General features: G+C 39.9%; 2 protein-coding genes across 5 annotated transcripts in view; both read left to right on the top strand.

The window, feature by feature from the left end:
* The window catches only part of LOC100562683 (sucrase-isomaltase, intestinal), an 89581-nt gene extending 88687 nt beyond the window's left edge, over positions 1-894 (top strand). For both annotated transcript variants that reach the window (XM_062981688.1, XM_062981687.1), the window contains exon 18: positions 662-894. In XM_062981688.1, the coding sequence (XP_062837758.1) occupies positions 662-721 (60 nt within the window). In that variant the 3' untranslated portion in view covers positions 722-894. The remainder of the gene's footprint in view (positions 1-661) is intronic.
* Positions 895-58052: 57158 nt separating this feature from the next.
* Positions 58053-138406, top strand: cpne8 (copine 8). Of its 3 annotated transcripts, none has more exons than XM_003221464.4 (20): positions 58053-58502; positions 83684-83724; positions 86906-86952; positions 97161-97264; positions 103035-103074; positions 103923-103999; positions 105796-105859; positions 107408-107511; positions 110760-110864; positions 114349-114390; positions 116798-116873; positions 117954-118007; positions 119097-119158; positions 119635-119681; positions 122935-123116; positions 124223-124350; positions 126980-127082; positions 131024-131081; positions 131660-131733; positions 135574-138406. In XM_003221464.4, exons 1-20 carry the CDS (start codon positions 58369-58371, stop codon positions 135760-135762), a joined length of 1731 nt encoding a protein of 576 aa, XP_003221512.1. In that variant the 5' UTR covers positions 58053-58368; the 3' UTR covers positions 135763-138406. The 3 variants fall into 3 exon arrangements, with proteins under 3 accessions (XP_003221512.1, XP_062837756.1, XP_016849504.2); XM_016994015.2 differs by lacking the exon at positions 58053-58502 and adding an exon at positions 67240-68955; XM_062981686.1 differs by lacking the exons at positions 58053-58502; positions 97161-97264 and adding an exon at positions 67238-68955.
* The last annotated feature ends 5773 nt before the right edge of the window (positions 138407-144179 follow it).

Genomic DNA, 144179 nt, shown 5'->3' with positions numbered 1-144179 from the left:
AAAGTATACAATGTATTGGCGAAGGCTTTCATGGCTGGAATCACTGGGTTGCTGCAAGTCTTTTGGGCTGTATGGCCATGTTCCAGAAGCTTTCTTTCCTGACGTTTCACCCACATCTGTGGCAGGCATCCTCAGAGGTTGTGAGGTAACCTTTAAGGATGCCTGCCACAGATATGGGTGAAACGTCAGGAGAGAAAGCTTCTGGAACATGGCCATACAGCCCGAAAGACACTCAGCAACCCAAAAAGTATACAGTGAATGTGAACTTTCCTTAACCTTCCACTTCCCAGATGTTTTGGACTACAACTCTCATTGTCCCTGGCCACAACGGCATGATTCATTTTCTTAGGGTGCCTTATTTTAATTGTACTGTTTTCAAGCTTCTTTCTGTCCTTTTAACAATGAAGTATTTGTTGTTTTCACATGCCCTCAACAGCGTAGACCATGTTTACCCAGAACTTGGTTCTACACATTTGTTTCCTTCAGGCTGATAAAAAGAGTGTAACTTTGCCATTGAAATCAATGGTTTTCTAAAGCATTTAACTTTGAATGGTCTGTTCCTGGACTGTCTTTGTGATCTTTATCACTAACCTAGAGCTTGTGTTTTGTTTTTGTTTTGTTTATACCATTATTTATACCATTATTTTCTCTCTCTTAACAGAAACTTACCATTCATCTTTCTGCACCACTTGCTGAAGATTTGGACATCACAATTCAGTAGACGATTCAAGAAATCAAATTGTGGGTTGTGTGATTTAAACACTAATTTTGGGCATCTTTATCTAAGTCTGATGGGCATCTTTTTGGGTATCTTTATCTTTAAAATTCTGTTGCATATCTTGTGAATGATCGTCCTTCTGGAAAATGAAATAAAGTAGTAGCTTGTACTTAAAAGTGTCAAATTATTTTCAGTTACGATATATGTCTGAATTTTTAGATAATTAAATAGGCAAAAGACAACTTAACATTGCTATATCTGTACCATTAAGCCCTTTAGATCTAGTAATATTATAATAGCCAGATCAACTTTCATCCATAATGTTAAAATGGCTGCCTGCCCAAGAAGATTGGAAACACCCACTTTAAAAGATTCACTTCTCTGTTACCAAACAGGATTCACTTTAGATTCATTCAAGCCTGGGACTCTTTTCTGAATGCTACAGTTCACAAATGCTGAATATAATCTTAGTTTAAAATATTAAGGTAATCTAAAATCAGTCACCTTTTTGAAAAAAAAACCATTGTTCTACAGACCTATAGGAATGGTTTTTAAAAGGTAGGTTAATCTATGCCACATTGCATTAAAAAAGAGTGCCATCTTCTTAACAAAATTTAAGTGCTATATATTTTAAAATGTTTAATTTAAGTTGCATCTTAAATTATTTACTTGGCTCCCTAATTAGTGGGTGAGTCTTAATGTGCCTACCTTATTTCTTCTCTGTGTGGGTTTATGGTTTTTCCTTTCATGTCAGGCAGCTTGCTAGAAGCACCTAAATGAGAACTCAACAAGGAATTGGGCCACATTATGCTCATTCAGAATATCAGATGTTCATATAGACTGTTTCTTGTAAGTGTGTGCATGTGTGTCTTCAAGTCACCTGTTGATTTAAGGGGTTTTTTCATGACAGGAGCAATTTGAAAAACTGCAAGTCGCTTCTAGTGTGAGAGAATTGGCAGTCTGCAAGGACGTTGCCCAGGAGATGCCCATACGTTTGATGTTTTACCATCCTTGTGGGAGCTTCTCTCATGTCCCCGCATGGGGAGCTGGAGCTGACAGAAGGAGCTCATCCTTAATATTTTAAACTGCCGACCTGTCAGTCAGCAGTTCTGCTGGCACAAGGGTTTAACCCACTGTGTCATCAAAGGCTCTAACTTGACTTGTGGTGATCCCATGAATTTCATATGTGAGGAATACTCGGAGATAGTTTTGCCAGTTCTTTTCTCTGAAATATAACCTGTAGCACCTGGTATTCATTGGCAGTCTCCTATCAAAGTACGGACAAGGGACTTCATCAGACGGTCTTCAGGCCCTGTTTCCATGCGTTTGGAAAGCGAAACCAAACAAGAGTCCCACAGAGGTCAAGATACTTCCAGTTGATCTCTGTGGCACTCTGTTTCCCAAGAACATGGAAACAGAGCCAGAAGATCTCTATCAGGAGTTAGATGTCAATTGATTCCTGATAGAAAAAGATGAGGTAAAGCGGAGGAAAGACGGGGGAAGATGGTGAAAGGATGTGGGATCCCAGAAGATGGGAAAAGACAGGAGAGAAATGGGGTAATACATTTCTCTCCGCCTTCCTCCTGACTGTCTGATGAATAAATAATAAATAATAATAAATACTTTATAGACCACCCTCTCTCCCCGAGGGGACTCAGGGCGGGTTAAATACAAAAAGGCAAACATTCAATGCCATAATCAGAGTCACACACATCAAAATAATACAAAATAATATCAATAACCTTAAAACTAAGGAAAAAATTGAAATTGAAATTAAAAAAAAGAAAAATACAAGCACTTTAATAGAATATAATTACACTAATAAAACACACTAAAAGCTTTCACCTTATTGTGATTTAAAATATGCTGTAGCAGCCATAAAGTGCAAATAATTAGTCAGTGTTCCATTGAAATTGATTTATAGTGTGTTAGTTCTCCTCCTCTCCATATGCTAAGGTACATAAGTGTGTTTTCAGAAGTTTTCTGAAGGAGAGGAGAATAGGAGCCACTTATATTTCTTTGGGAAGGGCGTTCCAGAGGTGGGGAACGATCACTGAGAAGGTCCCCTCTCTTGTTCCCACCAACCATGCTTGTGACTGGTGGGACTGAGAGCAAGGCCTCCTCCACTGACCACAGTGCATGAAATGGTCTATATAGGGAGACATGGTTAGACAAGTAGCCTGGACCCGAGCACTTTGTATTTAGCCTGGAAGCAGACCGTCAGCCACTGGAGCTGCCGTGACATTGGAGTGGTTTTCTCCCGATACGGAGCCCCAGTTAGTAATCTAACTGCCGATCTCTGAACTAACTGTAGCTTCCAAGCTATCTTCAAAGGCAGCCCCACATGCCTGGGATGTGACTAAGACATGGATTACCATGGCCAAGTCAGGCGTTTTAAGGTATGGTCACAGCTGGCGCACAAGTTTTTATTGTGCAAAGGCATTCTTGGCCACCACCGACACTCTGATCTGCCTTCTGACCGACAGGAGTACCTCTGTCTTGTCTGGATTTAGTTTCAGCTTGTTGGCCCTCATCCAATCCATTACTGATGACAGGCACTGGTTCAGGGCCAGAATGCTATCCTTGGCTTTTGGTAGAAAGGAGTAATAGAGTTGCATGTCACCTGTGTAAATTTGACACTGAACTCCAAAACTCTGGATAGTCTCTCCCAGCGGTTTCATGAAAATGTTAAGCAGCATGGGGGTGAAGTGATTAGTTTCCATTTGGTACCTTTAATGTATTTACACAACAGACTCTTCAACAAAATATACATGTGGCTGACATCAACTACAATGCCATTAGGTAAGGTAAAAGTTTCCCCCTAATATTAGTTAGTTGTGTCCGACTCTGGAGATTGGGGCTCATCTCCATGTCTAAGCCAAAGAGCCAGTGTTGTCCATAGACACCACCAAAGTCATGTGGTTGGCATGACTGCATGGAGCACCATTACTTTCCTGCCGGAGTGGTAAATAAATGATATGATTTTAAACAATTGATTTTAAAGTGGAAATAACTGATTTTAGTGTTTATCTATAGGTAAAGGTAAAGGTTTCCCCTGACGTTAAGTCTAGTCGTGACCGACTCTGGGGGTTGGTGCTCATCTCCATTTCTAAGCCGAAGAGCTGGCGTTGTCCGTAGACATCTCCAGGTCATGTGGCTGGCATGACTGCATGGAGCGCCGTTACCTTCCAACCGGAGCAGTACCTATTGATCTATTCACATTGGCATGTTTTCAAACTGCTAGGTTGGCAGGAGCTGGGGTTAACAGCGGGCACTCATTCCGCTCCCAGGATTTGAACTTGGGACCTTTTGGTCTGCAAGTTCAGCAGCTCAGCGCTTTAACACACTGTACCACCAGGGGCCACAGTGTTTATGTATATTTATAGTTTATTTTATGTTCTGGCATTGAATGTTTGCTGTATATATGTTGTGCTTCGTCCTAAGTCCCCTCCGGGGTGAGAAGGGTGGAATAGAAATGCTTTAAATAAATAATAATAAATAAATATAAATAAATAAATCAACTTTATTTATATCCCGCCACCATCTCCCCGAAGGGATTCAGGGTGACCTAGAAGGCACTCCAGGGTGCACATATAACATACAACAGGCAAAAAGGTACAAAAGTATAAAACAAGTCACATAAAATTATAACAACAACCCCCGTCAACACATATAGCATAAAATAAAAATAGTACCATTTTAAAATAACAGTAGATAAAACTAGTTAAAGGTAAAAGAGTAAAGGTAAAGGTTTTCCCCTGACGTTAAGTCCAGTCATGTCTGACTTTGGGGGTTGGTGCTCATCTCCATTTCTAAGCCAAAGAGCCGGCATTGTCCGTAGACACCTCCAAGGTCATGTGGCTGGCATGACTGCATGGAGTGCCGTTACCTTCCTGCCGGAGCGGTACCTATTGATCTACTCACATTTGCATGTTTTCGAACGGCTGGGTTGGCAGAAGCTGGAGCTAACAGCGGCCACTCACGCCACTCCTGGAGTTTGAACCTGGGACCTTTCGGTCTGCAAGTTCAGCAGCTCAGTGCTTTAACACACTTCACCACCGGGGCTCCGTAGATAAAACTAACTGCCGTCAATTCACAAAGTGCCAAGTATCAGCTTCATATGGGCCCATTCAGCCTACTCAAGGGTACCTATTGAGCTACTCATATTTGCATGTTTTTGAACTGCTAGGTTGGCAGAAGCTGGGCCTAACAGCGGAAGCTCATCCCACTCCCTGGATTCGAACCTCCAACCTTTTGGTCAGCAAGTTCAGCAGCTCACCGGTTTAACCCACTGTGCCACTGGGGCTCCTTTGTGCCATTATGTGCCTTTAAACACAAGTTTTCTTGATATAGGAGGTGGAAATTTCATTTTAGAAAAGAACAGAGCCATTCATCTGTATCTTTTGTTGGAACTGCTTCTGTCAGTGGAAATGGAGGTGGGGAGGTGGTTCTTCTGTGTCCTTCACTAAATCAACTCAGGGAGAGGAAAATATTTCCAGGGAGAAAGAAAACTGCACATAGTATAATCAAGCATCTGCTAGCGCAGTGTTGGATGCAAGCCATTGTGTATGTGGAAGCATTTTGTAACTCCCATGCAAACAAATGAAAAACAATAACAAAAGATCTAAGCTGTTGGCAGAGATTTCCCTTCATAATGAACTCAGTATCCTAGATGAGGTGGGTTTTTTTTCCCCTCTTAGTTACAGAATAGCCTGGAAATTATAGCCGCAAAAATCCCTCCCCTTTTTTCTTAGATATGCTTTTCCACGAACTGTAAGCTATTCTGTGAAGCCGCCCTGAGTCCTCCCCTGGGGGTGAGAAGGACGGGATACAAATATATGAAATATTCTCTTTCCTGTTTATTCTGCTAAGACTGCATTGTTCCAAACTGTGTGCCTCCCCTTCTCATTGTCATTTCCAGCCCCACCCGCATGAAAACATGTCCACATTTGTCAGTCATTTCACATTCATTACTGAATGAGTTGCTGAACTTGCGGACCAAAAGGTCCCAGGTTCAAATCCCAGGAGTGGAATGAGCGCCCGCTGTTAGCCCCAGCTCCTGCCAACCTAGCAGTTTGAAAACATGCAAATGTGAGTAGATCAATAGGTACCACTCCAGCGGGAAGGTAACGGCGCTCCATACAGTCATGCCAGCCACATGACCTTGGAGGTGTCTACGGACAACGCTGGCTCTTTGGCTTAGAAATGGAGATGAGCACCAACCCCCAGAGTCGGTCACGACTGGACTTAGCATCAGGGGAAAACCTTTACCTTAGGGACACTTCTCTGATTAAGTATCAGTCACCACTGTTCAGAACATGTCTTTGAAATGAAACGTGCAAAAATGAGGAAATGGGAAAATATTCATGTGAATGAAATTCAATTTTCCAGACTGTGCAATGCTGGGTGAATGAGTTTTCTTGCTCTGTTATTAACACATTTGTCAGCACTACAATGGGAGATGGGGGCCAATGAAAGAAATATTTCCAAATTCTGTTTTAACAGAGAAGGCGCAATTCTTCCCCATTCTACTTTACACAGTATTTTCTAACCTAAATTTTTCAAATTCTAATTATAATGAGCTTCCTTTAACCAGTGGCCCTCAATATTAAGGTGTTTTATTTTATGTTGCGGTTGTGGACCCCCCTCCTCCAAATAACTATAATAATCAAAATGTTGCAGTGAAGGAAAAGAGACCAAAGGGGCAATAGAGACCAAAAGGCTATCCTAGCTAAACTTGTTTACTCAGAAAAAGTCCAACTGAGTTTAAGGGGATTTGCAGTTCTAAAATGCTATGGACATAACACATTCAAGACATGGTTTTATGGGGTTTTTTTTTGCTAAAGCAAAGGAGAAAGAACTGGATGGAGGTCTAGAGGAGGGAGGGAGGAGAAAGATGTTGCAGTATCTAGAAGACGTGGGATTGAGGGAATTAAAAGGAGAAAGTTATTTAATTTTCTGGAGGGAGAAGGGAAAGAGGACAAGAGAGACAATGGAAGGTGGGAGAAGATTTATCTAGGCAGGCATTTCAAGGAGAAGAGAAAAAGAAACAAGGGGAAGGGGAAGAGAAAGAGAAGATACAGTATTTAGAAATGGTGATGGAAGGGAAAGAAGAAGAAAAAGATGATAACAAAGAAAGAAAAGATAAGCCAAGATTTAAAAGCTAAGGAAATCAAGTGACTAAGCAGAACTGAAGATGATAGTGTAGCACTGCCTCCTGCAGCGATTTCAGTTCTGACCGTGGTCTGAGAGTCTATGCCCAGTGACCTTCTGCCAGGGCCGGTCGGAGATAAATTTAAATATTAAGCGGGGGCGCTGAAAAGCGCCCCCCACCGGCCCCGCCTCCTGAGCCCTGGCCCCGCCTCCCACCCAGCGTGCCCTGGCCCCGCCTCCCACGCTGCGTGGGAGGCGGGGCCAGGGCACGCTGGGTGGGAGGCGGGGCCAGGGTTGGCCCCGCCTCCCATGTTATTCGCCCTGGCCCCGCCTCCCACACAGGGTGGGAGGCGCGGCCAGGGTTGGAAAGAGGGAGGCTTCGCCGCCCGGGGAGAGGAGGAAGGGATCCCTCCTCCCCTCCCCGGGTGGCGAAAGAGGGAGGCTTCGCCGCCCAGGGAGGCGAAAGAGGGAGGCTTCGCCGCCCGGGGAGGGGAGGAGGGGATCCTTCCTCCCCTCCCCGGGCGGCGAAAGAGCGAGGCTTCGCTGCCCGGGGAGGGGAGGAGGGGATCCTTCCTCCCCGGGCGGCGAAAGAGAGAGGCTTCGCCGCCCGGGGAGGGGAGGAGGGGATCCTTCCTCCCCTCCCCGGGCGGCGAAAGAGGGAGGCTTCGCCACCCGGGGAGAGGAGGAAGGGATCCCTCCTCCCCTCCCCGGGCGGCAAAAGAGGGAGGCTTCACCGCCCAGGGAGGCGAAAGAGGGAGGCTTCGCCGCCCGGGGAGGGGAGGAGGGGATCCTTCCTCCCCTCCCCGGGCGGCGAAAGAGGGAGGCTTCGCCGCCCGGGGAGAGGAGGAAGGGATCCCTCCTCCCCTCCCCGGGCGGCGAAAGAGGGAGGCTTCGCCGCCCAGGGAGGCGAAAGAGAGAGGCTTCGCCGCCCGGGGAGGGTAGGATGGGATCCCTCCTCCCCTTCCCGGGCGGCGAAAGAGGGAGCCACAAGGCCAGGGCGCACTGGTCGGGCGGCGGGGCACCGTCAGAGCGGTGCCCCGCCTCCCGCCCAGCCTGACGGCGCCCCCCGGGACCTGCGCCCGAGGCCGCGGCGTCACGTGGCCTCAATGGTGGGGCCGGCCCTGCCTTCTGCTAAACCAGGTCAGCCAGAATGTAGAAGGTAGGATGGGGAAGGCTGAAATGTAGTTGAAAGCATCGGTGGCAAGATAAGCAAAATCACAATCTAGCAATCCTACAGTAACATATATAGCAAATCCTTTGGTGAGGAATACTTAAGCTGCTCAATATTTTCCAGTGCTGACTACTTTCTCTCAGGTGCCAGCTCTGGATTTCCCCTAATGTTAAGTCCAGTCGTGTCCGACTCTGGGGGCTGGTACTCATCTCCATTTCTAAGCTGAAGAGTCAGTGTTGTCCGTAGACACCTCCAAGGTCATGTGGCTGGCATGACTGCATGGAGCACCGGTACCTTCCTGCTGGAGTGGTACCTATTGATCTACTCACATTTGCATTTTTTCAAACTGCTAGGTTGGCAGAAACTGGGGCTTCCCGGATTTGAACCGCTAACCTTTTGGTCAGCAAGTTCAGCAGCTCAGCAGTTTGATCTGCTCTGCCACCAGAGGCTCCTACAAGCCTAAAGAGAAAGCTTTTTAGTGGCTACGCAACAGATTGCAAAAATATTAAAATGCAGTGTTTCTTCTCTTGTCTGACACCAGCAATTGAGACAATGTACCATTCACAGGAACAGGAGACATGCCTCCAGCAGAATTAGACAGAATTCTCAAGGTCTAGCAGTCAGATTTATTTTTAAGGCATTTTTTTCTGCATCAACCATATTCACAAGATTTTACCTAAATGCTTTGCTCAAGACAAAAAGGCATTGCTTGTCAGGAGGAAATGAGCACCCCAATGGAGTCTCCACTTTGAGCCAGTCATGGGAAGCTTTTAGAAGCTTTGTTTGACGACGCTTGTCTTTGAAAAAGCCATAATTACAGAAGGCTTGAAATAAAAATAAAATAAAAGGGGAGATTAAATGCATTTCTATTCATTTTCAAAGAGGTGGAAAAAAACTTAGAATATAGGTTCTCACTATCCCAATGGGGTAATTGCTTTTGTAGAGCGATTGTCTCAATGTTTTTTGAACACGATGTGAAGAAAAAGAAACATTTCTGTGCAGTCAAAGCCATGGCTCATGGTTACAGTTATAATGAAGGGCAACCTGACAGAGGAGAAGAACAAGGGTTTTCTGCTTCTTGTATCATTGTTAGTGTGAAAACATGAAGAAATTGTGCCATTTCTCTCTCCACCTTACCAATTAGTTTAATACATCAGTTCTCAAAGTGTGTGCCGCAAGGCTCTTGGGGCTCCATGAAGCATTTCCCTCTGCCTCCCCCTCCAAGCTTTCCATCCTCTTTCCTGTTTCTCCCTTTTCCCCGACTCCCTCACTTCAAAAAGCCTTCTCAACTTGCCTCCCTTGCCACAAAAAGCCTTTTCCCTTGCCCCCAAAAGCCTTTTCTCCTGCCTCCTTTGCCAAGAACCTCTTCCCTACCTCCCTTGACACCGAAAGCCTTTTTCTCTCCCCTCTCCACAAAAATATTTTTCCTCAGTTCCCTCACCCCAAAAGTCCTTTTTCCTTAACTTCCTTCACCACCAAAAGCCTTTTTTCCTTGCCTCCCTTGCTGACCAGATCCTTTCCCCTTCGCCTTCAAAAATCCTATTTCTTTCCTATTACTCAGTGGGTGCTTTAATTGTGCTTTTCCTGCACAGAAAGGGGTTGGACAGTGGTTGCAATTATTATTATTATTATTATTATTATTATTATTATTATTATTATTATTACAAAGGCTGGGGTGGTCATCTGTTGCGGGTTGGACTGGATGGCCCCTGGGGTCCTCCACTGAAATACTGTTAAGTTTATGTTGGGCATGCCTATTTACTTGAATTTAATGTGCATCCTTTTTGGCTTAATTGCTCAGCCAAAATTGAGATGCACATTAGATTTGATGACGCATTACAATCGCATGCCAAAAGCTGCCTTTGCCTGTCCATCAGGCTGAGAATAGCAAACTCACCAGTTCCCCCCAATGGTGGAGCAGGGGCTTCCCTTTCCGAACCATTTCTCCTTCATCCCCCAAGTTGGGAAACAGAAAAGAAATGGAGCTGCTTTCCTCCCTGGCTATTTCTCCTCTGGGTTGCTGTGAGTCTTTCAGGCTGAATGGCCATGTTCCAGAAGCTTTCTCTCCTGACGTTTCGCCCACATCTGTGGCAGGCATCCTCAGAGGTTGTGAGGTATGTTGGAAACTAGGCAAAGGAAATGTATATATCTGTGTAAGGTCCAGGGTGGGAGAAAGAACTCTTGCCTATTGGAGGCAGGTGTGGATGTTGTAATTAATCACCTTGATTAGCTTTTGATGGCCCTGTGGCCTCAAGGCCTGGCTTCTTCCTGTCTGGGAGAATCCTTTGTTTGGAGGTGTTAGCTGTTCCTGGTATTTTCATGTCTGGAATTTTCAGAGTGTTGTTATGTTGTTATTTATTTCCTGTTCTGGTTTTAGAGTTCTTTTAATACTGGTAGCCAGATTTTGTTCATTTTCATGATTTCCTCCTTTCTGTTGAAATTGTCCACATGCTTGTGGATTTCAATAGCTTCTCTGTGTAGTCTGACGATAGTTGTTAAAGTGCTCCAGCATTTCAGTGTTCTCAAATAATATGCCGTGTCCAGGTTGGTTCATCAAGTGCTCTGCTATGGCTGATATCTCTGGTTGAGTTAGTCTACAGTGCTTTTCATGTTCCTTGATTCGTGTTTGGGCAATGCTGTGTTTGGTGGTCCCTATGTAGACTTGTCCATAGCTGCATGGTATACAGTAGACTCCTGCAGAGGTGAGAGGTATCCTCTTGTCCTTTGCTGAATGTAGCATTTGTTGGATTTTCTTAGTGGGTCTGTAGATAGTTTGTTTGTAGGTTATGTTTCTTCATCAGCTTCCCTATGCAATCAGTGGTTCCCTTGTTGTATGGTAAGAACACTTTTTCTATGGGTGGATCTTTGTCTTTTCTCTCATGGCTTGTTCTTGGCCTTGCAGCTCTTGCCCTGAACTGAACTGCCTTACTGAACTCTTCAGGCAGTAGCAGGAATACATTAATGGACACTGTGCAGATTTTTTTTCTCTACCTCGTCTCATTGATTGTGTGCCCGAAATTACAAGCAGTATTCCCGGGAAAAACATTGTTAGTGTTATGATGTGCATTTAGGTCAACTCCAAAGTAGGGCAACCCTGTCACAAAGTTTTCAGGGCAAGATTTATTCATTGCCTTCCTCTAAGACAGTGGTTCTCAACCTGGGGTCCCAGATGTTTTTGGCCTACAACTCCCAGAAAACCCAGCCAGTTTACCAGTTGTTAGGATTTCTGGGAGTCGAGGGCCAAAAACATCTGGGGACCCCAGGTTGAGAACCACTGCTCTAAGACTAAGAGTGAGAGTAATCCAAGGTTGGTTTCAAGGCTCTGGTGAGGATTTGAACCTTAGTTTCCTGTAGTTCTAACCCAACACTCGAACCATTATGCTTTTGCACTATGTTACTATAAACCATTTTAAATGTTAACTGCCATTCCCAGAGTTCAGAAAGGAAGAATACAGGAATAATGACGAACTTGCCCTCCGGAATTACCCTCAGAATTAGGAGAACTGCTATACAAAGAAAGTTTACAACACTTGAGACCTTTGACATAACAACAATGTGAGAAATTGGGATATAACAGAAATATTCGAGAAGGAGAAACTTTGCTCCCTCTCACATGATACTAGACCCATGCAACACGATGAAGCATAATTATAAGAGATTCTGGGAAGTTAGAACAAGATTTACATATTTATATTTATATCATAGTTCAGGCTTTGCATACTGCATGATTAAATCATGGAATCTGATACTGTGTTTGCCAGCTTGGAGAGTTTCAAAGGGTTGTGAATGCTTGTGCATGAAAGAGTAACTTATGGTGTCTATATATTATTTCAAGTATTGCAGGCAGTTTGTCTCTGAAATGAAAGAAGGATAAAGGACCTATAGAAAAGAAAGACATGGAAGGAATAAAAAGGAAGTTTGATATTGGCTGAATGGGATGTATCTGAATACCAGTTGTAAGAAACCTGGAGAAAGACTGGGTTATTGGGGTTAATATTGGGTCTGCAGACTTCTGGTTGGCATGTATGGAAACAGAATACAGAACTAGGTGACCCTTTGGCCTCATCCAGTAAAGCTCTCCTTTATTTACAAAGTGTCTAACATGTCTTGAATGCTACAAGGATTTTTGTTTTTAAGAAAGAGACAGGTCATACCATCAGAGTGACACTCTACAAGAGACAGCACAGAAAGAAAATGTATAAGGAGAAGCGGATAACAAGCAAACATAAATGCCAAAACATTTAGCTGCATAATGACCAGGGACTTGATCACACACAATAAAATCAGTGTTTCTACACATTTACGAAACGGCTACTGACAGAGTCCATCACATGATGCAAGCTCGTACTGTGGGTTCCCGGTATTTCCAGGTGTTTTTTTTCACAACTTGTTTTTCAATTCTCCGCATAGAGTAAAAACACCCAATTTACCATGTGAATTCCGCCTTGCCCGCTTGTAAGCATTGCAATGACGTCATCCTGGAGGGAGGAGCTGAGATGGGCAGTATTGACTCCTTTCTTCTACCATTACTGTTTTGAGATCGAGGAGGAAGGAATGGCAAACGTAAAATAAATAGACTTGCCTTTTAAATTGAGAGCTATCTGTACTTATAAAAAGAAATTTATACAGGGGAGGAGACAGTGGAAGGTGAAATATGTTTCCCGTGTGATGGGAAGGCAAACAGATAATTAGAAAAGGAAGCTGAAAGAGGGAAAGATGGGGTAGGAGAATCATCCATTTAATTTCAAAATGGGGTTTTGCAAAACTTAAAGGAAAAACAATGATCCCAAATGCTTTACTTACCCCATGGGATGAAATCCCAGATTGAATGGTGATGGAGGAGATGTTCCAGGAAAGGATAAGCTAAATTGCAGTAAAGCCCAGCCAAACTAATGAATCAAAACATGCCTTCTCTTCCTTTCCTCGGCTGCAGCCACATAGCTATGGTAGTTAAATGGATATTAGTTTCTAGAGACAAAGCTTCAGATGGCAGCTGGAATGGGATTTCACTTTGTGTGTAAGAAGGTCCTGTTAAAATGGCAACTTAGGACAACTTGATACTTACGTTAGTAACAAATATAAAATGAAAGCATGTAAAAGCAAGAATTGCCATCAGATTGGAAAAAAATCAATTTATATCCCCATACCAAAAATTGCTAAAGAATGCTCAAACTGTCGTACAGTGGAACTTATTTCACATGCCAGTAAGGTAATGCTAAATATCCTGCAAGGCAGACTCCAGCAATACATGGAGTGAGAACTGCCAAATGTACAAGCTGGGTTTAGAAAAGGCAGAGGAATGAGAGACCAAATTGCCAATATCTGCTGAATAATGGAAGAAGGTAGGGAGCAGGCATGTAGCCGGGGGGGGGGGGGCTTGAGGGGCTTCAGCCCCCCCCCCCCCCCCCGAAATTCTCAGGGTGTTCAGCAAGAAGGCTTTACATTTATTATTTAAACTGTTATGTTTATTCATATCATGATCGGATCACCATGATCAATATATCCCATATGCATGGGGGTATTGGGATAACGATACAAAAGGTTTGCTAGGGCAACTCCTCTCTCACTCATACTCAGCCCCATCCCCCCGAACCAAAATCCCAGCCCCTCCCGAACCAAAATCCTGGCTACGGGTCTGGTAGGGAGTTTCAGGAAAACATCTATTTCTGTTTTATTGACTATTCTAAAGCCTTTTACTGTGTTGATCATAATAAATTGTGGCAAGTTCTTGGTGGTATGGGGATACCAAGTCACCTTGTCGGAGAAATCTGTATAATGACCAAGTAGCAACAGTAAGAACAGACCACGGAACAACAGACTGGTTCAAGATTGGGAAAGGAGTACGGCAGGGCGGTATACAACTTGTATATTCAAGTTGCATACAGAACACATCATGTGACGTGCAGGGCTTGAGGAATCCAAGGCTGGAGTTAAAATTGCTGGAAGAAACATTAACAACCTCAGATATGCAGATGATACCACTTTGATGGCTGAAAGTGAGGAGGAGCTGAGGAGCCTTATCCCCAAGTTGAAAGAAGAAAGTGCAAAAGCTGGGTTGCAGTTAAAAATAAAAAACCAAGATTATGGCATCCAGACTGATTGATAACTAGTAAATAGAGAGAGAAAATATGGAGGCAGTGACAGACTTTGTATTTCTAGGCGCAAAGATTACTGCAGACACAGACTGCAGCCAGGAAATCAGAAGACGTTTACTTCTTGGGAGGAGAGCAATGACCAATCTCAATAAAATAGTGAAGAGTAGAGACATCACACTGTCAACGAAGGTCCGCATAGTTAAAGCAATGGTATTCCCTGTAGTAACCTATGGATGCAAGAGCTGGACCATAAGGAAGGCTGAGCAAAGGAAGATAGATACTTTTGAACTGTGGTGTTGGAGGAAAATTCTGAGAGTACCTTGGACCGCAAGAAGATCCAGCCAGTCCATCCTCCAGGAAATAATGCCAGACTGCTCACTGGAGGAAAGGATATTAGAGGGAAAGATGAAGTACTTTAGCCACACAATGAAGAGACAGGAAAGCTTGGAGAAGAGAATGCTACTGAGGAAAATGGAAGAAAAAAGGAATAGGGGCCAACCAAGGGCATGATGGATGGATGGATGGATGGATGGATGGATGGATGGATGGATGGATGGTATCCTTGAAATGACTGGCTTTTCCTTGAAGGAGCTGGGGGTGGTGACAGCCGACAGGGAGCTCCGTTGTGGGCTGGTCCATGAGGTCATAAAGAGTCGGAAGCAACTGAACAAATAAACAACAAAAAATGTAAATGCAAGCTATCACTTCCTATAAGGTGGAAGATGCCCCACAGAGAAAATGTGAAAGCACCTCAGACTCTGTTCCCTAACTTTTGGCTAATTGGTCCATCTAGAATCTTTATATTCTCTTTTAAAACTATTTACTTACCCCTCTTTTTCCACCCTGCTCCTCCACCACTAAATATACATGTCTGGCCCCTCCTCAGTTGGAGAGACATTACTCTTTACAAGCTTTGACAGGTATCTTAATTTATGTAAAACCTCATAGAGAGATCCCTAACTATCATAGCAGCTCATTTCCGAACAATTACATCCACTAATGAAACACCCAGGTGGCCACATAGATTATTAACACGATGGCTAATCTGCCTAATGAAGGAAATTGTTGGCCTGCAGCCTTAACACCCAAGTTCTACATGCTCTCTCGCTAAAAGGAATCTATATCCAATAGTGTTGCTGCTGAAATTTCTCATTCTTGGTGAAGTGGAAAGCACACAGCAGAATCTGATTCCCAGTATTTGCATGAGCTAGCTCAGATAGTGGGATTTGGCACATTGCATCTCTTATCCAAGCATTTAAAAAGCTTCCCAGGTGGCCTTTGATGGCAGCAGAGTAAAGACACCATTGCTTTCTTAAGCAGGGCAATATCCATTATTAAGTAGAGAGACAGCCTGTCTTGGCAGCAAGTATAGAGCAATAATAAATGGTCGACTTTCTTCCTTATGTTTCCATTTTTACTATTTTTACTATTATAGTGGTGGTACAAATCATTTGGATTAATTGTAGTTTAGCATTGCTTTTCATGATTAATAGGTGTGATGTAAGTTGTGAGAAGAACTAGTGTGATGTAATGGTTTGACTGCTGGATTCCTTACTTAGGCAATCCCTTGTAGCTCGAGGATGATGGTCCTCCAAGTGTAGTGACTTGGCGGGGGATGCGTAGGTGGCTGTGGAGACCCACATGTTCTTCCGCAGTGAAGACATCACTTTCCAGACAGAAGGTGGTCCTGGTCAGGGTTGGCTTGACATGCCTTCCTCTGGCATGTTTCTCCCTTAAGCCCTCCATTCGTGCCTCTTTGAATTCTGCAGCACTGCTGGTCACAGCTGACCTCCAGTTAGAGCGCTTAAGGTCCAGGGCTTCCCAGTTTTTTGGTGTCTGTGGAACAATTTATAAGGTTGTCCATCTTTAAATCTCCTTTCCTGTCCACCAACATTATGTTTCCCATTCTTGAGTTGGAAGTATAGTAAATGCTTTGGGAGATAGTGATCGGGCATTTGGACAACGTGGCCAGTCCAGCAGAGTTGATGGTGTAGGAGCATCGCTTCATTACTGGTGGCCTTTGCTTCTTCCAGCACACTGACATTTGTCCGCCTGTCTTCCCAAGAGATTTGCAGGATTTTTCAGAGCCAACACTGATGGAATCTTTCCAGGAGTTGAGTGTGACGTCTATAGAGAGTCCATGTTTTGTAGGCGTATAGCAGGGTTGGGAGAACAATAACTTTATATACAAGTACCTTGGTATCCCTACGCATGTCCCGATCCTCAAACACCCTTTACTTCATTCAAAGAAATGCTGCACATGCAGAGCTCAGACGATATTGACTTTTGTAGAGAGGTGGCTACCAAGGTAGCGGAAATTGTCAACATTTTCTAATTTTACACCATTAAGCTGTATTCCTGGCATTGCAGAGGGATTGGCTAATGACTGTTGGAAGAACACTTTGGTTTTCTCGATGTTCAATGTGAGGCCGAACTTCTCGTATGCTTCTGCAAAGCTGTTTAGAGTGGGTGATAGATCTTCTTCTGAATGCACACAGACTATGTTATCTTCAGCATATTGGAGTTCTGCAACAGATGTTGGCATGACCTCGGTTTTGGCCTTCAATATGCTTTGGAGACCAAGGTTCAAATCCCTGTTTGGTCACTGAAACCCATCGGATGACCATGAGCAAGTCACCCTCTTTCTGCTCCCCAGAGCAAGGTAAAGGCAAACTCAATCAGAACAAATCTTACCAAGAAAACCCAAGGTTCATGTCACAATCATCATAAGTAAAAAATGTCTTGATGGCACACAACAAGGCTATGGAAGGAAGGGAGGAAATTCTTGCATAAAACTAGAATGAGAAAATAATGCAACAATTGCTTCAAATTCTAAAAATAGTTGTTACTCTTCAGGAAAAACAGACATATGCTAGATGTAGAAAGAATACTTCAAAATATTTTAAATGGTTGGAAAACATGGTTCTCAAGTGTCAGGAAGCAATGAAAGGAAGAATTTTGGATTCCGGGGGATCTTGACACTTCGCGACATTCTGCAGAAAATTCACTGTGGGTTTTTTTGCGTAGAGAAGCAGAACTATATAGTATTTTTCTGCATAAAATGCTTTTTCTTGCATAAAAGTGACCACTTGCGAATTTTCTATGTCCTGAACTGTAAACAGTTTTCAAAAACAGTGCCACTTTCAAATATTTTCTCACAGCAGAAAGAAAATTGCTACCATTACTAATTGGCCCTTTAGACCCACTGGGATTTGGTTCTAGAACCCTCCAAGGATGCTGAAGTCCAATTCTGTATTAGGTCTGTGCAAAAAAAATTGTTTGTTGGTCGTAAGTGTGATTGGTTAAATTTGTATTTACGATTCTGTTTTCTCTAATTCTATAAGGATTCCTGACTATTTCTGCTGATCTTCGCCTATCCCTCCCCATTTCATGACACTTTGGAAATACTTTTCTGACAAGGCATGACGGATGAAGGGCATGGGTTCAGTCATACATCATTTTCTTACTGTTTTAAAAATGTCTAGAAACTGGGGGGGGGGGGTTGCTACGTGGGTTAAAGCCTTATACTATATGTTTTAGTGATGTATTTCTGGAGTATGTCATTGCACTAATAGTGTGTAAGACTATTGTCACGTGTTCCAGATGCAGCCTTAAGCTATGCTTCCTTTTTTTTCTTTTGAGTGTTGATTCGAAGAGAAGGTATACAGATGCAGAATGTGTTCTTTCTCCAGGCCAGCAGCTTGTACCATGGCTTTTGAGAAATCTACTAAATGTATTTTAGTTGCTTTTAAGAACTAGGAAAATAAACACTTGGGTTATTGTTTACCATTGTAACTGCAATGCCATTAATGACCTTATTTCCAATAGTATCTTTCCAAGCTCTTTCTCAAAGTGTACAAAAGTACGGTTTGCCAAGATGTGCATAGGAATATTTAATCAAGATGAAAAATAACCTAAGGTGCTCCATGAAAATGCTTACACATTTTCTTCAAATTAAAGGGGATAATATATTCAAGACAGCTGTTCTGTTACGAGTGAACATAGAATTTGCTCTTTTTTATGTTTATTGCCTTGGCCATTCACCACTAGCCTTGGTTGTAATGAACAGAATTTTCAGAAGAAAGTAGATGCTAATGAGGCCTGCACCAATCTGATGTGAAGCTACTACAGACAGCCTCATTGTTGACTGTCCTTGGGGCAGCAACATTTCTGATGGAGAAGATGTGAGAGCTAGATCAGGGCAAGGGAAGGGCAGTGAACTTCCTCTCACCCCTCTTCCATGAAATGAGTGTGTTATCCTACAGAGAGTGCTCTGTACTGATCATATTAACCCAAGATGTATTACGAATCATTCTGTTTCTTGGTACAATCGTCCCTCAACATCTGCATGTTTATAATTTTATATTTATTGTAGATTTGATTATTCATGGATTTGATTAATATGGTATCTCTAGAAATCACTAGGTCCTCCTACACAACTAGATGATCAACTTCCAGTGATTTTACTGGAGGATCTAGAGATTAATAAAAATCTGTTCTCTCAGGTTTCCCCACTTTCATGGGGATCCTTTGCCCCTAACCCCAGTGTGCCTTCATGTCATTTCAGACACAGGGCGACCCCAAATCTAAAGTTAAGGGCAGGGGCCAGGTAAATGGGCCAGGCCGTGGCACAGCTGGTTAGTAGAAAGCAGCAATAAATCACTACTGAACGAGAGGTAATTGGTTCAAAGCCCAGGTCGGGATTAAGCTCCCGACAGTTAATAGCAGGGGTCCCCAAACTAAGGCCCGGGGGCCGGATGCGGCCCATCGAAACTATTTATCTGGCCCCCACGGCACAAGGGCAGAAGTGGGTTGGGCTAAATGACTCAAAGGGTCTCTTCTTCTCTTACAACCCTTATTATTATTATTATTATTATTATTATTATTATTATTATTATTATTAACATTGAGGCTGGGTGGCCATCTGTCAGGGGTGCTTTGCTTGTGCTTTCGGTGCACAAAGGCAGAAGGGGATTGGACTCAATGGCCCAACGGGTCTCTTCCAACCCTCTTGGTTGTTGTTGTTGTTGTTGTTGTTGTTGTTGTTGTTAATTATTATTGCTTGGTGGCCGACTATAGTCCGGCCCTCCAACAGTCTGAAGGATCGTGAACTGGCCCCCTGTTTTAAAAGTTTGGGGACCCCCTGGTTAATAGCCTAGCTTGTTGCCCTTCTCACCCCGAAGGGGACTCAGGACAGATTACAATGCACATATACATGGCAAACATTTAATGCCATTATCAGACATACCACATATGCACAGATATAGAGACTATTTTAACATTTTCCCAGCTTCCGGCTTCATGAGGAAATTTTTATTTGCCATGTCAAAAATTTATTGAGAGCACAATTCCCTCATTTTGCCTTTACATACTACCTTGTCCCAGGTTGTAGCCTGCTCCATGTTCTTTGGCAAGGGAATACAGTTACAGTGCCCAGCTGAATACTAGCTGGCTATATCATTTGATAGCTCTAGTCCCAAAAAGTATTTTTTTCAAGCTCCGGGGAAAGTGTAATGAGGAAAGGCTTTTCTTATTCTTTCACTCGGATGGCACATGCTTCCAGTATTTTGGCAAGATTTGCAGAAGGAAGCATTGCTTGGCTGAATTTTGTTCTGAATAAGACATCAACAACAAACTGTAGCCAGGACTCCACATTCAGCAGGGACATGGTCCCCAGTCTTATAGGTTTCACAGTTGACTAACAGCAGCTTAGTTTTAAATTACTGCTGGAAGATCCAAAGGTGGTCTATTACTGCTTCAACATGAAATGGTTGACAGAGACAGTGAAATTGGAGTAGATGAATTTAATCAGGCCTCCTGGGCAGAAGTAGTTGGATATCATTCAGTTTTCAAAGGAAGTATATTTCATACTCCTTAGGCTGCAGATAAACAGATATGGTTTCTATTTATTTCTCCATGGAAGTTAAAGGTACTATTAGCTATGTTACAGCTGGAAAATGTGTAGCATTTGGAAACTTTGCCATATATTTTGAGCAGAGAGGAGAGAAAGGCAAAATAAATGGATATGCCCAGCCCCATGGAATAAACACACTATCCTGCCAGTTGAGCTCTCTTTAAAAACTTTATCCAACTTGTAAACAGAAAAATGGGGCATAGCTAAGAATTTATCATACGATGCAGGCAAATCACAATTACAACAGGGCAACAGCATCTTTGCCTTGGACTTATCATGTAAAAATACGTCCTTTTCCACAACTCTTCCAAATAATTTGGGTGATGGAAAAGAAAAACATAATGTGTTACATTGAAGGCTAAAACACTGTTTTTGCTGTAATCATGATTTACTGCATTGTGTGATAAACTCCCTAATCTTCTCAGCTCATCCCTCCCTCAGGTAGATGAATAGTAATAATAATGTTTATTCATATAGGTAAAGGTAAAGTTTTCCCCTTGACATTAAGTCGAGTTGAGTCCAACTATGGGGTGTGGTGCTCATCTCCATTTCTCAGCTGAAGAGCCGGCGTTGTCCGTAGACACCTCCAAGGTCATGTGGCTGATATGACTGCATGGAGCGCCGTTACCTTCCCACCGAAGCGGTACCTATTGATCTACTCATATTTACATGTTTTCGAACTGCTAGGTTGGCAGAAGATGGGCTAATAGCAGGAGCTCACCTCGTCCCGTGGATTCGAACTGCCAACCTTCCAGTCAGCAAGTTCTGCAGCTTAGCAGTTTAACCCACTGCACCACCATGGCTCCGTTTACTTATATCCTTCCAAGTTTTTTCCTCAACTTGTTCCTAAAACAAAAAAAAAACTAAATACTTCCCAGATCTGATTGTAAAGAGCAATAAGCAATATGATCTCTGCTCTCTGGCTTGTACTCTAACAGACCTGGCACATAAAGAAAAGAGATTCATAAAGAAGAGGGAATGATGGATTCAAATAATAGTTTAAGTTACAAAATTCTCATGCAGGTTGAGCATCCCTTATCCAAACTGTTTGAGACCAGAAATATTTTGGATTTTGAAATACCTGTATTTGTATATACATACATACATAGAGAAGGAACCCCGGTGGCGAAATGTGTTAAAGCACTGAGCTGCTGAACTTGCAGACTGAAAGGTCCCAGGTTCAAACCCCGTGAGCGGCGTGAGCGGCCACTGTTAACTCCAGCTTCTGCCAACCTAGCAGTTCGAAAACATGTCAATGTGAGTAGATCAATAGGTACCACTCTGGTGGGAAGGTAACGGTGCTCCATGCAGTCATGCCGGTCACATGACCTTGGAGGTGTCTATGGACAACGCCGGCTCTTCGGCTTAGAAATGGAGATGAACACCAACCCTCAGAGTCAGACATGACTGGACTTAACGTCAGGGGAAACCTTTACCTTTACCTTACATACATAGAGAGATATCTTTGAGATCGGACACATGTATAATCAGGAAATCCATTTATGTTCCTTATACAGCTTTGTACACATAGCCTGAAGTAAAATTTATCCAATATGTTTAATATTTATTTTTCTTTATTTACCATATTTGTACCCCGCCCTTTTCAACCTCGAGGGGGATTCGGAGCGGCTTCACATATCGGTAACAATCCGATGCTGTAAAAACAAACAATTGGTGAAAACACATTCAGGGCAATCGTTCGGTGAATCGGGGTATAGGTGGCAACCTGTGCTCGACGGGGTTACACTCCCCCTGAGGACACAGGTCCGCAGTCTGGGGGTCCTTCTGGACTCAGCACTGGTGGTTGATGCTCAGGTGTCAGCGGTGCCTGGAGAGGGCCTTTGCACAATTAAAATTTGTTTGCCAGCTGTGACCGTACCTTGAGAAGTCTAACTTGACTATGGTAGTCCACACCTTGGTTACCTCCAGGTTGGATTACTGTAATGCACTCTAAGATCGGTGCCCAGATTGCCAACAGGAGCAAATTACAGCGAGTGGTCAACCCTCCTATTCAAACAGCTCCACTGGCTGCCAATAAGTTTCCGGTCTCAATTCAAGGTACAGGTTATCACCTATAAAGCCCTAAATGGTTTGGGACCTGTCTATCTTTGTGATCACATCTTCCCCTACATCCCTGTGCAATCTTTAAGATCTAAAGGGGATGCTTTCCTCTCACTCCCACCTCTGTCACAAGTGCAATTGGTGGGGACAAGAGAGAGGGCCTTCTTTGTGGTGGCCCCCGAGCTCTGGAACTCTTTCCCCAGGGAGATCAGGCTGGCACCTATCCTGTCCACCTTCCGCAAAAAGCTAAAAACAGGGATATTCCATTGTCCTTTGGATTAGACGATTCCCCAGAAAACTTTGGCCCCAGCTATTATCCAAATTCTAGTCCTTGCATTCTATTACTGTTTCCTACCCAGAAATATAGTGCTCTCCCCAGAGTTAGGAAACGGCCATTGTTTCCTTTCAGTCCTATGCTGTAGTCTTATGGAAAGGCTTCCAGAAAACAACCAGTGGCTGTAGCATAAGAGAAGCATCTTTTCAGCAGAATTTATGGCATTTTTTCCCCTTTTCTTCTTTTCAGTTGCTGCCAGATGACAGCCCAGTACTCACTGTAGAGCTCTTGAGAACCATACAAATAAAATGCTTTGTGGCTAAATGTTCATTTAGAAGCAAACAATTACTGTAGTATAAATTCATATTCTTCTTACCTAACATGTCAAATATTTCATTGCAATAGTATGATGGACCAGAACCGGCCTTTAAAATTCGGATCTTGTCTAGTAGCTATTTTAGGCGCTCATAGAAACTACGATACGTTGTCAACATAACGTCACTTAAAGTGTTTTGTCTGCATTCATCTCATCTATGCAGCTGCCTGTTCCTGACTGATAATAAATGGAGGGACAGATTTAGTGCCACAACTGAAATTGAGCTCCCTGAAAAACTCCACAGCAGCATCTGCTTGCTTTATCTTGCTTAACAACCACAGAGCATAGGCATCTCTGTGCAGATTGTTCTGATTTTACAAAACAAATAAATAAAGTAAAATTATAGTTTGACTTAGCATCTAGCCATATGCAGTTTTTTTTCAGCAAGCTGCTTTCAAATCCAAAATGTGTCACCAAAATACAACAAAATCCAAAATACACAAGCAGCAGTACTTCTACTGGGCCAGCCCCAAAGCTTGCTGACAGAGAAAGGAATTTACCTGTTTGCAAAAGGCAAGCAGGGATGGAGCTATCCTGGTCTCTCTTGGGAGGGAGTTTCAAAGTCTAGGAGCAGCCACCAAAAAGGCCTCTCCTGTGTCCCTATCAAACGTGCTTGAGTGGATGGTGGGACAGAGAGAAGGCCCTCTCCAGTAGATTGTAGATGCCTATTAGGTTCATAGAAAGATATACAGTCCTTCAGATAACCTGGACTAAAGCTGTATAGGGCTTTGTACACCAAAACAGCACTTTGAATTGTGCCTAAAAATGTGTTGGCAACCAGTGGAGTTGTTACAACAGCAAAGTTGTATGCTCCCTGTAGCTAGCCCCAGTTAGCAGTCTGGCTGCTGCTCTTTGGACCAACTGGAGTTTCTGAGCACTTTTCATAGGCAGACCCACATAAAGCACATTACAGTAGTCCAACCAGAATGTAACCAAGGCATGTATCACCATGATCAGGTCTGACTTCTCCAATAACAAGCACAGTTGGCACACTAGCTTTAATTGTGCAAAAGCATTCCTGGTCACTGCTGATACATGGGTCTCCAGGTTCAGAGATGTATCCAGGAGTACTCCCAATTTGTGAATCTGTGTTTTCAGGGAAAGTGCAATCCCATCTAACAAAGGTTGAATTCCTATTTCTAGATCTGTCCTTCGACTGTACAGGAGCACCTATGTCTTGTCTAGATTAAACTTCAATTTGTTTGCCCTCATCCAGTCCATTACAGTGGTCAGGCACCAGTTTAGCATAGGCACTGCTTCCTTGGAATTAGGTGGAAAGGAGTAATAGAGTTGGGTGTCATCTGTGTATAAATGGCACTGCACTCCAAAACTCTGGATGGCCTCTCTCAGTTTCATATATATGTTGAGCAGTATGGGGACACCACAGGCCAATGGCCAAGGAGTTAAACATCAGTCCCCCCAGCATCAGCTTCTGAAAATGTATCTCCAGGAAGGAACGGAGCCACTGAAGAATAGTACCCCAAGCCTCATCCCAGAAAGGCAACCCAGAAGAATACCATGGTCGATGGTATTGAAAGCCACTGAAAGATCCAGGAGAATCAACAGGGACACACTCCCCCTGTCCAGTAGGTCATCCACCAAGGGACCAAAGCTGTCTCTGTCCCATAATCAGGTCTGAAATCAGACTGAAATGAATCTAGATAAACTGCTTCATCCAGGAACCCAGGAGTTGAAAAGCCATCACATGCTCTACCAATAGCAATAATTGTTTTATTGCTGTGTTATTGATATTTGATTGTTTTATCGGGCAAGGCCCCCATGTAAGCCGCCCCGAGTCCCTTCGGGGAGATGGGGCGGGGTATAAAAATAAAGTTGTTATTATTATTATTATTATTATTATTATTATTATTATTATTATTATTACCACCTTACCCAGAAATGGGAGATAAGAGACTGGCCTGTAGTTGTCAAGTACAGTGGGATCTAGGGAAGTTTTCTTTAAAAGAGGGGGAGTTGGGGGTTCAACCCCCCCCCCCCAGAAATTTTTCAGGCATAAAAAAACCTGGTTTACTCATGAATTTTAATTGGTTAATCAAATCCCCTTGAGTGTCCACTAAAGTGTATTTGTCTTGAATATCCACTGAAGTTTATCGATGTAGCCTGATTTCTAAATTATTTTGCATTATGGACCTGCTCTTCATGATTTGCTAAAAAAAAAAAAAAGTTTCAACCCCCCCCCCCCCCCATTTTTTTCTGGCTATGGCACTGACGCTGCCCTGATGTAAGGAGGCATTAAGCACTTCCCTAACCCACTCAACCAGTCCCCCTATGGCCTGTTTTATAAGCCAGGAAGGGCAGGGATCTAAATCCCATGTGGTGGCTCTCACCTCTCCAAGGATCCTGTCCACATCTTCAGGCTGTACAAATTGAAAAGTGTCCATCAACACTGGACAAGCAGGAGCCAAAGTTGCATCCACTAGAGCTGTATCAACTGTGGTATCTAAGTCAGACCAAATCCAAGCAATCTTATCTGCAAAATGGTGGGCAAGCTCCTCACAATGTGCTGTTGTATGGGCATCTCGGATAGAATGTAGGCCTGTGAGTATAACATTACCACCATCTATCTCATCTACAGGTTTTTAACATCTTTGCCAGAGGAAAAAAATACAGTGAAGCTTCAGAATCTTTTTGCTGTTTGGACAACACTGCCACATGGCATTTGGTATCTATTGGGTATTGGTTCCAGGAACCTGTATAGAGCATCCATAGGTGCTCAAGTCCTGTTATATATAATGATATAGTATAAAATGACAAAATCGAGGTTTTCTTTTGAAATAAAAATTCAAGCCAGGAATGGTTGAATCAGTGGATGCAGAATTGGTGAAAGAAGGAGTGACTATACATTTTTCCTATGTTACCAAATATTTTATTTACCATAAGTGAAGTGTATAAACAGAAAACTGGGGTTATTTTGTGGAAATATTCTTCACACACTGTTGAGTTTCTAGCAATGATTCAGATATACAGCATTTACTACATCAGGGTGGACTAATTTCATTTCCCTCTTTCCTCAACCTTTAAGTAGGCTCCTAATAATCCGCCAGGAATGGATTACAGCAGAGAAGGAAAGTGGGGTCATGATAAGCTCTATTAAGAAATTAACTATAGCTATAGCTGACCCTCCACATTGGTATAATATGATTATTAGTAGATCAAATAAATATGAAGGTGACCATAGAGTCCTGCTGGAGGGTATAGAGATTTCTAGGGAAAACATACCCTTCCAGCACAGTTCTATGGTCAACGTCTGGTGAGAAACTGGCAAATTCCTATCACATCCCAAGCCAAACGTCTCCTTGTTGGGGCTTCCTAACACTCAAGAAATATTTTCTGATTTTTTTTTTCTATTTCTGATCTAACCTGTGAGAAATGACCTTGAGACTGCAGTCTTAAGAACACCATCACTGTTCAACAGATGATAGCATTCTTTAGAAAATTTCCCAGAATTATCAGTTGCTGAGGAGCCTACTGGAAACTCAATGATAGCTCACAGGCAGTCTTTTGCCCATCCCTGGTTTAGATAAACATCTTGTCTGGCAAGCAGTCTTAAAACCTTTAAAATATGATTTTGTCAGTTTTACAGAATATGCTGCACTCAACCTGTTTTAAACTAACAGGCAGATATTGTTTTCTTCTTCATTGTGCTTTAAGACAATTTGTGTCATCTATTTCTGAGATTTTTAGAGGAAACCTTTCTACTTTTTGGAAGTCAGGAAATACAACAGCATGTTTCTTTGAAGAGCCCTGATGTTTAAGAGGTTGCTATTTCACAATAAAAACATACACCTTTTTCATGGCAAAAGGTAGTTGCAGGCCTTCTGAGTACTTTGTTGTTGTTTATTCGTTCAGTCACTTCCAACTCTTCGTGACCTCATGGACCAGCTCAAGCGAGAGCTCCCTGTCAGCCATCGCCGCCCCCAGCTCCTTCAAGGTCAAGCCAGTCACATCAAGAATAACATCCTTCCATCTTACCCTTGGTCGGCCCCTCTTCCTCTTTCCTTCCATTTTCCTTAGCATCATTATCTTCTCCAAGCTTCCCTGTTTTCTCATGATGTGGCCAAAGTACTTCATCTTTGCCTCTAATATCCTTCCCTCCAGTGAGCAGCTGGGCATTATTTCCTGGACTATGGACTGTGTCACGACCCAGGCTGCAGAGCACCAATAACCATACACAGAGGCCAGAATCTATCTAATATCTTTATTAAGGAAATAAGTAAAGGCAATAAAAATAAGTGTAGAATAGAGTTCAGAAGATGTCCTTTCAGGAAAGGTCAAATATAGTCCAGGAAAACAATGTCCAATATGAAATAGTAAGGTCCATAGTTGTAATCCAGTAACCGAAACACTCACTTTGCCAAGCAAAGTGAGGGGAGATGACAAGGTCCTTTAGTCCATGAAACTTAGGCAAGGCAAGGAAATAGCTTGATTCAAGGCAACAAGGAACGAGGAACAGGGACAAGATCCGTGGTAATTACTTGGCAAGGTCCGGGAAGCAAGGCAAGGTCCTGGAAGGCAAGGCTGAGTCCTAGGAAACAAGGCAAGGTCCGTGAAGCAGAAACAAGGCTGGAAACGTGAACGAAGGCTTGGAAACAGGAACGAGGCTTGGAAACGGGAATAGCGCTGTCCACACACAGCCTACTCCAGTAGCTGATGAATTGACTCCGCAAGATTCCTTCGGGGCAAGGAACCTAAATAGGGTCTCGTTTTCCCACCAAAGAACACTTCTCTGGGGAATCAGAACCGAAAGTCAATCTCTGTGTCCAGATGCATGACTCCCTAGAATTTCTCATGGAAGCAGTCTTAATCAGCTGAATGCCTGGCTGCGATTCTCAGGCTTCTGCGATTAGCCTGCTGAACTCCTTTTTGTTGTTGATAATAACTACGGCGAGAAAATGGGGGAGATTCTGACTCAGGGCTTGTTTGGCAGATTTCTGGAAGGCAAACCTCTTGCAGGTGCAAGGGCTCCAATTCAGGCTGGGAAAGTTCCAATTCTGGCTGAAATGGTGGAAAACCCAAGTTTTCCTCTTCATCTGTCACAACAGCGTTAGGAACGGGACTACATGGCCCATGAGTCATCACAGACTGGTTGGAACTTCTCACAGTCCAAGGCACTCTCAGAATTTTCTCCCAACACCACAGTTCAAAAGCATCTATCTTCCTTTGCTCAGTCTTCTTTATGGTCCAGCTCTCACATCCATACGTTACTACGGGGAATACCATTGCTTTATCTATGCAGACCTTCGTTGCCAATGTGATGTCTCTACTCTTCACTATTTTATCGAAGTTGGTTATTGCTCTCCTCCCAAACTCCAGCACCGCAATAAGGTAACGATCCTTTGCAGGAGCTTCTGAGTCCTACACATTAAAAATATTTTTAGGGGAACAGTTTTTCTACAAGGTTTCCCCTAAATAGCTTTTGTGAGTTGACCCTGCTGTTACTCTCCCTTGCTTGTAATGAATATCTCATTTGGGCCACATATGAACCACCAGTTAAGATTAAGATCCTTACTGTGGTGATGGAAAGCTTCTTCCCACTCAAGATATAATGCAATGTTGCCGACAATTTATGCAAGATTTTCACAGAATTTAAAGGGACTATAATATTTGGAAAAGCTATAATTGTGACCATTCAAATTCATTTCAGTGGCAAACTCCCAAATGTGATGATTGATGAAAATCCATTAAAATGAAATGTAAGATTTAATAGTTTAAGTTCCCATAGGGGGGTTACTTTTGATGGGTTTCTTCAACATTCCATAATATTAGCAAAGAATTAAATCCAACATCAAAGTAGCTGCATTCTGCTGTCACGACAAGACCTTTCTTCCTTCCCTTGCAGTTCACCATTCTGCAAATAGGAGTACTGTAGTATCATTCATGCAGAGCCGGCCCTAAGTATTTTTCAAGTGTAGGTGAACAGAATTTTGGCGCCCCCCCCCCAAACCAATCACTGAAAAATAAAAGCATTGGATAAGTGAAAATGTTGGATAATAAGGAGGGATTAAGGAAAAGCCTATTAAACATCAAATTACATTAAGATTTACAAATTAAGCACCAACAAATCAACAGAAAAAGCAGTCTCGACTGCGCCCCCATATGTTTTGCGCCCCAAGCAACCACTTAATTCTCCTCATTGTTGGACCAGCTCTGCATTCATGAAACAACTCAATTGAATTCTGGCTTTCTCTGCCACCCAAAATGAAATCAACTATCTCCAGACAGTTACAAAGTTGTGGAAACTTTCCCCATGAGTACGTTCAAGGATGGACAGAATAATTTGGTGGCATAAAATCAGTCTTGTTTCTTCAACTGTCCTTAGTGGAAGTTGTTAGGTCACTTCATCAGAAGTCCTTGTAGCCTCCTGGGCCTCTCAAGCATCTCCAGAATAAAAGACAGTGTTGAGAGCTGCCTCTGCCCTGTAATTTCAATCACTTAGTTGTGTGTGTTGCCCATTAAAGAAACCGGAAGCTTTCACAAGTCTGGAATGTTGTTATGACTTTCCCTCTCCAGGTGTAGAATCCAGAGGATAAGGTCATGACAAAATACAAATGAGGAAACACAATTGTTTTTCCATTAATCTCTATGCACATCTAATGCTAAGGGCTCAATGCATCTCTTTTATTTATTTAGTTAGTTATTTATATCCCGCTCAAAGGGGGACTCAGGGTGGCTTTACAATAGCAATCATTAGATGCTGTACACCAGTAAAAACATAGCATATAAAAACAATTAAAAACAATAACATTAATTTAACATCCATATAAATATACAATTCAGAGGCACATTCCAAGTCATAATCCAGTCTTTCCGTTAATTGTCATAAGTTCAGTATTACCACTAATGCTGCATCTATTGCTCAAAGGCCTGTTCCCATAACCAAGTCATGAGTGAGGGAGCCTGCCTTATCTCATTAGGAAGGGAGTTCCACAGACGGGGGGCCACCACCGAGAAGACCCCGTCTCTTGTCCCCACCAGTCACGCATGTGAGAGTGAAGTGATCAAGAGCAGGGCCTCCCTGGAAGATCTTAAGCTGTGAGATGGGTCATAGCAAGAGATACGTTCGGACAAGTAAACTTGGCCGGAACCGTTTAGACCTTTATAGGCTAAAGCCAGCACTTTGAATTAATAATAATGATGATGATGATGATGATGATGATGATGATGATGATGATAATAATAATAATAATTTTATTTTTATACCCCGCCCTATCTCCCCAAAGGGACTCGGGGTGGCTTACATGGAGCCAAGCCCAGGTCACAAGCAATATAAAAACATAACAATAAAACAATCAATCAACAATAAAACAGGGGCCGAGCTGTGGCGCAGCTGGCTAGTAACCAGCTGCTATAAATCACTACTGACTGAGAGGTCATGAGTTCGAAGCCCGGGTCGGGTTAAGCCTCCGACCATTAATAGCCCCGGCTTGCTGTTGACCTATGCAGCCCCGAAAGACAGTTGCATCTGTCAATTAGGGACATTTAGGGACGCTTTATGCGGGAGGCTAATTTACAACACCATAAAACTGCCAGCAAAACACGAGGAAAGGAATGAGGAAGTACAGCCACTACTGGATGGTGAAGCAACAGCTCCCCCTGTGGCCGGAATCGTGAAGCTGGAAAAATGTTAAAAATGCCTCTGAGTCTGTCTAATGTATGTTGTTTGTCTGTTGGCATTGAATGTTTGCCATATATGTGTTCATTGTAATCCGCCCTGAGTCCCCTTCAGGGTGAAAAGGGTGGAAGATAAATACTGTAAATAAATCAATAAAAGTCATAGGTCAAGATACAATAAATACACTATGATAAAATCCTGGGTCGGCTCTAAAAAAGAACTGGGCCAAAAAAGTGCAATTAGTGTCAGATTCAATCAGGGTGAGGTAGATCCCAGAACTATTGTGCTCGATAGCAAATTGGCAGCCAGTGGAGCTGACACAACAGAGGGGTGGTATGCTCCCTGTACGCTGTTCCAGTTAGGCACCTAGCTGCTACCCATTGGAATAGTTGGAGCTTCCAAACAGTCTTCAAAGGCAGCCCCATGTAGAGTGCATTGCAGTAATCTATTCGGGATATAACAAGAGTGTGGACCACCATGGCCAGACTGGATTATGACTTTTGAAAATGAAAGGCAACCACACTTTGTGCTGCATTCATTTTTGAATACAGTTACCTTACGAGAAAGACAGTGAAGGGAGTTGAGAGAGTAGAAACAGTGGCATAGTGAACTAAGGTTAATGGTTTCATTTCCATGTCATCTTCAGAACAAGTCTCCGAACATGCTGTTCTAAGATGCACAATTAATGATATTTCCAGTTCTTCCAATACATCACAATACTCCTCTTCAACATAAGATTGGTGTCGTTGTTGATTTCAAGTATTAACAGTTCTCTGAATGGGAGACCAGCAAGTTGTCTGATCCTCATTGGCCATGCAAATTTAGCGTCATGGCTTTCTTGATTGAGTTTGTTCACCTGTAATGCACTCTTCTTTTCCTACTGTCTTTTACCATATGCAGCATTATTGCCTTTTTCTAGTGAATCAAGTCTTCTTTTGTATCCCTTATTTTCACAGGACCTTCCTCTGAATATAATCCTGTTTTTGAATGATATGCATTGCTCAGCAAACAAGTTAAACAGAGTGAGAAATATGCAGTCTTGCCTGACCTGCTTGTCAGTTAGATACTCTTCTATTTCCCTATATTATGCCCTTATTGTAACTTCTTGTCCAGAGTACAGGTTGCATATCAGGACAATCAATGTTGTGGCACACCCATTTCTTTAAGAGTGAGTCATCATTTCTCATGATCTATATATAACACCAAAAAACTGGTATTTTGTTTCCTTTATCATTTTAGTGTACCAAATAGATTTTTTTTATGCTGATCACATAAATAACTTAGAGATATAAAAAAACAAAGTCCTCCTTGAAAAGTAACATATCTTGTTTACTCACAAGCATCATGTATTAATTCACCATACAGGCACATTTCTTATCTAAGGTTCAGTTACAGATAAGATGTAGTTCTCTGTGTGTTGAGTACACAGGGTATCTCTACTGAAGTCCTAACAGCAACATGCATCCACCTCCACTGAGGTGTAAACAGACACTGAATACAGGTGTAAACAGACACTGAATGGAGTCCTGAGTCTGAACATGCTCAGTACAATCACATGTCTATAACCCTTCCCACACCAAAGAGGTACAGTCAAACTGGCAAATCAACATACACATAGAACACAGCTTAGCAAATATATACATTAACAAATAAATAGTGAAAGCCTTGGGAGGTTACTATTTCCAACAAAGTTTCCTGCATTCAGGCTGTGGCGCAGGCTGGTTAGCAGCCAGCTGCATCAAATCACTCTGACCAAGAGGTCATGAGTTCGAGGCCCACCCATGCCTGCGTTTGTCTCTGTTCTATGTTATGGCATTGAATGTTTGCCTTATATGTGTGCAATGTGATCAGCCCTGAGTCCCCTTCAGGGTGAGAAGGGCGGAATATAAATACTGTAAATAAAAATAAAATAAAAAAATAACTTCAAAATTGTCACACCATCTAAGGTTTTTGAAAAACTGACAATTTTGTTTTTACAATTATTACAAAATTATGAAACATTTTCTTTCTCAATAGTAATTTGCATGATTTTTTAGATTGCTCATATCATTGACAGCCATAAGCAACATTATGTAACAAGTAACAGAGACTCCGCCTGTTAAAATGCCACAAAAATACATTTCTGATTATGTAGAAACTTGCTCAGGCATGCCAGAGGTATAGACACTAGAGAAGTGGTTCTCAACATGGGGTCCCCATATATTTTTGGCATTCAACTCTCAGAAATCCTAACAGCTGGTAAACTGGCTGAGATTTCTGGGAGTTGTAGGCCAAAAACATCTGGGAACCCAAGGTTGAGAACCACTGCACTAGAGGATGAGGAGGTAGGAGATGATGGTGATCCTGACTTTGTGCCACCAACATCCAGTGATCGGGCCTGTAGCTTGGGGGGGGGGGGTTAAGGGTAAAAAAAAAACCCTGGTTTATTCATGATTTGGCTAACCAATTAAAATTCATCAGTAAACCAGTTTTTTTTAACCTGAAACATTGGGGGGGGGGTGGAACCCTTAACTCCACCCCCCCGGTTACAAGCCTGCAGAGCTGAATGGTCATGTCAGAGATTTGGGTTTATCAAAGAGTCAGGCAGAGCTGCTTGGATCAAGGCTTCAAGGATGGAATCTTTTATCTATCATCTAGTATGAAAATCTCAAAGTTTCTCCACTGTGATGAAGATTTGACAAAATATTGTAGCCAAGCTGACAGTGTGACCTTTTGCTGTGACATCAATGGATTGTTCTGTGCTCTCACATGTAACCACGTCCCAACAGAATAGTAATTGTTTATTGACTCATCATTCATAGTAAAGGTTTTCCCCTGACATTAAGTCTAGTTGTGTCCGACTCAGGAGGTTGGTGCTCATCTCCATTTCTAAGCCAAAGAGCCAGCGTTGTCCGAAGACATCTCCAAGGTCATGTGACTGGCATGACTGCATGAAGTACTGTTAACTTCCTGCCAGAGCGGAACCTTTTGATCTACTCACATTTGCATGTTTTCGAACTGCTAGGTTGGCAGAAGCTGGGGCTAACAACGGGAGCTCACTCCGCTCCCTGGATTCAGATTAGAGAATCACAGAGCTGGAAGAGCCCCCTGCCATGCAGGAAAAGCACAATCAAAGTACTCCTGACAGATTCTTAAGTTTGAAGGCTGTTTTGCTTCTATACCTGTCAGACACGCTGTTCATATGAAAGAATCAGATGAGAACATGCAACTTCTGATTAACCGCCTTCAGTACTCAAAGCACAACTGAAATTTGTGTGGTGATCTTAAGGTAGTTGCAATTCTAATGGGTCTGCAGTTTGGTTACACAAAGTATTGCTGTTTCTTCTGTGAGTGGGCCAGTTGAGCAAGAGGTTTGCATTATATCGGAAAAGACTGGTCAATCAATTGGTTCCAGGGCAGAAGAATATTGTGCATGGCCCATTGCTTGATCCAAAGAAGATATTTCTTCTGCCTTTACACATCAAACTCGGGCTAATGAAAGGGTTTGTTAAGGCAATGAACAAGAAAAGTGAAGCCTTAATTTATTTCTGGCAGATGTTTTCCCTGCATAGGTGATGCAAAGAAAAAAGAAGGTGTTTTCATTGGCACACAAATCAAAGATGTGATGGACATCCATTTTGTTGGTCTTCTACAGGGTGCAGAACATGTTGCATGGACAGCCTTTAAGAATGTTGTTTGTAACTTTCTAGGCAGCTATAAAGATTATGTCCAACAGATTGAAAGTCTGCTTCAAGCATTGAAGTGCAACATATCACTGCAGATGCATTTTCTTCATTGCCACTTGGACTTCTTTCTAGACAACTTGGGTGCTGTAAATGACGAACATGGTGGCCAAGATGAAGAAACGGTATCAGGATAAGTGGAATCCATCTATGTTGGGCGACTATTGTTGGACTCTCATCTGGGAAGCATCGGACAGTGATTACAAACAAAAATCTGTGCCAAAAACATTTTTAGTTTTATTTCCATTACTGTCATAGTGTATGGTTCTATAGACATACAGCAATGCTTAGACTGTGGTTTTTAACTTTGAATATGTTTTAATGGATTTTAAATGTGATTTCTATACTGTTTATATTAAATTCCATTGTAATGTTTGCATATTTATATATTTTAAATTGTGTTACACCCCAAGACTGCGAGGGCACCCTGAAAACCACACTGGAGCCAGGATCATAAGCAAAGCAATTTATTGAAGGATATATATATATATATATATATATATATATATATATATATATATGCAAGCAAATAGTGTTTAAAGTCAGTAGAGTAAATAGTCCATAATATAATGTCCTTAACTGTTTAAAGGTAAGTCCAAAAAAGTCTCTCAAAGTTGTAATCCACAAACAGAACTTATTAGTTCCATCGAGAATCCAGAGTTAAACTGCACTCGCCATCCAAACAGGAACAGCCAGAAGACGCAAGAAACAGGAACAAGATGCTGGAAATCCACATGGTGTCAGGACCCTGGCTGCAGAGCACCAATAACCTTACACAGAGGCCAGTCTCTATCTAATATCTTTATTAAAGAAATATATAAAATCAATAAAAACAAGTGAAGAATATAGTTCAGAAGCAGACCTTTCAGATGAGGTCAAATATAGTCCAGAAATGTATTGTCCAATATAAGATATTAGAGTTCAAAGTTTTAATCCACTTGACCGAAACACACACTTTGCCAAGCAATAGTGTGGGGAAATAACAGAGTCTTTAAAGTCCAATGAAGCTTGACAACAAGGCTGGAAATAAACTTGATTCTTGACTAGATCCGTGACTGGAGGCAAGACGAACATGAAGCATGAACAGAGTCCGTGGTAAAACCGTGAGACAAGGCAAGGCTTGAAGCTTGATCCGGGAAGCAAGGAACTGGGATTACGAAGTCCACACATGATCTCTCTCCTCAAGCTGATCAATTGACTCCGCAAAGAATCCCTCGCGCCAAACACCTATATTGGGTCTCGTTTTCCCGCCAACAGAACTCTTTCCCTAGAGAACGAGAAGCGAAACCGAACTCTGTCCAGATGCATGACTCCTTAGGATTTCCCAAGGGAAGCAGACCTAATCAGCCATTTGTTTGGCAGCGATTCTCAGGCTTCTCCGATTAGCCTCCCTGACTCCCCTATCTTTAGAATAATTTTCCCTCCTGGAAAACGGGGGGGAGTTCTGCCCAAGGCCTGTTTGGCTGAATTCTTGAGGGCAAACATCAACATCCTGCAGGTGAAGAGACTCTGGCTCTTGCTGAACCGGCGAAAACCCCATGTTTTCCTCTTCGTCTGCCACAATAGTACTAGGAACAGGACTACAAGGCCCATGAGTCATCACACATGGGCAGCAAACACCAGGAATCGCGGAACCGGAGTTAACATGGCAAGGTATACTCAAGAGTCACATGGCACAAACACGGCTTGAAAGACATGAAACAAGGCACTTGAACAAGGCAAACAAGGAGCAAGATACTGTAACATAGATTCTTCTTCTGTGGATGGCAAAGTTGACACCGCACAAAGAACAAGTCACCTTTAAAGAGTTTCCAAGGCTATAGCACAGTGAGAATTAAGACGGGCAGAGTTTCACATGAGAACCTTCCTCATTAGTGCGTCTGAGAGCCAAATGTTGACTTCTTCTCTCACCCTCCCTTCTACTCCTTTCCCTCGTGAAGGATTTTCTCCAGTCAAAATCAACACACTCCTCTGCAACCACAATATCTGGCTGATCCAACCTTGACTGATCATCAGAATGTTCTCCAATTAACGAGTCCTCTGTAACTACAACTTCGGGCACCTGCAAAGTTAACAGGCTTTGGTCCAAGTCTTACATGGGCCTGAAATCTAATTCAAACTCCAGCTCCTGCTGAGAAACAGGCCGTGACGGCTGAGCTACAACAAATTGTATGCAATATTTCAATGTTAAGAGGTATAAATAATAATAATAATAATAATAATAATAATAATAATAATAATAATAACAACAACAATAAAAATCCTTTTTCTGGAAAACTGTACAGACATAAGAAATACATAGTTGTGTTCAACATGTTAAAATCTACCAAAATTGTGGAGGAAAAACATTTCCAAAAATGTACTGACCAGTGTAATCAAAGGTTTTGCTATAATCTATAAAGTGCAGGCAGCTTTTCTACTTCATTGCACTAATTAGCCAACATATGTTTTAATATGATGTCTAATGCCTCATCCTTTCCAAAACCCAACTTGAATCTCTGGAATTTCTCATCATTGTGGTGAAATTTTGAGTCATTGATGTAGAATTTTGAATATCATTATGTTTGCATGGAGGACTAATTCAGTGGTGATTGCAATTCCAGCTTTTGCTTCACTTTCTAAAATTACAGGTTCATCTTCAAATAGTTCTTCCTTGACCTTTCACCAATTTTATATAGTTTTTCTGTGTATTTCTTTTCTGTTGTCTTTTTATTTTTACTTCATCATATAATGTGTTTCCCTGCTGGTTGCATCACCGCTTTTGGTTTAAATTTCCTTTTGATTTTTCAGATCTTTTTGGTTCAAGTTTAGTTGCATCATTAGCCACAAGGCTACTGATAGTTATCCTCTGCTCTACCCCAATAGCTTGTCACATGCTTTCCAATGAGAGAGTGTCATCTTCTGGCACAATCTGTTGTTTCCTTTTGGATTGTCTTATGATAATCGTTTTGTGATTAGAAAAAAGCATTCAAAAGGGTTTTACCCTACCTCCTTCTGTGCAGTACTAACATGTGTTAGCTATGGTGCCACTGGCACTGTCTCTTGAGAGATCCTCTGCCAGTGTCACCCTGCACTATTGTTGCTGCCCACTAACCGTTTAGGCACATTTCACCCAGTTCCTCAGCAAAGCCTTTCTGACATGGGATACTCTATCAGCAGCACTGTTGCTTTCAGCATAACTTCTTACCTCACTGGAGCATACAGTCCCACCACTAAAGAAAGGTGGTGCCATGGTGGGAAGATGGATTTTATTGTCCTTTAATTTTTCTCTGGCTTTGATTGCTTCCAGGAATGCATAGGAATGTTTTTTTTAAGTCACATTGGATTAGAATAGCAATATCCCAGGTACCTGGGAAGAAAGCAGGGATGTAAAACATAGCTCTGGTCTCTGAAAGGAAAACTGTTTTAGTTCTCCTGAAAACTTTGTTTGGGGCTGGGTGTGTGTTGCCTTTGCCTTCTTCTGAAGCTGAGACACTGAATTGGCCTAAGGTTGCCCAGTGAGTTTCCAGGGCAAAGTGAGGATTTGAACTCTGCTCTCCAGAATCATAATTCAATGCTCAAACCATGCTGGCTACACCTGAGGTATTGTGAATATTTATGGTGGAGCGGTATCTGTGTGCCCAATTTGGGGAATGTTATATGATGTAATTATGAAAAATAACTCTGCCGTGAGCATTTATTTTGCCCAATTATTGAAACCTCTTTTAAAATGTGGAAACTATTCCCCATCTGCAACTCAGTTGCCTCATCTCTGAATCCTTCCTTTTGGAATCAGTAAGTGATATACAGCATTACTTCCTTTTCCCTCCAGGAGGGTAAGGGTGGGGGGTAGATTTAGCAAGCCTATTTCCCTTATGCCAAGCAAGGAAAGAGATTAAGCAATCAGAAGACAATTAAAGCCAATTAGAACCATTTTGCAGCTGTGAAAGGGGACCTTTCTCTTGCAAGGATTTTGTCGTTATGGCATGCATAATGAGAAGCTCGTGACTAAGCAAAGAATTAAGACTTTTTTGCAGAGAGAGGGGGGTAGAGAACTAAAAATAGGGCATGTTTTCCAATGTTTAATTTGTTATCATATGTTAGATATTAGCAGTAGTAGTTGTTGTTCAACGTTGCCGATATGCATTTTAGTCATGCTTTCTCATCCTGCCAGCCATGTAAATACAGAAGAACGTTCTGATTACATGAAACCAAAGAAACCAAAATCTATTGGAATACTTCTTTGTAAACCTAATGCCAGAGGATACATCATAGTCACCCCACAGCAGAGTGTTGGACATTCTTAGGAGCAACAAAATCTATGGATTTAAGTGCATCTATCCAACCATGTTGGACTGCAGCCATTTTTACCATTTAAACACTTAGGCTACAATGCTATAATGTACATGCAAATCCTAGAATCCCATTGATTACATGAGTGTTTAAACCAAGTATATGATTCCAGTAGTAACATTTAAATAAAAGATCTACTTAGTGGAGCAGGATAATGTTTCCTGGAGAAAAGAATTGTTTACTTAGCTAATTACTTTCTTTCATGTGGAACTAGATTTATAGACATATTCATGCTTTCATTTCCATTCACACGCATTTCATTTTGGCTGCAATTGCCACTAGCAAATTTCAATTGGAAAACTATGCTGACAATTGGAGCTTCACTGCTCCTTCTTCCAAATGCCACAATGAATTCCATTCTCTCTTGAAACCTTTTCGCTCATGATCATCTGTCATGGATATAGAGGACAGACATGGCCTGTACTACTCTGCTGTCTTTCTGGCTGTAAGGAAAGTGGGTGACAGGACAGATGAAGAAGTGGCCTGCCTGAGTCCTAGTAGTTAATATTCTCTGAGTGAAAGAAACTGTGTGTGTATGTGTAGGTTTCTGTAAAAAAATCCTTCTCTGTACTACATTCATGAGTTTCAGATCTCCTCCAACATTTCATGGAGGAAAACTAGGATATGCCAGCAAGCATAAAAGAGTGTAGTCAGAATGACTGGAAACCAAGATTCAGCTACTTGCCTAAGGATCAGGATGCGAGTCTGGTGTCTAGCATGCTCCACTACCATAAAGACCAGATGAACACACAAGCCAGATTTGAAGTCAGAAAGAACAGAGGTTTATTACTTTCAGGCCAGAAGGGATGTCTGATACAGAATCTCTGCTCAAAAGAATCGGACATAACCATACAATACAGTAAAAGACATTTTATCCTATTTGACGGCCATTCAAAGTCCCCACGCCCTCCCCACATCCTCCCTAGCCAACAGTTTAAAATTGAGCTCCTGTTGGCCAGGAGTGGGTGGAGTTTCTCTCGTGGTAAGAAAAATAAACAGTTGTTGTTGGAAGGGTTGGAGCCACAGTCGTTTAGAAAGGTCTGCCTGGAAAAGAAGCGGACAGGTAAAATGTGTTGAGGCAATATGTACAACAGTTTATGATAGAATCATAAAATAACAGAGTTGGAAGAAACCTCATGGACCATCCAGTCCAACCCCCTGCCAAGAAGCAGGAAATTGCATTTAAAGCACCCCCGACAGTTCCGCATCCTAGTCTCTAGGGCAGCAGAAAACAAGCTTGCTCCCTCCTCCCTATGACTTCCCCTCACATATTAATACATGGCTATCATATCTCCTCTCAGCCTTCTCTTCTGCAGGCTAACCATGCCCAGTTCTTTAAGCCACTCCTCATAGGGCTTATTCTCCAGACCCTTGATCATTTTAGTTGCCCTCCTCTGGACACATTCCAGCTTGTCAACATCTCCCTTCAATTGCAGTGCCCAGAATTGGACCCAGTATTCCAGGTGTGGTCTGACCAAGGCAGAATAGAGGGGTAGCATGACTTCCCTAAATCTGGACACTATACTCCTATTGATGCAGGCCAAAATCCCACTGGTTTTTAAGCTGCCGCATCACATTGTTGGCTCATGTTTAACTTGTTGTCCACGAGGACTCCAAGTTGGATGTCGGTAACTCAGGCCTTAGTTGAATTAAGTGAGTTATATAATTACATAAAATACAATATAATTTAAACGGTGCATTTTCATACATGAGGTGTTTGTTTTTAATGCACTGTGATCTCGTCTAAACCATTCCTTTTCAGCTGAGTTGGATTTGACAAAAAAACTGATGTGCTTATTAATTTTGGTTCTGCACCCCATGCACTGCCAGTAAGTTTCTGTAGAATGTTACTCTATGTTACTACTTTGTTGTTGGTGTTCATACAGTGTTTCCTAAATGTCAGTGTTTGTTCTGAGGTGACACCAAGATATTTAGGATGGAAACAGTGTTTGAGCTCTTGGCCTTCCCAGGTAACTTTCCATTTCCTGTTGGCTTCATGGTTATGTAGGTGGAAAGCACACACTTGTGTCTTGGCAGGGTTAGGCTTCAGGTGGTTCTCTTTGTAGTAGCTGGAGAGATCTTTCAGGGAATTAGTAAGTTGGTTTTCGACTGTTTCAAAGTCTTTTGCTTGTATTGTTAGGCCAAGATCATCAGCATATATAAAACTTTTTTGTTAATGGTGGCCACCATTCACATTTCAGCTATAAAGCCATCTACAAATAATTTAGACAAGTGTAATTTTGTAAGATGCTATGTATTTTCTATTGAGGGTTTTTAAAGAAACAAACCACATGCACAATTTAACAACTAAGAAATCTACAACCTTTGTTTTGGCTCCTACCTTCAGTGTAGAAATAAACCAGGACTATTGAAAATCTTACGATGCTGTTTTTTAAACACTTGAAATATGTTGTATAAATAGTATATAGTATTATTACCAATATTTTTATTTGTCTTCCTTTCACAATGCCAGTTCCTTCCCCATGGGGACAGCACTGTTATTCATCTGATTATCTTTGGTGAACAAATTACTAACAAAGCTTTCAAACTCTCTTGGAACATTGCTGTCTTTTTAAAATGAAGAACAAAATTGACTTACTCATTTTTTTCCTCTCTAACCGCTCCATTCCCTTAATTGAATTTTTCCTCTTCTTTATTGCTATGTCATTACATATTGGAAGGAGTTATATTAATAAAATATGTTTCTTTTGGAAGAAAGAAACAAAAGCATTGGGGGAGGGAAACATAACAAAGGAGGCAAAGTCATTTGCAGTATTACTAAATAATATGCTCTTTAGAGTTCACTGAGAGAATTGAGCAATAAGGCAGACAAATAAGTGACACATAAAAGGGGCAAACCAATGCTATTCCCCTTAATGGAATTAGAGTATGGATGAATTTTCTCTGAGTTGCTTTTGATTTTTCACAATATGGATTTAATTATGGGTGTCATAGAGAATAATAGCAATATACAATTGTAGAGGTACTTGTTATGCATAGCTTTAAATTGCAGAATAATTGCCCTCATGGACTGCTTAGGACCAATAAAATATGTGTGAGTGAAAGAGAGAGTGGAGGGCATGCATCATACTAAAGCTATTTCAAGTGGCTTATTTTCTTTTGGCTGTAGTCAAGTGCCATTGAATGCATGCCACCTTTAATATTCTTGTGGCAGACCATTATGGGGCAATCATTCTCTTAATGCAGGCATAGTGCATGCAATCATGTATCCAACCACTGCACTATTGGACCTTACAAACAGACACAACAGCTGGATGCTTGCAGGTGGATCAAATGTTTCTTTATGTGATAGACTCTTGAGAAGACAGTAGTACGGCCACTCCTAGAAACTCACCATGGTTTCAAGGCAAATCGGCCCTAGTCACAAACACTCCTTTTGGGGAAAGGTTCTCAAGCAAGTTGAAGCACTGCAGTTGCAGGTGATTTTGAAGCATAAAAATAATGCAAAGCCATTATAGTTCAAGTTTGTCATGCAGTTTCAGCATTGGGGAGGAGGGGGTGAGTACATCAATTTTACTTCAGCCTCTTGATGAAAAGAATTGGAAAACTTTGCACTGCAATGGCAATGCTGAGTGAGTACAGTGATACCTTGAGTAAAGAGTTTTTCATTCCATGACCAAGCTCGTAACTCAAATCTCTTATCTCAAAGCATTTTTTGCATTGAAAGCTATTATCCGTTCCAGCTTCCCGAACTCCCCCCACACCATTTTTGTTAGATGATTTTAAATAAGAAAATGTACTTTATAAATAATAATGTATAATAAAAATGCACATTTGCATAAAAAAGATCAACTTTAAAATGGTAGAAGCACAAATTTGTGGCAAGGAAACATATTTGAGGCAATAAAACGTGTGTTCGCTAGTCTAACAGCAGGGCAAAAACGGCACATTCACATGGAACGCTAATAAAGGAAAGATCAACTTTACATTGGTAGAAGCACAAGGTTGTGGCAAGGAATCAGAAAGCACAAAATGAAGAGGCGGAAGCACTGTTTTCTTCATACTGTACTCATTCCAGCTTGCCTCCCTCTCTTGCTCTCTCCCCCTCTTCATGAAGCCAAACATACCAGGAATAAAAACCATACAAAATCAACTAACCCAAAGTTTCTCAAGGAGGACAAGAGCAAAACGAACAGCAATCTCCCAAAGCTTGTCTGCGAGGCATGGAGACACGAGACATGGAAGCATGAGGCACAGAAGCTGCTCCCTTGAAACACTAAAGCCCTGTATTCTGGTGCTAGTGCTCCCTCTGGGACTAACTCTTAATGGGAAATGCTGCTCGCATGTCAAAGTGAAAAACAGGATGAGCGATGGTTTTTAACTCAAAATGCTCTTAAATTGGGATACTCTTAGGTCGAGGTTTGACAGTATTGAAAAATGAATGTGAAAACTCATTTATTTATTTATTTATTTATTTATTTACTATATTTATACCCCGCTCTTCTCAACCCCGAAGGGGACTCAGAGCAGCTTACAGATTATGGCAAAATTCAATGCCGCATTATACAACAAATAATAAATATAACATATCAAATTACAAAACAATTAAAACATATACATGCAATAAAACATTAAAACATAGTTTTAAAGGAGCAGATGTTCCATCAGGCAATGAGACAAAACTGGTGTCGCAGTGCCAGCATTCACTCGAGAGGGCCCAGGTGAGTCAAGAACCATGGCCGGAAGAAAAAAATGCCAGTATCTCTGTGCTGACACCAAGATGCTGAAACGGAGGTGGGTCAAGATGGAGTCTGGCAGCACCAAGCGGCCAGAGTCCCCAGGAGCTGAGCCAAGCCCCTGGTGATGGTACCTTCACTTCTTGCTTTTGCCTGAGGCCCTGCAGGTGACATCCTTTTTATGCTCCAGCCTCTGAGCAGCAGGTGTTGCTTGCTGGCTTTGAAGAGTCAGGGACTCGGTTCTGCCAGGAGTGAGTCCCCAGGAGCTGAGCCAGGGGCAGCAAGGGAAACAAACACTGCCCCTTCCCTCCAAGCCCCTGGTGATGGTACCTTCACTTCTTGCTTTGCCTCATTTAGGAATGATGGATCCTGTGATGACCTTAAAAAGTGTATGATCCACTGTCACTGTCTGGGATCACTTCTTCTCTTGACTTGTACCCCTGGTGTGGAAGTGAATAATAACAACAACAACAACAACAACAACAACAACAACTATATTTTGTACCCTCCCTCCATCTCCCCAAGGGGACTCAGAGCGGCTTACATGGGGACAGGTCCGGTCAACATTGTAAAATATAAACACATTAAAATACATACACATAATTTCTTTAAAATGATCCAGATGGTTACAAATCTGTAATGTGATGGCATTCGTTGCTTCCTTCCGCAGTATGTAATGTTTGGACAGACTGAGCATGCTCAGAACTTCTCAGATCTCGCTTATGTGATCTCGCATTTCAAAGATAGGAGGGTTTTTTTCAACAATGAGCAGGGAGAAGGATGGTGAGTGGGACCAAATCTCTGCAGTGTGAAGACAACTGCAGTGAAAGAATACGGAACAAAAACTGAGACACATTTAACAGTGTGATGAAACTAGGAGAAACATCTGTTTCGCTACAAGACTGGGCTCTTTTCTGTTCTCTGCTGCCACACACTTCCTTGCCTAATGTGGTGAGATGGTCTGAATTTCTCACATAGCTGAGAGAATCCAAAACACATCTTCCCCCTCTAAACAATGATCTAGGGACTGGCATGGTTCTAGGGACCACTACTTTCAATAGCACTGCTGTGGGACACAAGATGTTCATAATGAAAACTCTTTCTCTCTCTCAGTTAATTTTGATGCTCCTTTTCAAATGTGTGAAAGTGCCATCTCCTGACACCCTACCTGTCACGAACTAGTCATATGTGATTTTTCTATGCCAGGACTAATATTGGATACTCCATTTTCCCTCTTAATCCTCTTTCCCTCTGCCCACCAATTTACCATCAATGAGAAGTATAATAACAAAACTATAATAATACTCTGCAGGCTCATAGCCAAAATGGGGATTTGAATCCTGGCCTTTCCCCAAGTTTAAATGGAAATTCAGGACTCCATCCTCTATGCCACAGTGACTGTCATTTGTATCCTCTTTCATTTAATTGGCAGACAACCTACAAGGAAAGCAGGATCAAAACAAATAACACTATGTAACACGATTTTTTCCTGTGTTATAAATGTCTTTTCCTGATTGGTTCTATCATAAAAATATGAAAAAGGTATATTAAACTGCAAAAGCATTGTTTTTGAGGGACATCCTGCAACACATTTTACTATAGCTTTTCAATGAATTGCTCATAAAGTCTCAACCAATTTAACATAGTTTGCAGCAGCCACAAAAACTAAGTTTCTGGAGTATAACAACTACTTTCAAAGTAAGTACTGCACAATTAAACAGGAAATAACAATTTCAAACCAGGAACTCTTCCAGCACATTTCAAATGAGGTAATTCTCTTCCTGTTAGCTTTCTTTACTGTTCAGCTTTCACCAACATACATAGAAATTAGAAACAGGGTAGCATGGATAATTTTGACATATGTTATTTGATTATATATCTTTTTACTTGATATATATAGGAGGCGTCATACTATTGGCAGCCAGAGTGGTAGAGTTTCAGAACTGGAACAGAATTCTAGGAAATCAGCCCTTTAAAACTCAGAAGAAAGCCAGAGTACATGCTCTCTGAATAAATCCTGTCAATGAAACTGTGATTGATTTGCCTTAAAATCACAATAAACAAAATTCAGATTTGCTGTCCTAAATTATACATTCATACTTCTAAGATGATCCTTCCCAAAGACTACATATATGTTATCAAGAAATAGTTGTCAGGAGTCATTCAGTCCTCATAAATCAATAGTGACTTACCAAGTAAGACACTATTGTCTTACTTCCATCCTAATCTGGTTTCAGGCCCGGCCATGGGACAGGGACAGCATTGATCGCCTTGATGGATGATCTAGGAAGAGAGCTAGACAGGGGAATGTGTCCCTGCTAGTCCTTCTGCACCTCTCAGTGGCTTTCAATATCATCGATCATGGTATCATTCTGGGCAGGGCCGGCCCCACTATTGAGGCACCTGACGCCGCCGCCTCGGGCGCAGGCCCGGGGGGGCGCCGTCAGGCTGGACGGGAGGCGGGGCACCGCCCTGACGGTGCCCCGCCTCCCGCCCAGTGCGCCCTGGCCCGTCTGGCCTTTTCTAGCTGGCCAGAATGCAGCGGAGGTCCCTGCAGGCCGCAATCGCGGCCTACAGGGACCTCCGCTGCAGTCTGGCCTCCTAGGAAAGGCCAGACGGGCGAGCGGGAGTAGCGGAGGCGGAGCCAGCTCTGACGCCGCTCCCCCCCCCGCCCAGCGTGCCTTGGCCCCGCCTCCCACGCAGCGTGGGAGGCGGGGCCAGGGCACGCTGGGCGGGGGGGCGGCGCCAGAGCTGGCCCCGCTTTCACGCTACTCCCGCTCGCCCGTCTGGCCTTTCCTAGCAGGCCAGAAAGCAGCGGAGGTCCCTCCAGGCCGCAATCGCGGCCTGGAGGGACCTCCGCTGCTTTCTGGCCTGCTAGGAAAGGCCAGACGGGCGAGCGGGAGTAGCGGAGGCGGAGCCAGCTCTGACGCCGCTCCCCCCGCCCAGCGTGCCCTGGCCCCGCCTCCCACGCTGCGTGGGAGGCGGGGCCAGGGCACGCTGGGTGGGGGGGCGGGGCCAACTGTGGCCCCGCCCCCCTCACTAATCGCCCTGGCCCCGCCTCCCACGCAGCGTGGGAGGCGGGGCCAGGGCACGCTGGGCGGGGCCAGGGCGCGGGAGGCGGGGCCGGTGGCGGGGGCGCTTTTCAGCACCCCCGCTTCCCATTAAAAAATATCTCCGGCCGGCCCTGATTCTGGGTCAGCTCTCCGCCACGGGACTGGGAGGCACTGTGGAGCTGGGAGACTCCTATTTGACTCCCTGGCGGTGGCCTGTGGGGTCCCTCGGGGTTCAGTTCTGTCTCCCATGCTGTTTAACATCTACACAAAACTGCTGGGAGAGATCATCTGGAGTTTTAGAGTTCGGTGTCAAATTTATGAGGATGACACCCAACTCTAGTACTACTTTCCACCAAAAGCCAAGGATGCTGTCCTGCCCCTAAACTGGTGCCTGCCATCAAATAATTGACTGGATGAGGGCTAATAAGTTGAAGGTAAACTGGCCCTGGTCAGTTGTAAGGCAGATCAGGGTGTGGGGTTAGAAACTGTGCTGGAGGGGGTCACTTTTCCCTGAAGACACAGGTTCGCAGTTTGGGGGTGATCCTGGATTCTTTGTTGACCCTGGAACCTCAAGTGTCAGTAGTGGCCAGGAGCGCCTTCACACAATTAAAACTTGTGCACCAGCTGTGCCCATACCTTGAGACGTCAGATTTGGCCACGGTAGTCCATGCCTTGGTTACTTCCCATCTGGATTACTGCAACACTCTCTACATGGGACTGCCTTTGAAAATGGTTCAGAAGCTACAACTGGTACAGAGATTGGCAGCCAGCTTATTAACTGGAGCACCGTACAGCGAGCGGACAACTTCACTGTTACAGCAGATCCACTGACTGTCGGTCTGCTTCAAGGCTAAATACAAAGTGCTGGTTGTTACCTGTAAGGCCCTAAATAGTTCAGGCCCTGACTATTTGAAAAACTGCACCTCCGAGTACAGACCACCCCAGGCACTGTGGTCAGCAGAGGAGGCCCTGCTCTCGGTCCCATCCCCGTTTTAAACGTCGTTGGTGGGAACAAGAGAGGGGACCTTCTCTGTGGCCACTCCCCGCCTCTGGAATTGCCTCCCTAAAGAAGTAAAAATGCCCCTTCTCTCCTGTCCTTTAAAAAGCTCCTGAAAACTTTAGTGTAAGGAGAGGAAGAGGACTAATTAATTCTTGACACATTCCCTTGCCAAAGTGTTTAATACTTACCTTCATCTATTAGTTGACACCATCTTAGTTTTAAAAATTATATTTAGCTGAAATTGCTAAGAATTTTTAAGAACTTATTACGTTGTAAAGTGTGGGTTGTACTATGCTATGTTTTTTAATGCTGTTATACCTTTTATTGATTTTGTTTTGATTTGTTACATGTTGTATTGATTTTTGGCATTGAAAATTTGCCACTGTCTTTTTACTGTAGGCCGCCCTGAGTCCCCTAGGGGAGATAGGGCGGGTTAAAAATAGTTTTATTATTATTATTAAGTACCATTTGAAATTGGATTTTACAATATATACAGTACAAAACTTGCAGCTAAGAATAAATGTTGGCATTGCTTCTGAATAATAGGGATAAGGCTTACGGGGGAAGTTTTCTATAAATAGTATGATAAGACTCTTTGCAATTCCACATTTCTGGCAAAATTACAGTGTTATTTATTTTGAGATGGCAAAGATTGAGTCATGTAAATTGTCTTTTTTTGAGATGTACAAATTAATGAGCCACCAGGAAGCAAACAGAGGAGGTGGCAGGGGATGGAATCAATGCTTGCCAACCTATGTATCAGACAACTTCAGCAATGTTACAAAGTAATTTGTTGAAAGCTATACATTTCATTTATTGTATAATGAACAGGATGTTTGTAAGTCATATTGTCATTTATTTTCAGGAAATCAGGTTGCTTAAGGCTAACATTACAAGTATTGGTTAATTAGTAACAACTGATAACAACGCTTTCCTAAAGCGAGGAAATATTTGTGTTGCCTTACCAGCTTTGCCCTTAGTCAGACAGCATTTTCTTATGTTATACTGGTGGCATTACAATCATTCTGCCACATTTTCTAGGGTTAGACCCCCATAAATGTGGGGGGGAGGAAGGAATTAAAATGCTATTTTTGTACATGGGAGAGCAGCTCTCTACAAATGTCTAGGTCTTCCAGCACAACTCTATGGCCAGCTTCTGCTGGAAACTGACCATAAAATCACATGGGAGGACCTAGAGATTCCTAGGCCCTTTCTGCACTGCCCTATATTCCAGGATCTGATCCCAGATTAACTTCTTATCTCAGATTGTCTGGCAGTGGAGATGTAGGGCTCTTCTACACTACCACATATTCCATATTATCAAAACAGATAACCCATATTCCCTGCTTTGAACGGGATTATATGAGTCTACACTATATAATCTAGTTCAAATCAGATATTCTGGATTTTATATGGCATTGTAGAAGGGGGCTCAACCTGGGATCAGATCCTGGGATATAAGAACAGTGTAGAATGCAATCAAAAAGCTGGATGTGAGCAAAGCCCCAGGCCCGGATGACCTGACAGCAACATACCATGGATACAGAGAGCTAATTGTACTACTTAAATGCTATGGCATTTTACCCACCAAGTTTCCTTTATATTGGATAGGTTCTTCACATCTGATATTCTTCAAGTGCAGAGATATAATCTGATTCTAAGAAGTATATATCATTGAATGGAGATAGAGATTTAGAGATTTCCTTCAAATTCTTGCAATACTTCCCCGAAATAACAAAAGAAATAGAATACAAGATGGATTTGGAAATAAAAATAATTCAGAAAAGTATAAGGTTATATAAATAAGTGGTGTCACAGAGATGACTTTTATGTCATCATATTTCTGAATGAGCAGAATTCAGAAATGGGAATGAAGTCAGAATGTCTCTCACCATTCTCGTCAACTTCTGGAACCTGACAATGCTCTGATGCTAGAATTAAAATACAAACTTAGAAACCACTGGTAAAATAATTTACATCAATACAGCCTTCTATTTTCAAAACAGGAAATATAGAATGGTTTTAGACTTTGACACCTGTACAAGCAGGGGGGAAAGTCTCCTATTGAAGCTTTGTGATCATGAAGAGCTAAATGATGCGGTTGTATTCAGCCCTGGAAGAAATGTACCAAATTATTACTTTAGTTAAATTCAAATGTTTCTCTGCTTCACATACTGGATAGATGATCCTTCTTATTACTGGAATCATGCAGTTATAGATAAAGGTAAAGGTTTTCCCCTGACATTAAGTCCAGTTGTGTCCGACTCTGGGGGTTGGTGCTCATTTCCATTTCTAAGCTGAAGACCCAGCGTTGTCTGTAGATGCCTCCAAGGTCATGTGGCCGGCATGACTACATGGAATACTGTTACCTTCTCACTAGAGCGATACATATTTATCTACTCACATTTGCATGTTTTCAAACTGCTAGGTTGGCAGAACCTGGGGCTAACAGCAGGAGCTCACCCCACTCCTTGGATTCGAACTGCTGACCTTTCGGTCAGTAAGTTCAGCAGCTCAGTGGTTTAACCTGCTGTGCCATCAGGGGCTCTATGCAGTTATAAGCCCAAATAATTAGAAGAAAAGAAATTTGCAGAGAAAAATGGTTTTGAATACCGCCTTCAATGAAATACATTGGGAAGCTTAATTTTTGTTTCATTAATATGTGACCACAGTTAAAAAGGTGATTAATATTAAAAGAAATTCAGAAATCAAGACAAAATATATAATGAAATAAATTACTAAATTCAATAACACTTTGATTCATCTGTCATAACATAAAACAAAGGCTGATTGAAAACATTTGTGATCAGTTATTAATTTCTGAACATTTATTCAAATCTGAAGAGCCACAGTGGCGCAATGGGTTAAACCCTTGTGCCAGGTGAACTGCTGACCTGAAGATTGGCAGTTCGAATCCACGAGACAAAGTGAGCTCCTGTCTGTCAGCCCTAGCTTCCCATGCGGGGACATGATACCCCCGCAGGATGGTAACACATCTGGGCATCCTTGAGCAATGTCTTTGAAGACAGCAGATTCTCTCACAACAGAAGCGACTTGCCAAAATTCACTTTTCACATGATAAAAAAAATCATATCTGAACTATAAAATGAGGAAAAACATCTCCCAGATAGCAATGGTTTGAAGGTTTTGGCTACAGTACAGCTTGAATTAAAAAGGCTGTTGATCTCAGCATCTGTTATGAACAAATAGTTTGGAACACATAGTAAATTGTATGCTTGATTTTTAAACAAGTTCTTTGCAGGCTCATTCACTTCATTAACAATCATGCAGCCACACTTCCTTCCTCAAGCTGAAATCCATCCGTTTATAAGTACATTTTCAAGACAATTTCAAATTAATTCCCAGTTAAGGGGAATAATTTTGTTTTCCAGCCCCATGGGAATGCACAGCCATTGCTGTCAGTATGAATAAGGTCTAGAACAGTAGTTCTCAACCTGTGGATCCCCAGATGTTTTTGCCTTCAACTCCCAGAAATCCTAACTGCTGGTAAAGGAGGAAAGCATGCAGATTTATATTAGTTCTTGGATGTAGTAGCTTGAAACAGTAGCTGTGGGTGCTCTAAGATTGCTGTACATTTGTGCATATACTGATTAAACTGTATATTATTGGCATAATTCTTGATTCTTTATAAAATTGTTGGCAGTAGGTATGCTTTTGAATAATAATTGCATCTGTCATAAAAACAATGTTGTGTGCAATAGAGAAAAAAGACTAGAAGGGTTGAAAGATTGTTTTGACATAGTTCTTCTATCAAAAATGTAAAATACCGAGTTTCTGCTATCCAAATGGGACAGAGACACTCAAAAATGAGGCTGAATGATTGGTGTTGCAAGTTTTCCACTGTGCCCTTTGGTAGGGTAGATTTCTTGGGGGGATATTACAGTTCAGCGTAGCGTGCAGCTGTTTAGTGTGCAGCCCAAGAGAGGTTTTAACAGCTTCTTTTCAATCCATTTGTGAGGTCTAGCTGCAGAAGAGCAACATTGCTGGAGAATATACTGTGCTTAAAAGCTTCAGAAAAGCAGAACTTAGTCTATAATGCAACTTTTATGAATGTTAATGCAGCTTAGAAAGCAGAAGAGAATCATCTCTGTGGCTTTGTGCTTCTGGCATTCAAGGCTCAGGTGCGGATTGGTTAAGCGGGTGTGATGGCTTGGAATGCTGCTCCTCCATTACTAAGGGAGGGAAACCGTTTGCAGGCCGGCTTCTGGGTCAGAAGGAAAAGTAGAGAGTTTGGCTGGAAGTGATGGCTGAGCCTTGAGGAGGCTTGCCTATACCAATGAAAAAAAATCTCTTTGGCACTGCATTTTCCCTTTCCAGGCACACATTGGCTTTGCATTGACCCCTAATAACGTCACACACAACAGGGGAGATCACCATAGTTGACTACACATTTCTCTCTGCTCTGAACAAACCTCACTGTTAGGGGATGGTCCACATTTTGGCTACAAAGTCATGGACACCTCCCCATGTGATTCAACATACAGTAGAGTCTCACTTATCCAAGCTAAATAGGCCAGCAGAAACCTGGATAAGCGAATAATAAGGAGGGATTAAGGAAAAGCCTATTAAAATCAAATTAGGTTATGATTTTACAAATCATCATGTTATACAACAAATTTGACAGAAAAAGTAGTTCAATATGCAGTAATGTTATGTTTTAATTACTGTATTTACGAATTTAGCACCAAAATATATGATATATTGAAAACATTGACTACAAAAATGCATTGGATAATCCAGAACCTTGGATAAGCGAGTCTTGGATAAGTGAGACTGTACTGTATTTTCTGTAAGTGGAGGTTTGCTGATAAGTTGCATACAAATGAACCATCTTTTAAACAAACATTCAGCCCAAGAAAGAGCCACCTGGTGGGAATGCTCACCTCTCACCAACTAGTTTTGCTTGCCACTAACTTTTTTCCTCAGCGACATAACAAAGCAATGTTGCCTAAAAGTCTAGATTTTTTGTAACACCTAGAAGTAAAAGGCTAGGCTTTTGGAACTATTTAAAGCACACTGCTGTCTAGTATCAGGATCAAAGCCCCTATAATGTTGGAAATAGTAACCTTCTTCAAGCCTCCACTAGTAATTTGTTTGTATATGATTTCGTTTGCTTACTGTATTGTATATGTATGTTTTGGTATGCAGCTTTCCCTTTGCTCTGTTTCTTGAGGTTCTGGGAGGAGTTGCAGACCACATAATCAAATCTGGGACTGATCTGAGTAGAGACTCCATTTTGGAACACAGTGATGCTTAAGACGCCTTAGACTGCTTAGAACACAGACTCCATGAGAGGCTATTAAACTTTGGACTGTTAAGAGCACATTCATGTTGCTCTTGATTATAAGAAAGATACTCTGTGTTATATGCTGGTGGTCTTTGCTTCCTCAAGCACGCTGACATTTGTCCACCTGTCTTCCCAAGAGATTTGCAGGATTTTCCTGAGGCAACGCTGATGGAAATGCTCCAGGAGTTTGGTGTGACGTCTGTAGACAGTCCACGTTTCGCAGGCGTAGAGCAGGGTTGGGAGGTCAATGGCTTTATAAACAAGCACCTTGGTATCTCTACGGATGTCCCGGTCATGAAACACTCTCTGCTTCATACGGAAAAATGCTGCACTCGCAGAGCTCAGGCGGTGTTGTATTTCAGTGTCGATGTTGACTTTTGTGGAGAGATGGCTGCCAAGGTAGTGGAAATGGTCAACATTTTCTAATGTTACACCGTTAAGCTGTATTCCTGGCTTTGCAGAGGGATTAGCTGGTGCCTGTTGGAAGAGCACTTTGGTTTTCTCGATGTTCAGTGAGAGGCCAAGCTTTTCGTATGCTTCTGCGAAGGTGTTTAGAGTGGCTTGTAGGTCTTCTTCTGAATGCGCACAGACTACGTTGTCATCAGCATACTGGAGTTCTATAACAGATGTTGTGGTGACCTTGGTTTTGGCTCTCAGTCTGCTGAGGTTAAATAGCTTGCCATCTGTCCGATAGATGATTTCCACTCCGGTGGGAAGCTTCCCATCAACAAGGTGAAGTATCATAGCGATGAAGATGGAGAATAAGGTGGGGGCAATAACACATCCCTGCTTGACACCTGATTCCACCTTAAATGGGTCACTTTGAGAGCCGTTGCTGTCCATGAAGGTTGTGAGTAAACCAGATATGTTACTTTTAACTAAGTCTACTTTATTTTTGTCTCTTGAGAGCAAGATGTTTTATGGGAGAGTATATGTTTTTGGGGCACTGAAAGAAACACTTCTGAAACTGCTGATTTTGTGCATTGGCATAATCTCTGTTACTAACAGATTAGAGACAACCAGGTGATTAGTCTAACAACTGGTAAACAAATTGCCTTGCATAAGTACATGTGCTATATACCACTGAAGAGAAGATTTTACTCAAACAAATTTTTTTGCTCTTCTCTGGAAGATCATACTTTTACAAAAGGTTATGATTTTCATATGATTGTGAATGCCATTATTCTCCAAAAGGTTATGATCTCTAAAAAGTCGTGCCTTTCCAAAATATAAGGTGAGTACAGCTTTTTCTTTGGTCTGTGAAGAAAAGCCGTAACCCTAAAAGACAAGTAGACCTAAAAATACCTAAGTAGGTGTCTCTAACGTGCAGATTTTGTTCTCCTCCTGAATTTAGGTGATTATATACTTTATCAGTAATGTCAGTCCAAGACAGTAAGCATCTGCAGAGCTGTATAGGGTTTGCACAGCCTTACAAATAACTCTATAGAGTAATAATAATAATAATGCTTTATTTATATCCTTCCCCCTCTCCCCAAGGGGACACAGGGCGGCTTTCAACAAGGAAAACAATATAAATAATAACCACACAACCAAATCAGGAAAAATTAAATCAGAACAGCAAATAAAAAAACAAATAATAATATATAAAGGAAAATAAAAGCACAATATGCATGTTAATTATAAGTAGGTCAGTAGGTCTGAGTTCAGAAATACTTATGTCTAAAGGAGTTGTTAGTGGCAAATTAATAAAAAAAAATGAGAGCATGTTCTAAGTCTCTATATACAAGATACTTATGCGCTACTTGAGAAAATGGCCTCACTGTCCTCAGGAGGATATGAAGTTAACAAAAGGGGTGGGGGCTTGGGAAAATGGAGTGGGAAAAAAGACCATCATAATTTTTTAAAAATAAATTTTAAAAAACACTAAAAATTTTGAAAAATGTTCTGTTCCTGGCATGAAAGTGTTGTTCCTGTTTAATTGTGCAGCACTTACCTTGAAACTAGTTGTTAAACTCCAGAAGCTTTATTTTTGTGGCTGCCACAAATTATATTGAATTGGTTGAGACTCGGTGATATATTCATTGAAAAATTAAAGCAAAATGTGCGGCAGGATGTCCTGCAAAAAGTTTTTGCAGTTTAATAATAAAACGTTTTAAGGATAGAATCAATTAGGAAATGACATTTATAATCCAGGAACAAAGTTGTGTTACATAGTGTAATCAGAGCAGGAATAACCTAAAGTAGCTTCATTGTTTCTAAAGGTATTTCTCAACTCTGGAGGAAGCCAGTCTTGTGGAGCAGTTTGAGTGTTTGACTATGACCAAGGTTCAGAATCCCCACTTGACAAATCTCACTCTCTCAGCCTCAGAGAAAAGCAAAGGCAAATCTCTTCTGAACATGTATTACCCTGTAAAAAGGAGGACTTGGGTTGGAAATAACTTGAAGACCCACAACAACGAATAAGTATCCTTTATCTGGAATTCCAGAATAATCCAAAATCACCCACATGAGAGGCTGAGAAAGTGACCCCTTTGTTTTCTGATAGTTCAACATACACAAGCTTTGTTTTATGCACAAAACTATTTAAAATATTGTGTATAAAATTACCTTCAGGCTCTGTGTCTATATGGGAAAAAACCTATGAATTGTGTGTTTAGGCTTTGGTCCCATTTCCAACATATCTCCTTATGTATACACAAGTATTTAGGGAAGGGGTGGAATCCCAAATACGGAACACTTCTGTCTTCAAGCATTTCGGAGAAAACAAGCAACTTCTTTCATATCCTTCTGGCTTCATTCCAAAAGCTTTCGGGAAATCATGCAATCATGCAACAGAAGGGGGAAAAATCATTCTTTCCATCTGTCACCAGCTGAAGTCTTGCTCCTTTGCCTCTGCCTGAGACTTGGGAGTTGTAGCACTAGCTGCCACACTTGTCTATTTGCCCAAAAAAATGCCTGTCACCGGAATTTGAACCCAGTGCTTTCTTGCACCATGTTCACCTCCCTTCTGATTCAAGAGTTCTATGGAATTTTTTAAAAAACAAAACAGCTTCCAGCCAGCTGAGCATTTTCTTATTTATTCCTACCATATTTAACCTGCCATTTATATCATTCTTAATCATCTAGTTTCTTGAAGTCTCAGGCATTTGGGGAAAAGAGAGCAAGAACCTTCCCCTTCCACACAGCTGTGTAAAATCACACATTTTCTGCTTTTTACTGGGATATATGGAAGTGTGAACACAGATAACCCAGTTCAAAGCAGATATGGTGGGATTTTCTGCCTTGATATTCTGGGTGATATGTTTGTGTGAAAGGGCCCTGGTTATCTAAGGTGCCTTCCCCATGGTTGAATAAAATCCCACATTTTCTGCTTTGAACTGAGATATATGGCAGTGTGGACTCAGATAACCCAATTCAGCGCAGATATTCTGCCTCATCACACTAGAAGCATGAATCCACTTTAAATCTGGTTTCTGACTCCTGCAGAATTCTGGGGTTTGTAGTTTGGTGAGGCCTAGGACCTGTCTGGCTGAGCTGTTTGATGTCCCCTCCCTAAAGTGGATTTAAAGTGGATCCAAGCTCTAGTGTGGCGATTGTGGGATTTTCTGCCTTAATATTCTTGGTTATATGGCTGTGTGGAAGGGTCTCGGGTTAACACAGCTGAATAAAATCCCACATTATCTGCTTTGAACTGGAATATATGGCAGGATGGACTCAGATAATGCAGTTCAAAGCAGATATTGTGAGATTTTCTGCCTTGATATTCTGGGGGACCTTCCACACAGCCCTATATCCCAGAATATCAAGGCAGAAAATCCCACAGTATCTGCTTTGAAATGGGTTATCTGAGTCCACACACAGATAATGTGAGATTTTCTGCCTTTATATTCTGGGATATAGGGCTGTATGGAAGGGCCCTGGGCTATATGTCTGTGTGAAAGGGCCCCGAGGGCCCTATATCCCAGAATATCAAGGCAAAACATCCAACAATATCTGGTTTGAAATGAGTTATCTGAGTCCACACTGCCACTTGCCATAACAACATGCTATGCTAATTTCAAATATATATATATATATATATATATATATATACAGTAGAGTCTCACTTATCCAACATAAACGGGCCAGCAGAACGTTGGATAAGCGAACATGTTGGATAATAAGGAGGGATTAAGGAAAAGCCTATTAAACATCAAATTAGGTTATGATTTTACAAATTAAGCACCAAAACATCATGTTATACAACAAATTTGACAGAAAAAGTAGTTCAATACACAGTAATGCTATGTAGTAATTACTGTATTTACGAATTTAGCACCAAAATATCATGATATATTGAAAACATTGACTACAAAAATGCGTTGGATAATCCAGAACGTTGGATAAGCGAGTGTTGGATAAGTGAGACTCTACTGTATATAATACACAATAATTTATAAATATATATTGTATATACTTATAATATTGATAATAATATTTTATTGTAATGCAATATTATACTACTAATAATATAATAATATTAATTATATATTATATATTAAATGTAATATTATTAATAATACCATATAATGATATACAGTAGAGTCTCACTTATCCAACACTCGCATATCCAACGTTCTGGATTATCCAACGCATTTTTGTAGTCAATGTTTTCAATACATCGTGATATTTTGGTGCTAAATTCGTAAATACAGTAATTACTAAATAGCATTACTGCGTATTGAACTACTTTTTCTGTCAAATTTGTTGTATAACATGATGTTTGGGTGCTTAATTTGTAAAATCATAGCCTATTTTGATGTTTAATAGGCTTTTTCTTAATCTCTCCTTATTATCCAACATATTCGCTTATCCAACGTTCTGCCGTCCCGTTTATGTTGGATAAGTGAGACTCTACTGTAGTACAATATAGTAATTTAATGCTTATATTGTGCTATGCTAATAATATATTGTATGTACATTTGATTTGTAAGCCGCTCTGAGTCCCCTTCGGGGTGAGAAGAGCAGGATATAAATTTAGTAAATACATAAATAAATATGTTCAAAGTAGTTCAAAGCAGTTAATATGGGATTTTATACAGCTGTGTGAAAGGTGCCTTTAAGGCAGGCATGGGCAAACTTCGGCCCTCCAGGGGTTTTGGACTCCAACAGCCTGGCTGTTAGGAATTGTGGGAGTTAGAGTCCAAAACATCTGGAAGGCCGAAGTTTGCCTATACCTGCCTTAAAAGAACACCCCGACTGAAGAAAACAAAAACAAAAAAGTGAACGCACTGCTTCCACGGTTTCCTTTTTGACCCTGTTTTCCACACAGTCTCCTTTTTGGCCCTGTTTTCCACACAGTCTCCTTTTTGACTGCACTGTTGTCGCGCTGTGATTCCCTTTTAATTTGCCACAGTGGAATGCAAAGGGTTGGTAACTTTGCTGAGGGGCTGAAAAAGTTCTAAACGCTCTCCCTTAAGGATTCTGACGCACGTTTCCACGGCAATTAAAGCGGAACAGTAACCACCACCACTCCCTTCCAGGAGCGTGCCAATTCTTCCCTGGTGGGCTGTCTCGCGCCAGGCTCTTCCCTGCGCGGGGCCCCCCTCCCACCTCCTCCTCCGCTCTGCGCTGCTAAGGAGGAACCCCTTGCTCTCGCGCCAAGAAGCCCTTACAAGAACCTCCCTCCACTCCCGCTGTTCTACTGGAAGTCTGTGTGTGTTTGTATATGTGAAGAAGAAAAAGGAGGGGGGTGTCACCGTTTCGTGACGGCGGTGACGACACACACACTCTCTCTCACTCCGTTCTTTTCCCCCTCAGTCCGCGCCGCTCTCGAGCTCCTCCAGCCCCTTTGGCTCGGGCTCCTTCCTCCTCTTTTGTTTCCCTCTCCGCCCGGCTCTTGCCCCGCCTTAGCTTGTCCCATGTTCAGCCCGGATAAACTGTTGGGGCAGCTCTCCAAGCTGGACCGATACGGGAACATGGCCTCCATGGGGGATTTTAGCTCCGTCAGCGCCAACATCCCAGCCACCCGGGTGGAAGTGTCCGTCTCCTGCAGGTAAGCGCGGCCGGGGATGCGTTGAGTGTATTGTGCGTGAGGAGAAAGCGAGAGAGCGCGCGAGGAGGGCGGTTTCCTTTCCCCTGAGGGTGGGTTTTGTGTCTCTTGGGCGAGGAGGCGCCCCCTTTTTGAGGCGCGGGCGGGAGGAAACGAGAAGCCTCTCCTTGCCATTGGGGTGGCTTCCTATTCAGGGCGCCCCCTTGGGACGTGGCATCGGGTCCCACGCAAAGGCTAGTGACGCCTCCCTCCCAGCAGGAGTTGTGTGTGTGTATACGTGTCCCACAGTTACAGACATCCGACTTACAAACGACTCATAGTTAACAACAGGGGTCAGAGAACAGGAAGTGAGAGCAATCTATCCCTAGGAATAATAATATGATAATAACTTTATTGTGTTGTCGAAGGCTTTCGTAGCCGGAATCACAGGGTTGTTGTGTGTTTTCCGGGCTGTATGGCCATGTTCCAGAAGCATTCTCTCTTGACATTTCGCCCACATCTATGGCAGGCATCCTCAGAGGTTGTGAGGTATATGTGAAGTATACCTCCCAACCTCTGAGGATGCGTGCCATAGATGTGGGCGAAACGTCAGGAGAGAATGCTCCTGGAACATAGCCATACAGCCCGGAAAATACACAACAACCCAATAACTTTATTCTTGTATTCCGCCCCATCTCTCCAAGGGGACTTGGGGCAGCTTACATGGGGAGCAAGCCCAGCGATATACAATAAAATATAACAACATAAAATACATTCCAATTTCAACAAATTAAGACAACAGAACTATAAAATCACAAAGGTAAAGGTAAAGGTTTCCCCTGACGTTAAGTCCAGTTGTGTCCGACTCTGCTGGTTGGTGCTCATCTCCATTTCTAAAATGAAGAGCCGGTGTTGCCCGTAGACACCTCCAAAGTCATGTGGCCGGCATGACTGCATGGAATGCCGTTACCTTCCTGCTGGAGCAGTACCTATTGATCTACTCACATTTGCATGTTTTCGAACTGCTAGGTTGGCAGAAGCTGGAGCTAACAGTGGGCACTCACTCTGCTCCCCAGATTCGAACCTGGGACCTTTCGATCTGCAAGTTCAGCAGCTCAGCGCTTTAACACACTGTGCCAGCGGGGGCTCATAAAAATCACAACGTCACACAATAAAAGCCTAGCCAGTAGCCAAGGGCGACACAATGGCGATTCAGTCTTGGGACAGAGAAATAAAATTATAGTTGTGCAATATATTAGGAGTACTAATAACACGGGCCAGAGTGCAGAGGCAAGAATATGGGTGGTGGTAGGGACTCTGTCAATTGTTCATCTTACTTGAAGGAAGCTTGAAAAAAAAACAGGTTTTCAAATCTTTTCGGAATGAGGCCAGGGTGGGAGTGAATCTGATCGTAAGGTTCGTGCAGGTTCGTAATAGGAGATGTGATCACAAAGATAGACTGGACCTGAGATGGGAAGTAGACTAGAAGGGAAATCCACTGCAGGAAGAGTGATCATGAAGGAAAGGAGTCTTCACTGAAGGTGTATCGTCAATCCTTGCTTCCACAACAAGCCAATTTCTTCAAAATCCAATTACCACAGGGACAGAAAGTGAGGTGAAGTCTTCTGAACAGGGGCACAGACAGCAAAACAAATAGCACAGGGATGTTAACCCTTCCCTATGCTATCCAAAGCATGTGCACGCACGTGCACACACACACACACACACACATATAGAGAGAGAGAGCTACACTTAAAAATGTACCTGTTCCAACTTAACGTACACATTCAACAAGAACAAGCCTACAGAACCTATCTTGTTTGTACCTTGGGGACTGCCTGTAGCTAGCCAGATATCTATGAGAAACCCACAAGGACATAAACTTAAGTTTTTCACCAGCAACAGTGATCATGGGGGAAAGGTGTCTCCAATGAATCTGCATCAGCAATCCTTGTTTCCACAACAAGCCAAATGTTTCAAAACCCAATTCTCACAGGGGCAGAAAGTGAGCTGAAATCTTCTGATCAGGGGCACAGACAGCAAAACAAAACCCACAGGGGTATTAACCCTTCTCTGTGGTATCCAAAGCTATATATAGTAAAGACTTTCTACATAATATGTTGTTGAAAGCTTTCATGGCCAGAATCACTGGGTTGCTGTGCGTTTTCTGGGCTGTATGTTCCAAAAGCATTCTCTCCTGATGTTTCACCCACATCTATGGCAGGCAACCTCAGAGGTTGTGAGGTCTGTTGGAAACTAGGCAGGTGGCGTTTATATATCTATGAAAGGTCCAGAGTGGGAGAAAGAACTCTTGTCTGTTTGAGGCATGTGTGAATGTTTCAATTGGCCACCTTGTTTAGCATTTAATGGTCTTGCAGATCCAAAGCCTGGCTTCTTCTTGCCTGAGGGAATCCTTTGTTGGGAGGTGTTAGCTGGCCCTCATTTCTGTATACATTTCAGATTTCAATATTAATGTCAAAAATACATAGTATGATTTTACGTAGGATTTGTGCTACATTTGAACAGTAAAGACAAATATCACTTAAGTAAAATAAACATTAAATAACCATATAGGTAGGTAGGTAGGTAGCTTTGGATACCACAAAGAATGTTTAATACCACTGTGGGATTTGTTTTGCTGTCTGTGCCCCTGTTCAGAAGATTTCAACTCACTTTCTGTCCATGTGATCATTGGATTTGCCCTGTCTGTGCCCCTCTGTGTGTGTGTGTGCATGTCTGCGTGCATGTGTGTGTGTATATATATATAAACACACACACAAAACACTTTGGATACCACAGAGAAGGGTTTGAACAGGGGCACAGGCAGAAAAACAAACCCCACAGGGGTATTAACCCCTCTCTGTGATGTCTAAAGATATCCATATACACACACATATACACAAAAAAAACCCCTCTCCCTCTCCCCCCTCTCAATATATCTATCTATCTATCTATCTATCTATCTATCTATCTATCTATCAATATGAATGTTGGTAAAAGTGATGAAGATATATCACCCAGATGAGCCCTCCTGCATTTATGTGAAACAATATTCTATATTAATCTTATTTAATGACATTTGAAAGCCTACTTTATCAAGTTAAATTTGTATGTAAGACAGACCAGGTACACACACACACACACACACACACACATATATATATCTCTGGCTGGACTTACTTTTAAAAAGGCACCTGTTCCGATTTACATACACATTCATCTTAAGAACAAACCTACAGAACCTATCTTGTTCGTAACTTGGGGACTGCCTGTATGTGAAAGGAAGATCTGCCACGAGTTCCATGCTTGTTTTCCTGGATGTGAACGGTAGCAACCACTGTGGCTGGAGTCATTTCTTGATCCATTTAGACTCGGTGTGTGTGTGTGTGTGTGTGTGTGTGTGTGTGTGTGTGTGTGTGTGAGGAGTGAAATCCCTCTTCTACACAACTTGGGGCCTGTGAGGTGCCCACTCGGGGCAGTCAAGAGCATCAACTCTCCATTTGCATGCTTTTTAAACCCATCACTTTCATAGTTGAAGACAATATGCAAAAGAAGCCACAAAGCGCACAGAGTAGGCTCAGTGAACCGATAACCATGGGGATTGCTAGATGCCAGATCAATGTTGTTTCTGTTTGTTTGAATGTAACTATTTAAAATCAGCCTCGCACTATACCTCATATCATACCTAAGCGCTGTATTGATTTGATGTTAATATTGAATTGTTGTAATTCAAAGTAAATTTAGACAAAGTTATCAATGTAACAGTTTTTATTGCATTATACATGTATTTCTACTTACAGTATTATTTTTTCAAATTTTTTTTGGTTGCTTGAGATTTTTGGTTGTCTATGTTCTGGTAACCGAGAGTCTATTGTATATTGATGGTGAAGATATTATTTTTTTAAAATAACAAAACGTCTTAACTTGCCATGATATCCAGAGGGTAGCAAGTTGCCTGTAAGGACTCCCTTCTGTCTCATACACACACACAGCAGTCCACAGAAGGACTAGATTTCCTTTCCTATCCATTCTGAAAGGGGAAATGCCTTGCTTAGACTTGTGTTTTGTGGAAGGAAACATGATTAATAAAAAAACAAGTTTTCCTCCTGAACTCATTCCCTTTCACTGGTGTAACATCATGTTCCACCTGTAGTGGCACTTTTTCATACTCCTGTGGATGTTGGAGTGGGTGTGAAATGGCTGTGCCTTATAAGCCAGAAAACCATTTGCATTGGTGCTTTTCTCTGTTTCTGTGATTTGGACATTCCCTGGGCAGGAGGACACTTGTACTTCCCAACATTTCTTTTACCACAATTTCTGTGAAAGAATGTCGTGAGTGTCTCTTCTCCACCTTCCCCACCCATAAACATTCTGGATGTGAGTGAAATGTAGACTGTCCAGTGGTAACACCCAGCTTTTTTATTTATCTCATGTATTGAAATTCAGATCTGTTTCTCTTTGTGAATGTAATGAATAAGATCTTGGTCTGAAATAGCTATCTGTTTAGCTGTGCTGATACTGGTCCCCTGTAATGCATGGAGGCAGTACTAAACAGTTGGGAGTTAAAATCCTCTTAGAGAGTCTAAGATGACAAAAGAAAGATAAGTCTGCCATCCCTTTTTTAAAAAATTCTTGGTGACTTGACATGAGAAAGTTAATGAAGCTTCTCTAGCCGATTGCTTTTTTTCCACATGATGGGCACCATTCAGCAGTGATTTATTTAGTGTCGTCGTACACTTTCTGAGCTGGTTAAAATATGCTATTCTGCTCTTAGTTTTGGCACTGGATCAGCTTATTATTTGTAAATCCAGGTACACAAAGGCTGCTGTTCAGGTGCTCTTATTGTTAGCCTCTGTCTGTTACAAAGGGAAATAAATGGTGGGGAAATATTGATAGCATCATCTTTCTGCAAACATGGAAGGGGCAGCACACTTTCCTGTTAATTATTAGCAGGGATAGATTTCTTAAATCAGATTTATATTTAAGGAATTAATTTGAAATTCTCTTGTTAGGCAGCAGGTAATGCAGCCCAATTTCTTTGTCCCTACTCATTCCTTTCCCTCCAGCATTCCAAAACTGGGCCTTTCACAATATGTATTTTTGTCGTGATCTATAATGCAAAGGATGTAATTAAAAGAAAACATTCTGGAGAGAGGCAACTAAAATTACTTGTGTGTATTAAGTAGTCAACATTCTTTGTCTGCTTTCATCATTCTTGTTTTTAAAAATCTTCACAGAATCTCAGGTCTCAGAGCTCTAACAAAGAATGATAGCTTATTTTTTATAAAACACTTTAACTGAAGAAAAAGTGGATATTTATTTTATACAGAAAATTGGAGAACAGGGCTACTGTAATTATTTTTTCAAAGTCAGTCTTATTTTTTTATTTAATTTATATCATACATTTCTTTCTTAATGAGATCCAGGGCAGCTAACAGTAAAAGACTGAAACATTTTCTCTTAGGTTGAAAACACAGGGAGGAGCTGTGTATTGCCTCTAGGGACATACAGAACACACTCACTTCGCAACTGCTGTAATTATTATAGCATCCAGATTATTTTTTCTTGGTTGCTTTCTTGAATGCTTGTCACTGGAGGACAGTTTATTTACATTTTCTCTGCATTTTCAGAGATCTTCATCCGTTTGTCCATTCCTTTTCCCAGAGTATTCTGTAAACATAATTCCATTTTGTGTTGTAATGTTTATTTACAAAGCAGGGGACTTACATGTTAATAGCATTGATGGCTAGGCAGCTTTCTCATATACATATATTAATCTATAGGCAATATATGAGTCCCTTCGGGGAGATATAAAGTCTCGGGAATATAAATAAAGTTTTATTAGGTAAAGGTAAAGGCTTTCCCCTGACGTTAAGTCCAGTCATGTCCAACTCTGGGGGTTGGTGTGCATCTCCATTGCTAAGCCGAAGAGCCAGCGTTGTCTGTAGACACCTCCAAGGCCATGCCGCCGCCATGACTGCATGGAGCGCTGTTACCTTCCCACCGAAGTGGTACCTATTGATCTACTCACATTTGCATATTTTTGAACTACTAGGTTGGCAGAAGCTGGGGCTAACAGAGGGCGTTCACTTTGCTCCCTGGATTCGGTCTGCAAATTCAGCAGCTTAGCGCTTTAATCCGCTGTGCTATCAGGGGCCAGCAGGCAACCTGAAGACCAAGTGTGTGCATGCACACACAAATAACTACCAGTCTCCAGTAGTGCTTTACTGTATAGCAGACATATATTCCCCACCTCTTGAAAGTTTATCTTTCACTTTGAGGAATCAAAGTTGGCTACAAATAGAGAAGGGTATTAAGAGTATGTTGATACTAAAAAGGGCTGGAAGAAGTCTGATGCCTGATTTTTTATGTAAAGGTATAAATCAGCAAGAACATTTATTGAATGTGACAGTTCTGGAGGGATGCAACTTGTGTTGACAATTGGAGCCTAATCAGTTGTGTGTCCTTTTTACGGTAGTATTGCCTTCCAGAGCATAATTTAAAACCCCTTTGGTAAACTGTTGAACTTTTGAGATATATACCATTTGCTTGTCTACCACTTTGCCCAAGACACAACTGTGTTAAATATTATGCTGTAGTTCATCTCCTTTTTTGTTCATTGAGCTTGGGGTCCATTGCTAGAGCTACTGAGCATAGTGGATATTGTCTGGGAGCAGGAGACTATCCCTTGACACAGACAGAAAAGTTACTAGAAAAGACTTCATGTGTGTTGTTATTTATAAGTTGACTTTGACCTATGCTAATCCTATGAATGAGAGATCCTCCAAGAGCCCCTGCAATCAACACTTCTCCTCAAATTCTAAAAAATCAGGGCTGCGACTTCCTTGATTGAGTCTGTAATATAGTCTTCCTCTTTTTCTACTGCCTCCCAGTTTTAAGTGTTATCATTGTTTTTTTCTAATGAGTCATGCTATGCCATGAAATGGCCAAAGTACAATACCATAAATCTAGTAATTTGAGTTTCTAGGAAAGGATCATACTTGACTTACTTTAGGTCCAGTTATTGGTCATTTTGGCAGCCCAACACCCCTAAATATAGATTACACATCAAGACAATACAATATTGTGGCATACCCATTTCCTTCAGAGTGATATATCATTTTTCATGGAGCCCCTGGTGGTGCAAAGGGCTAAACTCTTGTGCCAGCAGACTGCTGACTTGAAGGTTGGGTTGCTGACCTGAAGGTTAAAAATTCGAATCTGGGGAGAGTGCAGATGAGCTCCCTCTGTCAGCTCCAGCTCCTCATGTGGGGACATAAGAGAAGACTCCCACAAGGATGGTAAAACATCAAAACATCCAAACATCCCCTGGGCAATGTACTTGAAGACAGCCAATTCTCTCACACCAGAAGCGACTTGCAGTTTCTCATGTCGCTCCTGACACGAAAAGAAATCATTTTTTATTATCTGACCAACCAAAAGCTTTACTATAATCGATGAAAGTCTCATTGATTTTCCTCAGAAATTCTTTGGTGCACTCCAATATCCAATGTATGCTAGAAATGTGATCTGAAATGCCTTTGCCTTTTCTGAACCCATCTTAAATAGATTGCATTTTTCTAAACTAAACACTTACTGATAAATACACATTAATAATTTAAAAGATCTAATTCAATCACATCTACTTTAGAAGTGGGGAAATTAAGGTTTTTTTGTTTTGTTTTATTGCCATTTGGATATAAGTTAAAAGTCCAATAAAAGACTTATCAGAATAATGGTAAAAAAATGCCATGGAGAATTTAGCCAAAATCCTCTCCTCCATCCATGCTTTGAGTTTAGAAGAGAAGGAAACAGGTGCAGTAGTTTTTTTTTTTTTTAAAAAAAAACTATGTTTTTGTTTTCTAAAAGAAAAAGTCTAAACAGTAAAAATATGTCACTGTAACTGTGTCTAATGGTCAAAGTGTTAATGTGGGATTTGTGTATTGATAGTGTTTAAATGCAATTTGTGTCTTGCATGTATTGCATACTGATTGCATCATCCAGAGTGTGCTATAGTCTGGAAAGAGTTAATTGCTGAGAAGCTGTGTTGACCTTGATGTGTGGCTGGAGCTAGGGAGTGTCCAGACACAAGTGTGTGTGCACTGCTGATTGCATCAGATCTGTTCTGTTCTGAGTTGAGTTGAGTGCTGTCTGCCTAGAGTCCTGTGTTCGTCTTTTGTCTGCAAGTCTGTTTGTCTTGATTATTACTGAAGTCAGTAAAACTTTGTATATAGTTTTACCAACGTCTCTGATGTCTCTTCGTTCTGCGTTCCACTGACTCCATCCAACTACTGCTGCACTGCAAATTACTCTGACACAAAGCACAAGACATGAAATTTACTTTATACAGAAATATAGAGAGAACAGAACTCGCCATAATATAAATCAAGAGAAAAAAATGAAAAGAAATATCTGACAGTGGGAGTTCCTTTGGTTTTTCACATACAGTAGAGTCTCACTTATCCAACATACGCTTATCCAATGTTCTGGATTATCCAATGCAGTCTGCCTCCTGCTGTATCCACAGCTGTTTCTCTAGGCAGCAAGGACTGAACTTTTTACACATTTAATTTCAGACAATGTTGTTACTGTAAGTTCATTTTATGCAGTTCTGCCTTTATTTGTAGTCAATTTGTTAGTAGCCAATGTTTATGTAGTCAATGTTTTCAATACATAGTGATGTTTTGGTGCTAAATTCGTAAATACAGTAATGACTACATAATGTTACCATGTATTGAACTGCTTTTTCTGTTGATTTGTTGTAAAACATGATGTTTGGGTGCTTAATTTGTAAAATCATAACGTAATTTGACGTTTAATAGGCTTTTCCTTAATCCTTCCTTATTATCCAAAATTTTCACTTATCCAACGTTCTGCCGACCCGTTTATGTTGGATAAGTGAGATTCCACTGTACTTGAATCAGAGTAAGAAGCAGGAAGGAGGCTGGTGTGTAGGGGTGTGGGGGAGAACAAGCTTTTAGTGTTAGCCAGGAATGTATGATTGCAACATGCACGTTATACATTATCCAGGCACTGTAGTTCTTTACTTAAATTTTGAACTTTGCCCAGTGTGATAACTTTTTTGTTATGCTAATCCTGTCTTTGTAGGAAAAGCCACAGTTTAGCAGTAGAACATATAGTCTAAATTTTAAGAAGTCTTAGATCTAGTCTCTAATCATGGGGCCACTGCCAGTAAGCATAGACAAGTGTAAGCTGAATTCTGCTTCAGTTTAAGGCAACTTCCAACATTGTTTGCTCCTTTACAAAATGTGATTATTTCCGATAAAATTTTAAGCTTATCCAGGCAGCATTTCACAGTATGCTCATACTGTATTTTAGCCCTTATATAGGTTAGTATCTCCTAAAACAGACAAATAGTAAGAGCAGTGTCACAGACTCCTCTTAAAGAGCCACACGCAATAAGTAAATTTAGCAAATGTTTATTAAATGATAAGTTGAACTCAGAAACACTTAACTTCAGTGTTTCCACCAAAAGTAAACGTCTTTGCTTCAAGAAAAGGCACAAAACAGGAACAGAAAGATAACCCGGATTATCTAGTTTGATAATCTGGTTCAAATGTAACCAAAACGTTCACTGAAACAAGTGCCACGCTATGCTGTGGCACAGAGAGTCAGGGAAGCAGCAAACGCTCTTAAATAATAGGAGCAAACAATACCGTTGTCAAAAGCCAAGCCAAGTTCAAAAGCCAAAGGGTGCCAAAAACACCAAGCCAGGAGCAAACACTGTCGTCGTCAGGAAGCAGACCAGATTCAGAAGCCAAAGGGGAGCCAGAAACGCCAAGCCAGGAGCAAACACTGTCATCGTAAGGAAGCAGACCGGATTCAGGAGCCAGTGGAAGCCAGATACTCCAAACCAGAAACACCAAGTTGGAATCGCCAAGCCAGGAGCAAAACGCTGTCGTCAGGAGCCAAACTGGATTCAGGAGCCAGGAACGCCAAAGCAAGAACAAACACTGTCGTCAGGAGCCAAACTGGATTCAGGAGCCAGGAACGCCAAGCCAGAAACACCAAGTCACGAACGCCAAAGCAGGAATCAATCCGGATTCAGAACACGAAGCTGTACAGCCAGGACCCAAGGAGAACAGGCAGCGACAAAACAATTTCCCAAAAACGACACCTTGCCTTCTGCAAGGGACCTTCACTTTCAATTCCACTTTTAACTTACACCTCGGAGTCTGATGATGATGAGGCCTCCGCCCTGTCATCATTATCCACAGCTGATCTTGATCTCATATGTGAACCTCGCCCACCAGCCCTCCAATCACTCCATCTTTGTTCAAGACTTAGATCTCCCCATGTCTCTGGTGTACCAGTAGCATGCCAGTCTCCCGATGCACCCTCAGAAACTGGTGCTGCACACACATTTACTTGAGTCCAACCTGCAGCTTCTTCCATCCCACTCTCAGACCCATCATCCCCAGAAAAATCTTCAAACGTTTCATCTTCCGTGGGAACAGTAAGTATATCACAAATCTTCTTTCTTTCCCTTTCCTCATCTGACTCTTGCTCCCAAGTTGACCTCTTAGTTTCTCTACTTTCTGTTAACCCTTCATCTTCCTCCATTGAGTCCTCCTCACTAGAGAAGCCTTCAAACGTCTCCTCATCAGTAGGAGCCATAAGTATTTCCCGAATCCGCTTTACTTGCTGTTCCTCATCAAACACCTGCTCAACATTATCCCTTTTCCTCCTACTAGCAATTTTACCAGTAGTACCAGAACTGCCCCTTGGCGCAACTACAACAAGCAGACTGCTTGTACATTTAGAATGTGTGGTGTCCTCCAGGTTTTAAAATGAGTATGTTAGCACTTCAAAAAGATACATTTAGATACATTAATCCTGCAAACACAGGTCTTGAACTGAAGCAGCAACAGTGTGTTCTTATTTGATAAAGTCTAGAAAAACATGCCTCGTTTTGGCGGCAGATTCTGGACTTTTAGATAACACTTGTGGACTAACTCTGTATATTAACACTTCCTTCATTGAGAAAGCAACTTCATTATATTTTAGATTAAGTAATAGAAAATGCTGTACCTTGGAAAGAGAAGTTCTTAATCATAACTAACCTTTCTTCCCCCAGAAAGCATCAGTAGTGAAATACCTTTAAGTTAGAGGAGTCTAGTCTTTTGGGCCAGTGGGTTCAGTGGGAATTTAGAGAAAATGTCATGTGTTTTGTCACAAAGTGGCAACTATGGTGAGATGTTAGTTCACTTAATGGCTGTGGTGGTCATCAGAATTCACCTGTTTCACCAGAAAAATAAAATGCAGAATAGAAGCTGTGAACCCCAGTACCTGAATGCACATTGGAAAGAGGTGTCTTACTCCACCTTTGAACTCAGCTCTTGTTCAGGATCATTCACAGCTCTCTCAAGCCATCATTCTATACTGCCAATATGGCCCTTTCCCATCCATTCACAGACAAACAATACCTTCCTCCATCCCTCCTTGGCCCCTTAGCCTCCCAACCAGTGTTCCCAAGATAATGTGAATATTCCTTGCATCCATGATACCTGCATTCATCCCATTGCCTGCTCAGCCCCAATATGGAAAACTGGCATAGTAGAACCAATTCTGCAATGCTTATTTTCATGTATATTCAGAAGTTAGTTGACTATTTTCAGTATTTTCAGTTTTAACTAGTGCATGTAGTTTTTCGTCAGCTCATGTATATTTCTAAAAACAGATATGGTTGTGTTCCAGTGCTACAAGTTTAAAAAATCTATATGGGGTCCACTTTATGTGCTTTCAGTCTAACAACAATCTTTTGTAGACCTTCATGCCTGGTTTTCAGAAGTCTAATGCCTGGACTTGGGAGCCTTTTTAATCCTGAGTTATAACTTGGGGGATGGACTCTTTTGCTTTCACTTCACCCCAGGCAAGCCAGAAGTGTGATGATGTTACTTCTAAATTTTTCTTTGGCTACAAATTAGCTATTCCTTCATTTTTATCTTTTTAAGTTTGAGAGTTTAAGAATGCTAAACAAAACAAATTACCATGGCTTGCTGCCATTTAGTAGGCTATTATTTAGTAGGCCTTTCACGTAATTTTTTAAACTTTTTAATTTAATTGTTCAGTTCTGTCCAGTTATCCTGGAGCATTTAAAGGCCAGGGGATAAAAGGATTGGGACTTCCTGCAGCCCATGAGTTATATTTCCTGTACTCCACTATATTGAAGGAAAATAATCTTTGAACATTTATATTGTTCTTTTTATGGAAGGGAGAGCCACATCCCTTTTCATGCAAACTTACTACCCCATGTAGTTGAAATATTTTTTTAAATGACAATAATGTCTCCCTGTGCGTGGAGAGTTTGTAGATAGTATTGACATATAACCTCAGTTGTTTTAAGCTCAGAAGAGAACTTGTTGAAAAACAAAACTTCTGTTTTAAAGAAGAGCTTTCCTCAACCCTTTAAGGGCCTTCATGTCTCAAGCATAAGGGTATATATTATGTTCCAGACATGCAGCTGTAACATAATATATAAAAAGATGTCCATGTGTTTCAGGTGGACCTCTTGCATTTTTAGAGAATCCTGAGTCAAAGTAGAGATTTTCTGTAGACACAAGAAAATTTCACTCAGAGAACACGCCCCTCCCCCGAGTTTGGATCTATGATTTGGGGTAGTGCAGAGCTTATTGTCATTTGCACATTGTCAGTTATTTATTAATTTCTGCACCTGCTGGGGGTTATAGGCATGGTGATGCTTATGCTTCATAGTTCCTTGTTGGGCTGAATGAAAAACTGTGGTATTCCCTCATTGGAGATGAGGATGTAAAATTATAGGATAACCTAAAGGTTTTTGTGACATGCTCATTACAAGTTCCGTGCTAATTTTTACCTATAGTGATTTTTATTTGCATAGGATTTCCATGCTTTTAAATGTCCTGCATTCCATTAGAACCTTGGGAAAAACACAAGGCTGGATAGAGCGTATTTTATAGTTTATAGTTTCATAGTTGAGATGCACACTCCAGATCTAACAGATGTACAGTACTGGTGTGGAAGAATTATGGCCCATATGCCATAATTTAGACTTAGAAAGGTAGTAGGGGTTTTTTTTTTTTTACCTGAAAAGTGATATTAGGCTTTCTTTTTTACAGGCAGTTCCTGGATGCAAAACAGGGCAGCCCCAATCTCCCCCAAAACAAGGCAAAACTTGACCCATGGGAGGGGGGGCTTTTGAGAATAAACATATTTCAAATTGGATTTGGATGAAGGTTGTCCCTCCGAACAAGTTTAATGTAAGAAATTTATTTTTTTTCCTAATTTTCTTCTTAATGTAATTAATAACTAGTAATGTTCATGTTGCTGCAAGAAAGTCTTCAGCTATTTCACAGTTCTTGAAGACTATGTTCAGTTTGAGACTTGCAGTTCTTGGGTATTCAGTGCAAGAAATAGCATATTTGGCACAGGCAGAATTGCTGTGCAGATAATGCTATTTTGTGTAGCATTAATCTTGAACTGCAAAGATTCTTCACAGTCCAAGATTCCTCCCATCTGGGTTTCTTAAAATATAAGAAATATGTTTTTGGATCATTTTGGGGAGGGGGAGAATATTTTCAAATCTTCATCCCATCCTGTGTGTGCATGTGTGTAATAGGTAGGTATGTGGCCCCACTCCAGGTGTATTTGTCTACACCTGATTTGTACATTTTTATATTTTGTGACATTGTGGCAATATGTTTTACAGTATCTGTCAACCAGACAAAACATAGTTATGGTATTTTAACTAGAGATGTGGGAGACCACACAAAGCATTATAGAATGTTATCTTTTACTACAATAGTTCCCAATCTGTGGGCCGCATCCCAGAGGTGTGCTGCAAGAATGAAAATCCAGTCTGTGAACCTTCCTTTTTATTTATTTTATTTTATTTTTTATTTCTTCTCCTTTCCACAGACCACATTAGCTCTAGATTATTAAATATGGTTTTCTGTGGGCGAGCAGATAGTGACTACTGGATGACATATGTTCTGTAACAGAAACTAAAGCTGATGTGGTCTATCCAATGCAGTTTTCTGAATCAGCACCCCAAATAACCAAACCAAATGTAAAGTTCGCAACCCTTTTGGTACTAATGTTGGAGAGTGGTCCCTGCTCAAAGTGGTCCTGGGTTAAGTGGTCCTTGGTCAAAGTGGGCCCTGGTAAAAGAAAAAAAAAAGTTGGGAACCACTGTTTTCCATGGCCTGCAGACCTAGAGGATGTAAATTAGGCATTTATGTGCAATCACCAGGCCTGTAGCGAGGGGGGGGGGGTTAGGGGATCAAACCCCCCCCCCCCCGAAATTTTTCAAGTTATAAAAAAAATCTCGTTTACTCATGAATTTTAACTGGTTAACCAAATCTCCATGCTAAGTCTATGAGATGCAAAACATTAAGAGTCCCTCCAGGCACTATCTCAAGCAGATATTGACAGGTTTGCAGCAGGGAGGGGTATGTGCTAGGGGTTCAAACCCCCCCCCCCCCGAAATTTTCAAAACCCCTCCCGAAATTTTTTTCTGGCTACGGCCCTGGCAATCACACACAACCTGTAATGCAGCAACAGGTAAGTGGCTGCTTAATGCCACACCCATTACAGGGGGGAACTCAAATTCAGATTATTACATATGATAAGAATTTTTGTCTTGACTTGTGGCCGGAAATGTGCTCTCTTTCTCTCTCGCTCTCTTGCATGCACACGCACACACTTTGGTTTGAATGCTTCCATTTCCTTTTGTAGCAAGGCTTCAAGGAAGCTATTGGAAACAACTGTACAGACAGCCCTGTTATTAATTTTGGCAAACTCTCGTTATACAAACTAGAACAAAACTGATTTCTGAAGCTGACATAATGTAATATCTTAACAATTTCAATCTTAACCATTTTCTCACTTCTTTCTTTATTATCTGGCTATTTACTCTTGTTTAATATAGTCTGGACTTTTAAAATGGCTCAGCTTCCAGTGGTTTGGCAAGCTTCCACATGCTCCTTCCACCTGTGACAACTGCCACTCTTGCTGATTTTCTCATGGGTAGTTGGTTTTGGGGGATTTATGTAAGCAATGCCACATTCTCCCTTGTTTGCAGAGAATTTTCTTCAGCTAGGTCTCTTCACTTTTGGGAACTATCCAGACAGGGCCCAAAATGCACAAGTTCACACACTTTTACCTGAGGTTTCCAAATGACACCTCTGGTAAAAACGAATTAGTTTGAGACAAAGCAGGTAAACACTGCTTTCTCCCGGATTAATTTGATATCTGGTAAGACCCAGATCTTTGATAAGATTCATGTCTTTCCAGGTGTGGGCCTAGTGTCTCGGGTTTTTTTGGGCTCCATGAACCCGGAAAACCAAGAAAACACCACCTCCTCCCCAAAAACCTCAAAATAAGCCCATAAAAATTAAAACAATTTACCCAACTGCCATCCAAGTATTCCTATGTGCCTCCTGGCACATAGGAATAACATGCTAGGAGATTGGGGGGTGGGAGGAGGACAGTTGAGCTTCTGGGTGTCTGGATGCCCTCCCGGAAGATACAGGGAGGGCACCTAGACACCCCTCCAGGAAAACACGGGTTTTTGCGGGCGAGGGAAGGAGTGGGGACTTAAACACACACCTTTGCGGGTTTCTTAAAACTCACTTCGGCGCACGTTTAAGTGAAGTCTAGAGGTGCCCTCAGAGACACCCATTTGCCATTTGACATATACTTTCACCCAGAATCTATTTTCTACTATCATTTCCACAATTGCTTATGTACCTCTTTTTTCCTACAGATAAATCCTGTTAATATTTAATGTTCAATATGGATGCATGGATTATTTTTTTCACTCAGTAATGAATGGCCCTGAAATATGGTGACAACAGTAGCATTAATTCCGTATAGCAGGTGGTGATTTTTATCTGAAACCATTATTTAATACTAGAAACCTCTATTCAAATAATTCACTGGTTAGTTAATTTGCTGTCCATATTCTAATCTACCAAGTGACCTTTTGGTTCCAAGAATATGTTTCAATGCGACACAGGGTATTCGGAAAGCTCTCCATTTCTGTTCATTCAATTTGAGGGTGGGTATTAGTTATAACAGTAGTTCTCTCTGTATATTCCATGCTGTAATATGTCTACTAGATGGCTACTTTTCATAGTCACTATAAGTTTGAAAGCCAAAACAAGTTTCCCAGAAAGCAATTTCTGCTCATACTTATTAAACCTGTCATGTTGTCTGTGAGATGTGGCTTGGACTTCCATTATGATTTATATTATATTTTTTAATGGTTCACACATAAATAACTTAAACATATGGTTTCTTTTCCTGTATAGAAACTGGTACAAAATGTTCTGGAATGAGTCATTTTGGCATGAGTATGTTTCATATTCTTAAAGCCTGTGGCCCCTAATCAGTTCCTCATTAAGTGTTACAACAGTGTTGTGTTGCAATGTTCTTGCATCACTGGAACTTTGCCTATAGTCTCTTAAGTATTGCTGTATTGTTTCTCTAGTTTTGTTTTTTTCTTTTTCTTCTTGCATCTCACTTTTATGTTTATTTTTTGCACCAGTCTTCCCATTTTGGCTTGTTTCCAGACATGTTTCATGGTTCTGATGGACTTATAGTGCCCAAGCTGTTCTTTAAGAAATATTTTCCAGACAGATCAAATGTGTCAAGATATGGTGATATTTGTTGGTGTACATTCCACTTCATAAAAATAAAAAGTATAAATAAAAGAGTCTGTGTCACTTTACTATTCATGTGATGTCCTGTATTTTTTCCTTCTTTTTCCATACAGGAAAAGGAAAGGATACAATTATCACTAGGGATGCATTTACACTGTAGAATTAATACAGTTTGGCACCACTATAACTGCCATGGCTTAATGTAATGGAATCATGGGAGTTGTTATTTTCCAAGTTCTTTTGCCTTCTGTTCCAGAGAGTGCTAGTGCCTCTTCAAATTACAATCATTAGGATGCTATAGCATTGAGCAATGGCAGTTAAACTGGTGTCAAACTGCATTAGTTCTACAGTTCTGATGCACCCTAAGAGAACCAGGAAGGAGGGACAGCTCTGTAGTGATAAAGAGAAGCCTATTCTGTTTCATGTTGATCCACTACATTCTATAGAGGTAGAGACATAACAGGGTGCATAACTTTTAAAATCATTGTATTTATCTTGAAACAGCCTGTTAGCAGGTTCTAAGCAAGGTTAGCTATTTACCTCCACCCTCAAAACCTAAGTGAAACAGATTATCTTCCAGTTGAAAAGGCATCAGCTTGCTTGATGGCAAACTAATATCAGAAGCAATGGGAAACCTGTTCTGAACAAATCTTGCCCAGAAAACCTTGTGAAATTCTCAGTGTTTCCACAGGTCGGAAACAACAGCAGCAAATCATGGGAAGATTGTGGGCCAAAGGTGTACAGTTTTGCTTGTTGACGAGGTACACATAGGGATTGCTTCCTGGGAAAGAAATGAAAATCCTTCAGTTGTTATGTTTATGTTTATTTATACCCTGCCTTCTCTCCACAAAGGAGACTCATGATATTGCTGAGTTTTATGTGTCTAATGGTAGAAACAAATCTCAGAATTTTAAGAGCAGTCATGGATATGGCACAACCAGGGGTCTCACTTCTTCGTCCTTTAAATTAAAGAAACCTTATATAGTCTCTTGAGATGTCACCACAGAGAATTGAAAGATGTGTTTGCTTTTTCCATTCATTTGATGTCCTGTTCGTACGCACACAAAAATAGTTTTCATTGATGTAATTGAAGCAGCACTTGTAGGTTCAAAACACCAGCACTTTTAGATTACCAGGAAGAATGACTGAACTCCAATCTTAATACAATTTTGGGGGGAATTAGACAGATTGATAGAAGATAAAGGTATGAGCAGATGCTATTTGTGATAGCTCTGTATTATTTCTAGTATCAGAGGCAGTATGCCTTTGTGTAGCTGTTGCTGGTGAAAACTTAAGTTTATGTCCTTGTGAGTTTCTCATAGATATCTGGCTAACTACAGGCAGTCCCCAATTTACAAACACGATAGATTCTGTAGGCTTGTTCTTGTTGAATTTATACGTAAGTTGGAACAGTTACATTTTTAAGTATCTCTCTGTCTTTCTCTCTCTCTCTCTCACTCTCTCTCTATATATATACACACACACACACACACACATATACATACACACACACACACACACACACACATATTATACACACACATGCATGCTTTGAGTAGCATAGGAAAGGGTTAACATCCCTGTACTATTTGTTTTGCTGTCTGTGCCCCTTTTCAAAAGATTTCACCTCACTTTCTGTCCCCGTGATGATTGGATTTTGAAGAAATTGGCTTATTGTGGAAGCAAGGATTGGTGATGCAGCTGGAGACCCCTTTTCCCCATGATCACTCTTCCTGCAATGGATTTCCCTTCCTAGAGATAGATTTCTCTCACTTCCTGTTGTCTCACCCCAGTTTGTAACTATGAGTTGTCCGTAAGTTGGATGTTTGTAACTCAGGGACTGCCTGTATTATGGAAATGAAACTATGGACTAGATACACTATTGTCTAATCCAGCATTACTCTTAATAATCTTCAATATGGTTTGTCAAAAAAATCATATGAAATTGCTTAAGTCATCCTTTCCCAACCTAGTGTCCTTGAGATATAGTTATAATGTCCAACATTCTTGACTAGCACTGCTATCTGTCACAGCCCAAGAAAGGTTGGATCTAGCTAACCTGTGCTTGATTAACCAGTAGATATAAATGAATTGTAAGGTATGTGAGAAAGTTACTCTTGACTTTTTAAGGTGAACTTATACATATTATAAGCATTTAAAAGTTTTACTGGTGATATTTGTAGCAACATTTTATCTTTGAATCCATTAACACACTTGAATTTCTTTCTAAAGCTGCCAGGCAGCCAAGAGATTTATTTTGGATGTTCTTCTTGCTTTAGTTCAGACTGATGGTTGTGAGAATTTCTGATAAATTCTGGTCCACTAAAAATAGAACAATTTAAAATGACCATGGAAGGTGAGATCTAGGTCGCAAATACTAGAACCCAAACCACGGAAGCCGGATCCTTTAAGCGGAGAGCATCACCGCTGTTTGGCCAGTTTGAAAGTCCATGTGCTTGGTGAGTGAAAAAACCAATATTCCCAAAATCTCACCAAGTTGAAGAAGAATCACTGAAGTAATTTATTCAATCAGCTTATTGTGATGCCAGCTCGCAATAAGTCACCAAAGAAAGCTGAGATACATTATATTGAAAAATAGGCATTTTAATACAGTGCACATTCAAATTTCCCGCTCCTGCCCAACTGTACTGGCTCCACCATGATTGGTTGAGCCCTGATGACATCAGAAGAGGTTCCTGGCAGAGTTCTGCCCCTGCCGGCCAATGGGAGAGCATTTCCCAATCTTGATGTAGATTTCCTTCTGTCCAATGGCTGGAATGGGGCTGGCGGTCTAGGGAACAAAGGTGCTGAAAATGGTTCTTGATTGTACAGGGTCTTTGAAAAAGAACTCCCTAGTTTAAAGTATAAATACATTAAAACTAGGGGGCTATTTTTCAAACACCCTATATTATGTGGCCCCAGCATGGGGCAGACAATAGAACTTTTGTGCTCCCAGGAAACTTTTATTGTGACAGAGATGGCAATCTATGTGAGTCCAGTTCCTCTGGCACTATTGTCCATTGAGCCCAAAAGCACAAAAATATTGTCCAACCTGAAAGGATTAAATAGTCAATCGCTGGGAAAACGGGAAAGGGGAAATTTCATTGTTGAAGAGTGGGACATGGCTTTCTCATCTTTGGGAACTGCCACACCAGGTGGTGAATGGTTTTTGTATGTCCAAATAGCTGTACAAAAGACAGGATCCCATTGCCTTAGGATCCTGTTGTCCTCTGTGTTGATGGAGTCATGAGTTGCAAGTACTGGGTCTAGTTTGATTCAAATGGAGTCCAGGAAGACTTGTTTCACCAGGACAGAAAAATGTAGGCAAAAAGGTCACCACAGAGTTGGGTCAGTGACGAGGCTTCTCCAATATTTTGTTTGAGGAGATAAATCAGTGGTTTCCAAACTTATTTGGCCTACTGCTCCCTTTCTAGAAAAAATATGACTCAGCGCCCCCTGAAAAGGGGGGCATGGCTTAGAGGGGTGGGCGTGGCTCCTGCTCAAGAGAGCAGGCTGAGCTTCTCCCCAGTCCAAGATGCAGGGCGGGGAGGGGGAGGGGGAGGTGGGCAGGGCCACCAATGGGTGGCCAGGACTAAGATGGGCAGAGTTATGAGCTCTGAGGGAGGGCTGACCTACTATTTCTGTCCTGCGGTGCTTGCCAGGACACGGGGTGGGGCTAGAGGAGGGGGCGAGGCCTCCTCCCAAGTGCCTGACGGGGCTGAACCTCTCTACCCCGCCCCCGTGTTCTAATAGGCACCTCAGGGGAGGTATACAGAGGCTCAGTCCTGTCTCACGCTCTTTGGAAGAGGCCCCGCCCCTACCCCTAGCCTCGCACTTTAGTCCTAAAAGGCCTCTCAGGAGAGGTATAGAGGCTCAGCCCTGTCACAGGCTCTTGAAAGGAGGCCCCGGCCCCTTCCCTAACTCTGCCCTCTGTGTCCCAACAAGCACCTCAGGAGAGGTATAGAAAATTCTCAGCCCTGTCTCGGGCTCTTGGGAAGAAGCCACACCCACTCCTCTAGCTCCGCCCCCTGTGTGTCCTAACAGGCGCCTCAGGGGCTCAGCCCTGTCTCCGGCACTTGGGAAGAGGCCCCGCCCCTCCTCTGGCCCCACCCCATGTCCTAATAGGTGCCATCACTACCCCCCTGGATCACTCCAGCGCCCACCGGAGGGCGGTAGCACCCACTTTGGGAATCACTGAGATAAATAATAAAAGATTAAACATATACACACAAAAGTAGCCTGTGGTTATGGGGACCCATTCATCTAGAGACCTGAACCCCATAGGAAGTGGGGCACATGCATGTGGGGCACATGGGGACTCAAGGGGATTTGATCCCACCCTGGGCATCCCATGGGGAAGAAAAAAGGTGAAATAGAAGGAGAAAAGGCAGGATAAACATACACATGAGGGACCCGTAGGTAGACTGAGACCCACAGGAGGGGGCAACAAATGCAAGGGATTTGTGGATATTGAAGGAAACCTATCCACAGAGGTTGGGACAGACACGGATTATGTGAGTCTTCTGAGACCCATTGTGAAGGAGGAAGAAGAAGGGGAATTTTTTGGCTACCAAGGGAATTTTAGGTTTCGGTATCCATGGAGGATGGACTGGCCACGGCTTATAGAATTGTAGTTAGGTTGCCTTCACTGGGATTATGGTGAATGGAAAGAAAGGCTCAGAAAGGCAGAAGTGCCAGTTAATGTCTGAGGGGTCCTGGGCGAACCAAGGACCATAGAGCAGTTGGCTTTCTTTATCTGTGGTGACAGAAAGTGCAATTCTTGGGTTTCTGGGTTAGTGGGTGAGAGGTCAGTTCATTTGAAGACAAGCTGCAATGGAAGGAAAAGCAGTGGGGAAAAGTATGGCGATCCTGGTACTGCAGGGTCCCAGGGAGAACTGAAAGCGGGGGGGGGGGGGGGGGGGCTTTGAATGAGCCACTTCCTGGAGTTCCAGCAGCCTGTTGTTCCATGTGGCCCGGGCTGTCAGGTAGACTGAGACCCACAGGAGGGGGCAACAAATGCAAGGGATTTGTGGATATTGAAGGAAACCTATCCACAGAGGTTGGGACAGACACGGATTATGTGAGTCTTCTGAGACCCATTGTGAAGGAGGAAGAAGAAGGGGAATTTTTTGGCTACCAAGGGAATTTTAGGTTTCGGTATCCATGGAGGATGGACTGGCCACGGCTTATAGAATTGTAGTTAGGTTGCCTTCACTGGGATTATGGTGAATGGAAAGAAAGGCTCAGAAAGGCAGAAGTGCCAGTTAATGTCTGAGGGGTCCTGGGCGAACCAAGGACCATAGAGCAGTTGGCTTTCTTTATCTGTGGTGACAGAAAGTGCAATTCTTGGGTTTCTGGGTTAGTGGGTGAGAGGTCAGTTCATTTGAAGACAAGCTGCAATGGAAGGAAAAGCAGTGGGGAAAAGTATGGCGATCCTGGTACTGCAGGGTCCCAGGGAGAACTGAAAGCGGGGGGGGGGGGGGGGGCTTTGAATGAGCCACTTCCTGGAGTTCCAGCAGCCTGTTGTTCCATGTGGCCCGGGCTGTCATTGATTGAATCTGGAATGCAGAAGTAAGTTGAAAGAGACACAGGAGGCAAAAGGAAGAGCCAAGAGGCGATCAGAGAAGGGTAACCCTTTTATTAGGGGTTTGAAACAATAGAGTGTGCTGATAGCTGCTGCTGGGTGCCTCCACATCTTCAAGCATTGGAATCCATTCATTTGTGAAAATTCAAAGCCATGTTAACCTGCGGAACATTCCACTGAGGTATCAAGTTAATTAATTTAATATTTTGGACTGGGGGGTGGGGTCGGTAACACACTTTTCCTATATTTTCCCACCTGTAGGCTCAGGCCTGGTTACCTGTAATAACATATAATCTTCTCATGGCATAGTTTAAGAAAAGGTTGCTGAGAGGAGCTGTAATCTTGAGGGGATGATATATTCAAGGAAGAGAAGGATTCTGCTTACTCCTTTCCCTTATCCCCCTGCACAAATGTGTGTAAAACCCAGCCACTTCTTGGTTGATAAAAAACCCAAAGCATGCTTGTCTTGGTTCTATAATGTATTTGGAGCAGAGAGTTCTTTCCAGTAGAGATGAGAAAAACAAGTTCTCCAAAACTGCTCCTTCTCTGGTTTATACATCCATATGTCATCGTTCATCTAATAAAGCTGTTCGTTATTATAGGAAAGATATGCTCTTTTTAACCTATATTTCTAAAAGGAAATTTTGATGGTGTCCTTCAACAAAAACATTCTGAGATGCATATAATGCAACAGTTCAATTTAAAGTTGTATAATGTTATGGACAGTTGAATATAGTGTACATATATTATACTGCAGTGACCAAGAAATTTGGCAATCCTAGAATGAAAACCTTCTGTAGTCATAGTATTACAAAGTTTGAAGGGGCATAGGAAATTATTTAAAGCAATTTCCTTCTCAATTTAGGAAAGAAGAGCAAAATAAAGCCAGAAATGCCAAAGTGTTATTTTATGAGTCCACTATAATAAAAAAACAGAAACGGCTTTAAACTACTCATTGTTCATTTCCCAAAGATCTTTGTCTCTTTCTTAACCATTTAGTGTTATTACTAATACAGAAGAAAGTAATCTGTGTTCATATAGTGTGTTTCCTAATATCTCAGATGATAATTATTTTTAAATGACTAGTCTGTTGCAGACTATTTGTTCATGTTTATTCAGTGTCACAACTGGTTAAATACTGTAAGTATTTATATATGTAAGTAATATATGTAATATATGTAAGCTTTGGTAGGGAGGCTTTAATCATATTTTCAGGTATTAAAAAGGCAGTTTATAATACATTATTATTATCAACTTTTAATTTCAATATATCTGAAACTGGGTCTATACTCACATTTGGAAAAATGCAGTTTAAAAACTGTGAAACAAGTAGCATTTCAGAGAGAAAAGCGTCAAGTTCAACTTTATGCCTTCAGTGCAGTTGTTTTTTTTAAAAAATAATAGCAAGTTTTTAAAACCTAGATGGACATTCAGAAATGTGAGTCACCTACCTGCTAATTGGTGCAATCCATTCTGTAGTAGAGTTCCATCACTTCATTATTCTGTATAAAATCCAGAGGTGTGTTGCATACCAAAATTCCCTTTGAAGAGTCCATCGTCTCTAGCCAAATTTATTTTCAATTATACAAAAGGCAGCATTAGTTTTAAAGTGCTTTTGTGAATTAGATTGTGGATCACCCTAGGATTTCAAATCTATTTAGGCACATGCATGTTAGTGCCAGTAAAATGCATTGCTGATAACTCTCAGTTCTGTTTCATGTGATGCTGTGAACATACTGGGCCTATTTGGGGGTTTTGTAATGAGGTTATGTGGACCAATAAACTGAGACTAACACAGGGAAGATACTTTATGATAGGTGGTTCTCATGAATGCAGAATGGGTAAGCAGCCTGTCCTATACAAGGCTGCACTCCCCCTGGAAAAAAAGATATACAGTTTGAGGCCTTCTTGGCCAGGAGTATATTTTAACACTTTCATCTGGTTCACCGGCTATTCTGGATAAGGATAATGTACTGCAGTAGTTTGTTTACTGGCAACCTTTTCCTTTAATTATTGTAATGCATGGATAGGAAAAGTACAGCCCCTCCCTAGTTTTTAAAAATCAGTGTGATTCTTACTTAGAAATTGCACAAAAAGTTGTGAAATCATACCCACTCATGCCCTAAAACCCATTACCATCTGAACTACTTTCATTTTCACTTTGAACTAAATGGCAACTTGAAATGATGCAAGTGTGGGAAGTATACAAATAGGAATGGAAGTATTTTGGCATATTTTAAGGTGCTTTAGCTTGGAGGAGATTGGGGGAATTGGACCAATCTCTGCATTGTTAAATCCTGCCAAGCACTAGGACTGCCTTTGAAGACAGCTCAAAATCAGTCAGTTCAGAATGCAATGGTCAGAATTGTATTGAGTGTAGTTTAGTTAAGTTACACCTGTTCTAAAAGAACCACAGTAGCTTTCTAGTCATGTCTGATCACAATCTAAGATGGTGTTGCTAACTTTTTAAATGACTTGAGACTCAAGTATTTAGAGCAACCCATCTTCTTGTATCAACCTAGCTGTGTCTTTAAAATCTTCAAAGGAGGCCATGTGCGTCACACACATTAAATGACAACAAGGGAAACCCCTTCTCTGTTATAATGTCTCAATTGTGGGAGAGGGATATTCCATTAAAGAGTAACTGGCACCAACATCATCCCCAAATGTATTTGTTTATCCATGTATTTTAAGCTGGTTTATAACATCAGTTGGTATAGGTATCTGTTTTATGTATTTTTTCTTTTTGAGATTTTTTGTGATTTTATTAATGTTTTAATAGTATAGTATGCTTTATTACATTTTAAAAACTATAACATGTATCGTGTATATATATGGGAAGAAAAGCGGTATATAAATTAAATAAATAAATAGGAATGGGCATATGCATTAAATACTATGTTACTATATAACTCCATGTGGTTTAAATATTAAACACATTTATCTTTTATTAACAGGAACCTTTTGGACAGAGACACTTTTTCAAAATCTGATCCCAGTAAGTACTAAATTAAAATGTTTCTGTATTTAAATTAAATATAAAAATACCAACTTACTATCACATGTAATAATAAATCATGTTGTGTTTTTTTTCTGAAATGTGGCTTGTTCTATTGTGCAAAGCTGCCATTGCTACTCAATCATGATGTGTTACCAATTACAAGCCACACCCCGAGCCCATGATTGGTTGAGAATTACAAACTCTTAACTTGTTTAAATCATGGCCTGTCATGATTTAGGATTCTATATCTGTGGCTTGTTTATGCTAGCATTTCCCACACCGACATATAGATAAACAGAGTGGTAAATAAACAAATCAGAAACTAAATTTGAAAGACAAATTTGTTTGTCTGCTATTCCATTTGTGCTTAACATGGTTAATACAAGCAATTCCTTAATGAGATGTTCAGACATCCTATTTTACTTTTACTATTAATTCCATCGCAATTCACAAAAGCTTTCTTTTAGGTTAATCTGAATTCTGGAAGGGGCAGGGTGGAAGGTTCATAATCTAGTGTAAGGAGGTCTATACTTGTTAATAACTATGTCAATTTATTAAACTCCAGAAAGTTGTTTTCACCTTCTTACTTGTAAGATGAGCTGGAAAGCATACATTTCATTCCTCATTAGCCTCTGAATTACAATTATTTTATTCCAAGCCTGAAACCAGGGTAGGCAAAGTGATGCTCTATAAATTTTGTTGAACTACAACTTTCATTGTTCCTCATTGTTAGAAATGGTTGTTGAGTTTGCTTGGAGCTAGACTCTAGCAATCTCAACAATCACACTTCCCTCAAAACCAAAGTAAGATTAGAACCATGGGTTTTTGAAACTCAAATCCTCTAATCAGTGCCCTCCCTCTTCTCAGTGCATTTCTGTACAGTTGTGTCTGGGAAAGCTTCCAGGTGCTGTAAAGTTAAAACTTGCCAACTGAAATCCCAAATTGTAATCCAATGAAGGTGTTTTATCTTTGTTGGAAGCTAAATCCCATTGAAACTGCATTTTAAGAATCCTTGAGAAATTCAGTATTCTCTGCTTAAGAAAGGACAGGTTATCTTTATATGAGCTTATGAGCCACAAACTTAGTTTAAATATAATCAAATGATAGAACGTAAATATCTAGTGGGAGCATGTGTAGCCATCAAGCATGGTGGTTGTCTAAAAGAGATGCTGGGCTCAACCTCAATGATCTTTGCTCATTAAGAGCAAGAATAATTATTGCTTATACATTTTTAAATAATGTGCAGCTTTGGGGATATTCCAATCCCCAAGGAGCCTAACAAAACTGCAGGAAGAGTACAACTGCTTGTCTCAGGCTAATATAAGGCAGAAAAATTGGCCATGGCAGCTTGTGCATAAAAATAAGGACAAACAGGCTAATCACAGTTCACCCAGACCTATCTAATAGGCAGTCTTGTTCCATGAAGCTGAAAGCAGAAGACAACTGTATTACCCAAATGTATCAACTCCACACTGACAGATTCTCTATATTGCCAACTTTGGAGCTTAACTTGTCACTGATCCCACCCACTGTCCTGACAATAGTTATTTTGATTCAGAGTGCTCCTGCTATCTAACATCATTTTTTGAAAACTTAATTTCCTATGGTTGCAAACAGTTTACTTAAAATTGGACTTTACAATTATGAGTTGCTTTATATTTTCTTGATCTAACTGCCATATCATTGACAGGCATCAAAAAGCCTAAACATTGCATTCCCCGTCATGTATCCAGAAATGATCAGTGTGTTTTATACTCTGCCTACATGGAGGTTTACCGATAGCACCTGTAGGAAAGAAAAACATTCTTCTCGCTAAGCTTCCCAATAAGGATCAACACCCTGCTAGTGCTTTGCAGTCTAAGGCCCATTTTCTTGTCTGACAACAGATCAGCTTGTGGAGCCACATTGTAGATTGGTCATCATCCAAAGTTCTAGTAGATCCAGTGCCTCCTCTGTGGCATGTTTTGATAAAGTCTTCAAGCCTGTTAATGCCAGCTCAAGCAACAAAGACTTCAATGAATGTGGCTTTTCAACTGAGGGCCCTTCCACACAGCCATATAACCCAGACTATCAAGACAGAAAATCCCACAATATCTGCTTTGAACTAGGTTATCTGAGTCCACACTGCCATATATTCCAGTTCAAAGCAGAAAATGTGGGATTTTATTCAGCTGTGTGGAAGGGGTTTGAGAGACTGATGAGAAATTAGAGCCCTTTCAAAAGATGCAGACTATAGCCTGGAATTTTATCCTCCGATCTCAGGCTCAACGACTGAGTAGGCATTGCCTCAGGTGGAACAAACCCTCCTCTAATGCATGGAGTTCTTATAGTCTGATAGCTTTCCCACACTCCCACTCCCAGCTGCATCTTCCAAAGTAAATATCTCAGGTCAGTATCAGCAATATTTTAAGAAAAACTTATCAACCAAAGAAATGTATTTGATTCCCATGTCATCTTTTTCCTACTTTTTCTCCACTTTGGAAACAAACTGGAACCTTTCTATCGTGCCTGGACTGTGATTACTATCAATTTCTGTGTCCTTGATATTGAACGGATTATCTTCCAGAAAGGATATTCTGTGTTACATCCTCTTCTGACATGTTGCTAGATGCAGTTTACATCCTGCTCAAGATGGACTACAATTTCTTCTTAGCATTTCATTGTGATTTTTTAAAAAAAACACATAAATGGTAACATAAATTCAGTGACTCCTAAATAGACTCAGATATATTTCATACAATTTAACTACAGTAGAATCTCACTTATCCAACATAAACAGGCCGGCAGAATGTTGGATAAGCGAATATGTTGGATAATAAGGAGGCATTAAGGAAAAGCCTATTAAACATCAAATTAGGTTATGATTTTACAAATGAAACACCAAAACGTCATGTTAGACAACAAATTTGGCAGAAAAAGTAATTCAATACGCAGTAATGCTATGTAGTAATTACTGTATTTATGAATTTAGCACCAAAATATCACGATATATTGAAAACATTGACTACAAAAATGTGTTGGATAATCCAGAATGTTGGATAAGCGAGTGTTGGATAAGTGAGACTCTACTGTATTTTGTTTAAAACTTTCAGGATTATAGATTGCACATTTGTTTGTAACAGAAATGTTAAATGTAAATATTCTGAAACTAATTGCTTGCCTTTTTTTTCTTTTGCAGTCTGTGTTTTATATACCCAAGGTATGGGGAATAAAGAATGGAGAGAGGTAATTTTTGTTGTTGTTGTTCAGAAAATTATATATACCACTTACAGTTTATCATGTCGGGGGAAATCTTGTGATTTAATAAGAAAAAGAAGAAATATCATGGATGATTAGAATCACATTTCTGAAAGTAATATGAACTAGCTGTATCATATGTCATGATAAAGTATGGTCACAAGTTGTAACAAGATTTGAGCTTCCTTTGAGTTTCATGTTTTGATTTCTGATATAGATAGCAACTGAAAATTGCTGCAGATTTTTTTCCTATTTTTACAAATTTTTGGATTTTTAAAGCTGTTTTAAGTAGATATAATAGTTAATTGGGCCCCCTGATGGCACAGCAGGTGAAACCTATGAGCTGCTGAACTTGCTGACTGAAAGTTCGGTTCAGATCTGGGGAGTGAGGTGAGCTCCTGCTGTTAGCCCAGCTCCTGCCAACCTAGCAGTTTGAAAACATGCAAATGTGAGTAAATCAATAGTTACCACTTCTGTGGGAAGGTAACAGCGCTCCATGCAGTCATGCTGGCCACATGACCTAGGAGGTGGCTATAGACAAGGCCGACTCTTCGGCTTAGAAATGGAGATGGGCACCAACCCCCAGAGTCGGACACGATGAGACTTCATGTCAAGGAGAAACCTTTAACTTTAATAGTCTATGTAATGCATGGTTTTTGTTTACAACCCCTGCTTTCTAGTTGACTTGCTTATGTGTATAATATAAATGCAATTGCTCTAATTCCAGTTTTCAGCTTAAACAATTCCCTGTTTGTTCCTACCTGTGTTTATTTTGAAATAGGTCCAACAGATTGTGTTAAATATATATTTCAAAATTATTGATGTAGTCTCCAAGCATAATAAATATTTCCAAATCATAGGCAGGATTTTAAACTAAATGGCCCTTATGGTCCCTTCTTCACATTCTACAGAAATCAAGCTCTTTCTTCTTCTATATAGTCTCTGGGATTCCTATAGATGGGCTATCTGCTCCTACATCTTTTGGAAAATTACAGATCATTACATAAACATTTTGGTGATAACCTCACCCACCCTCAGTGGCACTATAGCATTCTTCCTACCTAAATCCTTAGTTTCTTTTCTTTTGTCACTACAGCACCATTGCTCGGAACTTTTCAGATTGATTCTTACTGTTAGAATCGGTTCATTTCTAGATTTTCTTCTCTTCTACTCCATTTCCTGCATATTGCTCTTTCAGTTCTAATTTATTATTCTTATTCATTTCGTCTTCCAGTCCTATTTTAGAAGTATATTGCACTAGCTGCCCCCCCCCCCCAGTATTTCAGTGCTCATTATGGGATAGATTGTTGGTTGATGATGCTGTTTCATGTTATGTTATTGTCGTTTGTGATGTTATTGATTTTATCGAGTTATGTTTTAATCTATGGTTGGTTTTAATTGTTGTTTAATTGGGCGTGTTCCCCATGTAAGCCGCCCTGAGTCCTTCCGGTGAGATGGAGGCAGGATATAAAAATAAAGTTGTTGTTGTTGTTGTATTTCTTGGTCTGACTTCATCCCTCTCTAGTCAGGCTCTAGGCTTTGTCTGGCGGCTCTCATGTTGAGTCTATTCTTTTCTCATTTCTTTCCAGAGGGAATCTTTTATGGCCTTCTCAGTGATGTTTCAAAAGTGCCTTCACTGTGGAGAAAAAAATCCCAAAGTCACACATTCCAAGTGTCTGCTATGTTTAAGTGAGATTCACAAAGTTGGTTTGTTTCTCACTGCCAGGCCTTCACACTTCAGGCCAGACAAAATTGGGACTTGCGCCTCAAGGCACTATTTAACAAACATGCCTTTTTGGCAGCCACTAAGGCACAAGCTGAGAAAAATACATCTCTTTATGCAGCTTCTGTTACTGTGTAGGTATAGATAACCAATTTCCTGTCAGTTCACAAATGGCCCCTCGAAGAACTACAGTTATACATATGAAATCTGTAGGGCTGCTGACTCTCTCTGAAGATGAATTAGCAATTAATCTGAGTTACACTGCTACTGGCTGAAAGTTTGGATTGACAGGACCAGTCATAGACAGCACATCTATAGATAGTGAAAAATAATGACAAACACTGTGCCTCTGTTTGCTCTGGAGTTGTTTCTTTCATCAAAGTTTTATGTGCCAGGAAAGATTCTCTGATGACAGATGTTACTATTACTTTCCAGACCTTTCAATCACTTTATGTCTAATTCTATAAGTCTCATGTTTTACAAATGTATGTTTTTTATCCGAGTTTTGTGTGGTCTCCGAAAGCCATTTTTCTCTTTTTTCTTAACATGATTTACAAATAGTTTGATATATAGCAGCTTTAAGAGATTGGAGTTTGTGCTATAGTGGCTTCTTGTCATCATTTTAATGCATAGCTTTTTGACATTATGTTTTAGAGATGTTTTCCACTAAGATTGCCAAGACTTCTTATCAGAAAGCTAAACTATCTGCCTTAAAAGATGAGGCACCTTTAAACTTATTTTTAAAATATGAGCCCTTCAGGTTGATATAGAGGCTTTATTTTGAGTTATTTAAAAAGACATGCAGGTTGAGAGTCCATTACCAAAAATGCTTGGGACCAGAAGCATGAAATTAATCTATACGTCATATACACCTCATGCACACAGCATAAAGATATTTTTGTGCACAGAACACTGAACCAGCAGAAAGAAACTTATTGCTATCTTAGCCACCCATGAAGACAATTTGGATTTTGAAGTATTTCAGATTTTGAAATTCCAAATAAAGAATGCTAAACCTATAATACAAAATATTGAGTAGCTTACATAGCTGGTGAGAGATTATTAAATTATCACAAAGAATAGGTATCTGTTAATTTTAAATCTGCAACTTGCATAGGGTTGCCATATTCCAGCCCCACAAATCTGGACATTAATTTGTACATTATGCAAATTGTCATGGCTATTGGTATTAATTTGCATTCCAATTGTGCAAATTCAGTATACTAATCAATGCTCTGGCTTAAAATCAAAATATTAATTATATTTTCTTCTTCATAGTCTCTATTAACTCACAAAAATGGATTAGCTGTGCCTGCCCAATGGGTTGTTTGGAAGCTTCTAGAGCAATTACATAAGAATTTGGGCAGTAGCCCTGCCCCCTTCCTATGGACCATATTATTACACTTCCTACCTAAACCCTCAGTTCCTTTTTATCAGCCACAGTAACAACATTTATTAGATATCTTCTGACCACTTCTCTGAACTTATTCCTGCTTTGATTTGAATTTTGTCACTTGACTCTATTCTTTGATCTGTATTTGGGGTGTTCTATGGCTTCTCAGCAAGATTTTACCCTCATATTCAGTGTGTCTGCGTTGTTGGAGTCCTCACTGGTTTATATCCTCTTTGGTGTGCTTTCTGTGTGGATAGAATATCTTAGAGGTATGGACAATCCAATTGCCTCTTCTGCCTGCAAGAGGGCCACAATGTTGTTTTCTCGTTACTAGACCTTTACCCTACAAACCCGATAGAACCATGCTTTGTGTTTTAAGGCTTTCCTTTAGGAAAAAGCTCTGAATATTTGGAAATCACTGTGGAAAATATGAATTTTTATTCTGCTTGATCTCAGTTACGAAAGCTTGGTCCCAATGCACTCAATTGCAGACTGCATCAGGTTCCTCGGTACAGGTTGCCTTAAAACATTTCCTAATTGAGACCTCTATATCTGCAAAAGCTTTCTCTGCTTCTGTTAAGCATCAGTTCACAGAGAGACTGACCTCTGAACCTCTAGTTAGACCTACAGCTTCACTTACATGGAAGACTTCCCTTCAGGCAGTGACTGAATCAATTTCTGGTGACTGTTGTGATTAGACCTGCAATTTTTCAACATCAGGGAGATTATTGGAGTTGGTTTCCAATGACCACCAACATGCTCATAAGAAACACAAGAAAAAGGGCACTGAAGTGAATAAAACTACGACTCATATTCCAATTCTCTTTGCCAGCAGGTAATGCTGGAGACTTCGCTCCAGTAGTCATCTGATCACATATTTAATCATACCTGGGAAAGACATAACTCCAGCTGCTATCTAACACATTAAGTCTCTTGTACCATCTATGGATTCCACCATCTCGGATGGTGAAATTTTGGACTTCTCTTCTCTAGCTCATGAGCCAGCTTTTTCACTACCTGTCAAACTTCAGTTGGGCGCCCGTTTCTCTCAAAACCAATTATCTAGAAGAAGTCAGCCTCAAGGAAGAGAGTTGACTCTTGGAGATGACATAAGTACCATTCATATTCATCATCACAGGTGGCTAGAGAATTTTCCTTTCAATTATGTGTGTCTGTTTAATTCTTCTACTGAAAAAAAATGGAGCATCCTCTTCTTGAGAGAATCTATTCTCGTTCTCATACTCAATAACATTGTGCTCATTTTGGTAGTTGTTACCATTGACATGGACATCCTGGAAGAGAAAATACTTAGCTTAACAGCTGTTCTCCATGTGAATATTCTGATTTGCTACCATTTCCGCACTGCTATTTCCACCAAGACTACAGTTACTACAAACCTCATGGGCTTGTTGAAGGTGAATATGATTGATCTCGTTGACATTGCGATCAGATTTGTTGTTCAGTCCATTCACCATCTGTACCAAGGTCTTAGTCCCCAGGGGTTCACCACTCTGTTTCCTGTATCAGCTTGTTCAGAGAACCGTGCATCATCTTCACCTGGTGATGCCTCAGCTTGAGTTACATCAGTTTCTAAGGCTCCTTCATCATCCCATGTTGCACAGTATTTGTCATGTTTGGCTGCCTTTCCAAACCCTTTAGCATTCTCCAATAACCCTCCACCTTGTTCCATTTCTGAATTGGATACTTCAGATGGATGATTCTTCAGATTCGAGGATGGAACCCCTTGAGGTATCTCCATCAGCTTTGGTTAAAGAAAATGATCTTGCATCTCTAATGGATGGCATTGTCTAGGGAAACACAGGTGACTAAAGGATTTTCCTTTCAATGATGTGTGCCTGTTTAATTCTTCTACTGGAAAAAATGGAGCATAATCCTAGGATGAGATCTACTGCCAAAAAAAAGGGGGGGGGGTCCAACTTTAATCACACTTAGGTCACATGTCCACAAGTACTCCTCCAGTTCAAGATGAGTTCACACTCCATCTTTTGGTTTTCATCAGAAGCAGACCCCTTTCTAAACTGCTTTATTTCAAAAGGCTTCTTGCACTGCTAGAAGGAGATATGCTATAGAATTATGGGAAATCAGGCCTACAAGTGTTGTCCTGCTCCTCTGTTCAGTGACAGACTTGCTCACTAACAACATGCCTAAGCTGCTATAACATTAGTTACCTGAGACCATTGGCTCCTAGCTCATCATTTATGAGATAGGCTTCTGAAGAACATCTATTTTAGTCTCCTCAGGATGTTGGGTTTTAATATAACCTGGAAGAAGTCTCACCTAAAAAGATCTCAAAATGTGATATCCATCAGACTATTAGATTGCTGTCTTCTCTAGATGAATGGTACTGGTCTTTCCTTTAGGCTGTGTTGAATTGTCAGCATAGTCACAGACTTTCCACAAAAACATCAACCAGCCCTTTATATCCACAGATTCTGCTTCCATGAATTCAACCAACCACAACTTGAAAATATTTTAAAATGCCAAAAGTCAAACTTTGATTTTACTATTTTATATATAGGATACCATTTATTACATCACTGTATATAATGGGACTTAAGAGAGTGTTTCCCCCATCAATTCTCTTGGATTACTTGCTATAGAGAAGACTTTTCAGGCCTTCAAATTGCTTCAACAGGGCAACATAGTTCAGATAGAAACTGAGAACACTACAACGTGTAGTGCTGCCACAAGCAGGGCAGAATGAAAGCCAGCACTCTACTTCATCTCGTGCTACAATTACGGGATTGGAGCATTCTATGGACTATCTCCACCACAGCGATCTATTTCTCCATTGAGGAAATGTGCTGGCAGATGTCAACAGGGCCTCAGTTTTTGTCATAAGTAAAAGATATCCAAAGATCTGAAAATGGACATTGACAAGTGGGGTGTTCTGGAAGCAGGTCTTTTCCTGCTGCCCAGTGTCAGTGTTCTGTTCCAGGACTCATCAGTGAAGAACTCGCACAATGATGCCTTCCTGCTTCATTAGAGAATAACCATTTGAATACTTTTCTTCATTTTCTTCACATCACTGGTTTGCTTGCCAAGATTCTCAGAGATAAGGCAAAGTGTACACTGATCATCCCATGGCCCTTCATCTATATGAAGGCAACTGTGTCATGTTTGTGTACCAGTCAGCCATTCTCATGGTTCATCATGGTCTTGTGAAGCACTTGGACACTTTCAAATTGATAGCATGGAAAATATCTTCATGTCATCTAACACATCATAGCTGTTCATAGGCCTTTCACTCACACTCTTATGTGTACAAATGGAAAAGGTTCTTTGTCTTCCTCTTGCCTATTCGAAAACAAATTCAGCATGACCTTGATTTTTTTATTTCCATTTCTGAGAAGAGGTATTTCCCTTTTCTTCTATCAACTTGGCCACTATTTCAATGAATTTATAGACCATCAGCAATACCCTATGATGAAGTAGTTCCTCAAGGGTTACGGAAATCTTTCTCCTTCAGTCTCTGGACCAACACCTCAATGAAGCTTGAAAGCCTTGACACAGCTTTCTAGAAAGCCCTTTGGCATCCTTTCATTTTTGCTTATTTATTTGAAAGACAGCTGTTTTGGTGGTGATTAAATCTTATAGGAGAGGAGAAGAGTTGTGTGCTCTCAGGGTTAATCAACCTTACCTCTGTTTCTTTTGTGATAAAGTGGTTCTCAGACCAGGCATTTCTTTTCTGCCCAAGGCAGTCTCAGCTTTCCACATAAGCCAGGACATTGTGCTCCTTCCATTGATGCAGAATCCTACATCTATACACATAACAAAGGTGAAAAATGTGTATGTGTGTATGTGGAGGAGTTGTCCACTTACTCAGACAGCCTCCCGCCTCCACAAACAGCTATATTTCCCACTGAGCAGGAGACATCAATGGCCCTCCCTCCACTGACATGCAGGTTATAGTGAGCACCATGAATATGTAGCTCAAACCCTGCCAGTGTCCTCCACAAACATCATTTTGCCCTCCACCCAAGTGAAGGCTTTCATGCGGGGACAATTTCATCCTAGATGTTCTGTTTTTCCTCCAGAATGGACATTCCAGAGTTCCTTAATTTGCATGGCCCCACCCACTTTCTCTACTTTAACCCTTTCCTACTCTTTCTTATGGCACACAGTTAACAAAGGAATTGATCAGCCACTGAACATACTGGAGAATTTTGGGGAGAATTCACAATGATTTACAAAAGTTGTACTTGACCTACATCCAGAGAGCATTGTTAACCCAACCAACAATGGATCTAGACCAACTTGCCATGGAAAATGGGACTTGTAGTACCTTCACTGATACTATGACCCCACTGACAATGGACTGGGACCAAACTTAGCACAGAGAAGCCCCATGACCAACTGAACTATCTGCAGTGGTTTGTGGGAATGGACCTTGATTTGGGGAGTTATAGTTCACCTACATCCAGATAAACTGTGACTCAACCCGACAATGGACTTGGGACTAAACTGGGCATAGAGAACCCCCATGACCAACTGAACATAGTGCAGGGGCTAGTGGGAATGGACCTTGATTTTGGGAGTTATGGTTCACCTACATCCAGAGAGACTGCGACCCCCACCGACAATGGACTGGGACCAAACTTGGCACAAGAGGAGCCCCATGACCAACTGAATATACTGCAGGGGTTTGGGAGAATGGACCATGATTTTGGGAATTGCAGTCCACCTGCATCTAGCAATACTGTGACCCCCACCAATAATGGACTGGGAACAAACTTGGCATAGAGAAGCCCCATGAGCAGCTGAACATACTGCAGGAGTTTAGGGGAATGGGCCTTGATTTTGGGAGTTATAGTTCACCTACATCCAGATAAACTGTGACTCAACCCGACAATGGACTTGGGACTAAACTGGGCATAGAGAACCCCCATGACCAACTGAACATAGTGCAGGGGCTAGTGGGAATGGACCTTGATTTTGAGAGTTATGGTTCACCTACATCCAGAGAGACTGTGACCCCCACCGACAATGGACTGGGACCAAACTTGGCACAGAGGAGCCCCATGACCAACTGAATATACTGCAGGGGTTTGGGAGAATGGACCATGATTTTGGGAATTGCAGTCCACCTGCATCTAGCAATACTGTGACCCCCACCAATAATGGACTGGGAACAAACTTGGCATAGAGAAGCCCCATGAGCAGCTGAACATACTGCAGGAGTTTAGGGGAATGGGCCTTGATTTTGGGAGTTATAGTTCACCTACATCCAGATAAACTGTGACTCAACCCGACAATGGACTTGGGACTAAACTGGGCATAGAGAACCCCCATGACCAACTGAACATAGTGCAGGGGCTAGTGGGAATGGACCTTGATTTTGAGAGTTATGGTTCACCTACATCCAGAGAGACTGTGACCCCCACCGACAATGGACTGGGACCAAACTTGGCACAGAGGAGCCCCATGACCAACTGAATATACTGCAGGGGTTTGGGAGAATGGACCATGATTTTGGGAATTGCAGTCCACCTGCATCTAGCAATACTGTGACCCCCACCAATAATGGACTGGGAACAAACTTGGCATAGAGAAGCCCCATGAGCAGCTGAACATACTGCAGGAGTTTAGGGGAATGGGCCTTGATTTTGGGAGTTGTAGTTCATTTGCATCCAGAAATCGCTGAACCCTGCCAACAACGAATCTGGACCAAACTTCAGTGATATTACCTAACATCCCAAAACAAACAATGCCTTCTTCTAATAACCCAGGTACCGCCGAGTCCCCAAGCTAGTAGAACATAAAACATACCCTCCATTGTCTAGACGTCAGAAGGGTCTTAGCCTTATGTGTGGATAGAATTGCTGGGTTCAGGATGTCCCAGGACCTTTTTGTTTGTTTTTCTTCAAAGGAAAAACCTTCACTATTCATTTAACTGATGAACTGTCCCATAAGGGTCTTCCTATCTGCATGAAACCGGTGCTATGGTTACATCATTTGCTTTTTTTTAAAGGGGATACATCTCGAGGGTGTGTATAGAGTAGCTTCTTGGTCGCAGTCCTTGATCTTCATTCTTAACTACAGACTTTATGAAAGAAAAAAGGTTGACACTAATTTGGGAGAGGTGTCTTTTTTATTGTGTAGCATCAAGCTCCCACGTTCCTTGGTCTCCCAATTTTGTGAGGCACAGAGATCACCAGGATAGACAGGTTGAATACCTGTAATTGTAGTTTTTTGAGTGGCCATATGTGAACTCACACAACACACCATCCTCCCCTCATCATGTCCTGCCTCTTCTTAGATCCTTGGATGCTACTGCTTCAATGTCAATGAGATTGAGATTTTAGACAGGAAGTGAGGGGATCAAGCACAAAGGATGAATGGAGCTATTGTCAAAAATATGTAATAGCTCTAGAAGGTTCTGAATGATGCATTGCACAGACTCAGATAGCCCATTTGTGTGAGTTCACAGATGACCACTCAAAGAATTGTAATTACATAAATGCAACCTATACTTTCTTCTGCTGTTGAGTACCAAGATGTGGCAATTTCCCTTCCATAACTGCTAGAAATACTGTTCTAACAGCAATTATTTCTGCAGAATATTTACAAATAGACATTTAGACAACTTTTGTGAAATAATTTCTCTCTTTTTACATACTATGTTCTTTAAAACATTGAAAATGAAATATTATGTTTGTATGCCTCCTGTTAATAGATAATCTCATTATTTTATTTATATAATATTTAACCTGCATTCTTCCCCCAATCTTTTGCCAGATGACTTATTTTATTTATGTTTTATTGTTTAATTGCTTAATATTACTAACAGATTAGATTTTAATAAATAAATAAATAAATAAATAAAAGCACAAATATTAAAATATTCAAATGAATATTTGGGAACATTTTCTAGTGAAGATGTCTTTTACTAGGTTCCCATGCCATATGCTGCTGTAGTTGGTTTTTGTTCTGATTCCTCATTTCCTCACTGTAGTAATAATTACTAATCAGTGACTTTTTGGTGAATTATATGTGTACATGTGAAATGCATATAGCTTTCATTGACATACATTGTGTTAAATAAATTTTATTTTATAGTTTGGGAGAACAGAAGTAATCGATAATACACTGAACCCAGATTTTGTAAGAAAATTTATAATGGATTACTTTTTTGAAGAGAGGCAGAATCTGCGATTTGACTTGTAAGTTTATTTACATACATTTTGTATGGTTCTATAATAGTGTATAGTTTTTATATTATAACTAGCTCATGTACCTGGTGCTGCCCACGTATGCATTTTCTAATGCTATTTATTAGAAATACACATTGGTAGCTTTATGGTTTTATGAATGATCTCATTAGAACAGGGGTCCCCAAACATTTTAAGCAGAGGGTCGATTCACAGTCCTTCAGACTGTTGGGGGACAAACTATATTTTGGAAAAAAAAAACATGAACTGATTCGTATACACACTGCACATATCTTTTTTGTAGTGCAAAAAACATGAAATAACAATTCTATATTTAAAATGAAGAACAATTTTTACTAACATAAACTTACCAGCATTTCAGCAGGCTTGCATTTGGCTGCTGAGATAATCGATTTAATTAGGATTGTTGTTGTTGCAAGTCATTTCAGATTTAGGACAATCCTAAGTCTAAAGTTTAGGGTGGAGGGCAGGTAAATGACCTTGGAGAGCCACATTCAGCCTTAGTTTGAACATGCATACCTGGGCAACACCAGGTACATAAGGAATAGAAAGTGCATGCCCATGCAATGCTGCTGCATATTGTTGTTATTAATACATTGTTGTCTTAATTGCGTCACACTCCTTTGACCTTTAGTCACACTATCGATCTCAGAGAAAGATGCAGACAGTTCCCTTTTAAATTAATTCTTACATTGTTGCCTTGAGCAAGTCATGTTGATATTGAGTCTCAGTCCCCATCTACATTGCCATATAATACAGTTTCAGAATGCAAATTAACTCATTTGAATTGCATTATATGGCAGTGTACATCAGGCCTCACTCTCTCAGTCGCAGATGAAGACACAGGCAGTCCTACACATTATTTATGTCATTTATGTTATTTATGTCATCACCTCCCCCTTTCAATGCATTGATTGGTTCAATGCATTGATTGCTTCCTCTACTGGTGATAAAGTCCTGGCAATCGCCTTTAGGACTGTTTTTCTGCATCATGCAAGGCCTCATGCTGGGCTTTATATCTTTTGATCTTGACTCATACCCTCTCAAAAGAAGACACGTCAGATTTGGCTGTTCTTAGAAGCTAAGCAATCTCATTCTCTTAGCCTCAGAATATGCTTCCACCAAAATTCAATTGTCTGAATGAAATGAAAATTTAAATGACGTAGCAAAAAAAAATGTGTTTTTACCTGATTCACAAGGTTCTTTTTTGTGGTCTCTGTAACTCAATCAAAGGGGTCATCTGCACCTGTGTAAAGTATCGCTCCGAACCTTTTGGCACCGTACTATATGTGTTTTGATGGTAGTCCCTCCCATCCCCTGCACACCAAATTTGGCTTATGGTTGTTTTTTATTTAGCCTTCTGTGTGATCATAAATGCAGCTTATGGTTACATCACTAAAATAAAATAGTACATTCTAATGATGTCTATTGAATAGAACAATGCTTTATACGTCTCTTGATTTAGCTAAAATTTGTTTAAAGATAAGAATATATAGAAATGTCAAAAACTCTTATTTGAGATGCAAATTGGATGCTTGCTTTTGTTTTTAATTAATTTTTTACTATAGTAAAATCCAGTATGAAAATTCTAATTCTGAATCCTAGTTATCTGTATCCCACTTTGCATTCCCAGATTAATATGAATGCTAATTTTATTTGTACTTTGCCATAGTCATGGAAATATGTGCAAGTTTACAAATATGTGACATTAAATTAAGTTGAATTTGTATGTAAGTCAGAACAGGTACATTTTTAAAGTGTAACTGTGTGTGTGTGTGTGTGTGTGTATAGAGTTACACTTTAACAATGTTATTTGTTCTGACTTACATACAAATTCAACTTAAGAACAAATATACAGAACCTAACCTGTATATAGAAGCTTTGAATAGTGTAGGGAAGAGTTAACACCCCTGTAGTGCTTGTTTTGCTGTGTGTGTCCCTGTTCAGAAGATTTCACCTCATTTTCTGTCCATGTGATAATTGGATTTTGAAAAATTTGGCTTGTTGTGTAAACAAGGATTGGTGATAAAGATTCAGTTGAGACACGTTTCCCCCATGATAATAAATCTTCCAGGAGTAAATTCCCTTCCCAGGGGTAGATATTATGTCAATCGTTAGGATGGTGGGAGATTTATTTGATGGACTTTTATTTGATGGTTTTATATATGTGTGTAACTACTGCTATAAACCGCCTTGGGTCTCTGGAGAAAGGTGGTATAGAAATGTCCCAAATAAATTAATAAATAAATGGAATGTCCTCACATCCTGTTGTCTCACTCCCAGTCTTACCGAGTTGTTTTTAGTCAGATGTTTTTAACATCGGGGGCTACCTGTAGCATATTTTCAGAAGCTACTATGTCTAGGAAGCATAATCTAGGCCAGTGGTTCTCAACCTTCCTAATAGCACGACCCCTTAATACAGTTCCTCATGTTGTGGTGACCCCCAACCATAAAATTATTTTTGTTGCTACTTCATAACTGTAATTTTGCTAGAGTTATGAATGTAAATATCTGATATGCAGGATGTGTTTTCATTCACTGAACCAAATTTGGCAGAAATATATAACATGCCCAAATTTGAATACTGGTGGGGTTGGGGGGGGGGGTTGATTTTGTCATTTGGAAGTTGTAGTTGTTGGGATTTATAGTTAACCTACAATCAAAGAGCATTCTGAACTCCACCAACAATGGAATTAAAACAAACCTGGCTCACAGAACTCCCATGACCAGCAGAAAATACTGGAAGGGTTTGGTGGGCATGGACCTTGAGTTTTGGAGTTGTAGTTCACATACATACAGAGCGCACTGTGGACTCAAACAATGATGAATCTGGACCAAACTTGGCACTAAAACTCAATATACCCAAATGTGAACACAGGTGGAGTTTGGGGGAAATAGATCTTGAGATTTGGGAGTTGTAGTAGTGTTTTCTGATGGTCTTTGGTGACCCCCTAACACCCCCCCATGACCCACCCAGGGGTCCCGACCCCCAGGTTGAGAAATGCTTATCTAGGCCAAGAATAGATAAATATGGCCCTCCAGATGTTGTTGATTTTTATCTGCCAGCTATTGCTCATGGTGGCTGCAGAAAGAAATTGCAATTTTATCATTTCTGCAGGGCTTAATTTTTCCTTCTCCGATCTAGAGAGCCAACATATTAACATAATTCATCTAATTACTTCTACTCGTTTTTGAAATAGAATTCCAATTAACACAATGGAAAGGATTTGAAACTATACCTGTACTCTTTGTTCAGTGTACAAAATATTGCTGTACACTTGTGATGGTCAAATTCACAAACACTTCCTAACATCTTGGAAGATGATATTTGGTGTAGAAGGGGACAGATATGTCAGCTATCCAAAAAAGAGAAATCCATATTTTAGCACACTTAAAAAAAATTCTATTAGCAGAATTCAAGAGTTTCCAATCGCTCTACTTTTGTGCAAAAATTCCTCTAATTTTTGAACATTCAAAAGCAAGACTGGTCTTCATGCAAGTTCAGTTAAACAGAATGAATACAATTCTTACTCCATTTAGATTGGAACTTAAGATGCCCACTGCAACAACAAGAAGTGTTTTGGTATCAGGATTTTTTTATTGGAAACCAGAGCCAGCCTGAGTACTAAAGGATGAGTAATGGACCTCATTCAGAGATGTCATAACACACTTTGGGCCACAGGTCTTCCACCTGCTATATAAAAATAACGGATGTAGATTGTTATATAGTGAGTTAAACAAACTGTAGGTGGCAATACCAAATTCCAGTTGAGCCATATGGCAGCCATAATGATAGGTGGGCGAAACTATTGTGCTTTCAGTCTCAGATATTATGTTGACTGGTTTTTCAGTTTTATAGCAAAATATAAATACAATTGCCATATGTTATGACCTCCAGATCTTGAGGGGATACATTCCAATATCCCCATGGATACCTGAAACCCCACCCTATTATTCTAGTGTCTGCAGTATAAACTTGTAAAGGGGATTTTTTATATTTTCCCCTTTACATCTTCTATGTAGTGTATGTAAAACTTAAAAATTGAACTATGTATATGTTTATGGCACAGGAAATATAAGTCACCCTACAAATAATACATGCATTTTTAGGTGCATGCTAATGCTCATTAAGTATGGATTTTAATGTTACTTACTGTAGCCTTGGAATGTAAAGAAATTTAACAAAATGCAAAAGTGTTCATTTAGTTATGTGTGCTCCAGAATATGGTTGCTTGGAACCTTTCCTATTAGATTTGCCTTATCTTTGAGCAAATAAAATATGTAAAATAAAATAAGACTATACTTCTGTCAGGTTCCTTTCTATCTGTAATACTTTCTCTTATTTTTTAAAAACATTTTGAGAAACTGCAGATGAGTTACACGTTGACTTTAGGGCTAAAGTAAGAGTTGAATGCAGATGTCATTCCATCATGCTCTTTTATAACCTACTAGCTTGTGTATCTGGCAATGCCCGGATTATTTGAAAAGGTCTTTGTTTGTTTTTGGATGTTAGGTAATATCAGTTTTGTCATATGTTACCCTATGTCTTAGAAAGAAACTCAGTCTTTGCTTTTGTTTTTTATGAATGCTCCTGTTAGAAAATGCATAAGGATGTGGATGAACTACAGTTCCTAAAAATCTTGGGTCAACCCTCCCAAAGCTCCCCCAGTATTCACAGTTGTCCATGTTGAGTCTGTATGCCAAGTTTGGTCCAGATCCGTCACTTGCTGGGTTCAGTATTCTCTGAATACAGGTGAACTACAACTCTCTGATGCCAAGGTCAATCACCTGCAAAGCCTGCCAGTATTTAAAGCTGGCCATGTTGGGTCTGTGTGCCAAGTTTGGTCCAGATCCATCATTGGTGGGGTTCAGAGGGCTCATGGAATATAGGTGAACTATAACTCCCAGAGCTAAAGGTCAATCACCTCTAAAGTCTACCAGTATTCCCAGTTGGCCATGTTGAATTTATGTGGGTAGTTTGTTCCAGATCCATCATCAAATGTGTTCAATGTCCTCTGGATACAGGTGTACTATAATTCCTGGATGTCAAGGTAAATCACCCCAAACCCCGGCAGTATGCAAATTTGGCCTTGTTGGGTCTGTGTGGCAAGTTAGTTCCAGGTCCATCGTTGGCACAGTTCAGAGCACTCTTAGATTGCAGGTGAACTATACATCCCAGTCCCTACAACTCCTATAAATCCCCAAACCTCTCCAGTATGTTCAGTTGCTGATCAATTCCTGTTTGTTGTGGGCCATAGGAAAGGATAGGAAAAGGTTAAGAGAGAAGTAGCAGGCGGGGTCGTGCAAATGTCAAAAGAAAGGAACACTGGGATGTGCTCACTATAACCTACAATGTCCTGGGAGGGAGTTACTTGGTGGCTCCACAGCACTGGGAACTAAAGCTTGTTTGTGGAGATCAGATGCTATCTGTGTGAGCAGACACCCGTGCCACATACACACATACAGATTTTCACTTTTATTATGTTATAGATGTATTGGCCCCATCTACACTGGTCATTTAATGCAGATCGCATTGTATTATTTGATTAGTGCAAACGTATATAATGAGTGTATATAATGAGTACATTGAAATGACAGACCTTTATGTGTCTACAATAATCATATAATGCAATGTGATATGCATTAAATGGTCAATGTAAATAGGGACTCAAAATGAATGATGTAGTAAGAAAAACAATTTAAAAATTCCTGGCTATTTCTGCAGATCGATCAATTGATTTTTCCCCTCTTTTCATTACAGATATGATGTTGATTCAAAGAGCCCAGACCTGTCAAAGCATGTACGTACCACTTGATTTTAATATGAAAATGTGTCCCGATACAATTGATCAGTGGAAATTTCCAGGGAGTGTCTGTGTCAGTTTGCTGTAGCAAAAGGAGCAATCTTTTGTCACCTCCAGATGTTTGGGACTCCAGCTCCCAGAAGCCTTAACCAACTTATCCAATGCTCATGAATTTTGGGAGCTGAAGACTAACATGTTTTATTTGGCCTAAGTTTTTATAAACTTCAGCCCATTTCATTATAAGCATGGAGGGTAGGCTTAGTTGGCAAAACATGTGCAAAACATACCAGCATAACAGTAACCTTATCAGTGATCATTGTATAATGTGTTGTCGAAGGCTTTCATGGCCGGGATCACAGGGTTGTTGTATGTTTTCCGGGCTGTATGGCCATGTTCTAGAAGTTCTAGAACATGGCCATACAGCCCGGAAAACATACAACAACCCCGATCATTGTATAAGTTGTGAGAGTTGACAAGCATAGGTCAATTTGTGGTATATCCCTGGCCAACACCAAAAAAATCATTTTACTTTTAGCAGATTTTAAAGAAAAAGAAAATCCTGCCTACTGATGATAAAATCTCTGGTGGTCATATGATCAAGCTCATAAATATCAACATTACAGAAGGAGGGAAAAGATTATTCGGAAGCCTTGGGTTTTTCTCATAGCTATACCTAAGGAAGAGGTGATGTGTGTCTGTGTCTGTTTTTATTTTTTAAACCCAAGACAGTCATAAGACCATCCCCATAAGACCATACATGATGTGAAAGTGTGGATTGCATGCCAAGAAAAAACACCATCCCTGAAAAATGAGTTTTATGCATTTCCATAACAACACTTTTGCAGGATTTCTTGGGGCAAGTGTTCTGTACACTCGGAGAGATTGTTGGGTCACAAGGAAGCAGATTAGAAAAGCCAATTTTGTAAGTATGATTTTAAAATTTTATTTAGTTAACAGTTGTACATTCTCACATTTTCTAAGTGATTTTTATATAAGACAGTCCCCATAAGTAAACTGAAGATGTTATAATGGTAAAAAAGGAAATGAATGGAAAGAAAAGAGGAAAGCTAGTACCATACCATCTGTATTTATTGCTACCATACATACTTGTGTATCAATTGAAAGCCAGGTCAGTGGGGCTGGATATACATTGCCCTATATCCCAGGATTTGATTCCAGATTATGTGCTTATCCCAGATTATCTGGCAGTGTAGACTCATATAATCCAGTTCAATGGAGATACTCTGGGATAAGATCCTGGGATATAGGGCAGTATAGATACAACATGAAACTTTTTACATGGGTCACTTATACAGGGATCTTTCAGCCATGGCACTGCTTATGGCCTTTTTGGGTGCAGCAAGCCCTTAGGACTATCATAGCCACCTTGCCATCTGGCAAATTCCCTGATAAAATCTAGTTTCCAAAACATACATTGTTATGGCTCATGCAGACAGGTTGCAGAAATGTTATTTGTTAATGAAGGCTGGAAACCTGTCGCAGATGTTTGATATGTTCCTGAGTATTACTGCATACAGTATGTCTGGTTCCTTATGTTGTAGGTCTTTGTATGCAATATATTGTGGCCTCTGATACTGGAGTTAATATATGGCCATCATAGCCAGGCCTAATTGATTTATTCTAAGTGTGTATAGTTTTAAACCAATTTAAACTGTTAAGTTCTGTTTTAATTTTTAAATGTTTAATATGCTTTTAGTGTATTTAATCTTTTGTACTTTAATTTTAATTGCCCTATGATCCTAGAATACAAATACTATAATAAAGACATAAATAAAATAGAGTGGGGGTAACAATAAAATGATCTATTTTAGAAAGAAAGCAAAATAATTGTTTAGCATCTTAAAAATAATAAAATTCTTAATTACAATAATATGGGCTTTCATGGCTTACAACCCACTTCATCAATTGCTCATGCTGTAATGCATTTTAATGTGTTAAGTGTGCCACAGGGCTCTTTTTTGCTGCAACAAATTAAAGTGATTCAAGAAAAGACCAAATTACATAATTGGTATAAAGATTTTTGAAATGTTCACTGATTTATCTTTTATGTTATTTTATATCTTTTAGTAGTTCTATCGCTTTTCTATCATTCTATGAAAGGTGTGGAATTATTTTGTTCATAATCATATGCCCTTTAATAGCTTATAGTAGCTATGGTGATTATTTGAAGATTAAGGGCCCTTCCAGACAGGCCATATATCTCAGGATCTGATACCAAGTCTTCTGTTTATCTGGCAGTGGAGACTCATATAAACCAGTTTAATGCAGAAAAACTAGAATCAGATCTTGGGATATAGGGCCAGTCTGGAAGGGCCCTAAGCAAATACATTTATATTGAAAAATAAATGATTTACTCAAAAGTAAAAAAAAATCATCTCAAATTCCAATTTTATGTAAGGTGATAAAATAGTTATCCCTGCATAGCAATGCACTGCTAGCTTTGTTGAAAAAGAGTCACAAACCTCTTTCAGAGTTTCTATTGTATTTTTGCAACACTTTTCTATTATTAGAATCTTTAATCCTGTTAAAGGTGTTTACATTTCTGGGACATCCTATACTTCAGTATATGAGGGAGGGAATACAGTTGATTAATAAGAATTTAGAAAGTAATACAGCTCAGACAGTTGGTGGTTAGTCAATTAGTTAGGGAAGTCTTCTTAATTTATATTTACATAAAGAGTATCTGTTTTGTTTCAGAGGAATTCCTGGGAGGAAATGTGGAATAATAATACTGACTGCAGAGGAACTGAACTGTTGCCGGGTAAAAAAAATTTAAAAAGTTTTCTTTTGCTAAAATGTATGTCATAGACAGAACGCCACCAAATAGAATACAACACAGTTTATTAAAGTTACAGAACTGAGAAATGCCCGTAGGAAGCAAAGGACTAGGCAAACACTTGTCTTCAGTGTGAAAGTAACGGAAACAGCTCCGTTTGAATTAAAACGGTTCAAAAGGATAAACCGGATTAAACAGGAGTTTAATCCGGATTAAAACAAAAGTGCTTACTTCAGCCTGACAATTTAAACAAACAAAAGTTGGAAAACAGAGGTCAAAATGAACACAAAAAACTGGCAGCAGATTCCTCTCTGCTACTCAAAAGCTACAGATGAGTAACTCAGGCTGTTTTACTCCTCCGTGCAACGAGCGAAATCCGGGTCCAGGCACATCAATCAGGGTAACGACGGTCAGCGTGGGTCCCAATCCGGTCCAAGGTCGAAAGCCAAGTGCAGACGTCCACAAGTTCCACCGATAGCCACAGAAGGGATAGTCCAGGGTCGTAGTCAGTCAGTCAGTCCAGCGTCAATCCAGAGTAGGTAATTAATGTCCGTCAAAAAGACGACGGAGGTCCAAGCTATCAAGATTAAACACAAGTTGCACAGAAAAACCCCACACAGTTCCTCCCGCCGTCTATGCCCGGTGTCCTTGGTAACTTAGGTATCCAGCAACGAATCACACCCGTCTTCAGGAAGTTCCCCAACAAGAGCCCAAGCGTTCGTCCAGATTACCTTGCCCAACGCAATTAGCCATTGATCCTAAACCCCATTTTATCCCAGTTCATAACTCCTCATCGCTGTCAGCTGCTATCCTAATTCCAGGTGCCTCATCATCATCCTCCTCATCAGAGCTAAAACACCTTTGACTATGCCCCACAGCATCCCCAGCTGTGGATCCCGCTCCATCCCTCCAGCCCGTCCATGGGTCTGATCCTGCAACCCGCCAATTGCCTCCCATGCTTTCATTGCCGGTGACACCCAAATCCTCCCTCACACGAGTCCATGTCATCCTCCTCTGAGCTAACCATCTCCTCTTCCATTCCCTCGGTAAAACCCTCAAATGAGTCTTCATCTGTTGGTTCTGCAAATAAGTCCCGGAGCCTGACTCTCGAGGAGTCTTACGACCACGTCTCCTAGTACCGGAGCCAGAAGGCTCAACCATAACAATGTATTATTTGGTTCTTACCAACCAAAATATATATTGGCGTGTTGGTTTTTAGGCCTATTCCTGGGGTTATTTGGGGCACAGATTCAGAAAACTGCATTGGATAAACCACATCAGCACTAGTTTCTTAGATGTGGTTATCATGGTTTTCTAAGGGCAAGCAGATGAAGTGGTATATAGCATATGTTCTGTATTTCAAAAACTAGAGGGAACAAAGAGAGGGAAATTTCCTAATAAATTTTCCTTTTCAAGTTATTGTTAGAATCAAAGAAACCTGAACTTGACTAATAGTCTTGCCGGTTGTTCTTTCTGTAATTAATAGATGCAGTATAAGTTTGCACTAATCAATATTATCCATCTTTTTATTAGGACGCTGTGTTGATGCAATTTTGTGCAAACAAATTAGACAAGAAAGATTTCTTTGGAAAATCAGATCCCTTCCTGATATTTTTTCGCAGCAACGAAGATGGCAGGTATTGCGTCTGTTAAACATTTAAGAAAACATAAGTTCTAGTGGAGAACAAGGAATCAAATATGTAGTTTAGCAACAGTTTGTTTTAAATTTCAGAGTGGTATCATCTTTTATCTATCTATATAAAATGTAATGTGCATTTTTCCCATGGAGTAAACAACAAAACCACTAAACCAAATCATACCAAATTTGGCCACAAAAGACATAGTCATCCAATTTGTCTTTCAACAAAAAAACCTAGAAAAATAAAGACAAAATTACCGAGCCGTTCTCCCCTGGCTGCCAGTCAGAGGGGTAGACCCCACCCCCTTTCGGCCTCGCTCACTTCGTGTCCTAGCAACTGCCTCAGCCATAATGGCTGAGGGTTCCCTTAGGCCTCTTCTACACTGCCTATAAAATACAGATTATCTGATTTGAACTGGATTATATGGCATTGTAGATTCAAGGCCCTTCCATAAAGCTATATAACCCAGAATGCCAAAGCAGATAATCCACAGTATCTGCTTTGAACTGGATTATCTTGACTCCACCCTGACATATAATCCAGTTCAGTGTGGATTTTTTTACAGTTGTGTAGAAGGGGCCTCATATAATCCAGTTCAAAGCCAATAACATAGGATTATAAATACAATATATAAAATTACTGTGGTATAATAAAACAGAACAATATAATCTTTAAAATCAGGACAGTAAATAAAGAACCACACTCTGAAAACAGGGGAATTCCAGACAGGAAACAATCAGGTCCAGCTAACACCTCCCAACAAAGAATTCCCCCAGGCAGAAAGCTGAGGAGGGAGAAAAGTAGTGTGTATTATCAGAGTCATCATCATCATCATCATTATGTTGCTGTGAACCATGAAAATGAACACAATCTGGTTCCAAATATTTAAAAACTCTAAAATCAGAACAATAAATAAAGAACAACACTCTGAAAACAGGGGAATTTCAGACATGAAACAATCAGGGCCAGCTAACACCTCCCAACAAAAGATTCCCCCCAAGGAGGAAGCAGCCAGGCTTTGAAGCTGAAAAGCCATTACATGCTAATCATTCTGGCTAATTGCAGCATTCATACTTGCCTCCAACACATAAAAAAGGAACAACCAGAAATATTGTATATTCACAAGGTTTGGGAAATAACATATTCTAATTACCACCAATTCCTCGATACTTTATTTCCTATACCACCACATTTTGCCACAGCAATGTGTCGCTGGGTATAGCTAGTTTCATTTAAAAATACAGATCACCATTACATTACAATGATAAGACAACATACCTATCCTCTCTAGTGCTGATGCACGCAGCATTTCAAACATATTGTTTGTATTCTATATGTTTGGAGTTGGAATTGTGACATTGCATAAACGAATCACGTATAGGTAGTGTCATAAGGGATAAGTACTTTAAGAGGGCTTCTGTCTCTCATGTTTGTTTGATTTGTGTACCATAGTAGCTAGGACTGGATGCATGAGCAGGTTTTCTGAACACTAATTTCGTCGGAGATTAGGGGAATTGTGCACAGTGGTAGCTTTTGTTCTTCGGATGCAATCTTCTTTTCACTTCCTATATTATTATAAGTGGAGAGAGGAAATAGCTATATTAGTCTGTTGCAGCAAGAACAATAAGAATATTCTGACATCTTAAACTAACAATAAGAACAGCTTTTCAACTACAGCTGATTTAGTCTGCTATATTTTAAAGCCATTTTTCTATCTAGAGGCTATTTTTAGTGGCAGTCTAGAGGGCTAATTTCTGTGTAGATTCCTCTTATTTGGTTTTTTTATCAAGGCAAAATTGTAGTAATTGGTAGTAATCTTTATAGCTTAATTACATGTTATGTAAAGAAATACTTTTTGTTGGTTGTTTTTGCTATTATTGTGATTTTATAACTACAAATGGCCAGTGTGGTATAGTAGTTTGAGCACTGGACTAAAACTCTGCAGACCAGGATGTGAATGCTTGCTTAGCCATTGAAACCTACTGGATGACCTTGACAAATTACATTTTCTCATTTTCAGAAAAGGGCAAAGACAAAAACCCTTCTGAAAAAATCTTGCCAAGGAAACTCTGTGATAGGTTCACCTCAAGGTCACCATAGGCTGGAAATAATTAGAAGGCCCACAACAATAAGCAGTGGTCATGAAAAAGGAAGAAGTGCTGCAATCCTTTCTGTGCACAACTTATAATTTTTTAGACATCTAGAACACTGTTGCTTTCTTTTTCCTGAAAAGGACTCCAAAGGATTTAGACACTACATATGAGGAATATGTTCAAAGCTCTGTTAACTATTTGGTTGACATTATAAATCACAATCATTTTTTGTAAATGGCATTAACAGATATAATAATAATAAATAATAATAAAACTTTATTTATACCCCGCCACCATCTCCCCAACGGGGACTCGGGGCGGCTTACATGGGGCCATGCCCAAGACAATACAATAAACCATAACATAATACAATTAAATAATACATTACATAAAATAAACAGTACAACATAAGATCAAAACAGCAATATAACACGAGCGGGCCGCATGAATACTACATTTAAAAACTAGATTAAAAATTAAAACTCTGGGTGAGAAAGGGATCAGAATAAAACCTCGAGGGACGGGACATCAGATAGATATAGATGATGTGTGATTCTTTTCTGTGTTAGTGACTATAAAACAAATTCATAGTTTGGGTGTGGCTTTTAGCATCATTTTGGAGTAGTGAGAAGAAGAAATCACATATTTCCCCCTTAAGATGGTAAATCTACACTTACCCATAACCCAGTGCCAATCTGACATGCCAAATGCCAGGTTGGCCCTGGTATGGTCCAAACAGGGACTCCATTGCCATTGCCGAGACAAGATGTAGCTCAGCAATGTAGTTCAATGTTGCTGGGCACAGGCCTGTAGCCGGGGGGGGGGGGGGGGGGGGGTGTTCAGGTTAAATTTTTCAAGTTAAAAAAAATCTGGTTTACTTATAAATTTTAACTGGTTAACCAAATCCCCATGCTAAGTCTATGAGAAGCAAAAAATTAAGAGTTCCACCAGGCATTGACAGGTCTGTAAGGGGGGGGGGGGGGTAGGGATTCAACACCCCCCCTTTTTTTTCTGGCTACGACCCTGACTGGGCAGATGCCTTAACTGTTCCCCATCCCCACTCTCTGTGTCTCAGCATTGATAAATACCTGTGAAATAAAAAAATGATAAATACTTGTGAAATAAATAAAAATAAACATTTTTGTTTTTTAGCTTTACAATTTGCCACAAAACAGAAGTTATAAAGAATACATTAAATCCAGTGTGGCAGGCATTCAAGATATCTGTCAGAGCGCTTTGTAATGGGGATTATGACAGGTAAGAAATGCTGAACTTTTCTTCTATTTATCATCTGTAAGATTCCATAAGATAGTTTAATCATAGTCTTGGAAGCATAAGCTCTGTACAAACGTTTAGTATTCAATTGAGCCATCCTTCACAAAATGTTGTTATTTGTTACATTCATATCTAAGATAGTCCTAAGTATGTTAGAAGTAGATTTTTCTACTTTTTCTATATTAGCTATCCAAATAATGACATTTTCTGTTGCGAGTTTGATCTAAATTAAGTAAAAAGATTTCGAAATTTGCATTTGTCAGAATGAATTACATACCTGCATTCTACAAGAACTAAGGACTTCTGCCTCTTTCTGACATTTTATATACAGGTTAAAATTTTTGACAAATTGGAAGAAAATATAATCATAATAAACATTGGGTGTCAAGATTTAATTAGATAAATTACCCCCAATAAATAAAGTTTGAAGAGCCAATTGAACCCTGAGGCAAATTGCCCAGCTTCATTATCTTATCTCTTGATGATGTGTGCTTAGAAGTTGATGTTCATGTTGATGCCATTAATCTAGACAGAAAGTACAATGTCCAAATTGTGGGTGTTTGTTCACAATTAGTGGAATGATACTTTTGTCCACATTCCAGGCAAGAACGAAATATTTATCATTGTAATTAATGATAACTTAAGTAATGCAGCTGGACACTTCTAGATGTGTATAATTGGTCTGCAAAAAAACATTAAGTTGAAATTTTACTTGATAAAACTATATGTAATTTACTTTCATGTATATGGGTCTGCTGTATACATTTTATGAAGATATAAAACTATAACCAAGTCATATGTTTAAAAAAAAAACACTTTTGACTACATTCTAAGTATGGAGAACATAAGACATACTCTTTTCTTTAAGAATCTTGATAGTCTTACTAATTTCTTAAATAAATTATAGGAAAATAAGTAAATTGGAAAATATGTCTTCTATTTTCTCGGATGGTAAACGTATTTTACTCCAAAAAAGTCTATTTAGTTATTAACCCAATACCAGAGAATGAATAAAACACAACAAATGTGTGAATTTGGATAAATAGTGTTGTCCACTGCCACCATAATTGATATCCCTTATTGGCATCTCTTCCTTATGCCAGGAAGATAATCCTAGGTAAGAAATGTTGATATTTGGCTTGTTATACTCTTTATCTCTTCTTAAAAGTTTTTTATGCTTCTAAATGGTAGCTTTCATGTATGACTCGTAACTAATATTTGTTTCTACACGAAATAGTAAGCATGCTGCTTCAGAGAATAATTATTTAGAATACATTTTGTTTCTGGGTTCTTTTCTTGGTAACTTCCATTCAGTCATTGTAACTCTTAATTGATGAGTTACCATTAAAAAATCACTGAGCAAGTGCACAGCTTCATTCAGTTGGAACTGACTGAAAAGTTAAAGCAGTATTTTAAATGTTGGTTGCAGGGATTGATGGCAATTCAGACAAGGATTCCTCCAAGAAATAAACATTCCACTGTAAGATTCTAAAAGATAAAATAGGCTTTAACATCTGCTCACATGATCTAACGAAGTGTCACAACAATCTCCATGTATATAACTTTATTATCATTTTAAAAATGGGTATCATTCTTGTCATCAGTCTAACATGGTGGTATACAGTATTTCCATCTATATATATAAATGAGTGATGGCATCACGGCGACCACCAAAACAACAAAACTACAGGCCCCCCAACCTCGAAATTTGACAACACAACCCATCATCCACGCCTCTAGGTTGATACAACAAAAAGAAAAGAAAAGTCCTAATTAGAGGGAAAGGAATAATTGTTTTTATCCAATTGCTGCCAGTTAGAGGACTAAACTCTGCCCACTTGGTCTCCTAGCAACCCACTCAGCCCAGGGGACAGGCCGAGTTAGACCTCACTTAGGCCTCTTCCACAGATTATCTAATTTGCACTGGATTATATGGCAGTGTAGATTCAAGGCCCTTCCACACAGCTATATAACCCATTTATAACGGACTTAATGTCAGGGAAAACCTTGACCCTTTACCTTAACTACCACCAATTCCTCAATACTTTATTTCCCATACCATCATACTTCACCACAGCAACGTGTGGCCGGGCACAGCTAGTATATATATAAAAGGGTAATGAAATTTCGGCCTAGGACAAAACAACAAAACTGCACATCACAGAAACACTAAAATTGGCAGCACAACCCCTCATCCATGCCTCTACGTTCATACAACAAAAAGAAAAGAAAAATAAAGTCCTAATTAGAGGGAGAGGAATAATTGTTTTTATCCAATTGCTGCCAGTTAGAAGGCTAAGCTCCGCCCACTGGGTCTCCTTGCAAACCACTCAGCCCAGGAGACAGGCAGAGTTAGGCCTCACTTAGGCCTCTTCCACACTGCCTATAAAATACAGATTATCTGATTTGAACTGGATTATATGGCAGTGTAGACTCAAGGCACTTCCACACAGCTATATAACCCATTTATAACGGACTTAATATCAGGGAAAACCTTGACCCTTTACCTTAACTACCACCAATTCCTCAATACTTTATTTCCCATACCACTAGATTTCGCCACAGCAACGCGTGGCCGAGCAAAGCTAGTCTTTTTATAAATGTATGGTTATGACTGTTGTATATATTATCCATTCATTTGATTGACTGGGGAATTTGCTGGGATACGAAGCTTTCTCAACCTACCAAAGTATTTCTGTAAGAAACTTATCAAATCATTCTGTTAGTGTGTAACTTAAAAAACATTCTTCTGTTTATGATATACACTAGTAACATTTCTTGACCTAAGTTCAGTTGTTAGTCCCACTCAGCGTGGATCCATTCCATCATTGGGAACTTAGTAAATCAACACTTAAAATTCAATTGATTAAAATGTGTGTAGTTGGGATTCTTTAGTCTTTAAATCACCCTGGTCTTTAATATTTAGAGTCCTAAGGTGATTATAGAATTAGACCAGTGAATGGTTCATTTAACGTTTCAGGATTGTATATATGAACATTTCCTCAGTTCTAAATAAATTCCACTTAAGCAGATGTCAACCCAGAAACAATATTTCCATGTTTATCAGACAAAATATTGTTTCAACAATACTTATTTCAGTGTTAGTGTTCTGTTCTGTGGCATTCACACTTTGGAACTCCTCTGGGAAATCAGATCAGAAAGACACGATGGTATACATTTCACTGTCAGATGGAAAACTTGTTTGCTAACATCTCCCTAGTTGTTTTTATGTTGAATGTTTTTAGATTTTGTACATTCAATTGTGCACTTACCTTTGTAAAGACACCTTAAACTATCAGTATATTATATTCCCTATTAAATGAAAAGTAACAAATTCCCAACACCTTTAGGTGTGAAGTGCACAGTGCAAATATTAACTCACAATATTTATTGCATTATTTGTGTTGACAAGCTTTTCATTTACATTTATGTAAAGCTTTTCTCTTTTTTATTTGTTTGTTTACAGAACAATTAAAGTGGAGGTGTATGACTGGGATAGAGATGGAAGGTAATTAATTTATTGTCTTCATCAAATACAATTATGTTATGTGGGTATTTATTATAGCTACTGTTTGGAAAGCTGTTACGGAGGCATTTCCATCACTTAATCCTAAATCTAAAATCTTAATTGAAGGAAATTGTATGTTAAAAGAAAGACATGAATGAATTCAGCAGCATCATTTTAGTTTGAACACATACTTGTTTTGCAGTAAGGTTTATACCAGTAAGGTCAAAATCCTGTTGCTTAGTCCCAGGTAGATTACATTCTTTGAATTGCTTTTTGAATGGTGAGTAAACACATGGGTATATCTCACTGATTCTTCTCTAGCTGGGAGTAAGATTATGATTTAGGCCTATGTTTTTTGAGATGAAGCTATTTCTTATTGAGTTCAAAGTTAATTGTGTAATTTAATGAAAACATGTAAAATCTTAAATTTTCAGCGGACAATGCGGATTGAGGCCCCATCTACACTATCATATAATTCAGTTTCTGAATACAGATTAACTGCGTTGAACTGGATTATATGGCAGTGGAGACAGATATAATTCAGTTCAAAGCAGTAAATCTGCATTCTGAAACTGGATTATATGGCAGTATATATCCAGCCTGAGAGCTCTTCTTAGAATCCTAACTTTCATTTTTAAAATATAAGATCTCACAATCCTTAACATTAATAAATGTGATGGCAAAAACATTGGTTGGAATTCTCTTTGTTGAATGAATTGCATTACAGTGATTACATACCGAACAGTAACCAACCAATCAGTAACACTGTTTTTTTTTCACCCCCATTACACTATGCAACAAAATTTGAAAACTTTTCTGTTCCTAGTTTGAAAGTGTTATTTCCTGTTTAATTGTTTGGTACTTACTTTGAAAGTACTTGTTATACTCTAGAAACTTTGCTTTTGTGGCTGCCACAAACAAATTGGTTGAGACTCAATGAGATATTGATTGCAAAATGTGCTGCAGATATCTCGCAAAAAGAAAGTTTTTGCAGTTTAATAAACCTTTTCCATGTTTTTATGATAGAACCAATTAGGAAATGACATAATGTGATGCCTCTAAGCTGCATGAGCACTGGAAACCAACACGGAGGCCAATAAACAATCTAATATCTTTATTAAAGCAATAAAAGAATCAAACAAAAATAAGCAGAATATATAATCCAGCAATAGTCCTTTTAGGAAAAGTCAATTATAGTCCAGTAATATAAAGTTCAATGTCCAGTATTAGAGTTCAAGTTCTCAAATCCAATAACCGAAACACACTCAAACTTCCAAGCAGTTTGAGTGGGGAATAAAGCAAGGTCTCTCAAGAGATTTCCAGGTTCAGTGTCCAAGGCAGGAAAAACAAGGCAAGGCAAGGAAGCAAGGCAAGGCAAAGTTGATCGTGATGGAACTGAAATGCAGCCCAGTCTTGACAGGGAGACGAGACGCAACGCCCGGTCTACTCAAGAGTAGCGCGCCGTCAGGCCACTGAGGTACACGGGAACAAGAGTCAATGTTAACCTTCCAACTGACACGTTGACACCGCGATGGCTAGCTTGTGCCCAGAACTTTTATGGGACTGCAAAAACTTCTCCGAACCAGGTGCCTGAGTTCACATTTTCCCAAGGGAAACGGACTGAAGACAACAACTTGCCAGATGTGAACCTCCCTGTAAACTCCCAAGGGAATCGGTTTAATTAGAATCCTCTCTCTCCGCTAATCTCGCACTTCGTCTCCGAATCTCCTTCTCAGAGCGGTGTGTTTTGAGAAACAATTTCCTATCAAAAACAATACTTTCCGGAGAACCAGGCTCTGTTTCAAGGGCTTTTGTAATTAGCTTTGTACCCACACTGTCAACAGGGGACATCTGGAAGGGAACGGAATCTTGCTGAGTTGGGAAAAACCCCATATCCTCTTCAGTCTGATCTATAATGGCTGCGGGGTCATGACTCGAGGGTCTCTGAGACATCACATATAATACAGAAACAAAAATCGTGTTACATAGTGTAATTGATAAAATCTGCCTGTTCAGCTGACACCATTTCTTTTGTGAAATGAAATAAAGTTTTTGATTTTTTTTCTTCCCAAAAATAAAGCTGTTCTATTCATATATTGGAAAACAAAATCTTGGCATGTTTGTCAAATTTTATTGTTTCTTGACTTTTACCAAAGACCTGGCTGTTATATCACAGATTTATTGGTTATATTCAGTACTCTCATTTTTTTACCTGCCTGCCCAATAGGCCAAGTACCATGGATGCCATGTGGACTGAGTTCATAGAGTGATGACAAAGTTTCACAACACCAAATGATCGAATTGTTGGAAATTTCTTAGGCAAATTCCTAAAACTCTTTATTGAGAAAGATTAAGTCTTGTTTTATTTTTATCTTTATCTATTAATCTATTTTGTTTCTATTTCTAGTCATGATTTTATTGGAGAATTCACAACGAGTTTTAGAGAATTGTCCAGAGGACAGTCACAGTTTAATGTGTATGAGGTAAATGTATGGCTGCTTCTTTTTTTTATATCTGAGTGCTGAAAATAAATAGTTTCCATTGCCTATATATCCTTTATAACATACATGAACAGTTATTTTGTATTAATTTAGCCACTTTTCCACCATGTATGAGAAATTCAGCTCAAATATAATTTCTTTAAAAAAATCTTTATATTGATTTCCCCCCAGCAATATAGGTATTGTTATACAATCTGTAAATCAATAATTTCCCAATACATTATTTATACTACGTATACCCCCATTAAAACTATCTCTCTCCCCTCTAAAAACATTAATAAAAAATAAACAGTTACAGTGGATTTCCCACCTCCCACCTTGATGGAAATATGATGGAAATATCATCATCCCGCTAACTTTTTATCTCAAACAATTTCTTTATTCTTCCTTACTATCTCAACACTTTACTTAATCTTCAAGACCTGCAAGCATTTATACATTTTTTATAAATTATGCAAAAGGTTCCCATTTTTTAAAAAATGCATACAATATCTGCATGCAAGTATTCCAACTTCCACGCCATCCAAAATACAGAAGACTTCTGGTACCAAGTATTTTGGAAAAGAGATGCTCAACCTAATATAAGTAACTAAGTAGCTGACATAGGATTCCAATCAAACCTGCTTCCTTATTGCGATTCTATAATATACATGCTGACAAATCTGCTACCAAAAATGAATGACCTAATTTCCTGGGAAATAAATTGCTGGGAGCAAAGTTTGAATGTGACGGTCTTAGTTTAATTCCTGGCTTCAACTATAGTAGAGCCATTGAAGCAATGGAATTTACATAAAGGTTGATTTAAGTTTCAAAGGTTGATTCTCTAATTTGTGCTGAAATTGATTTCTCGCATTTTCACTAAAATAGTCATCATAGCATTGAACAACAATATAGAGTGAAGGATATTTCAGAATAGAGTGGTTTTTGAATAAGTGGTATTTAAATGGAGTAAGCTCTGGTTCTAAAAACGTTAAATTGCGGCCTTAAGGATAAGTAAGGTAGATATTTCTCTGTTTTTATATGCATAACAGTTAACATATTTCTATTATCCTCCATTTCTAGGTAATAAATCCAAAGAAAAAGGCAAAAAAGAAAAAATACATTAATTCAGGAACAGTTAAGTACATGCTTTTCCATCTATTGTAATACATTTTGAAGTCAGGTATTTTTATTCAATATTGTTCAAGAAACTCCAAATCTGACCATTAGGGTTTCTTACGTCTCCAACATTATCTTTAAGACAATATATAACCAAGAGTCACAAAATAGTGAGCGGGCTTTTGTTGTTGCACGATTGTTAGTTGTTGTTATTTTTTTCTAATGGGGCTTATGGGATCAACATGGGCTTCCTTGGGTTTTTCGGAAGGAGCTGTGTGAAGCATTTTGAGAAAGCTTTGCTTCTTTATTGTATCCCTATAATAATTGTGCTGATGAAGTTGCTACTAAAAATGAACTTTGATTCTGTGGGAATTAAATTGCTGGTAATAACATTCATATGTGATTCATATGTAATTGCTTGAAGAATAGTGTTGATTTAACCGAAACACATTAAACCTTTCCAAACATTTCAAATTTTAAATGTGAACGGTTCGATTATTGTGCTCAAACAGGACAAGATATTGTATTATTGTTCTGATCTATACAGTTGAAGCAGGAGTCTGGGGAAAAAAACCACTGCATTTTTAGCTTTGTTCACAGAATAGTGTCATGCCGTCGCATTCCTCAGTGCAAGCTGTGCCTATAACCAGCTACTTGTTACACACCTTGTACAACAAAATTGTACCATACTGGGGTGTAAATTAGCCTATAGCCAAGACTTCCTTGATTTATAGTTTGCAATCATTCTACCCAGATTGTGTGGTATTAATAATGATAAAGGTGTTAATGATGATGCAAAGAAGCTAATTAATTCTCTAAAATAAAAATCCATTTGTACACACATATAAGGAATCTGATGAAATGAAAGTGACAAATGGAGGGAAGGAAGGTGTGGCAGGAACAGAATGTTCTTCAGACAGATATTTTTATTGTTGGAAATATGAAAATGGAGGTTGAGTTATTAATACATGCCAGTGGCAGATGTCATATCTTTAGTACAGCATGCTGGAGAAGTTTTAAATAATTTGATTCTCAAATACTATACAGAATTTTGTGGCCATTATGACAATTAATGTTCAATACTTATTCCTTGTTACTTGCTCTCAGGTAACATTACTTTCCTTCCTAGTGGAAACAGAAGTTTCATTTCTTGACTACATTAAGGGCGGGTAAGTGAATCATTACTCTAAAATTCTAATATAAACAGGCTACTAAAGAAATCGTTATTGCTCTGTTATGCCTTGAGAGTAAAAACAGTAATATCAGTGTAAGGTTTCATTCTATTTAATAGGACTGAATTATGAACTACTCCTCAAGTTTACATATAAACTTTAAAGTGTGCAATTCTCAAAATATTCCAGCATGTTGCATTAGAAAAGTTATGCTTTTAAGTATCGGTTTAATAATGCTTGGGTGTTACTTTTTAAAAAGCAAATTGATACCAGAATGACCAGAACTTTTGTTTGATGCCATGCAACAGCATTATATAGGATAGCATTCATGTTGATCTAAGTGGCATTCTGTTGAGTTTTCTTTATTCTTTATGTAAGAACAATTTAAATAGCTTACATTGAATTTGAATAATTTATTACGATCAACAGATCAGACAAGAAATGTAATAGCTTATATTTAATTTGCTTCATAGGACTCAAATCAATTTCACTGTGGCTATTGATTTCACAGCTTCAAATGGTAAGTTTTGTAAATTTAGTAATTGGCCTGTATAGCTTTCTAAGCTTTATATTGTATAAATCATTTTGTTGTTGTTTGTTTGACATACTTTTACCATATCCTGAGAACTTAGTTGTTCACATCTTAGAACCAATGTTTTCCTATGTAGGCAAGAAGATACTTAAGCTGATGAGGGTAGCTGTTATTGAATGCCTACCGTCATGCTTCATCCTATCCCATCCAATGTTGTTTCATTGAATCCCCTAAATCTCAGAAACATGTTTTTTGGAGTTCTCAAATATTCCAGCAATCTGAAATTCATTGATTAAAATATCAACCTCAATCCAAAAAAACCCCATTATATTATTATTTACCCAGATTTTTTACTAGTACACCAGGGATCTTTGGATCTATGGACTCCGGATGTGTGATTTCAACTGCATAATGTTGATATGTAGAGAGATGACTAACCACACTATGTAACAAAAATTGAAAAAAGAACTGTTCCTGTTTTAAAAGTGTTATTTCCTATTTAATTGTGCGGTACTTTGAAAATCATTGTTATACTCTAGAAACTTGGTTTTTGTTGCTGACACAAACTATGTTGAATTGCTGGGTTGCTGTGAGTTTTCCGGGCTGTATGGCCATGTCCCAGAAGCATTCTCTTCTGATGTTTCGCCCACATCTATGGCAGACATTCTCAGAAGTTGTAAAGTATATTGCAAACTAAACAAGGAAGGTTTATATATCTGTGGAAGGTCCAAGGTGAGAGAAAGAACTCTTGCCTGTTGGAGGCCAGTGTGACTGTTGTAATTAATCACTTTAATTGGCATTTGATGTCCTTGTCAGCTTCAAGGCCAGGCTGCTTACTACCTGGGGAATCGTTTGTTCGGAAGTGTTAGCTGGCCATGATTGTTTCCTGTCTGAAATTCCCCTGTTTTCAGAGTGTTGTTCTTTATTTACTCTTCTGATTTTAGAGTTTTTTAATACTGGTAGCCAGATTTTGTTCATTTTCATAGTTTCCTCCTTTCTGTTGAAATTGTCCATATGCTTATAGATTGCAATGGCTTTTCTGTGTAGTCTCAAATGATGGTTGTTAGAATGGTCCAGCATTTCTGTGTTCTCAGATAATATACTGTGTCCAGGTTGGTTCATCAAGTACTCTGCTATGGCTGACTTCTCTGGCTGAGTTAGTCTACAGTGCCTTTCATGTTCCTTGATTCGTGTTTGGGCATCGCTGCCTTTGGTGGTCCCTATGTAGACTTGTCCACAGCTGCATAGTATACAGTAGACTCCTGCAGAGGTGATAGGATCCCTCTTGCCCTTTACTGAATGTGGAATTTCTTGGATTTTCGTCGTGGGTCTGTAGGTAGTTTGTAGTTTGTGTTTCTTCATCAGCTTCACTTTTCGGTCAGTGGTTTCCTTGATGTATGGCAATAACACATTTCCTCTGGTTGGATCTTTGTCTTTAATCTCACGGCTTGTTCTTGGTCTTGCAGCTCTTCTGATGTCTGTGGTGGAGTATCCATTGGCCTGTAGAGCCCAGTTTAGGTAGTTCAGTTCCCCTTGGAGGAGGTGGATTTCGCAGATTCTTTTTGCATGGTCTGCCAGGGCTTTAATTGTGCTTCATTTTTGACTTGGGTGATGGTTGGAGTTTTTATGTAGGTATCTATCCGTGTGTGTAGGTTTTCTGTAAACTGTGTGGCCCAATTGTTGATTTGGTTTGCGGATGACTAAGGGCCCATCCAGATAGCCCCTTAGAAGCGGGAGCTCCTGCTTCTTTAAGAGGGTTGTCCAGACAACGCCTCAGATACACGCAAGTAGTGTCTGTTTTGTCCCAACATAATTTGTCATCTGGAAAGAACCATGTCTTTCCAGTTGTGGGGGCTGTATGGATTGGGCCCAGGGTTTGCGTCACACAACTTCCGGTCCCAATCTACACAGATGTCTTGGGATTTTTGGGCTACTGGTGCCCAAAAAACCCAAGACAGCGCCCACCCCCTCCCAAAACCCCTTTAAAAAGCCTTTTAAAAAGCAAAATAATTCACCGGGCCTCCATTTCCCCTTCTTCGGCCCTTTTCTAGGTCGTACCAATGACATTGGTGTCGAGCTTGAGATTGCTGATTTTTTTTCTATGAAGTGGGCTGAGTCCTTGAGCCAAATATGGGTTTGTAGCTGTACAGCCAGATATTTTGCAAAGTCATATATGGGGGATCCAATGGCACTCATGATGGGTCTGAGCAGGGTGGAGTCCTTGTGGATTTCTGGATTTATGTTGAATTGGTTGAGACTCTATGAGGTATTCTTTGAAAAACAATAGCAAAATGTGCTGCAGGATGCTTCACAAAAACAAAGTTTTTGCAGTTGAATAAACTTTTTCCATGTTTTTATGATAGAACCAATCATGAAATGACATTTATAACCCAGGAACAAAAATTGTGTTACATAGTGTTATAGGAAATGAAAAGAGTCTAATCCTATATTTCTGCAACTCTACAAATGACAACTCCTAAACTCAAGTGCTTTTCCCTCCCTGATTGAACAATCAAGAGCAGTAGTTCAGAATCTTTCCCTTCCACTTTTGATTATTGAGACAGTTGCTGTGTATCCAAAACTCAAACCAATGTACTTCACAAACTATTTTTGAAGTGAATTTGTTTGAAACCCATTACAGTTGATATAAAACAGAGCTTGCTGGATTGAGACAATGAAGCAATTGTGACTGATGAAAAGCTGAAACTAAAATGTTCTGCCAAATATAGAGAAGTGGGAGCATATAAGCCAGATGGGGAGGCTAAACTTGTTTACATCTTCCGCAACCTAATTTACCAGAACATCCAAGGAAACATGATGTTTCTGTTCTCAACAGGACATCTAGGTTTAAAACAAAACTCCACAACACAATTATTTATTCAAAATAGAGTTCCCCATTGAATATCTACTGTATAACATTTGATCATGCCGTTTTAAGCTGATGTACTTCAAAAGTATCACATGAAATCTGTCCAAAGTCTTGGACTTTCCAATAGTATTCAGGATTTTGGCCCACTATACATTTAAATAATATGCCAGTTTTATCAGTATTTGGATTCATAATAAAACTGGATCGGATTCGTAATAATCCCATGATAATTATCATGACAAACACACTATTTTTCTTACTTAACTTCACAGTGAAGTCTGAGCTAGTATGTAACCCTACTTATAGATGTTAATGCCTATTGAAAGTCACAGCTAGATAAAGCCCACTCAATAATACACTTTCTTTCAACAGGAAACCCTGCACATTCAACCTCACTTCATTATATGAACCCATACCAGCTGAATGCCTATGGCATGGCATTAAGGGCAGTAGGAGAGATCATTCAGGACTATGACAGTGACAAAATGTTTCCAGCTCTAGGGTTTGGTGCAAAACTGCCTCCAGATGGAAGAGTATCTCATGAATTTGCCTTGGTAAGATTTAGATATACCATCTTTTACCACTTAATTTTATTTGCTTGTATTCCAAAATGTTCTCATATACTTTTTTGGATCAGTGTATGTTTAAATACATTCATTTAATGGTTTTGAGTAGCATTCTAGAAAATGCTGCTTTTATTATTATTATTTTATTATTTTATTATTATATTTATATTTATATTTATTTATACTCTGCTTTTTCTCGGAGACTGAAACATAAAAGCATTAGCATACAATTTAAATTTTACAAACATGCAAACATTAAAACAGAATTAAATATAAACAGTATTTTTAAAATTCACAGTTAAAATCCATTAAAACATATTCAAAGTTGGGCTGCTGTGAATTTCCAGGCTGTATGACCATGTTCCAGAAACCAGGGGAATTCCAGACATGAAACAATCAGGGCCAGCTAACACCCAACAAAGGATTCCCCAGGCAGGAATTAGCCAGGCCTTGAAGCTGCTAGGCTTTTCAGTGCTAATCAAGGTGATTAATTGAATCATTCACACTTGCCTCAAACAGACAAGAGTTATTTCTCTCACCCTGGACCTTCCACAGATATATAAACTCCATTTGCCTAGTTTCCAAAAGATCTCAACAACCTCTGAGGTTGCTTGCCATAGTGAAACATCAGGAGAGAATACTTCTGGAACATGTCCTTACAGCCCAGAAAACTCACAGCAACCCAGTGATTCCAGCCATGAAAGCCTTCGACAATATATTCAAAGTTAAAAACCACAGCACCCACAGCAAATTGTATTTTTATATTTGAATAATAGACTAAACACTAACAGAGATTAAAAATGAAAGCTTTAATTCTTAATATTTTATTTGACAAACTATCCATATTTAAGATCTCACTTATCTATCTATTCATATATCTGTCTCTTTGTGGTCTCTGTGACTCACGCAAATAGAACGTTTTCAGTCAAAAAAAATGTAAAGAATGTTTTAAAACATTTTCGAGTTGGGAGGTGCAGAGAGGTGCCACTCTTACCAGAGAGGGTTGTGCCCGCCTCATACCATGATATAATGTTACACATAGCATTTCTTAAGCAGTATTCAACTGATCTTTTTATACCTGCTTTTACTTACAGAATGGAAATCCTCAGAATCCTTATTGCAATGGAATAGATGGTGTAATGGAAGCATACTACATGAGTTTAAAATCAGTACAGCTTTATGGACCTACAAACTTTGCTCCTGTTATCAACCATGTAGCAAGGTAATGCTTATGAGAGCAATTCGAAGGGAATTTAGTACAATTAGATTATATTGTACAATTGTACGTAAGACTTTACCTTTAATCACTGTTGATGTAAATTGTTGTCACTATTTCAGTAGTGGGATATTGTTTTGGAAAAGTAACATCATTCTTTTATACCACGACTTGTAGTCACTTTCCTACTCATCAGAATTTTTAATAATCATTTTTATTTTATCATAATTCAATACATATGTTATACATTGTTTGTTTAACAGCAGACATGTAATATTCAATACAATCTACTATTCATTAACTTTTGGCATCTGCTGTTATTTTTATGCTTATACAGTAGAGTCTCACTTATCCAAGCCTTGCTTATCCAAGCCTCTGGATTATCCAAGCCATTTTTGTAGTCAATGTTTTCAATATATCGTGATACTTTGGTGCTAAATTCATAAATACAGTATTTACAACATAACATTACTGCGTATTGAATTACTTTTTCTGTCAAATATGTTGTATAACATGATGTTTTGGTGCTTAATTTGTAAAATCATAACCTAATTTGATGTTTAATAGGCTTTTCCTTAATCCCTCCTTATTATCCAAGATATTCACTTATCCAAGGTTCTGCCGGCCCGTTTAGCTTGGATAAGTGAGACTCTACTGTACATATTTTCTATCCCTCACCACTGTGTTCCCCTCCCTCCCGAGCCACTACTTTTATATGTCATCTGTCCAAAATTTCATTTCCTCTTGTGGAGTTAACTTTCTGTCTTTTTTTTTAAAAAAATCCTTGTTCAATAAATTTTCTTCATACATCATCAAAATTACTTTTTAACTTTCAATTTACATGTCAGCTTATCACTTATTGCCAATTTGCATACTTTCTTACATCTATTTGTATATCTATTTCCCTTTTCCAGTTCCTTGCTATAAGCAGTCTTGCTATTGTTAATATGTTTGTTATCGCATCTTTATCCTCTCTTTTCAGTTGTTTATTAATTTATAATGATAATAAAGCTATATTAGGACTTCTTTCTATTGTAATATGCATTATCTCCTCTATTTCTCTAAAAGCTTTTCCCCAAAAGCTGCTTACATATTTACATTGCCACCACATATGTTCCCGATTCTTGGCATCCTCTTCAGCAATTTTTTGAATAGTTTTTTATTTATATTTGCTATTCTTATTGGTATTAGATACCATTTCCGTATTAATTTATAGTAATTTTTAAAACCCATATTGATAAATTTTTCAAATGCCTTTGTCTCCATCTCATCATTTTGATGAGAATTTAGAGACTAGACCTATATCCAATTGCTATTCCTAACAGACAGTTTTGTGTCGGCTTACCATTTAGCAATAGATTCAATGAGCCTTCACTTGTAGGGAATATCAGTTGAATTTAATCCTCGAAAAAGATAACAGATATGATGCAACTACTAGATAAACTAGTAAATAATATTTAGTGTAGATATGAATAGACTTTATGTTTGTGAGGTCTGCTTTGTTTTTGTTTTATAACTATCTTCCCATGATGCACCAATAGGAGATAAGTGTTGCAGTAGACAGAAGTCTCACATTACGATAGGCCCTCAGTTTCTGCTGGGTTTTGATTCTAGAACACTCCCATTATATACAGTAGCATCGTAAAATCGTGTTCCTTTTTTTAAAATGGCAAGATCAAGTTTTCCTTTTTTAAATTATTTCAAGTTGAGAATTGTTGATTCCATGGATGCAGAATCCATAGTTATGGAGAACTCTACCTTATTATAATGCTTTGGTACCACTTATAGTCCCACATGGATTTAGAATTTCTTTGTAGAGAATTCTAGTGTCTCTTCAGTTAACAATTTCAAGGATTCTGTAATACGTAACCATGGCAGTTAAAGTGGTAACAAAGAGCTATATAATTCTGTAATGTGAAAGAAAGAGGTCTTTGTAATTGTGAAAGAGAAAAGTACATGTGGGTTTTTTAAAGAAAAATGAAGATATATTAGCTATGTTCACACTACGTACAAGAGGACCTCCTTTGCCTTTTTTTTTAGCACAAACCCACAAAAGAGTGATGGAAAAGAATGGCATGCTTGCACAACATACTAGAAATTTTATTCTCCTTTTAAAATTTTTATGGGGCTGACCTTTGGCTGAATTGCTTTGATGATAATAGGTAGCCTTGGAAGCAACTTTGAATGAACTTGATTTAACCTAATAGCAGTAACTCAACAATACCAAGTGGGAGGGCTTTAGGTTGGAAATAACTTAAAAGGCCACAACAATAATATCAATAACTTCCTAATTTTAAATGTCCCACAGTGCAAGTAAACACTGTAATATCCCACATATTTTTCTTGCAGGATTTAACAAGAAAAACCTAGATTGCTTATACATTCAGTATTATAAATAATCTGCCCTGTCACTATACTTTATTATGTCATCATGCCTTTAGTTATTCATAAACTAGCTGTACAATGAACTTGTGCATACGAATGTCAAATGATGTCATAATTACTTCCCTGTTTCTTGCTTGCTGAAAATTGGGACTTTTAGCCTGTGTTATTCAGTGTAGATTTAAAAGCTTTTTAAAAGGTTTTTTAACATTAAAATATGATTATGTGCTCTGTTGTTTTTCATTCGTTTTAGATATGCTGCCTCAGTAAAAGATGGCTCCCAGTATTTTGTCCTTCTCATTATTACAGATGGTGTCATTTCTGACATGGCTCAAACTAAGGAATCCATAGTGAATGTAAGTTGTTTTTAAAGTTGATCTTTGATGAAATTATAGTACTGTATTATTAAATTGTATATGTTATCTCCATAATAAGATAGCATGTATTTCATTTCCAGTCAGCTACCATATGTGTAACAGAAGTAAAAATAGAGAACATAGGAGGAAATGTTATGAAGCAAATGCTGCCATGCATGTCAAAAAAAGGAAACTTAATTATTACATTCATAAATCCTCTAGGTTAAAAACTGTAACTCGGCTGTGATCCATGAGCAGTCCATCCAAGAGAACTCACAGAGAACTCCTTGTATCAACCAGGAAGCAATTTTAAAAGAGGCATTATATATCACAAAAACTGTGATGAAAAAATGCAAGGCCAACAGTAATTTTGTGTGAAAACCTTGTAAATCATCCTTGCAAAATTGTTGAGGGCAGACAATGCAAGTAAGATATATAAATAACATTTCTGCTATGGGCCTTCTCAGCAATTTTAAGGCATTGAGTTTATTAGGAACATAAGTGGCAAACCAAAAACCCATGGTGTTCAAATCTTTGGACATATTTTTGTTCCTGCTAATAGAAAAAAATTAATAGAAAGAATGTTAACAATATTTTCCTCCATAAAGAGAAATAAAGTGTCATAGACAGAACGCCACCAAATAGAGTACAACACAGTTTATTAAAGTTACAGAACACAAAAATGCCCGTAGAAAACAAAGGACTAGGCAAACACTTGTCTTCAGTGTGAAAAGTAACAGAAACAGCTCCGTTTGAACTAAAACGGTTCGAAGGAATAAACCGAATTAAACAGGAGTTTAATCCGGATTAACTCAAAAGTGCTTACTTCAGCCTGGCAGTTTAAACAAACAAAAGTTGGTAAACAAAGGTCAAAATGAACATCAAAAGCTGGCAGCAGATTCCTCTCTGCTACCAAAAAGCTACAGATGAGTAACTCAGGCTGTTACTCCTCCGTGCAACGAGCGAAATCCGGGTCCAGGCACATCAATCAGGATCACGGCGGTCAGCAGGGTCCCAGTCCGGTCCGAGGTCGAAAGCCAAGTGCGGGCGTCTAAAGTTCCACGAGTTCCACCGATAGCCACAGAAGGGATAGTCCAAGGTCGTAGTCAGTCAGTCAGTCCAGCGTCAATCCAGAATAGGTAATTAATGTCCGTCAAAAAGACGACGGAGGTCCAAGCTATCAAGATTAAACACAAGTTGCACAGAAAAACCCCACACAGTTCCTCCCGCCGTCTATGCCCAGTGTCCTTGGTAACTTACGTATCCAGCAACGAATCACACCCGTCTTCAGGAAGTTCCCCAACAAGAGCCCAAGCGTTCGTCCAGATTACCTTGCCCAACGCAATTAGCCATTGATCCTAAACCCCATTTTATCCCAGTTCATAACTCCTCATCGCTGTCAGCTGCTATCCTAATTCCAGGTGCCTCATCATCATCATCCTCATCAGAGCTAAAACACCTTTGACTACGCCCCACAGCATCCCCAGCTGCGGATCCCGCTCCATCCCTCCAGCCCGTCCACGGGTCTGATCCTGCAACCCGCCAATCGCCTCCCATGCTATCAGTGCCGGTGACACCCAAATCCTCCCTCACACGAGTCCACTCCATGTCATCCTCCTCTGAGCTAACCATCTCTTCCTCCATTCCCTCGGTAAAACCCTCAAATGAGTCTTCATCTGTTGGTTCTGCAAATAAGTCCCGGAGCCGTTTCCTTTCACGCTCCTCAAAAGAGTCTGACTCTCGAGGAGTCTTACGACCCCGTCTCCCAGTACCGGAGCCAGAAGGCTCAACCATAACATAAAGGTTTTGGAATTTGTTGGAGCACAGATTGAGCATCAGTAAAGGGCCAGAAGGCTCGGCACACATTTAGACTGACCCGTATTTCAAGGCCAATCCAGCATGCTGGATGCCAGATCCAGCATTGCCAAGCATTCTGGATTTTAAGGGACAGTGCCCTACGTCCCGTTACATCCTGGACTGGGACGTCAATTATCCCATATCTCCACCAGTAGCATGCGCTAATCTGAGCATTCACTTCCTTCTGACAGGAAGTGAGTCCAGGCCCAGCTAGTCTCTTCCCATTTCCCCTTCAAAACCTGAAGCAGAATAAAGTTCTTGAGCAACTTCTTAAAGAAAAAGTTTCAAGATTATTCAAATAGTATTATAGTTATAACTGTGTCTCTGATTATGTATAGTTCCTGGGCCTTCCCTTTTCTTTGGAAGTCATCCATACTTTTTTCTCCTTCGTGGTGTCTGTGGAATCAGCACATATGGTATTGATTATGCCTAAGCAATACCATATGTGCGGATTCCACAGATAACCACTCAAAGAAACATGGTTACAGGTAAGCAACCCATCTTTCTCCTTCGTGGAGTCTGTAGAATCAGCACATATGGTATTGCTTAGGCATAATCAATACCATATGTGCTGATTCCACAGATAACCTCTCAAAGAAACATGGTTACAGGTAAGCAACCCATCTTTCCCCCACCAAGAAATATTTGTGGGATTTTAAGTTCTATTCTTTTCTCCTTTGCTGCAAAACTGAAGCCAAACCCTGTTCAACTGCCCCCCGCACTCACCTCAGCAACTAATTTGCTGTCGGAATGCATTTCAACACTGAAAAGTTCAGTTGGTGCTGAGAGCCAGCAAAGAAGCAGAGCAAAAGTTCTTTGGCAGCTTGCATAGGAATAAAAAGGTTACTGATATTCTGTTTTAAAAAAACGAGAATTAGTCAAGAAGAGGAGAAATCAGCCAAGTATAGAGTGGAGCCTAGGATGCTGACTGGTCTTGTCTGCAAATAGAATTAATCTTGTCTGGTAAACAAAATTGATCACTGCAACATCTTTGTGCTACTTTATTGATATACCAATTGACTAAAAATAATAATAAACATTTATGGATTATAGACTTAACCAATTTGTGCCATAGTCTCTCAGTAAAAATAAGTTCAAATTGTAATTGAAGATCTGAAAACTACAAATAATTTATCAGTCTTAAGTTTTGTGTATTTCTCAACTGAGACAGAAGTGGGCAGTGACCTAATTTGCTAATTTGCTGTCTGCTTTTTTCTCAAGATCTCAGAATCACTCATTCAATGCTTTGTTTGGCTCTACTTTTGCACTTTTCATATAGACTGGAATTATGATTGTTTTGTCCATATTAATGGAAATTTACCTGCTTTATTAATAAAAGACAACAAGGTGATCAAATTTGGAGTTCACTAGTGCACGTTACATCTGATTAATTTGTGAATGAGTAGGTTTCCATCCTTGCCTTACCTTGTCATCTCACAGTCTAATAGTGGATAAGGAGACAAGTTTGAAGAAGAATCCATGCTGAACAATCCATAATAATTCACTAGGCACTCCTTTTTTCACCCTCAATTTTGGTGGAAAAGGTGCATCCTAGATTTGGTGTAATACGACATGTCTAAGTAAGTAGTAGACAAGGACCCATCATTAGTAGAATATTAATCACTGGATAACAAAAGTATAAGAATGTGTTTCAGGGGGAGAATGAAATCCACAAAATATTGTTGAATAATTTATTGTTGCTTCACACAGACTATGAAAAGAAGGAGAGAGAGGTATAAAAGTTGAATTTTATGTATTTTTTACACTTCAAGTTGAAATAAACAACTAAATTTTGATTGCAAGACTTTAATTTGAAATATGACTGTGAATATAATTTGCATTTTCTAATGAAGACATGAAAGAATTCTTTGTGTTTTTTACTCAATTAATGCAAAGTTAAATCATGCAGCTATAAATGAAGAAAATAAACTAAATAATCTATTTTAGATTATTATTTCAGTATATTGAAGTGTAGCATTTTAGAATGTCCAGCTATAATGTATGACAAGTTTGATTTTTTTAATTATTTAAACATCGTATTGAAAATTATGCAGTGATGATTCTGCATCTTCTTTTTTTTAAAGGCATCAAGGCTTCCAATGTCAATAATAATTGTGGGAGTTGGACCAGCAGAATTTGATGGTGAGTGTCCTGATTTTAGAATGGGTTTCAGGAGGTCTTCTTGTAAATAAAGGAAAATGATACTAAAGAACTTTTAAACATTCAGCAGATATTCACTTTCACCCTAAAGGTTGGATGGATAAGGAGGTAACTAAACTGTGGCAAGGTGGGTTGAGAGAGGGAGAAGGCACCAAACCCAGATCAGGCCACCAGAGAGAGTCAAGAGAATGGATTGTCTAAAAGTGTCTAGTGTCTAAAAGCAACCCCGAAAGCTCCTCTCAGATTGAGGCATAAAGAGTCAGACTCCAGAGCTTTTCTTGAAGCCTTGATGTCCTCCCTCCTTCTCTTCAAGCTGGGTTGGCCTCTTGCATCTGAAGGTGTTGACTAGTTTCTTTTGACAATGCACTCCCTTGACACCCCAGCCCACAGCAGGCTCCCTGAATGTCCCTGATCACTGTTAACTCCTGTCATTGACCTGTGGATAAGTTGATCCAGGTCTTCAGGGTAAATTATAAACAGAAAATTTGTATTTTTTCATATTTATTTAATGAGATGAAATTCAAAATGAAAGTAATGCATATGTTTACTGTTTTTTTAAGCCATGGAGAAATTGGATGGTGATGAAGTAAGACTGTCTTCAAGAGGAGTATATGCAGAAAGAGATATTGTACAGGTGAGGTGAAAAATACTTCTAGCAGATCTTTTCAAGGTTTGTGCATGCATACATGTGTATGTTTTGTGCCGGGCTGTGGCGCAGCTGTTGAGCAGCTGCCTTAAATCACTCTGACCATGAGGTCATGAGTTCGAGGCCAGCCCGTGGTGGGGTGAGCACCCGTCAATTAAAAATAAAAAATAGCCCCTGCTCGTTGCTGACCTAGCAACCCGAAAGATAGTTGCATCTATCAAGTAGGAGATAAGGTACCACTTAAAGTGGGGAGGCAAGATTAACTAATTTACAACCTGGAATGAGGAAGTGCCGTCAGTGTGGAAGATGAAGCAGCTGCTCCCCCCTGTGGCCAGAATCGAACATCCCCTCAGAAGAACGTTAACTTGCCTCTGCGTGTGTCTCTCAGTCTCTGTTTGATGTGTTTATGGGCATTGAATGTTTGCCCTATGTGTGTTATAATGTGATCCGCCCTGAGTCCCCTTCGGGGTGAGAAGGGCGGAATATAAATACTGTAAATAAATAAATAAATAAATAAATAAATAGTTCATGTAATCATATCCTTGGCAGGAAAGGACACGCAAAAATTATAGAATGCAATGTATAAACAGGGAGGGTTGGTTAGTTACCTCTAAATCGTATTAGTGGGATTCCTTTTTAAGTGTGTTGTATTATGTTTTCAGAGTTTTTAATATATTTCCATTTCAGCAAGGCTTTTGTAACATACATTTTTATAAGAGATGATTTGAGGGAGGATTTGAGAGGTTTTTCCAACTTAGTGTTGCAATGATTCTCATCCTCTCTTCTGTTAGTTCAGTTAGAGGACACAGCTTTACAACTGTAAACAAGTAATAAAAAGAGGATGCCACAGTTTGTAACTTGGTGCTTGAGATATATTGCATTAATTCTTGAAAGAAGAAAGCAGTGCTATATCTATGAAGGATCAAGATATGGCAAAAGGCATATTAAAGCAAATTATGTGGAAGAAGACTGATGTGGAAGGAGATCCAATGTACCCAAGAGCATTACAAAGCCATCATCTTCCCCAGGCATGGGCAATCTGCCACTGTCACTGTGGGGCTGTAATTTCCATCATCCTTCATCATCATGACTCCTGGGTAGAGCTTATGAAAGGGACTGTCTAATGTCTGAAGGGCTGTGTTGCCACTCCTAATAATCAATGCTCTGCTCATGATTAGAAGCCATAGAAATTTATTCTGATCAACATAATTTATATATTAAAATGATTAATCTTGACTAAGAATAACCCAAATAGTCTCATATCCTGTTCAGGAGTTACAGATGTGTGCACCAGATTTAGGCATCTGTAACTTTTCAGCATTCTCTAATCACAAATGTTTCCCCAAACCTACTTTAGTAGCCAGCAACCACACTGAATTAAGTCTGTTCTGTTAGCAGAGGTCTGTTCTGCAGTTTGGCAGTCAAAATCAGGGCCCTTTCACAACTATTTGTTGTTCTATATATTACTAATAGAAGGAATTATTTCGTGTGAAAAGCTGACTATGAAACAGCTGTTTTGATGCCACCATCAGAAGAAAAGAGGGGACATGTTTGGGGAAAATAACTGGTGTCCTGATCAAAATCTTTTGCATAGCTTAGACAAATCTACCAGTTGCACAGTATCCTGGAGAAGTCAGATCTAGTCAATATCACATATTCCAGATATGACATTTAGATAATGGAATGTGCAGTAATTTCAAAAAGTGTTTACAAATTGCAGCTGGCTGGAGTTCTAAAATGGTTTAATCTACACTGACGGGATATTTTTCAAGCATAGTTCTTTATTTCCAGGAAATCTTGATAATCGCCTCTCCAGCTTAATACAATTTGAAACCAGATTCTTTCAGTGACTATCATGACTGCTTAAACTGGTCAGGGAGCAGTTGCTGATGACACAAGCTGAGTTCATTTCAGTAGCAGCACCAAGGCTTTATAATGACTTCCCATAGATAATGCAACTTCCTTTCACTTTACATGTATTCAGCAATTCTGTGAAAGCAGTTGTGTTGCCTCAGATCTTTCATCGCTGTTGTGTGACTTTAAGTCATTTCCAACTTATGGTGACATGGGATTTTCTTGGCAAGTTTGTTCAAAGTGGATTTGTCATTTTTTCTGAGGCTGACAGAATATGACTTGCCAAAGGTAACCTAGCAGGTTTCCGTGGCCAAGTGGGGATTCAAACCCTGGTCTCCAGAGTGATATTCCAACGCTACGCCACAGTGGGTCTAAGATCTCTTATATAGAATATTCATTTGCTTTTCTGCTGTTTCTACTATGGTTTTGATACCATACATATTTATATGTATAATTGTTTGTTTCTTAGCATATTTTAATGGAAAACTTTGTGATTCTATGCTGTCTGTTGTTTTAATGGTCTTTGACAGAAATGTGGGCAAAAATATTGTTTAGAATTGAAGAGATTAGGCCCATAAATATTAAAACAATACTTTCAATTTTTAAAATAAATTCAGAGACAAAGTTGTCTTGGTTTAGAACAAAGCCTTCCAAACTGTGGGTCGTGACACCTTAGTGTGTCAGCTGCAGTGTGTTGGTGTATCACACAAAAGTAGGTTAATCAATTACTGTAATCCTTTCTAGTTAATTTAATTCATTTTATTTACCTTGACTAACTTGAGTACCTTCAGGTTTGTGTTTCCATACATTTCATTATGACAATGTATGTATGCATCTGTATCTCTTATAAAGGGTTGATTCAACCTATGGTTTGCTAATAAAATGAATTACTATGTCGCAAAATGATGTGTTTCCCAAAAGATTGCCACCAACATGAAATGTCTGGAAAGCTCTTGTCTAGAATATTAGTATTCAAAGGGATCTTGTAGCATGTTTGAGAGAACACAGTTGGTAGCATAAGCTTTCACAGACTAAGGCCTCATCATTGTCTTTTTGGTTTCTGCTTATTTATGTATTGTGACTTGATTCTGTTGTGAGCTGCCCCAAGTCCTTGTGGAGACAGGGCAGGATATAAATAAAGATTATTATCCACGCTTGCCAGTAAATCCAGGGCGCCCTCAGAGGTGGCTACATGCACTGTCCAGAACTCACTGCTGTGGTGGGTCAGAGTCCAGACAGTTCAGCTGAGCCAAGACCCTGTCAGCCTCTTTTACTCATCACTGTCCGTGTAACCACACTCAGAAACTCTCTGTGAGAGCTCCTGATCATCACAGGCACCCCATGCTGACATAAGGAGGAGAAGTGTCCATTCAATCAGGAAGAAGGAGATGCCTGATCTGCCCCCTTTTCCCTGTGTTGGTAGAAGTGGCCTGTTTAAACAGTAAACCAGTCTGAATTGGGCTCAGTCCTTCTGTCTACAGTGCACCAAATCAGAATCAGGCCCAGTCCTGCTGTTTCCACAATGCACAAAATTCCTCCAGAGTTTCAAGGGCCAGTTGTGAGGTTCAAGAACATCAGGGAGACATCCAGGATCGCATGCATGGTGATTACAGGTTATTAGGTCTGTATAGATGAGCCTTGAGTCTGCATCTGAGGAAGTCAACTTAGGTCCTGTCTACAATGCCATATAATCCAGTTTCTGAATGTGGATTATCTGTATTGAACTGGATTATGTGACAGTGTAGACTCATATAATCCAGTTCAATGCAGTTAATCTGCATTCTGAAACTGGATTATATGGCAATGTAGATCCAGTTTTAGTCTACAAAATCTTATGGTACCAATTTGTTTCTCTCAGTTATTTTCTTAGGTGTTACTTTCAAATAAATGTTATTTTATTTCAAAACACAAACTTTAATTCTGTCTAGTGTGACATTAGTAATGCTGAAGATTTTTTTCCCCATTTCATTTCAGTTTGTACCATTCCGGGATTACGTTGACAGAAGTGGAAACCACATATTAAGTATGGCCAGACTTGCTAGAGATGTGTTAGCTGAAATCCCAGACCAATTTCTCTCCTACATGAGAGTCAGAGGAATCAAGCCATCTCCTGCACCACCTCCATATACACCACCTATTCATGTAGTGCAGACTCAGATATGACCACACCAGATGCTTAGTGATTTTCACAAACCAAAAGCACGGCTAAAGAAGTGCTAGAGTACAGTGATGCACGTTGATGGGCCAACAAGCTGTGGCCAAGTCTTCAACTTTGTATGCAGCAGGAGATTATGGTAGGCTTTGGAGCAAAATAAATAAATCTTCATAAACCAAAATGTCAAATCTGGTTGCATGCGCAACTGAGCAGCTTTTATGTATGAGGAGCAAAATGGTGGTGTCTGTTTGTGAGTTCTTGTCTTTTTAATTTCTGACAGAAAAGGCTATTGTCACATTTCTGGAGAAAGCACAAATCACAGGTTCTATTCAGAAGTCCTTTGTTTTTCCTGATTTATAATGTACATACAATGTGAATGCAATTCATATGTATCAATGTTTACATGTTACTACTTTTCAGAATTAACTACTTTTTTATAATTAATCATAAGAATTTGGAATATCAAAATGTCTTCTATCTTGCAATAGTAAAATCCACAAGAGAAGCAATATCTCTGATTGTCCAGACAAATACGAATGCCGAACTAAGGGTGGAATGTAGGCAGGAACGTGGGACAAATGCATTCATAGGTCTTGATAACGGAAACACCTCACCAAGTGCTCAGTTAAGAATGCATCTGAAATATTTGAGAATAAGCTTCCAAAATGTGAATATTGTAAAATATGTATTTTTCCGAGGAATTACTGTTACTGAAAGAACTTGTGTTTACATTTTTTTAAGACTGACTATACTGGCGAAATAAATTTGATCAACAAAGTGTAATCCTAGAAAATGGCTGCATCAAATGACTTTTGAGTCCTATAGCTGAGTTCGTGTAATGTGTAGAGTAGCTTGCATACAGTAGAGCTTTGGCATCATATTGTTTTCTGCAGGTGGGTATTTTATTATGAGTAACATGAAGTTCTTATGCAAATTGCCATTTGATGTGAAGTTTGTTTGTGTTGTGCACTCAAAGGGATGCTGGCTCATTTTGAGTTGGCTGTTGACGTTGTCACACTGCCACATAGGCACACAAGTGGTGATATATTAATTAACGGAGTTAAACTTGCACAGCAGTGTTGCTTTGTGCACAACTTTGTGTATAGAAATACTCAAGTATTTTCTGATATGCCTGTTCTTATTCCAATTATCAAATGTTTTTGCATGTACAGTTTTTACAAAAAGTTCACATTTTTGTGAGTATTTGTGTCAAAACTTTAAATTAGAACAAATGGCCTTAAATCTCACAAATACTTTGGAAATGATTGTGAATTGCCTTCAGATACTGGAAAACATGTTTTACTTTTGTGTCAAAGTTGTAATTGCCTTGTACTGTGTAGCTCTTTTTTGGCACATAACCAGTTTACTACTTTACTTACTACTATATATAATATACGGAACAGTATTAAATTAAGGTGCATTTTTAAGCATGAAAGGTTTTTCCAACTTAGGAGAAAATATATACACATCATCCATAACGTATTAGCCTATGTAATACAAAACTTTCCATTTTAAAATGTATTAAAGGTCCTTAAAATAGTCTCAAATTTGAAAATGCTTCTCTGAATACTACAAAAATTGGATGCAGGACTAATCGGGTCATTCAAAATAGCTCAGTGATCATTGAGTTAGCAATTCTTGTTACAAATATTAAATATGCCAAACTAAGGCCCTTTCCACACAGCTGAATAAAATCCGACATTATCTGCTTTGAACTGGGATATATGGCAGTGTGGACTCCAATAACCCAGTTCAAAGCAGGTATTGTGGGATATTCTGCCTTGATATTCTGGGTTATATGGCTGTGTGGAAGGGCCCTAAGGGTCTCCCCCAGTAGAACAGATAAACCTGTTTCTGAAATCTTGAAGGAGATCTAAACCCAGTAGAATAAACAAATCCATAGAGAAGACATTATAGAATCATAGAGTTGGAAGAGACCTCGTGGGCCATCCAATCCAGCCTCCTGCCAACAAGCAGGAAAATCGCATTCAAAGCACCCTTAAAAGAAAGCAGGGACATAGACTTTGTCAAATTCTGAACCAAACACCCCCTCCCCACAAAAGAAACAAAAAATATCTTCACCAAATATGAAATAATATAGCAAAACTTCTTTTAGAAGGCTCCCAAAGAATTTTTTCTGAGATTACATTTAAGTGTATCATCAAAATCTAAATTCTTATTGATGCTTTAGGTTACAAAAAATTTGCCACAAACAATTTTTTACAATCGATTATTTCTGTTAGGTGATCTCATAACTAAAGTCACATCATCATTTAAAGGTATATGTAGCAAATTCTGTGTCAAGTAAGTCTTCTACCTCACTAATCAACCTGCAAAATTCTTCTTTAAACATTTTTTTAAAAAACAGTTTTAGGAGTTGATCTTGACCTGGGAATTTCAGTACAACACTTGAATCCCCAAATGCCCTGGCATTAACATACGTTATACAATGTTTCTGTCTTGTCAATAATAACAGATGTAACACATGAAATGAAATATTTTGAATCCTTTATTTGAAACAGCCTTAATGGCTGGGTGTATTTGATTAAAGTACCACAGTTTATTTTAACCATGCTAGTTGCCTGCATCCTTCTCCTGTTTATTATGTCATTGTTTTTGAAATGAATAAAATCTAATGTGATATCCCGAGAATTGAGAAACCAAATGGTTTATTTTTTCTATACTTTACAGTCTTCTTCTAGTAATAATGTTTGCTATATTTATTACAGTCACGACTGTGTTCTAAAGGTTATGTTCATATGAACTCTCTAATGCTTGTATATGTGTGTGTTGCTATGGGGAAATGCCGTGTTGCAATTCCATGCTGGCACCATTAAGGAAAGACTGAGGGTGTCATGCCCTGGCAGGCCTGTGTTATGATAGACTATTGTGATGGCTCTATGGTGATGGCACTTTGCTGTCAAGATCAAGTTTGCTGTTGTATTTTACAGGGGGGGAAATGTAAAGCAAGTATTTTACCTAGCAACCAGTAGGAAAATAGCAAGCTGGTGAACGCAGGGTGGGGTTGGAGGAGTGCTATAGTAATATTCTGTTATTTTTCTCACTGAACACTGAATTCTGGGTGAACTGCAAGAGAACATATTTGCGAGATGGCTATTAAACCTTCCCTGAAGGTATTACTGTGAATATCTAGGCCAAAGAAGGTATATGTTCATATAGTATGTATGAAAGAGGTTGTCTTACTGCTTTCTGAAAAACCAAGACATCCCCTGAAAATTAAGACCTAGCACATCTTTGGGAGCAAAAATTAATATAAGATACTGTCTTATTTTCGGGGAAACTGTACTACTTTTTAGCTATCAGAGTTCACCTTCAGCAACATTGTGACCAATGAAAACAGTAGACATCGGAGACAAACTTACTATGTTTCAGACGCAGTAAATAAACAAACACATACTCTACTGAGACATCACTTCATTGCTGTCTGCTCTTCATCAGTTCTGGGGCTTGAAGATGTGTTTAGGGGAATTTGCATCATTGTGCAAAGTCAGCAGAGAATTCTGATCTCTTAAACAATAAAGCGGCTTACAATGGTGAAAGTTGGATTAGTATCATTGTAAGACACTATCAGGCTGCCAACCAGAATATCGTCAGTGGTAAAGAAATATGATTTGGATTTGTTATCGAAGGCTTTCATGGCCGGGATCACAGGGTTGTTGTATGTTTTCTGGGCTGTATGGCCATGTTACAGAAGTATTCTCTCCTGACGTTTCGCCCACATCTATGGCAGGCATCCTCAGAGGTTGTGAGGTATGGAGAAACTAAGCAAGGAAGGTTTATATATATCTGTGGAAAGTCCAGGGTGAGAGAAGAACTCTTGTCAGTTGGAGACCAATGTGAATGTTGTAGTTAATCACCTTAATTAGCATTGAATAGCTTCATCTCCTGGCTTCTTCCTGCCTGGGGGGCATTTTTTTGTTCAGAGAGATTAGCTGCCCCTGGTTGATTCATGTCTGGAACTCCTCTGTTTTCAGAGTGTTGCTTCTTATTTACTGTTCTGATTTTTGAGTTTTTTTTAATATTGGTAGCCAAATTTTGTTCATTTTCATGGTTTCCTCAAAGAATTATTTGGATTCTTTCTCAAAACCACTACAAAAATACCCAACACAGCCTTATTTTTTTTTTTGTCTCCAGTGATTCACAAACAGGGATGCATTCATAACGTTGTTATTCTCATATGTTGCTTCCAGTCCCTAAAATCACTCTGTCTCTGCTGTGTTTCTTGTCTCTGTAATAACCTCCCTTGATACATTTTAAATCTCTGAGGAGAACAATGTATAAAGATATTCTAGATTAATCTTAAACAGGGATGCATTCATAACATTGTATCCTCATATTGTTACTAAAGATCGCTCTGTCTCTGCTGTGTTTCTTGTTCCTGTAATAACCTCCCTTGATACATTTTAAATCTATCAGCAGGACAATGTATAAAGATATTCTGGATTAATCTTAATTTTCCCATAATTATCCCACAATTCAAAATAGAAACTGATCACCATATATAGTGATTGAAATTAGGCAAAGCTAAGCAGCAAGGGGTTAGAACAAAAAACTTCTTAGTGTCCTATGCTGCGCATTGTTCTAAGATAATATGATAGGTTCTATCCCCTTACCAAACTTATAATACCAGTCCTAAAATTGGAAATGGGGTTGGAGGGTTGTATCTGGCAGCAAAATGTCTTGATTCTCTTCTTTAGAATTCTATTCTGCACTGTGTAGTACCTTAGGGTCCTTCCAGACATACCCTTTATCTCAGGATCTGATCTCAGGTTTTCTGCTTTAAACTGGATTATATGAGTCTGCACTGCCAGATAATCTGGGATAAACAGAAAACCTGGGATCAGATCCTGGGATAAAGGGCCTGTCTGGTAGGGCTTCAATACATGCATTACAAAAATGTATTCTGGAGAAAAGGGCCACTATCCTGCATCATTAGATGCAGATACCTTGATGCAGTTTGGTCATGGTTGCTCTCTCAATTCAACTTCCCAAAATCCATTTAAAAGCCAGGTAGCAATACCAACCAAAGAAGTTAAGAGACTCTGAAGAGGAGGGCAGTGATGTGTCCAATCTCCTCCTCCCTACAATGTATGAAGTAAAAAGTAGTGTCCTATCCTACACTGTTTTGTTTCAACTGCTTTTTGCACTAGCAGTAGGAGGCTGAATGCAACATCCTTCACACCATGCCTTCCAATATATTGAAACATTTTGTTGGTGAAGTTGCCTGGCTTCCAAGGTGGAAAGGGGGAATTAAGGGACAGTTGCGGTAATTGCAGTGATGCCATGTTTCTCAATGTGAATTCCAATGTTTACAGTATTCCAAGTCTGGGTTACAATTTCGTAACTGCTGAATAGAATGCCAGCTAAAATATACACACCTATTTGGACATTTTAATCAATACATAGCCTCGGGCCCATCTACACCAACCAATTTGTGGGCCCAATAGGGACTCCCTAAGTCATCTCCGAGGCGGCAGGGAGTCTCCACTGCCCAGCCACACCAAACACAGGTTTGTGTCACAGGGCAGGGACTCTAATAGAGATCCTCCTCCACTATTCAGTCCACTTGGAAGGAAAATAATGGCCTGTCAGGGACAGATTGACTTCTGTATCATCCAAAGCCAGGCAATATGATAGAAGTAGCCAAGTCTACATCTGTGTCAAAGCCACGTGCTGTTCCTCCATATAAGGAAGGCAAGACACTGGACACCATGGCTAAGAAGTTTTGTTTTGCTGTGCACCTCTTCTTTAGAGTTACCATTTATGAAGCTTGTATGTGTTTGAGTAGGAATCACATGGACAGGAGAGAAAGAACTATTGCCAAAATATTTACGTAACAGCTCTAGAAGGTTCCAAATGATGTATTGCAGAGGTACAGTAAATCCCATTTATGTGAGTTCACAGAAGACTACTCGAAGAACTACAGATACAGGTAAGCAACTCATCCATTCACTATGAGAGGTACAAAATCAAAGTAAAAAGAGGAAAAAAATCAAAGAGTGTAGGGATGTTATTCTTCACAAATTTTCTTAAGGGAGCAATTAATCTAACAACTTTCTTCTCACAACAAACTGGTTAGCTTTTGAAAACTTTTGGGCAAAATTAACATGTGTTATTTTTGAGCAAAAGATAGCATTTTCTGAACACGAATCAGCATTTTTTGTACAGAAAAACCTGTTTCCTATGCAAAAATAACCTCGTGTGAAGTTGCTTGAAACAAGTCCTTAACTGCAAAGAGTATCTGCGTCTTCGTTTCTTAATCATTGAGAAACAAGTCTTTCAACCATTTTTCCAATCATTTCAAATATTCTCATCCCTATTTCACAAACCAGATGTTTTTGGCCTTCAACTCCAAGAAATCCCAATATCTAGTAAACTGGGTGGGATTTCTGGGAGTTGTAGGCCAAAAACATCTGGGGAACCCAGGTTGAGAACCACTGCTAACTTCATTCACTGAGGCAATGCATTTAATTATTTGCTTTCCATGTGTTGTCGAAGGCTTTCATGGCCGGGATCACAGGGTTGTTGTATGTCTTTCGGGCTGTGTGGCCATGTTTCAGAAGTATTCTCTCCTGACGTTTTGCCCACATCTATGGCAGGCATCCTCAGAGGTTGTGAGGTATGGATAAACTAAGTAAGGAAAGGAAAGAATGTATATCTGTGTAGAGTCCAGGGTGTGGCAAGAGTCCTTTGTCACTGAGAAGCCAGCATTAATGTTTCAGTTAATCACCCTAATTAGCATTGGAAAGGTTTTTGTCTCTTGCCTGGGGGCATCCTTTGTTAGTCATTAGCTGTGCTCTGCCCTCAGAGTGTTGGTTCCCATCCACTGTTTTGATTTTAGAGTTTTTTAATACTGGTAACCAGATTTTGTTCTTTCCTTTCCTTAGTTTATCCATACCTCACAACCTCTGAGGATGCCTGCCATAGATGTGGGCGAAACGTCAGGAGAGAATACATCTGTAACATGGCCATACAGCCCAGAAAACATACAACAACCCTATTTGCTTTCCCTTGTGTTGAACCACCTTCAACGATGCTTGAGCCAAAACTATTATTTTCTTTTTAGCTTCAAAATAAATGATTCTGTTCGTAGAACATTTTGACACTGACACTTTTTATAATTGAGTCTTCCATTTGACATTTTAAGGCAACTGTCCAGTACAGTTACAGAAGCATTGGTTGTCACTTAATTTCTGTACTTTTCCAGTCGATGCCTCTGATGCGGTCATGAGGGAATGCTTTTGCCAGCTGGGGCCTCTCATTCCTCATCTGAATAATTCTTACCTTGCCTTTAGGTTTGCTCAGAAGCTACATAACCAATCAACACAGCTTTTTGATTCTGCAATTTATAGTTTCCTCTCATGAAGCAGTAGTATGCCCTTTCTAGGCAAAAAATGAGATAAAGCACTTAGGTGTTGAACCAGGTTCAATGGCTATGTGCTTATTTTCCCCCTTTGTCAAAACTTACACACACACACAACTGTAGGAAAGGAAAGAGAGAGAAAAGAAATACTTTCCCATTTGTTTCAGTCTTGAAATCTGCCAAAATACAAAATACCCTATATTATATCCTATTTTTTTGCCTTCTTGGTTTTACTTTTTCCTAAATGCCTGAAATTATCTCTCTTGCTTGCCTGTTTTTACACAAACCATGGCAGTCTATTTAAATAAATTTTGGAATCTGATTGTGAACAGACTTGGAAAAGGTTTTTGTAGAATGTCAATTGAAGAAGCTTGTCTAGAAATGATTGAGATGGAAGGGAAGAATGTCAAGTTTGTGCCATGTATTTCAGATAGATACTGTTTGCTTCCTTTGGTGAAGAAAAAGATGGCACTCTTCCCCCAATCTATATACAGAAAATTCCTCTACTGCACGTTGAATACTAGCAGTGTGATTGAATTGCCCATCACGTCTTAAGAAAGCAGACCAATTTAGGGGAATGAGAGCATCCATGTGGCATACACAACTCTGTCCTTCACCTGAGGGCAATGGCCAGAGGGATCCAGAGGGAAAGCCAAGGGACTGCCCATAGCATCTGTCACTTCTTAGGTGGACCCATTCATGCATGCTGTTCCCTGTAGAGTGACGGAAACTTATACCATATGCAGAAGCTGTCAGTAATAAAATGCCAAAGGGACTGAAGCAGGAGTCCGTAAGATGCATGTCTAGAAAGAACTGTACCAAACATTGAATAGAGAATACTGAATTCTATTAATTGGTTAGAAGCTTACTGAAAGGAGTAGGATGAGAGGTATGTTGAACTAGTGTAGGCATGAGGATTTGCTCCTCTTGCCCCCCCCCCCCCATCACTGAACACACAAATACACACACGGATGTTCCAGGGGATACAATTCTTATGTTTCCATAGGGTAAAGGTAAAGGTTTCCCCTGTTGTTAAGTCCA

Source organism: Anolis carolinensis, chromosome 5, assembly GCF_035594765.1.
Source record: "Anolis carolinensis isolate JA03-04 chromosome 5, rAnoCar3.1.pri, whole genome shotgun sequence".
Lineage (NCBI taxonomy): Eukaryota > Metazoa > Chordata > Lepidosauria > Squamata > Dactyloidae > Anolis > Anolis carolinensis.
The sequence above is the reverse complement of the archived record's forward strand: the minus strand, read 5'-3'. Positions and strand labels throughout refer to the sequence as shown.

Coding starts and splice junctions, on each gene's coding strand:
- cpne8 (XM_003221464.4), top strand. CDS start 58,369: ATGTTCAGCCCGGATAAACTGTTGGGGCAGCTCTCCAAGCTGGACCGA. Junction 118,008..119,096: donor AATACATTAATTCAGGAACA/GTTAAGTACATG, acceptor ACTTGCTCTCAG/GTAACATTACTTTCCTTCCT. Junction 131,734..135,573: donor CAGAAAGAGATATTGTACAG/GTGAGGTGAAAA, acceptor ATTTCATTTCAG/TTTGTACCATTCCGGGATTA.